Source organism: Carassius carassius, chromosome 19, assembly GCF_963082965.1.
Source record: "Carassius carassius chromosome 19, fCarCar2.1, whole genome shotgun sequence".
In the NCBI taxonomy this organism is placed as follows: domain Eukaryota; kingdom Metazoa; phylum Chordata; class Actinopteri; order Cypriniformes; family Cyprinidae; genus Carassius; species Carassius carassius.
Genome location: NC_081773.1, coordinates 31600124 through 31728696, shown reverse-complemented (window position 1 = coordinate 31728696; position 128573 = coordinate 31600124). Strand labels below are relative to the sequence as shown.

General features: G+C 34.7%; 5 protein-coding genes across 9 annotated transcripts in view; 2 read left to right on the top strand and 3 right to left on the bottom strand.

Moving 5' to 3' along the window:
* gpr143 (G protein-coupled receptor 143) overlaps positions 1-2889 on the bottom strand; it is a 12779-nt gene extending 9890 nt beyond the window's left edge. Inside the window, exons 1-4 of the mRNA XM_059499443.1 lie at positions 2415-2889; positions 2191-2300; positions 1316-1410; positions 1155-1247 (exon numbers count right to left, since the gene is read on the bottom strand). Of these exons, the coding sequence (XP_059355426.1) occupies positions 1155-1247; positions 1316-1410; positions 2191-2300; positions 2415-2661 (545 nt within the window). The 5' untranslated portion in view covers positions 2662-2889. The remainder of the gene's footprint in view (positions 1-1154; positions 1248-1315; positions 1411-2190; positions 2301-2414) is intronic.
* A 5104-nt stretch (positions 2890-7993) lies between these two features.
* Positions 7994-30350, bottom strand: mospd2 (motile sperm domain containing 2). 2 transcript variants are annotated; one of them, XM_059500708.1, is made up of 15 exons: positions 30167-30350; positions 30021-30078; positions 28742-28897; positions 27305-27391; positions 26170-26324; positions 23405-23465; positions 23077-23115; positions 22856-22980; positions 21923-22099; positions 15891-16006; positions 13585-13678; positions 12179-12275; positions 11068-11197; positions 9876-9978; positions 7994-8316 (listed from the first exon to the last, which is right to left on the bottom strand). In XM_059500708.1, exons 1-15 carry the CDS (start codon positions 30197-30199, stop codon positions 8185-8187), a joined length of 1563 nt encoding a protein of 520 aa, XP_059356691.1. In that variant the 5' UTR covers positions 30200-30350; the 3' UTR covers positions 7994-8184. The 2 variants fall into 2 exon arrangements, with proteins under 2 accessions (XP_059356691.1, XP_059356692.1); XM_059500709.1 differs by having other exon boundaries at positions 22025-22099.
* A 158-nt stretch (positions 30351-30508) lies between these two features.
* On the top strand, positions 30509-47333 carry fancb (FA complementation group B). 2 transcript variants are annotated; one of them, XM_059500706.1, is made up of 10 exons: positions 30509-30587; positions 32450-33382; positions 36149-36298; positions 36621-36713; positions 37019-37147; positions 37252-37427; positions 42352-42737; positions 44395-44623; positions 45595-45964; positions 46952-47333. In XM_059500706.1, the coding sequence occupies exons 2-9, from the start codon at positions 32483-32485 to the stop codon at positions 45962-45964; spliced, it is 2433 nt and encodes an 810-aa protein (XP_059356689.1). In that variant the 5' UTR covers positions 30509-30587; positions 32450-32482; the 3' UTR covers positions 46952-47333. The 2 variants fall into 2 exon arrangements, with proteins under 2 accessions (XP_059356689.1, XP_059356690.1); XM_059500707.1 differs by lacking the exon at positions 30509-30587 and adding an exon at positions 32322-32376.
* A 2116-nt stretch (positions 47334-49449) lies between these two features.
* glra2 (glycine receptor, alpha 2) lies at positions 49450-72182 on the bottom strand. Its single transcript, XM_059500701.1, has 9 exons — positions 71767-72182; positions 70678-70811; positions 64848-64915; positions 62896-63119; positions 61239-61321; positions 60194-60331; positions 58582-58796; positions 56186-56335; positions 49450-50063 (listed from the first exon to the last, which is right to left on the bottom strand). The coding sequence occupies exons 1-9, from the start codon at positions 71832-71834 to the stop codon at positions 49782-49784; spliced, it is 1362 nt and encodes a 453-aa protein (XP_059356684.1). The 5' UTR covers positions 71835-72182; the 3' UTR covers positions 49450-49781.
* Positions 72183-100833: 28651 nt separating this feature from the next.
* Positions 100834-128573, top strand: part of gpm6bb (glycoprotein M6Bb) — a 36938-nt gene continuing 9198 nt past the window's right edge. The window contains exons 1-6 of one of the 3 annotated variants that reach the window (XM_059500698.1): positions 100834-100971; positions 123937-124123; positions 125723-125879; positions 127913-128081; positions 128177-128250; positions 128336-128401. In XM_059500698.1, the coding sequence (XP_059356681.1) occupies positions 100968-100971; positions 123937-124123; positions 125723-125879; positions 127913-128081; positions 128177-128250; positions 128336-128401 (657 nt within the window). In that variant the 5' untranslated portion in view covers positions 100834-100967. Of the gene's footprint in view, positions 100972-114927; positions 115167-123936; positions 124124-125722; positions 125880-127912; positions 128082-128176; positions 128251-128335; positions 128402-128573 lie in introns of those variants that run through there. The other 2 variants (XM_059500697.1, XM_059500699.1) reach the window with 2 other exon arrangements.

Here is a 128573-nt window from a genome sequence, read left to right as displayed (position 1 = left end):
CTACTGTAATGATAATAATAATAAAATGCTAATTAGAAGACTTTTATTTGTAAGCTTAAATACATGCTTGCATAACTAATGTGCCTCTGTTTTATTTGCCTGTTTAGACATTACACTCTTAATTTTTGTTAGTATTTATTTTAAATTTTGAGTATTTTCTTGCAATATCTATTCCAATAATCTGCTGTATTTATAATAATTCTTAAATAAATAAAAAAATGCTTTATGCTCAAAAAAAAAAAAAGATTTAAAAAAAAAGTTGTATTAACCTTTTTAAGACCATGTTATGATTTTCTTTCCACTGTTGTGAATACTTATTTATTATTTGTAAGACTTTTTTGGGAAAGCCTAATGTGCCTGCTTTTATTTACCTATTTAGAAATTATTCTTTTATTTTTTTTTCTTAGTTTTCTTAATTTTTTTTACATTTGAAGTAGAAAGACATAAATATTTTCTTGTTACTCTACTCCAGTGCCTTATTACAATATCCTTATTTTATTTACAATAATTGTTACATTTTATATATATATATATATATATATATATATATATATATATATATATATATATATATATATATATATATAAAAGATAAAAATAATTTTTACAATGTACTAAAGGGGACATATCATACGTTTTTTTTATTTTATTATGTTATTATATAATTAATGAGGTCCACATGATTTTAGTAAAGTTTTTTTTTTGCATCAAAACCAGATTTACTTTTAAGAACTTGGAAAATGTGTTAATTAGAAGACTTTTATTCATTATCTTAAATGCATGCTTATGTAATTGATGTGCCACTGTTTTGAAATTTTATTGACCTATTTAAGCAAGATTTTTTACATTTTAGTTAGTGTTTTGAAGTAGAAAGCCTGAAATAGTATTTTCCTGTCAAATCCACCCTAAAAATCTTATATCCAATCATTTTAATTACCATAATTATTTTTTTAATATAAATTTGTATTTAAAATTATTTTTACAGTGTACTAAAGGAGTCGTATCATAAGTTTATTCATTTATTATTGAATTAACATTGTCCATATTGTTATTTTGTCCCCCACAATAGTTTTTTTGCATCCAAACCATATTTCGTATTATTATTTTCCTAAGAGTTTTTGGTGTCCTGATGTGGTCTGATGGTGTGTGTGTACCTGGAGATGGAGGGGTAGTACAGCATGGCGACTCCCTCCACACACAGCAGCAGCGTCAGACCCCACGTGATCATGTGATACAGGACGATCGTACTGAAACACACCACACACATCAGCATCTGCTGCAGCGCTCCGAGACACAGGTGCATGATGGGACGCACCTGATGCCCGCCGAGCGCTTCACCACCAGAAACACGTCCACCGCGTAACAGAAGGTCCACCAGAACGAGGCGCTGAAGAACAGCTGGATCCACATCTGCTGACACAAACCAGATTCAGACCACAAACCAGTCTAGATCTGGAGAAATATACTGCAGCTCTGCTTTGATAATACATGAACATGATCCAGATGTACGTAGTATTTGATAAAACTGTCATTATTTGCTCAAAGTGATTACATTTATTAAAACTTATTTTCTTGATTAGTAATATGCATTGCTAAGAATTCATTTGGACAGTTACAAAGATGATTTTCTCAATATTTAGGTTTTGTTGCATCCTCAGACATATTAACAGTTGACAAAACACTAAAATATTATATTAAAAAATAATAATATTTACATGAATATCTTCAGTGAAGACTAAAAACATACTGTTTTTTTATTTCCATATCAAATAAATACTAACAGACATCAATAGGATTAGAATTAGAATTATTTAATTTTGGAATTCAAATATTATTTGAATGCATATTTCAAATATTACTATTTAATTAAGAAAAAGTCTAAATATTGATAGACATTTTTGTGGGAAAGTCCATAATTTAGATGGGAAGAGAAGATATTATTTTAAAGTCTAAAAAGTTTTTTTTTTTTTCATATTCTAGACATATTGAGTTTTTTATTTTATTTTTTGTCAGTATTGCATGTTAAATAGCCCAAGAAAAAAATTTAATATTAAAAAAGAAGTTGTAGTTTAAAAAGGTGCTTGTAATCTGTGGTTCCTGCAGCTGTGTGTGTGTGTGTGTGTTTCTGTTCAGTGAATGACTCTCTTGAGTGTTTGATGTGTGTGAGATGCTGAGATGGTGTTTTCTCACCGCTCCTCCGACACAGAACACCTGCGGCCAAACATCAGAGCTGTTCCCAGCCGAGATCCTGCTGATCAGACCCGGAGAACCCAGCCAGACCCCGGAGCGGACCACCATCCCTGGACACACAGATCACCACAGACATGATGAAGAGCTGGAGAAACACCTTCTGTGTGCTCCGACTCTGATCTCACGAGTGTTTCTACAGACAGTGTGTGTGTGTGTGTGTTCACCTGCGCAGGCCAGCAGGTCGCAGACGCTGATGATGAAGAGGATCCGGAGCGAGGAGGCGGGTTTGTGCGGAGCTCCGTGTCTGAAGGGCCGGTGTTTGGGCAGCAGCTGGAGGCCGGTGAAGGCGAGGCTCAGAGCGGCGCTGCACGAGCTGATCCCGCTGAAGAGCTGCGGCTGGAAGCCGGTGATGAACTCCGTGGCCGGGTCACGGTTCGGACAGCAGAAGGTCTCCAGACGCGGAGAAGCCATGATGGAGCTCTGCAGGAGAACAGCAGGAGAAGGACAGAAGAGAGAGAGGCTTTCATGACTCTGAGCTGAGAGAGAATCACGAGCTCCAGCATCATGTGCTTCGGGTTAATCTGGAGAACAAGAAACAGAGCCCAGAATACTCCTGTGATCTGTGCGTGTGTTTGTGAGCGCGCGCGCGCGTGCGTGTGAAGAATGTGCGTGCATGCGTGTGTGTGGGAGAGAGAGAGAAAGAGTGTGTGTGTGTGTGTGTGTGTGCTTGCGTGTGTGTGGGGGAGAGAGAGAGAGAAAGTGTGTGTGTGTGTGTGTGCTTGCGTGTGTGTGGGGGAGAGAGAGAGAAAGTGTTTGTGTGTGTGTGGGGGGGGGGGGGGGGAGAAAGTGTGTGTGTGTGCTTGCGTGTGTGTGGGGGAGAGAGAGAGAAAGTGTTTGTGTGTGTGTGTGTGTGTGTGTGTGGGGGAGAGAGAGAGAAAGTGTTTGTGTGTGTGTGTGTGTGTGTGCGGGAGAGAGAAAGAGTGTGTGTGCGCGCGTGTGCGGCAGAGAGTGAGTGAGTGAATGTGTGCGCGCGCGCGTGTGTGAAAGAATGTGTGTGTACAGTCGTGGCCAAAAGTTTTGAGAATTACATAAATATTAGTTTTCAAAAATTTTGCTGCTAAACTGCTTTTAGATCTTTGTTTCAGTTGTTTCTGTGATGTACTGAAATATAATTACAAGCACTTCATACGTTTCAAAGGCTTTTATCAATAATTACATGACATTTATGCAAAGAGTCAGTATTTGCAGTGTTGGCCCTTCTTTTTCAGGACCTCTGCAATTCAACTGGGCATGCTCTCAATCAACTTCTGGGCCAAATCCTGACTGATAGCAACCCATTCTTTCATAATCACTTCTTGGAGTTTGTCAGAACTACTGGGTTTTTGTTTGTCCACCCGCCTCTTGAGGATTGACCACAAGTTCTCAATGGGATTAAGATCTGGGGAGTTTCCAGGCCATGGACCCAAAATTTCAACATTCTGGTCCCCGAGCCACTTAGTTATCACTTTTGCCTTATGGCACGGTGCTCCATCGTGCTGGAAAATGCATTGTTCTTCACCAAACTGTTGTTGGATTGTTGGAAGAAGTTGCTGTTGGAGGGTGTTTTGGTACCATTCTTTATTCATGGCTGTGTTTTTGGGCAGAATTGTGAGTGAGCCCACTCCCTTGGATGAGGAGCAACCCCACACATGAATGGTGTCAGGATGCTTTACTGTTGGCATGACACAGGACTGATGGTAGCACTCACCTTTTCTTCTCCGGACAAGCCTTTTTCCAGATGCCCCAAACAATCGGAAAGGGGCTTCATCGGAGAATATGACTTTGCCCCAGTCCTCAACAGTCCATTCACTATACGTTCTGCAGAAGATCAATCTGTCCCTGATGTTTTTTTTTGGAGAGAAGTGGCTTCTTTGCTGCCCTTCTTGACACCAGGCCATCTTCCAAAAGTCTTGTCCTCACTGTGCGTGCAGATGCGCTCACACCTGCCTGCTGCCATTCCTGAGCAAGCTCTGCACTGGTGGCACTCCGATCCCGCAGCTGAATCCTCTTTAGGAGACGATCCTGGCACTTGCTGGACTTTCTTGGACGCCCTGAAGCCTTCTTTACAAGAATTGAACCTCTTTCCTTGAAGTTCTTGATGATCCTATAAATTGTTGATTTAGGTGCAATCTTAGTAGCCACAATATCCTTGCCTGTGAAGCCATTTTTATGCAACGCAATGATGGCTGCACACGTTTCTTTGCAGGTCACCATGGTTAACAATGGAAGAACAATGATTTCAAGCATCACCCTCCTTTTAACATGTCAAGTCTGCCATTCTAACCCAATCAGCCTGACATAATGATCTCCAGCCTTGTTAACTCAGGTGAGAATGTTGACGAGCACAAGACGATTACTGAAATGATCTCAGCAGGTCCTTTAATGACAGCAATAAAATGCAGTGGAAAGGTTTTTTTGGGATTAAGTTAATTTTCATGGCAAAGAAGGACTATGCAATTCATCTGATCACTCTTCATAACATTCTGGAGTATATGCAAATTGCTATTATAAAAACTTAAGCAGCAACTTTTCCAATTTCCAATATTTATGTAATTATCAAAACTTTTTGCCACGACTGTATGCCAATAATTTTCTTAGTTACAATGACCCTGGTGCAAACCACAGTTTGTTTCTTTTATCACGATGAAGTTGAAAATATGAGTTCATTTCTTTAAATTGATTACACTGGCTTGAGTTGATGTTCATTAATTTTCACATATAAATAAGGTAAAAGGCATCTCGTGTGAATTCAGAACAACCATCATATAGGACTGATCTGGTATTTATCATTTTTATTACATAACCAAATATCATGTCCAAATCCAATAGAAATACACTAAAACAATAAATCTCTTTGTATAAAAGCGTCTGATAAATGCACAGGTCTTGAGTGGCTCATTACTGTAATAAACCAGCAGCAGAAACAATAAAACACACTGAAGTCCAGTAAATATAGAGAGTCGTGCAGAGGGAGCTGGAGTGATAGTGTCTCTCATGAACTTTCTGTTCATCTGTGAATCCTGAGAAATAAAATGCATCACAGTTTCCACAGAAATATCGTGCAGCACAACTGTGTTCAACATTGATAATAATCAGAAATGTTTCCTGAGCAGTAAATCATCATATTTTCATGATTTCTGAAGATCATGTGACACTGAAGACTGGAGGAATGATGCTGAAAATATAGACTTGATCACAGAAATAATTTATCTTAAACTATAATATTTCACAAGTTAAATTGCATTTTTGATCAGATAAAAGCAGAAGTGTGTGTGTGTGTTTCTGTCCATGTGTGACACAGATGCTACAGGAAGTAGTTCCTCAGCTCTTCCTCTTCTGCAGGTGTACAGGTGAGCGCTTTCTCTCTGTTCAGAGACACTGAGAGTGAGTGTGTGTTTATATATCTGAGTCTAATATAATGTAATATAATATAATATAATATGTTGTAATATTATATATATATATATAATTTTGTTTATTTTTTTAATTGGTAACATTTAATTGGTTTAAGTTAAATCTATTTTTTGTGCCATTGCTAGGATCCTTATTTCAGTGTAGATTTGTTGGATTGTTATTTTTTTATTTTAAAGTATAAATCCATGTTTTTTATTATTATTTTTTCTTTTTTTTATTATGTTAGTTATACTATATGTGTCCCTGGAGCACAAAATCAGTCATAAAGGTCGATTAAATATATATATATATATATATACATCATCTGATAGCTGAATAAATCACCTCTCCACTGATGTGTGGTTTGTTTGGAGGAAAATATTTGTTCAAGATACAACTTTTTGAAAATCTGGAATCTGAGGATGAAAAAAATAAATAAATATTGAGAAAATAATCTTTAAAATTGTTCAGATGAATTCTTAGCAATGCATATTGCTAATCAAAAATGAAGGTTTGATATATGTACAGTAAGAAATTTATTTATTTCTATAAAATGTATAATTTTGACCCATACAGTGTATTGTTATCTATTGCTCCAGATATACCTGTGATACTGATGACTGCTTTTGTGCTGCAGGGTCACGTTTTACAATGTTTTTTTTTTTTTTTTTTTAAGTATAAATGGTTTGTTTTAGCATAAGACAATACTTGTTTAAAAATGTCACCCATTTGAGCTACAGAACAGTGATGTGTGTGTGATCCACTGATCTATAGATCTATCTCTGTCATATATCAGTGGATTGATCCTGAGGCTGGTGTGATGCTCCTCTGCAGCAGCAGGTGTCAGTGTGAGACCACACACACACACACACACACACACACACGCACACGCAAACGCACACAGAGACAGACACACACGCACGCACACAGAGACAGACACACACACACACACACACGCGCGCGCGCGCACAGAGACAGACACACACGCACGCACACAGAGGCACACACACACACACACACACACACACACACACACACACACGCGCGCGCGCGCGCGCACAGAGACAGACACACACACACACGCGCACGCACGCACACAGAGACAGACACACACACACGCGCGCGCACAGAGACAGACACACACACACACACGCACGCACACAGAGACAGACACACACACACACACACACACGCGCGCGCGCACAGAGACAGACACACACACACACACGCTAGCACGCACGCACACAGAGACAGACACACACACACACGCACGCACGCACACAGAGACAGACACACACACACACGCGCGCGCACAGAGACAGATTTTCATTTAGTTTAACTTGATTTTACCAAAATAACTCAAACTGAAATAAAAAATGAATAATTCCCCCCCCCGGGAAATATGAATCTAAACTCTAACAGTAAAACATGTTTCTGTATCTAGTGTCAAAACTGAATTTATTCCTCTTTTATTATAATGAGCCAGTTCCCTCTTAAATAGCTCACTTTACCACATTGTTGCTAATGAGAATCCAGTCACGCTAATACAAAAGATCAGAGTTTGAATCGGAGTCATTAAATCAATGAAACACTAAATTCAGTCTCTCTGTGTGACTGTTGTTCACCCCTGATGTGACCTCACTTAAAGCAGACTCATGTCAGACGCTGTTATTGTTGCTCTGATCTCTCCTGCTTTATCTGTTGTGCTCCAGAGAGTCATCAGTGTGGGATCATGTGAACATTAGTGATCCGTCTTCACTCTAATCTTCATCTCACACACGTTATATCATGATCAGCTCGACACGATTCATCCGTCCATAATCAAACACAAAGTAAATAAAACACAATTAAAAGCAGTTTTTTTGCCTTAACATTTGTCCTCACTCTCAGATAATCAAAGATTAGGATGAGTTTGTTTCTTCATCAGATTTGGAGAAATGTATCACTGCATCAGTGTCTCATCAATGGATGCTCTGCAGTGAATGGGTGCCGTCAGAATGAGAGTCTGATAAAAACATCACAATAATCCACAGCACTCCAGTCCATCAGTTAACATCTGGAGAAGACAAAAGATGAAACAAATCCAGCATTAAGATGTTTTTATCAGACTCTCATTCTGACGGCACCCATTCACTGCAGAGCATCCATTGATGAGACACTGATGCAATGCTACACTTCTCCAAATCTGATGAAGAAACAAACTAATCTTGGATGATAGTGAATTGATTAATCACAACATATTTTTTTATTTTAAAATTTTTAATAACAGTGATTTTGACCTCAAGTAAGGCATTAAACATACTTCTGCAATTTATTCTAAACTGTAGTTTTTGTAATAACCGATCGATTCAGTCATGAAAGCACACAGCGATGCATAGCAAAAGTGTTGTTTTATTGGTCACACATTCATACTTTTATAAAATACTATATATATATAATATTAAAATCAGAGTGAGTTAATTACATGTGCATGATCTTATAAGAGCTCTGCACGGTGGTGATAAATTACTGCGTGGTGTATTGTGATAAAAGCCGGTGATTGGACGTCTGTGTGTGGGATCTTCACGAGGTCCAGAACGAGTAGGACGCGAGGGCCAGCAGAAACGACACCATGAGCACCAGCACCTTCTGTGTCCACACACACGCGTCCAGCTTCTGCTCCAGACAAGAGTTTGTGGCCAGCACACGCATCAGCTGAGGACAGAAGACTCACGCTTTAACAATCAGAGGAACACCGGACATCACTGACAGAGCTCAGACTGAACCGGGGTTACACCACAGCTCAGTTAGGACATTTGTATACACATGCCTTTGAAAGAAACACACATTACTGGAGTGTAGCTCGAGACAAAACAAAGACAATCATATGTTATATAAGAGCATTCAGTGCAAACTGAAACAGCTCAGACTTGCATTTTAGTCTGAGACTAGTCTTAAGTCTTGTCTGTGAGACCGGGGGTTAAAACAGTAACATTTTGCATTTAAGGAAATGTTATTTAAATATGCAAATTAGGCTCATCTAATTAAGTATGCACTCATTTGCATGCATTTCCAGAAGATTTCATACAGCCAGGTTCAGAATTCTTGCTTGATTTTTTTTTTTGAGAGAATTATGGAAACTTTGTTCTACCACGAAGTGTTGAGGTTGTTTTTTTTCTTTCGTTTTTTTAATCTCAACTCTGACTTGTTTTTCCTCACAATTATGAGTTTATATCTCACTGTTCTTAGAACTGCAAGAAAGCAAGAAAGATTTTTTTATTTTATTTTTTATATTCTGTGGCTTAAATAACATTTCCACTATGAAGTTAGGAATCAATTCTTCTACAGACAGGAATAAAACTGTAAAGTTTTAAAGTAAGTGCTGCTGAAGTGGAGAAAGAAACTTGTTTCGAGAAAATGTCCTTTAAGATGTGAATTGTAACACATCTACAGATGCAAATAGAGAAAGAGCATTACATTTACTTCAATTCTCATTTTTTTGTCTTTTTTCTACAATGAAATATAACAGTATTTCTTATTTTTGTTTTAATGGATTTTTTAAAAAATTTTTAAATTTAATAATAATAATAATAATCAATATTGTATTTTAATAGTGAAATATTTTAGAAATTTCTTTAAATGTTTTTATTTACATAAAACATGTAAATAAAAAAGTACAAAATATATATAAATATTTCAGTACATTTTTTTATTTACTTAATTATTATTATCATTATTAATGCTATTACTTTTTAACATTTGAAATCACTTTTTTTCCTAAAAAAAAAAGCCTTTATTTTAAAATAGATATATATATAAAAAAAATCAGAAATGTGAGATCCAATAAAAATTTTTATATTTTTAATTTCATCTTTAGTTATGTCAGAAATATGCTTCTATAATTTATGAAGTGATAAAGAGAAATCCAGAAATGCATTTACCATTTTTTTTTTTTAAGCTGGCTTTATTTAATGTTCAGAAAGTGCAATCAAATAAACACTTTAAAATGCATGTTGAATGTTATCTTGTAGTGTTCCTGTGGCTCAGTGGTAGAGCATTGCGTTAGCAGCGTAAAAGGTCATGGGTTCAGTTCCCAGGGGACACACATACTGGTAAAAGAATGTATATCCTGAAGGCTCTGTAAGTCACTTCTGATAAAAGCATCTGCTAAATGCATGAATGTAATTGTATCTTTCCTCTGGTCTGAGACACCAGTCAAACACTCCTGTTAAACCTCTATCTCATGTGTGTGTGTGTGTGTGTGTGTGTCTCACCGTGCTCTGCAGGTCCTGGTGCTCGCTGCTCGTCGTCACTGATGGACTCTCAGACCAGTTGCTCAGAATAGACTTGGGGCTCTCGAGCAGGTGACAGCGCAGCCTGAGGACACAACGGCTGATTAGAGTCAGATAACACCGCTCCAGCTCCTCTCAAACACTCTTCACATCTCAGAGTCATCCGTCTGAATACTGAAGCGCAGCACTGTGTTCATTCACACACCAGCGGCTCGTCTTCAGGGAACTTACATCTGCGTTTAACTTGTAATGAAGCGATCATCAACAATCCTCTTCTGGCTTTCTGTCCAAATAATATTCAATGGCTTCACATGAAAATTAAGAATCCAAGACATAAATATTTGTAGTGTAACTTTACAGTTATAATAGGAAAAAATAAATAAAAAACTATTTTCTTAAACTTTTTTTACATTGAAGTATTCTTATTAATACTTATTTACATAATACTTATTTTTGTTTTGTAATTATTTTTAATAAAGTTTTTACATTATATTTTTCCTAAATCTTATTTGATGGTAAAATGTAACTAATATTGTTCTAATTTTTATTTTTATTTAATAATAATAAATATAAATAATTCACTAATAATGCGGTTCTTTAATTTTTCTTTAAATATTTTATTTTACACTTAAATTATAACCAGAATATTTATTTATATTTACTTTTGTCATTTTTATATATTCAATAATAATAATAACAACAATAATAATGGGATTATTATATTTTCTCATACCTTTTTTCTTTATTTTTTAAATTTTTATTTTTAATGATTTAATAATATGATTTTATTTTTGATAATATTTTATAGCCATATTGATATATGATGTATGATATATGACTTTGGCCAAATTGTGCCGAAATGATGTTTAACTGCATTATATGAAAAATTGCAATTAAATTTTCCCCCCAAATTGTGCAGCTCTAATTATTTGTATTTATATATGTACATGCATTTGTTAACCTTATAATGTTAACTAATTTTGAGTATTTAATGAGCGCCACATCAAATAAATATCACTGCAATTTTTGTTTTGGAAATCCACATTAATAGTTTTGAATGAAAGACATTGATGAATCCGGATTTGTTTGTGAAAGCATACATATGCAGATGTTGTGCTGTATTTGTGAGCGAGAGCCGGTGTTCCCAGAATGCAGTGTGTGTGAGAGACGTCACCTGTGCTCCATGACTTTAGCTTTAGAAACCTCCTTCCAGAACCGAGCAAGCTCCGAGACACTGGCTCCAGCGCTGCTCTCCATCTCTGCTGCCATCACTAGAAACCTGTCCTGAGGAGACGCCTGGTAGCCTACACACACACACACACACACACACACACACACACACACACACATATATATATATATATATATATATAACACATGCCAAAATACAGGGATTCACAAACCTTTCTGTCAGCCGAAACCCTTAAACGCAAAAAAAAAAAAAAAAAAAAAAAATTGTATATATATATATATATATATATATATATATATAATCTGACCTGAATGGGTCAGAATGATAGATTTAGAATTAGATAGAATTGTAGATTATAACTACATTTCAATTGCATGAACGAAGAAAAAATGTGTTTTTCAAATGATCTTCTTTTATGTTCCATAGTTTATGTTGGGCCATTGTAGCCTAAACATTTGTGAAATAAATGTTTTGTGGAATCAAATAAAATCTTTCGTTCTGAAGCTATAATCTGTAATGTCTACTTGATACGGTCTCATTTAACAAAAATAGCTTCAAAATAATGTTTTGCGGGTATTTTGTCGAATTTAATTTGCAAATCAATTTATCGACATATGTAATTAATTCGATTAAAAATTGTAATCGAACGAAAGTGAGAACAATATATATACATGGGGAGGGTTGTTTGCATTTGCCCTCGTTTCCTTCAGTTTTAAAAAGCTTGAAAAAGCGCCATGCACATTTTACTTTCACTTTCAAATTAGCGCCAATTCAGCGTTGAATCAATTCAATCAACAACAAAATAAAAGTTCTGTGCGTTTGATGCTGTATTAACAACACAAATTAGAATATATGCCTAATAAAATAAATTACTTAGGTTACACGAAGATACACAAAACAAAACACTGTGAAACCAAACAAATAAGAAACATTGAATGTTTATTAACAAAATGAATAAGAAAGCCTGGAGACACGGCATACACCTGGAGGTCAAATAAAATAAAGTCTATCGCAGCAACCGTATGGTCACATGACATGTAAACACACTGTCTTTTCCGATATTTGCAGTAAGTGAGATGTGGCTGCTCTTTACCTCCATGAAGTGAGACCACAATGTCCACGCTGGCTCCGGGCTCACAGCTGCTGTTACTGGGCTTCACACGGTACTTCTCTGGAGCCGTCGTCCGCACCTGAACACACAACACATGATCAGACCACTCCAGCTCCAGCCAATACAACCATCTGTAGAGAGGTATGAGACCGAAAACATGCACACGCGACGTCTGATCAGAAAACATGCACACGCGCCGTCTGATCAGAAAACATGCACACGCGCCGTCAGATCAGAAAACATGCACACGCGCCGTCAGATCAGAAAACATGCACACGCGCCGTCTGATCAGAAAACATGCACACGCGCCGTCAGATCAGAAAACATGCACACGCGCCGTCTGATCAGAAAACATGCACACGCGCCGTCTGATCAGAAAACATGCACACGCGCCGTCAGATCAGAAAACATGCACACGCGCCGTCAGATCAGAAAACATGCACACGCGCCGTCTGATCAGAAAACATGCACACGCACCGTCTGATCAGAAAACATGCACACGCACCGTCTGATCAGAAAACATGCACACGCACCGTCTGATCAGAAAACATGCACACGCGCCGTCAGATCAGAAAACATGCACACGCGCCGTCAGATCAGAAAACATGCACACGCGCCGTCTGATCAGAAAACATGCACACGCGCCGTCTGATCAGAAAACATGCACACGCGCCGTCTGATCAGAAAACATGCACACGCGCCGTCTGATCAGAAAACATGCACACGCGCCGTCTGATCAGAAAACATGCACACGCACCGTCTGATCAGAAAACATGCACACGCACCGTCTGATCAGAAAACATGCACACGCACCGTCTGATCAGAAAACATGCACACGCACCGTCTGATCAGAAAACATGCACACGCACCGTCTGATCAGAAAACATACACACACAGTCGGATCAGAAAAATGGACTTTACAGAATAACATGGAATTTGGGTCAATACACTTTCACTTAAAAGTAGGACTGTAAGAAGCTCAAAGGACTCCACTACAACCAAAGAAGAGAAGAATCGGAGAAAAAATAAAACCTATTTCATATGGCCCTAAAAATATGTTTAGTTAAACTTTTAATAATGGTATGACCTTCATGATTTAAATTGGTCAGAAACTTTTCGATTACTAAAAATTTTACCAGAATTCTGGAGGAAAAAAGAAATCTAGAAAGAAAAAAAAATTCAGAAAATTTTTTTCAAGGCAAAATAATAATAATGATAATGTTTTCAGAAAAAAAAAAAGAAAAAATACAACGGAATTTGGGACAAAAAAACTTTTCATAGGGCTTCTACATTAGGTCTTGGCAAACAACAACAAAAAAAGATGAGGTTGAATATCCGTCACAGATTGCAGCTTTATTCATCATTCCAGTGATCTGCTGACATCTCACCTTAAAGGCCACCTGGTTTTTGGTGACGTTGTTGAGGATGATCAAACACTTCTTCTCTGATTCTTTAGCACCGAATCGGAGCTCTTCTGATGGACTGAAACAACACAACACACGTGTGATTCTCACACACACACACAACCAGATTACCACATCCTGAGACATCACTGAGACACGTTCACACACAGAGAACTGCTGAGCCCAGCACTGTACAGCAGATCATCAATGTGTGTGTGCATATGGGACATAGAGATAACAAAACATATAATCATCTTCAATTTATGCGTGGACTCAGAAATACAGGATTCATCATTTTAATCAGAACCCTTCGTAATAAAGTACATTCATAGTGTTTCACGTTAGAAATAAAGTACAGTAAAAATCTAGTTCACAATGCATGTTTTCACTTTATTTAATTATATTTTTTTGTAACACTCATTTGTTAGCATTAATAAATGCATCAATTAATGTGAACGAACAATGAACCAGTATTATTTGTTTTATTATAGTTTTAAGTAATATTTAGATTTTTTAATAGAATTTATATTTATTTAATATTTGATTTTTAGTGTTATTTTTGTGCAGGCTTACAAAAAACAAACTAAATTCACTCCAATTTAATCTTTATTTAAGTTTTAGTTTCTTATTTCTAGTTAATTAGATTTTTTTTTACTTTATTTATTATTTCCGTTAGCTTCCAAGGCAGTTAAAGTTTTTCATTTAATATTTACTTTATTTTTTTCAAGCCTTTAATTATTTTAATTAATACAATTATTTTAAATACTAACAATATATTAGCATTTATGCACTTTCATTAATGTTCTATTTGTTCATCGTTTTGGTTCACAGTGCATTGATTATGTTAACGAACACAGATTTGATTTTAATAATGTAATGTTGAAATTAAGAAGTTAGCATCTTAGTTCTTAACTAATGTAGTTAAATTAAATACTTTTTATTCATATGCACCAATTTAACACTCATAAACAGCAATATATATTCTGAAAGCATTGTGAGATGAAAACTGACAAATGGAGATTAAACGTTGGGAGATGATGCAAATGAATCATTGTTCCAGAGTTCTGAATCGATTCACTGAATTTCACAGTTTGAACTGAATCACCTAAATGAATCATCACATATTAGTGAACACTCAATATCTCAGCCAGCTCTAATAGGCACATGTATTGTTATTGTATATTTATTTGACATGAATCACGTGCTGCATGAACCGCAGTCGGCCTCAAATGACATCCATCTGTCACAATGTCAGTCATGGCTCCCAGTGGATTGTGGGAAAAGCATCCATTAGAAAGATCAAAGCTGAGGCCTTTCATTTTTAGCATGAACCATTCCTTACAATCATCATCAGGAATTACAACGCACCCAGTAGGAAGAGTTGAACCATCTTGTGCAAAAGGATGAAGGTCTTGGATTTGAACATTTGGCAAGAAAACTGAACAAAAGGAGCTTTGCATGAATGCATTTGTTTGATGCAGCAGCTGAACTATAATTAATGCATGCAGGGAAATAACTGTGCAGCCTTCATTCATGACAGCCAGTTAGAAGAGACATGCTCTACGTTTATTTCCAGACACTTTTTAATGTTCTTGAAAAGTTTATCATGCTATACAAAAAATAAAGACATTTATAATTTGACAAAAGATTTCAATTTCAAACAAATGCTGTTCTGTATGCTGAAAAATAAAATGCATGTTTCCACAGAAATATAATGCAGCACAACGGTTTTCAACATTGATAATAATCAGAAATGTTTCTTGAGCAGCAAATCATCATATCAGAATGATTTCTGAAGAATGTGCATCATAGAAATGAATTACACTATAAATGATATTCACAAAGAAAACAGCTGTTTTAAACTGTATTAATATTTCACAATTTTAACTGTATTTTTGATCAAATAAATGCAGCCTTGCTGAGCAGAAGAGACTTCTTTCAAAAGCACACCAATTAATTATTTTGACCAGTAACTGTATTTATACCATATAGTTGTATAATGTGTTTTTGCGATTACATGAACAAACACTATTTAATGTAAACTAGTTCAATTCATTTCTGTGAATCAGTTCAAACGGTCAGAGTCAACTCTGATTCAATGATACACCATTACTCAGAAATTTTCATAGAAAAATTGTTTATATTTAGTAAGTATCTGAAGGGAAATATTGCCGTTTATGACTGTGTATTAGTATATTGGTACATATAATTGAAAACTATTTAGTATGATACTTCCTTTAGTGAAAAAGTGTATGTCTTCTTGGCTGTACTTCAGGAGTGCAGTGGTTTACCTGATGTCCAGTAATGTGCCCTTGAATGTGGTGGTAGGTTTTCTAGCTCCTCTCAGTCGTCCAGGTTCTCCTCGGTCCAGATCTTCAGACTTCTGACCGTCTTCATGGAAATTCACCTGCAAAACACATTTCAGATCATCATGATGCTGTTAGGATTTTTATAATGGAAAAGCATGATATCAGGTGTGATTGTGTGCTCACAAACCCATTCAAACGCTCTAATATCAGCAAACTGATGCATGCAGGGCACACTGAATGTTGCTGCACAACAATTAACTTATTTTAAGATTAACAACATGCATGATAAAAAAATTAAATAAATGCAATAAATGGGAAAGCACTGCATCAGGTCCGATTTTGTGTTATAAATACTGTAAAGTATAGAACGAATGTCGCGTGAATGTTGCATAAACATCGCTGCTCAAAAAAGGAGATATTTTCAGATTGACAACCTGTATGACAAATGAATGGCAATGAACTGGAAAGAACAACATCAGGTCTGATTTGGTGCTCACAAACTTGTTTAAATGCTCCAAAATCAATGAACTGATAAATGCAGCGTAGAAGGAAAGTTGCGTGAACGTTGTATGAATGTTCCTGAACAAAAATGGAGATTTCTACGATTTTCAAGAACCTGTATGACAAATGATTGCAAAAAAAATGGGAAAGTACAACATTAGGCATCATTCTGGGGTTATTAACCAGTTAAAATGCTCCAATATAGACAAGCGGATACCACACAGCATAGAAAGAACGTGGCATGAACGTTGCAGCGGAAAAATATGAATAATAATGACATTTTTAAAGATTTATCAACCTGTAGGATAAAATATATTGCAACAAAGAACAGAATTAGAACTGTCAAAGGGTTTTTGAAGATGATAAAACCAAAAGGACTTTGTTTTTTTTTCAATGAGAATTGGCTATTTTATGGTGACTGAAATGCAACTAAGTCAAGCAGGCTTCAACTATATAGAAATTAGCAGCAGCCAATGGGAAAAAATGGCATCAAAAATGGGAAAGAAAGTCAGAACAAAGAGTCACTGTGAACTTGAGCCCTCAACACATGAATAAACACTGAAATCATCAGGTTGGGATTTCCCATTTTAACCAAAGCAGGAACTTTTATCCACTTCATTCAGTGGCAAGCCGCCAGACGCACTGGAGAACTGCTGAACACATGCTTGCTTTGTGCAGAAGTGGAAGCAAAGTTGAAGCGAAAGTCTGGCGCAAACGCACACGTGCTGAAAATGAAGGAGAGGATGTGGGTCAGGGGTCAAGGTCAAAGGTCACGGCGACATTGGCCGCTACAATCGAACAGAAGCTGCGTGTTAATTAATGTGCTCATTAAACTCAAGAGGCAGGTTTGAAATGTTCTGGACTTTATTCACAGTTTTGACTGGAAATGTCAATTGAACAGCTGAAAAAAATCACAGTTTTGAACCAGATTACATGAAATGTCCTTCACATTTGATTACATTTAACATTACGTCAGTCAATCATTAGTGTCTATTCATTAGTTAATTGAGCATTTGTGATTAAACAAATTACATTGTATTATATATCCATCATTAAAAGCATACAGTAATGAATCACAGTCCACGTTGTTAATAACATTGTTATTCAAAATCAAATGATTAGATTTTAAATGGGGAAATGTAAATGTGGAAAAATTTCATTTTGATGGAGCGTTAGAGTAAAACAAACCATTCAACAGTGGGTCTAAATAACTCAAGAGTGTTATAAATGGTGTAAAGGTCGTAATGCTGATATTGAAAACAATCATATGACAGTGGTCTACATTAGTTCCTCTATACGCTCTCGGGACTACTACACACTAGAAGAAGAAGGAGAAGAAGAAGCAGCTGAGGTTGTGCATTACACCAAATCGGATCAGCCTGAAACCAGTCGTGTTCTGAAAGAGTTAAAGTCATGCAAACCCCAGCCTTTCTTCTTTACTGCCTTGGAATCAATGGATTCACTAGAGATCTATAAATCTCAGGAAATTGACCAATTCTGGCTCTTTAAAGAAATAGTTCACCTAAAATTTTAAATTAGTCGTGCTCACTCTCATGTCATCAGAGATTAGGATGTGTTTGTTTCTTCATCAGATTTGTAGAAATGCAGCATTGCATCAGTGTCTCATCAATGGATGCTCTGCAGTGAATGGGTGCCGTCAGAATGAGAGTCTGATAAAAACATCACAATAATCCACAGCACTCCAGTCCATCAGTTAACATCTGGAGAAGACGAAAGATGAAACAAATCCAGCATTAAGATGTTTTTAACTCAAATACCTCTATAAGTCTATAATCCACAATAACAGATTTCTCTCCTGTTTCAGACCAGAACACTTTTTCACTGGAGGAAGTTTTATTATGGATTATAGACATCTTAATGCTGGATTAGTTTCATCTTTTGTCTTCTCCTGATGGACTGGAGTGCTGTGGATTATTGTGATGTTTTTATCAGCTGTTTGGACTCTCATTCTGACGGCACCCATCCATTGATGAGACACTGATGCAGTGCTACATTTCTCCAAATCAGATGAAGAAACAAACTCATCTACATCTTTATTCTTTTAGTACTTTTGAACTGAAGTACAACTCATGAAATTAGATCTTTGCTTAATGTATCTTTAACTATGTGATATTATGACATAATAATGGATTCAATCTTTTTAACAACTGGTTTTCTTTCAATCAACAGAAGTTTTGGATTTCTTTTTAGAACTGGCTGATAATAAACCATATTAATCTGATTTTATGCACCTCAGTTTTAGAGTGAAAAAAAAAAACGTATTTGTGGATTTTTTTGTTTTTTGGCTCAGAAATGGAGTTCAGATCAGTGAGGCCTACGATTAATAAGTTCCAGAAAGAAACACAACCTGTGCTAATTGAATTGAAGTTGACAAAAAGATTGAATACAATATTTGGGTAACCTGCTGAGGTGGAGCCAATCAAAATCAAGTGCGGAGAAAAGCAATTATTTGGTGATAACTTTGTATAATGATAGTTTTATAATCAATTATTTGTAGGCCAATCCTTTTTTGACCAGGAAATACCAAACGTGTGACAAGGAGGGAAAAATCTATTTGAGCAAAGTCAGAAAGTTTAATTCTGATTTTTAGATAAAAGAAAATCCCGTCCAGGTCAAAATGACCCAACATCAGACTCAAATCTCATATAAAACCACTTATTTAGATTCAGTAGCGATGCAGGAAACACTCAGCATTTTTGTACTGTTTATCTAAACACACTTGAGGAATGCAGAAGCTCAAGAACTGGTTCTAGATTCCCAACAACAGTAATCTCTAGTGTGTAAGAGTCCAGAGGAGTTTGACACAATGACAACACAAAGATAATAATCAAATAAAACTGCTAATATAACGTCTTCATTTACACCCCGTAACCAGACGGTGATTTGTTAAAAATATCAACCAAATATGCATTAAAATCATATGAAATGCCACTGAAACTGGGAATCTAGATGAAGCGTGTCGTTCGGTGCTGTTGAAATGGAATGGACACATGGGATGGATCTGGTTTGGCTCTGGAAACCGCAGGCACTTGAGGATGTAGAAACCTCTTACAATGTCTTACCAGTCCTTGTTTCAAGACAGACAGACAGAGAGGGACATGAGAAAAACATGCACGAGAAAAACCGAGCGCAACTTTGAGTTTCTTTCCCCGTTCATTTTCTCCACAGGACTTGAGAAGATTCGAGATGAATCAAATAAACCAAATGAATCACATTGAAAAACTCTGATTTGAATCAGTTGCTCTGTGGAGAACGAATGGGATTTTTACTCAACTCGCGCTCGATGGTGACCGAACATTGGAAAAGGATCTCAGGATCCCAAATGAAAGCTTACAAGCGCTTCATCTCATGCCAAATCAATCTAGAACCTGGAAGCTCATGCTGAGCGTTTGAGAGTCACGTGATGAATCAGAGCGAACAATGAGACGCTCGTGAGTTCATCAACAGAATTAGCATATCTAACATCGATCAACACAAACACTGCCAGATCACAAGACTGTGAAACGTCTGATTAGTTGATGAGATCAGAGAGACAATGACCCTCAACAGCACAATGAAGGTTAAAATCAATGACAGGGAGAAATGGTGCATTGGAAGTCTAGCGGAAATACAACATATAGAAATATATACATATATATTATCTTAGTTAACTATAATAATCCTGTTGGGAATATCGTGGTGATTTTAATCTGAGCATTAAATTTCCTAAAGATTGTTGATTGTTTTATGAGTACATTGTACAAAAGTTTTAAATAAAACAAAGATTACTGGACTATGTTTTACAAAGAAAATAAATTATTTTTGATGCTACTAATCTAAAATACTACTTACATTATTTTCACAAATAATTACAAAATAAATCTTTAATCAAATTTACAATGAAAGAGTGTTCAAACAGATGTTTATTATTTTATATTTCAGTTTTAGTTGCAGTTATTGTATTACATTGTTACATTAAACAAAATCGAGAAATGTTGCCTTGGTGAACTAGCTGAAATTTGTTTTTGTTTTTTAAATATTTTTTATATTTTATTTTTTATTTTTTTATTTTTTTTATAAATAAAACAAAGATTACTGGACTATGTCTAACAAATAATTATAAAATAAAACTTGCATCAAATTTGTGGTGTTCAAACAGACATTTATAATTTTTTATTTCAGTTTTAGTTGTAGTTATTTTATTACAAGGTTAAAAATTCTACTAAAAAAAATCACGTTTAAAATAAATGTGTTAATTGCCACAAGTATTTTCGCAAGTATTTACAAAATGAATATACACATTTTTCAGTGCGTGAAAGTGTTCAGACAGATTTAGTTTTAATAGCGTCTCTCATTTCAATTTCATTAGAAAAGTTGTGTTGGCAAGTTTGATTCATTTCTGTGAATCAGTTCAAACGGTCTGCTTCAGTGAATCAGTAAAATATATGAAATGATTCCTTTGCATCATCATGCAGAAATGTTCACTGAACTCTCTTGTTCTTTATGTTTTAGTAAATATACTAAATACCCTTGTTTACATTCATCAAATTTTTGTTTATGTTAGAATTCTTCTGGAAATATCGTCCAGCTCTAGTCTTTGCTAGAACTCTATTCACCTGATGTTACCCTGATCACATAATGATTATCATCTCACTAATAAAGAAGCCAAAAGAGAGCAAGAGAGATGACAGGGAAAGAGGAGCTTCAGTATAAAAGTCTCGGTCATATCACTACAGCAAAAGCTTTGAGGTGCAGCATCAGCATGCTTTGATTTCAAATCACAGTGGTCAAAGAACATTGATTCAGAAGCTCAGATGCATAGTCAAAAGTAAAATAATTATTGACAAACTGAAATGATTCCAAAGTAAGAAATGAATCATTGTTGGAAACCAAGATTGTGCAGTAACTCAAGTAACAGGTGTTGAGGAGTTAATCTCGCCACAACGATCAAGAACATGTCTGGGTCACATTTCAAAATCAAAAGAAAAAAAAATTATATTTTGCATTGGGAAAATTAAGTATTTTCAGGGTCACTCATATTTTTGCACTATTTTCATGAGAATTAACTCTCTAAAGTCTGACATATGAAATAACAGTCAGAAAAATTGTTTTTTCTTTTTTTTGGCAATGCAATCCAGTGCCGATTGGGAAATACGTTTATTACGCTTATAGTGTACAATTACACTAAAGGAGCTTTTCCTTGATATATATTTAACAAATAAATCAACTATCAATCAGATGACAGAAGGCTTGGAGTAGACTGTGTGCAACAGGTTTATCAGAAACGTTTGATCATGTTGATCATTTGGAGGCCTTAGAAACTTTTAGGCTTTATGGGTTTAAAGACATTTTCTTGTCTAATTCTAATAACTGGGATTCAAAAAAATGCACTGTAAAAGATTTAGCAAAATATAACTTTTTTTGATTTTTGGGGAAATGTGACCTGGATTTGTGAAAAAGGAAACACAGATTAGACAGAACGCAGCGTATGAACAAGAAGAAATGTGGTATACCTTCTTGGGGGTTTTGATTGATAGCTCTGAATTGAAACTGGATTCGAGAGTCTCTTTGGACTCAGATTCGATATCTTTGATGTCACTCTCATCTTCGCTGACGATTGGACCATTTTCACAGATTGGGGACTGGAAATCATCGTCCGGCAGAGGCGGATAACTGTATTTAAATTGGTCCTGTCAAGAAAAAACAAAAGAATATTAACAAATCTTTGCAATCATGCAATTTATTATATTTTTGTTCTGTATTACATTTATTACCTCAAAAATCAGAATTACATTGAAACATATAGCACAACTAAGCTCTTTAAACCACATCATCAACATAAAATGCTGTGAGATACTAAGTCATGCTTATGTTGCCAGGCAAGATTTATCTTTCTAAATTCAAAAGTTACGATTATACAAAGTCATTTGCCATTTGTGCTGATGGTGGCGCTAGAGGGTTTTAGGCAGATACTCTAAATTTGGTGTGCTTTATGTTTAGACCCTTAGCAATAAATGTGCCAAATTTCACACCATTTCTCCATGTGGCTCTTGGGGTTTCAACATTAGAAATAGCTTAATTCACAATCAATTTTGTAGTTAAAATCATACAAAAAGCTTAATTTGAACTGATGGTGATGCTACATCAATTTAGACAAAGACCCTAAAATTAGAGAGACTAAAGTTCAGACCCTTTGCAAGAAATGTGCCAAATTTCATGATGTTCTTCGAAACAGGGTTTCAACACAACACATATTGCTGATGATGCAACATAAAGCTCAAAGAAATCAAGCATTAAAATAGAAGCATCCCTTAACTGGTGTACAGAAATCAAATGATAATAACTTCCATTCCATTTTCATTTAAATATATTTGATTAAAGTACATCTATTATTTAAACTTCAAGCCACATTTAATTAAGATCAAGTAACTCTTAATTGTCTGTACCGTTCCTCCCATGTGTGGTGGAAGGTGCTCGGGGCCGACATATGTCTGGATGTCACTCTTGGTGACAAACTTGAGCTTACTGATAGCTTCGGGGCCCAGCCACGTCTTCACTATCTTCCAGGCAGCTGCCACACACAAGAAAAGATGATGACAAATAAACTGCTGGACCAGACATCATTACAAAGATCTGTTTAGATTCTCCTGAGCCAATCTCAACTTACCATTCATGATCCAAGGCATCTCGTACATGATCATTTTGGCTGAACAACAAAACAAAGATGTTTCAACAAAGATGTGAAATACATTTCTATAATACAATGATTCCCAAACGTTTTGTCAGCCAAACGCCTCGGAGCTTAAATATTTACTTGAAGTCTGAGATCTTAAATTAATATTTCTAGAATTCATGTGCATGTACACAGTTCTCTGATGTCATAAATAATACAATGTCACCTTTATTTTTTGTTTTGTTGATTTATTTTAATTGGCTTTTCAAAAAGTTTGAGAATCCTGCTATAATACAAGGTTTAAAAAACTGAATATACTCACAAAGAAACTTTGGATAGTACACTTTGAAGCAGTTAATAATATACTTCACAAAGTCCATGTCCTAGAAGAGACAAACATGGGAAAGAAATCTAAATTGCTAGAATTCATAAAACTGGATGATATGAGGAAGTATATACTGTGAGACAGTAAAAACATCAGCTGTTAGGAGGTTTCACTATACCATTTATACCACAGAAAATTTGCCTGGCTAGACGTTGGCAAGACTCCTTTGTTATTTTCATGTGAAATTAAAAAAAGACTGGAACAAAAAACATTTTGGGGTTCATTTAAGTTCTAAATAAAATAACTTAAAGGCTTTTCATTTGTACAGCATTTTATTTGCATGGATTACATAAAAATATACCTTACAACCAAAGTATTTCATATATAAAGATTATTATTTTTTTAATTTAGTTTAGTTGTTTAGAATGTTTGAATGTATGTCACTTTACTGACCCACTTCAAGACTAAACCGTTGCCTCAAGTTCATCTGTAAAGCTGCTGTAAATCCATTGGTTAACTAACTGTTAAAGCTCACCAATGGGTGTCAAATTTAACAGTACACAAGACAAGACTGCTGAACCAGCACTTCATGCCCACACATACTGATCAGCCTGAACACTACTAGACTGTACTACAACTGGTTAATCATTCAATTGTGCAATTCTTTACTGAACGCCCAAGTAACCTTTAGCTTAATTTACTGTTGACACTTACATTTGCTCTCCAGATTGACTCCTGGGAGCAACAACAGTACTTTTCAATGAAAGTTTGTTACAAGAAAACAATATTTATTTGAAAACCTAGAATTCCTGACATGGTCACTGTTGTAAATGGAGGAGAACAAACAAGGTTTTACTGTGTTTATCTGAAGATATTCCCCAATAATTATTCATAAAGTGAAATGTATACAGGAGCTGTAATCACAATTTGCACTTTAACCCATGAAATCAGCAGATTTAGGTAGCCAGATATGATTTTCTAGAGGTTTCTATAGTTATAAGTTTCTGAGTCATATATTGAGCTGATGGTGGCGCTAGAAGGTTTTAAGGCAGAGATCCTAAAATTGGTGCAATTAATGTTTAAACCCTTTGCAATAAATGTGCCAAATTTCATAAAATTCCTCCAAACCATTATTGGGATTTCAACATAACATTCACTGCTTGGCTCCTAATAAATCACTACAGATACAGATACAGATATATATATATATATATATATATATATATTTATATAAATAAAGGGACTCATGTTAACTTTTAAACAGAAATCAAATTATTAAACCTCAAAATCATTCTATTTAAATTCAAATATATCCGATCAAAGCACATCTCCACAGTAAAGACACCTTACTTGACTGTCCTTCATTTTATAAACCCGAACGACCAATTTACAGTCATATAAGATAAGCATTAAAGAGAGCAAATTAAAGCACACTCTAATTCCTCCACATAAAACTGGCATTAGGTTTGATTAGGCTGAGGCTTTGGCCTTCCGGCAGCATTAAACTCCTTGAATTTCTTCTGTAGAAACATGAGACGAGGAGATTGCAGTTTGAGGGGAAATTCTTTCGGATTAAGTGAGCGAGTTGGATTGACCAAAGGGATTTAAAGGCCACGTAAATCTGCAAAGTGTTAAACCAGTGAGCGGCGTCTGTCCCTCTGCACCTTCGACTCAAACAGCTAATGACCTTAAAATATCTGCCATAGGGACAATAATGGCCCAAGACTAATCAGAACAAACGCACTCTGGTGACCTTGAAAGAAAAATACTAAAACTAATGAAAAAATATATATATATTTACTGTATACATATACTGTTGTGCTCATAAGTTTACATACCCCTTGCAGAATGTGCAAAATGTTTCTAATTGAAACAAAATAAGAGGGATCATGAAAATTGCATGTTATTTTTTATTTAGTGCTGTCCCGAGTAAGCTATTTTACATAACAGATGTTTACATATACTCCACAAGACAAAATAATAACTGAATTTATAAAATGACCCGTCTCTAAATCCATTGTGTGGCCTTCTTGAACATCAGTAAGTTTTCACTGAGTCCCTCAGTTGTCCTCAGTGTTAAAAGATTTCGAAATCATATAGTCAATGTTGGAAAGGGTTCAAATATGCAGAAGGTGCTGGAAAACCAACCAAAAACTGTGCAGGAGCTGGGGATTTTTCTGAAGAACAGCAGGCAGTTGAACTGTTTAGGACCAATGCAGGACTCATGAACAACTATCACTAAATATAAAAACAGTCATGGATCATCCAGCAAATTACATAGTATTAAGATTCAAGGGTATGTAAACTTTTGAATGGAGTCATTTTTATAAATTCAGTTCTTATTTTGTCTCGTGGAGCTTTTTCAGGACAGCACTAAATAAAACATTTTGCACATTCTGCAAGGGGTATGAAAACTTATGAGCACAACTGGGTGCATATATATATATATATATATATATATATATATATATATATACACACTACACATATAAAATAATTTGTTTAATATATTAATATGCATAGAATGTTATATAAGATATTTATAATCAACCCAGTGAATAAAATGCATCCAAAAGAGATGAAGTGCCTTTAATTTAATTATTAAAGTAGTAAGTATAATTGGTACAGCAGAATCACAGTTTGACATTTATATTATCATACAATATCAGCCGTTGATTATATGGCATTGTCAACCAGTTGAAATGTTTTAGAACGATCTTGAGCAACATTTCTAAGCGTGCAGAGTAAAGCAAAGAGCTTACTATATTACTGAGTCCAGACTCAGACATGTCGAACACGACCGTCAGCGGCATCCCAGGCTCACGTTTGGCGTAGCGCTCCAACCAGAAGGCCACATACCGCTTCTTATCCAATATCATCTTGGCATCTTTAATGTGCAGCTTCACTCTGAACCAGACTGCATTTGAAACACACAGACAGAGAGAGTTTCAGATGGATATCATTTACTGATTCTTCAGGGGAAATTCAGTGCAAGCAAGAAAATCACTATAGCATAGTACTGTACTTCATTTAGACTAGAATTTAAGGATAATACAGCTAAAGAATTAGTTTTGAGCATCTCTGTTTACAGTAAATCACATTGTGCTGAGAGTTTAACATACATTTGGGAATGCAAGGTATGCCAGTTAAGCTTTATTTTCACATTTGCATAATATCCAACATTTCTCAAGACAGATAATAACAGAATTTCACTGGATTTAGCATGTGTTTGAAATCCTGCTGTGAAAGAAACTGCAGTTTTCCAGCAAAAAATTACTATATTAAAAGATTACTAAATAAATATAAGTAAACTTAAATAAATATACCATTACTATCCAAATTATAAACTATATCAAATAATTTAATTATTAAATAAATACATTATATAAATTACATGTTGCAGTGCATTTGTTTTAAAATAGTAATATTAATGTATTGAGGTAATAATAATATTGCTATTATTATATATGTATATAAATATTATTTATTAAATATATTGAGATCAAATAAATAAATTGATAAAGTAACGGATCAAAAAAAAAAAAATATATATATATATATAATTATTAATAATTATTATAATATATCATAAAATATTTATTAATATTGTTTTTATATTAAAAATGTACTTCTATTGATGTATTTGTTTTCTGATCTGGTTTAAAAAGTTTTTTTTTTTTTTTTTTTTTTTTTTTTTTAAAGTTTCTTTCCAATTAGAGGAACAGTTATTTCAAACAAAGTCACTGTAGTTGAGTAGAGTATACTAAAATTTTGGGTAAATGTTTCCATAATCAAGGCATGTTTCCACACATCTTTTACTAAATTAGCACTATTTAAAAGCATATATAATATTTCTATTGAAATACACATAGTTTTTAACATCTGAACTCCACCTACAGAGTTTGTTTCCTTCTTTGTCGTATCCATGAAGGAAAACTGCTCCGCTCTCAAACATCCATCTGGGAATACTGCTCTCGGTGAGGTCTACAGGAAGAAGAAAACAAAAATAAAATAGCACTCATTCATCACATTTTCTTCCTGAATCATCACAACAGTATCAGGTTGCAACTCTGTGAACGATCGTCACACTTTCCTTCAGAACCTGATGACACATTTGATAAGAGAAGCTCAGCACTGACTCGGTTTGCTTACTGTTTAAAAGCTCTTCTGTTGAACACATCAGCTGAAATGATTGAATTAACACACTGAAGCTTGTAAGGATGAAGCACAGACAAGAGGAGGATTATAACAACATGCAATAAAGCTCTTCGTTAGAAAGAAAAGCTCAGGAATCATTTCTCTGGAACACAAAGCTTCTTTCTTATAAACAGCTATGATCAGTCAATGAAAGCTTTAAATCTTTAGTACTGTAAAACGCCGACGGAGAACATAGAAATGATCCACTATTTACTCATGACCATGCTGTGATCCAAAAAATAAATAAATAAATAATAAATATAAACCAGTAATACAGGACCAAATAATTACAGCTTCAATACTTAACTTTGATCATTAACTGCATCGTCTAATCGTTTAAAAAGTGTAATTTTTCAAGAACATGCCCGGGTCATAATTCAAAAATACATTTTATGCTGATTTGAATACATTTAATACATACAATATTTTTACTGCAATGCGAAAAAAAACTGTACTAAATAAAAAAAAAAAATTTAAAATGGCTTTTTTTTACTGTAATACAGTAAAAATGTACCATAGTAATGACAATCACAGTTGAGAATAATGGTGATAAAAATTATTACTTTTTTGGTCAAAAGGTTATAATAATTTTTACTATAATATGGTAAAAATTGTACTACGGTAATGAAAATCACTCTTGAGAACAATGAAGATTTTTGCTTATTTTAAAAAAATACTACTTTTTTTCAAAAAGTTATAATTTTTACTGTAATATGGTAAAAATTGTATTACAGTAAGAAATGACAGTTGAGAATAACAGTGATTTTTTTCTTATTTAAAAAAATTTTTAAATGTTACCATTTTATTGTAATATGGTAAAAAAAAAAACATTTTTTTTAATTATTAAAAAAGTTATTATTATTTTTTTTTTTTTTTTTTTTTTTTTTTTTTTTACAAAAATAAAGTTTTAACATTTGTCCAGATAAATGAATGAGAACTCTTGGGTGAAAAGCAAAAAAAAAAAAATCCTATGATAGTCCTAAAACAAGTTTCATTTTCTTTTTGGCACATGTGACCTAGTCATGTTTTCCCCAGATCTATGGTACAGCGGTTTGATATGCATGTGAGTAACTTCCTCATTTCAGTCTCTTCTGGGAACAAGCTCAAGCATCAAGGCCACATACTGTACATACGCACCATTCAGGGTAAACTCTTTCCTCCACTGTAAGCTCTCGTCGATCATCTTTAAGGTGTCTTCCACAACAAACTGTCTCCATGTGAGGTAGCCTTCAACCAGAGCGTCATCTTTGAAGAGTCTCTCCACGTCTCTGCTGTCATATTTGTCTTGGGACTCTGCGAGATTGTTAATAAACGCAATGCAGGGTTTGAATTAGAGACAGACTAACAATAATAGTTCTCGTAATAACTGTCAGTTCCAACATCTTTTCATAACATACAGTATATGCATAAGTATATATTTTTTATTTGTGTGTGTGTGTGTATATATATATATATATATAAGTATGTGCTGTCAATCGATTAATCGAATCCAAAATAAGTTTTTGTATACATAATGTGTACACTAAATATATTCATATATATATATATTTAGACACACATGCATGTATATATTTCAGATTTTTTTAATATGAAATATGTATATATAATATAAATGATATGAATATAAATATATTTAAATACATGTACATTTTTTCTAAATATTTACTGTATGTGTGTATATTTATACAGACATAATACATATACAAAGTACACACATATATATTGCACAAGTATATATTTTATATTTGCGTGTGTGTGTGTGTATATATATATATGTATGCGCTGTCAATCGATTAATTAAGTTTTTCTGTACATAATGTTTACTGTTTATATATATATATATATATATATATATATATATATACACGCATACATATATTTCAGAAAAATATGTTGTTTATATATGAAATATATTTATATATAAATATATATTAATATAAATATGTGAACATATACATATATATATATAGATATATATAAATTACATATATTGTGTAAACATAAACTTTTATTTTGGATACGATTAATCGTTTGACAGCGCTAACATATAAGTATCAGGAAATAATTAAAAGCAGTATATGAGAGTGGGATTTCAAACTCAGTCCAGGAAAATATCATAAAACCATTTATACACAGACTGTAAGGCTAAACTATGCACTTACTGCTATTTACTTATTTTAAAACAGCAAAAAACAACCTGATTATTAAAACATGAATTGTGAAGGTTTTCTGACAGCTGTGATCTCAAATATTAAACATCAGCTGTCGTAATGTACCTTCACACGATCCATAAAAGTCTTAAGTCACTGTTGATGCTCTAATATTTAATATTATCGTTCAATTATGGGATGAGAATGAATGTTATCATGAAGATCACAACATTTGTGAACTTAGCGTAACGTTACTGCTAACTCACCTCCAACATACTCGCTTTTAAACCTCTGCCGCGTTTCTTCGATCTTGCTCTCGATTTCCTTGTGGAGAGCGAAAAATAGTAATTATGAATCCATTTCAAATGAGAATATAGCATGTAACGCTTCTTTTGTTCAGCGGTCTGATTACCTGCTCTGATTCCGCCTGTCCTGCCTCCGCCATGATAGAGCACACTGTGAGCCAGCAGTGGCGCGATCAACAATGGAGCCGACCGCACACTCCGTGAAACTGAGCACATGATGACGCCCATGTTGGCTCTGACATGTCAAACAAACCTTTGAACGCGCTCTCACTGCGAGATAAAGTTCCTCTGATACGCTCTGGCAATTGTAAGCAAATAACTGCATCATGTGCAGAGTCTAAAAGCAGTGATATCTTCTCACAAGATCGCGTATTTGTGAAACACTGATTGAACTGCAGGACTGTTCCTTTAAGAAACTCCCGGAAAAATGCGAACAGGATGTGCGTCAAATGCGCGCGCACTTTGAGGAAGAGAAGTAGCGTTTGAAACAGACAACAATGTAAACAACAAATATTAATTCACGCGGAGGTGAAGTATAAAATGTTTTTTTGCCATAAGATATTAATTCCTTATCACTCAAGTTAATGGTGTATTCATATTAAAGGCAGAACTTTACTGTAGTATCAAGTCTGTGTACCTGAGGTAAAGATGTTAACCGTTTTAACCGTTGCTGAATAGTGCGTATATTATCTGAAATGTTACTATTTTTCAATATTTAAAAACATTTTTAACTTATACATTAAATTCTACAGCAATTATATTCACAATAAGACCAAAAATGAATAGTATTCCCGTTATTGGGATTTAGTACAAGTAAATTGCTAGTGTTTAAAGCCTACTGTATTAATAGCTGTATTAAAAAGCCTCCAAATTATTAACATGTTACACAGATCTCATTGATTTACGTTACATCACAAACAGGAGGATGTCTTTAGAGAAATGGGTCAATGTCATTGGTGTCCTGTACATAACTCATTTGCAATGATATCTTAACATGAAATTGACTATGAAAGGGTTATATTAGTCTAAGTTTTTATATTCATAACAAAAGCACTCCTTGGTTCTTTAGATACCTTTTCTAGATTTTTTGTAAGAGGATGCGTGCTGTTTTGCTATTTCCAATGCATTGCTCTTTAAATTTTGAATGAGAGCAGAATAAAATAGTCAACATTTGAAGTTGATCAAAACCTTTCATAAGAAAAAAAAAACAATTTTAGTGTTTGCAAACAGTGGTGAAGTTTTTTTGTGAGCAGAGTCTATCTGGTGGCAGAAAATGACAGTTTTAAGATAGCAGTCTGTGCAAGCCATGGAATAAAAGAATAAAAAAGGTAATTTTGAGTTTATATTTCAATATTCTGACTTTTTTCTTGCAATTCCGAGCAAATTGTTTCTTGCAAAACATCAACTCGTTATCCTCTCTTTTCCTCTCGGCTCAGAATCATGAGTTTATATGCCACACTTCTGGCTTTTTTTCCTCAGAGTCGACAAACTCGCAATTGGGGAGTCAAGTTATAAACTCCAAACTAGGAGATAAAACTTGCATTTGCAAGAAAAAGGTCAGAATTGTAATATAAAATAGGTAAATGTTATGCAAAAAATTAAAGGTTAAATTATTATTATTATTTTTTATATTATAAATGTAGGTCTAATAGAATATGTCCCTAATGTGAATATTATATAGACGTTTGTTTAAATCAAATGAATGCTTTAAAAGTAGGGTAATCACCGCAGGTTTCATCCAGATTTAAACGTTTGCGTTCAGCTTCATATGGCGTCTTTGACAACCGTATTATATAAAAATTATTTATATTCAGATTCTGACACCCAAAAGAAAAACAATATAAATTTTCCCTTGTTTCATGGATTTGACCCTTTTCCTTCCACTTGTTCCCAGTGTTTTTCTGCCAACACAATGCATGCGCAGCTGCAAGAGACGTAACTGTGACGTCTACTCTGAATTGGTCTATTGTGAGGGTTGAAAGGCACTCTATGCTGATATTGACCCAGATATCTGCAAAAAAAAGATTGAGTCTGAATAAAACTGAGCTGTTTTTTCCCCCTATATAATCTTACTATATCAGACGCCATAGAAGAATGATGCATAAAATATGAATCTCATGCACAAAACACATGCACAAACGTTTTTAGACTTTCTTTTATGTTTGGTCTAAAGTTTCAGTAACTGTTTTAGATGGCTTATTACACATATCAGGCTTTACTTGCTTAATCCACCAACTTTTCATTGTTTTTAACAGTGAACCAATTTGGACACTAAACCATAAGACCCAAATCCTGACCCCAAACGGACTCGGCTTTTGTGAGTTCATCAGTAAATGTTATTATATGCAAAGTCTTTGGAAATATGTTGAGGTTTCTTTTAACTTCTCCAGGTTTTCACTTGAGTTGACTTCTAATCAAAGGCGATGGCAGAAGAGCGGTGCGTCAAAATGCTTGCATTTAAAGGAGAAGTGCTTGCTTTCCAGTGCAAGAGTTTCAGCTCAAAACCCAGAGATCGTGGAAAAGGCTCGGAGGTTTCATTCTACAATCTGTGCTTCACCCGAGACTCACACAGCTTCTCTGTTAGCAATCGTAACTCATCTCTGATCCACAAGGACAGCTCTGCAGAAACACGCATCGTTTACTGTTGCTCCGCTCTGGATGTTCAGCAGAGACAAAAAGTGCCTTGTGTTTTACTGAGAGTGTGCAAGAAGAGGACGTCTGCTTTTAAATACATGCTTTACTCTATATGCACATCCACAGATGTGAAGCTTCACGCTGAGTTCGTGTTGCCGTACGAGATGAGAGATAATATTTCAATATTGCTCGGCCCCACGTTGATTTGGAGTCAGGAAAACTCAGTTTTTTATGCATCCTCGCAAACCAGCGGAGTTAAAGAAGTGCCAGTCCAAATGAAGGTCAATTTTATTGGTGAACTTCCTCTTCGCCAGAGAAAACTAGTGATTCAAGGAGCACAGAATGTGACGAGTGATCAACCTAAAGTGGAAAACATACTGTATTTCATTGAAGATGGACGAAGCTTGAATTCTGCATGTCTTGTGCCTGATGCCTACAGCTGTGTGATCCAGTGCATGCTGGTTCTGTCGGCTGAAGAAGTCGACGGCGGATTGAGATCGGCTGTTCTGGCGGCCACCAGCATGAAACAGCTGGTTCGTTTTGAGAACGGACTTCCTCTGGATGTTTGTGTCCTTCCTTACGAGCAACCGCTGAGTATTCAGATGATCCACACGCTGAGAAACGACGCTCTCGTCGTCGTAACCTTCATCGAGGGAAACGTCTGCGCTGTGTGGAAAGACACATTCCAGGTGAGTGTTTATATCTGGTGTTGAAATGTAACATAGCATCAGTCTCTCATCAATGGATGCTCTGCAGTGAATGGGTGCCGTCAGAATGAGAGTCCAAACAGCTGATAAAAACATCACAATAATCCACAGCACTCCAGTCTATCAGTTAACACCTGGAGAAGACAAAAGATGAAACACATCCAGCATTAAGACGTTTTTAACTCAAATAATCCATAATAACACTTCCTCCAGTGAAAAAGTGTTGTGATCTGAATCAGGAGAGAAATCTGCACAGACCAAGCAGCGTTTAAACGGCTCTAAACAAATATGTGTCTCGATTTTGATGTGAGAGACAACAGGAGATGCAATTTCTCACTGGAGAAAGTGTTATTATGGACTCGTATTTTAGTTTAAAATGCCTTAATGCTGGATTTGTTTCAGCTTTTGTCTTCTCCAGATGTTAACTGATGAACTGGAGTCCTGTGGATTATTGTGATGTTTTTATCAGACTCTCATTCTGACGGCACCCATTCACTGCAGAGCATCCATTGATGAGACACTGATGCAGTGCTACATTTCTCCAAATCTGATGAAGAAACAAATACCTCTTCATCTTGGATGTCCTGAGAGTCAGAATTGTGGTGCAAATAATGCCACGGTGTGCTAAAAATAAGATATTTAGCTAAAATATGAGCCTGTTTTCTTTTTTTGATTTTGAACACAAATAATGATCTGGATGTGTTCCTGAAAGTCTTTGCCAAATTATGCATTTGGCAGATGCTTTTATCCAAATGATCTTTCATTGCATTTCATATTTCATTAGCTCATGCATTAGCCTCTAATTGTAGGTTAAGCTGTTATCATCATGAAACAGTGATTATAATTTTCTTTTTGATGTCTTTTTAATAGAGGTTAATTCTAGGACAGTATTTGTTGCGTCTTAAGCAGTGGTTCTCAACGTTTTTGACTCCCCATTCATTGTTTGAGACCATATTTGAAGGTATTTCTGCTGTAACGCTATACTGACAAAGCTGCTAATTTTTCTAATATTTTTATGTACAGAAACTAGGATTGGCTATATATTAAAATAAATAAGGCGAGACACTACATGCAATTTGGAGACACGTCAGCTTATTAGATCTTTTACCTTATTTTATTGTTCATGTCATTTTAAGTCACTTGTGGACCCATTGGTAATGTGCTGAGGCTCTATAATGGGACCCGGGCCCCTGGTAGAGAACCACTGCTCTCTAAAGCATCACAAAATACATTTGGTGTCCTCAAGAGCAACTTCAGATTGCTGATACGCTTCTTTAAGAGGTTTGACGTGTTTAATAAGTGAAAAACAGGAAGGAGACTGTCAATCACAGCACAGATGTTCACTGTACACTTACTGATGGACGATATTAAAAGCTGTTTGCAGGGCTTGCATTTAAAGGTTATCGTTCATATCGGAAACATTTCAAAGCTGCAGAAAATGTCAGATTATTTATTATCTGTTATGATGCATCTCTGCGTGTTTATCCAGGAGCTTGTCGAAGCGACGTCCGGTAAGACTGTTTTCACTGGAGTAAAATTTGGGTCTGTTTTACATCTAATACAGTTTCTGTTGCAGATGCATTAATTCTGTTGAAAATGCATAAATAATAAGCTTGTACCTACAGTATATAGCCTGTAGTCAGAAGATGACAGCGTGGACAGGAAGCCTGTTAAAGCCATTGGGATATTTATGGGGACTAAATTTACGTTTTTGTTAACAAGTGCGGATCCTCGTTTATTTGAATGGATTCTGACCATTTAAACTTCTCTAGAACCTTTTTTCTTCAGTTCATTCATATGAAAATATTTTTCATGAAGGCAATTTTTTTTCTAAGATAAACATTAAAAACCTTTTGTACTATAGTTTTTCTTTTTGCACTTTTTACCCTGGATTAAACCTCTGCATGAAAAGTAGTTAAATTACAAATAAAGCCTAATTCTATATAGGCCTATAGTGCTCACTGATGCTCCGGAAGAAAATACCATGCATTAAGAGCCAGGGGGGAGCCAGGGGGTGAAAACTTTTTGAATTTGAAGATCAGGGTAAATTTAACTTATTTTGTCTTCTGGGAAACGTGTAACCAATTTCTGTAGCCTCTGAAGGGCAGTGCTAAATGAAAAAAAGAGATATTTTGGCAAAATAAGAAAAATGCACACACCATAATTCTGTTCAAAAGTTTTCACGCCCCGGCTCTTAATGCATGGTTTTATGTTTTGGTGCATCAGTGAAAGTTTGAACCTTATGTAAAGGTTGCATATGAGTCCCTCAGTTGTCTTCAGTGTGAAAAGAAGCCTCTCAGAATCATACAGTCATTGTTGGAAAGGGTTCAAATACACGAAAATGCTGGAAAACCAAAGAATTTGTGGGACCTGAAGGATTTTTCTGAAGAAGAGCAGGAAGTTTAAGGACAAACGAGGGACTCATGAACAACTAACTATCACTAAACACAAAAACACACAGCTGTGGATCATTCAGCTAACAACACATTATTAAGAATCAAGGCTTTGAAAACTTTTGAACAGGGTCCTTTTTTCCTCTCGTGGACTATACTGTGTGTAAACATCTTTTATGTGAAATATCTTATTAAGGGAAGTACTAAATCAATAACATGCATTTTTTATGATTCCTTGTTATTTTGGTAAAATAAACATTTTGCAGATTCTAAAGGGGAGGGGGGGGGGTGAACTTTTGACCTCAGCTGTATATAGCTCCTGCACATCTATAACTAATGGCTTTCTGTGTTTCAGATGGCGGGGTGTTGGACAGGAGTGCGTCTGCTGCTCGTCGATGACTTTATGGGATGCGGGATGGATCAGATGCTCTTAGTGTTTGAGAGTTCATCAGCAGAACTGCTTAGCAGCTTTCTACTCACTGATCTGTGTTCCGTCACTTACTCTGTGCGTCAACAGCTTCAACTATCAGTGCTTTGCAACTGCTTTCGCTTCAGGACCAAGCATTATATAATGCACATTCAATGTTATCTAGTCTTTAGAGTTTGATTACATGCACATGATACATAAAATAGATCAAAATAATAACTGAAGTCTATCTATTTTGATTTATTAATTATGCATGATTAGTTGCATTTAACACAGTTTCTTCTTGCTGTCTGTAGTATGATCAGAAAGATGTGCAACACACCAGTTGAGAAGCACTGATCTCTGTTTCTAATGCGTCTGATTGAGTTTGCTGTGTGTTAAAACTATCAATGCTCTGTAGTGTGGCCAATCAGATGGTGAGGAGCTGAACACATCAGACACAGCGCAGGATAATCACCTTCTTATGGTTCAAGCTTTAGAGTCCAGACTGCAGGTAATTAACAGACTCATAATCAGTTTCCTTCCCTCAACATGGGGTCAGGAGAGCTTTAAATCAATAAATGGAGGTAAAAAAGTAACTGGCGTTAAGTAATCTGATTAAGTATCTCACATTCCTTGTAATTAGTTACCTCCAACACCGCATGTTAGTAGTTATTGACAAAATAGTGCATTTTGAAATGTTACTGCCCTAGTGATAGTTTTGTACCTTTTTTTTCTGAGAGTGTGGCATCGAAGCTTGATTATTCCTTTCAAATATAACATGCATGGTTGTCTGTAATTGATTTGCTGTGTCTTTAGAGTGGCCTGAGCTTCCTTGAAGACCTTCAGAGAGACGTGGAGGTCAAAGACAGACTTCTACAGCAGTCATTAGTGGCTTTAACTGATCTGGTGTCGGGCAGAGAACATGCAATCTCCTCCCCAGAGAAGGTTCTTCAAACTTTTATGATAAAAATGGAGTAAAAGTGCTTGAGATTAAAGTAGCAGTCAACATTTTAGCACTCTTTAGATCCAGTCTGTCTGTGAATATTCAGGAAGGGCTTGTTTCTCTGTGGGATGAAGATGACGATGATGATGGTGCTGGAGATGAAGATGATGATGGGATGCAGACTGATTGTGCTGAAGCTCCTCTAAAGATGCACAGAGTTTGGCAAAGAGTCATCGGACAGAGTTTAATCGTTGGTGTTGTTCTGACATCAACAAATAACACGTATGTGATTTACTATGTTTTCCTAATAAAATGCCTTAAGTCTCAAAGGTCCCGTTCTTCGTGATCCCATGTTTCAAACTTTAGTTAGTGTGTAATGTTGTTGTTAGAGTATAAATAATATCTGTAAAATTCTAAAGCTTAAAGTTCAATGCCAAGCGAGATATTTGATTTAACAGAATTCGCCTACAAAAAACAAACCCGTTTGGACTACATCCCTCTACTTTCTGCAGTAATGACGTCACTAAAACCGTTTTTTTTTTTATCTAACCTCCGCCCACAGGAATACACAACAAAGGGGGGCGTGGTCTTGTTGCGCTCGCACGGAGGAAGAGTTGCATTTGTGTTTGTCGCCATGTCGTCGAAACGCTGTTATTTTCATCTCGGAGTCCAGTCATCTTTGTTTGGGCTTCCCAGGGACGCTGTACTTCGAGATCAATGGTTACAATTTATGTTTAGCTCGGTTCCCGAAAATTATAATCCACATGTAAAACTATGTGCAGCACATGTTGCTGAGGACAGCTTCCTCAATCTCAATCAGTTTAATGTATTTTATTATTTAAGTTGGTGCGTTTAACAGTTTCTTTAACTTATTACACAAAGGGCAATGCTGTTTAGCTTTGTTAACTAGATGTTAGGGCTGTGCAAAATATCGAATGCGATTTTCATGCGCATCTCATCAGTAAAGGCGTTCTGTGGTTAGAAGTACATCTCCAGCACGTGCGTTCAGATCAGGATTGCCAGGTTAAAAAAAAATAAAAAATCCTGCCCACTTGCTTCTCCAAACTAGCCCAATCGTGTTTCCAGGAGGGCAGCGTGCGCTCAGCTGCTGTCGAATCACAACACAGGAACCGCTGGCACAATTAGAACTCGTTACGTATTTCTGAAGGAGGGACTTTATAGAACAAGGTTTGCCTAATAGAGTGCCTTAAAAAGTCTTAAAGCATCTTAACGTTTTCCTCATAAAATGCCTTAAGTTTTAAAACGTCTTAACGTTTTCCTAATAACATGCCTTAAAAAGTCTTAAAGCGTCTTAACGTTTTCCTAATAGAGTGCCTTAAAATCTTAAAGCTTCTTAACGTTTTCCTAATAACATGCCTTAAAAAGTTTTAAAATGTCTTTAACGTTTTCCTAATAGAGTGCCTTAAAATCTTAAAGCTTCTTAACGTTTTCCTAATAACATGCCTTAAAAAGTTTTAAAACGTCTTAACGTTATCCTACAACCCGAATTCCGGAGAAGTTGGGACGTTTTTTAAATTTTAATAAAATGAAAACTAAAAGACTTTCAAATCACATGAGCCAATATTTTATTCACAATAGAACATAGTTAACATAGCAAATGTTTAAACTGAGAAAGTTTGAGCTCAAAATGAGCTCATTTCAATTTTGATTTCTGCTACAGGTCTCAAAATAGTTGGGACGGGGCATGTTTACCATGGTGTAGCATCTCCTTTTCTTTTCAAAACAGTTTGAAGACGTCTGGGCATTGAGGCTATGAGTTGCTGGAGTTTTGCTGTTGGAATTTGGTCCCATTCTTGCCTTATATAGATTTCCAGCTGCTGAAGAGTTTGTGGTCGTCTTTGACGTATTTTTCGTTTAATGATGCGCCAAATGTTCTCTATAGGTGAAAGATCTGGACTGCAGGCAGGCCAGGTTAGCACCCGGACTCTTCTACGACGAAGCCATGCTGTTATAGCTGCAGTATGTGGTTTTGCATTGTCCTGCTGAAATGAACAAGGCCTTCCCTGAAATAGACGTTGTTTGGAGGGAAGCATATGTTGCTCTAAAACCTTTATATACCTTTCAGCATTCACAGAGCCTTCCAAAACATGCAAGCTGCCCATACCGTATGCACTTATGCACCCCCATACCATCAGAGATGCTGGCTTTTAAACTGAACGCTGATAACATGCTGGAAGGTCTCCCTCCTCTTTAGCCCGGAGGACACGGCGTCCGTGATTTCCAACAAGAATGTCAAATTTGGACTCGTCTGACCATAAAACACTATTCCACTTTGAAATAGTCCATTTTAAATGAGCCTTGGCCCACAGGACACGACGGCGCTTCTGGACCATGTTCACATATGGCTTCCTTTTTGCATGATAGAGCTTTAGTTGGCATCTGCTGATGGCACGGCGGATTGTGTTTACCGACAGTGGTTTCTGAAAGTATTCCTGGGCCCATTTAGTAATGTCATTGACACAATCATGCCGATGAGTGATGCAGTGTCGTCTGAGAGCCCGAAGACCACGGGCATCCAATAAAGGTCTCCGGCCTTGTCCCTTACGCACAGAGATTTCTCCAGTTTCTCTGAATCTTTTGATGATGTTATGCACTGTAGATGATGAGATTTGCAAAGCCTTTGCCATTTGACGTTGAGGAACATTGTTTTTAAAGTTTTCCACAATTTTTTTACGCAGTCTTTCACAGATTGGAGAGCATCTGCCCATCTTTACTTCTGAGAGACTCTGCTTCTCTAAGACAAAGCTTTTATAGCTAATCATGTTACAGACCTGATATCAATTAACTTAATTAATCACTAGATGTTCTCCCAGCTGAATTTTTCAAAACTGCTTGCTTTTTTAGCCATTTGTTGCCCCCGTGCCAACTTTTTTGAGACCTGTAGCAGGCATTAAATTTTAAATGAGCTAATTAAGTGGATAAAAGTGTAAAATTTCTCAGTTTAAACATTTGCTATGTTATCTATGTTCTATTGTGAATAAAATATTGGCTCATGTGATTTGAAATTCCTTTAGTTTTCATTTTATTAAAATTTAAAAAACGTCCCAACTTTTCCGGAATTCGGGTTGTAATAGAGTGCCTTAAAATCTTAAAGCTTCTTAACGTTTTCCTAATAACATGCCTTAAAAAGTTTTAAAACGTCTTAACGTTATCCTAATAGAGTGCCTTAAAATCTTAAAGCTTCTTAACGTTTTCCTAATAACATGCCTTAAAATGTCTTAAAGCGTCTTAACGTTTTCCTCATAAAATGCCTTAAAATGTTTTAAAGCGTCTTAACGTTTTCCTAATAAAATGTCTTAAAAAGTTTTAAAACGTCTTAACGTTATCCTAATAGAGTGCCTTAAAATCTTAAAGCTTCTTAACGTTTTCCTAATAACATGCCTTAAAAAGTTTTAAAACGTCTTAACGTTATCCTAATAGAGTGCCTTAAAATCTTAAAGCTTCTTAACGTTTTCCTAATAACATGCCTTAAAATGTCTTAAAGTGTCTTAACGTTTTCCTCATAAAATGCCTTAAAATGTTTTAAAGCGTCTTAACGTTTTCCTAATAGAGTGCCTTAAAATCTTAAAGCGTCTTAACGTTTTCCTAATAGAGTGCCTTAAAATCTTAAAGCGTCTTAACGTTTTCCTAATAGAGTGCCTTAAAATCTTAAAGCGTCTTAACGTTTTCCTCATAAAATGCCTAAAAATGTCTCAAAGCTTCTTAACGTTTTCCTAATAACATGCCTTAAAAGGAGGGGGGAAGATGAATTCACTGATTCATCTAAAGGGGATTTCTCAAAAGATCTGATTAACCTAAATTAATTTTCTTGCCAAGTTAACAATGAAATCTAATGAACTAAGTAAAATGTTTGTAGGTTGATTTCTATGAAAAGTGTGACCCTGTGCAGCTCTCAAAACATGATATGTTTTGATGGTTTCTGTTTGTTTGAGGCCTAGATTTCATGCTAACAGAGAATGGGAGCCAATATTGAAGCTGAATCTCATTACTGTACAGTTATCAGCTATATTCACACTCAGGCTGCTCAGGGTAATAAGAGACTGTAACCATAGAAACCAGACTGCCATGCAAAATGAGTCTGTTTTTAGAAATGCAGCTGTGTTTATTCCTCATCGGACCTGAAGGATACCAGCTAATCATGAACTCAAAAACTGCTCGAAATCTGTTAAGTTAGACTAAATCATCTCTCTCTGATTGCTTTCATACTCACAACATGATTTACTAATATCAACTGTTGTTTACAACTATCAACTTCAGTTCAAGAAACAGAAACATTTTTAGTATATCTATAGGTAAATTTAGCTGTGTACTGTTATATTGGTACATATTCTAAAAAATGAAAAAATATGATTCTTCTTTGTGTTTATTTAGTGAGAAAACTGTGAAAATAAATATATATTTTAATATATATTTTAACTTTTTTTTTTTTTTTGCATCAGTATAACAATACATTAAAACCAATATATTTACCTACAAATATTGTTTTTGCAAAGCATTTTAAAGAGTCTAAAATCCCATGTAGGGACATTTTTGAGTCGGTTACCAAGTTGAAGTTTGCATATTTATGTGTAATTTTTGTATGCTTCCTCTGGTTTCCTTTTATATCTTATTTTACTATCATTAATATTCTATTACAGTTTTGTTAATATTTGAATTCAATTTAGCATATGCATTTATTTTGGATCAAATGATGCTTTCCCTGACTGGGGGAAAAGGGTATTATGTGTCCCTGGAGCACAAAAGCAGTCATAAGTAGCACAGGTATATTTGTAGCAATAGCCAACAATACATTATATGGGTCAAAATTGTAGTTTTTTCTATTAGGCAAAAACTCATTAGGATATTACATAAAAATCATGTTCCATGAAGATATTTTGTAAATTTCCTACCTTAAATATATCTAAACGTAATTTTTGATGAGTAATATACATTGCTAAGAACTTATTTTTGGATGGCTTTAAAGGCCATTTTCTCAATATTTAGATATTTTTTTGTATCCTCAGATTCCAGATTTTCAAATAGTTGTATCTCGGCCAAACCACACATCAGTGGAAAGCTTTCAGATGATGTACAAATCTCAATTTCGAAAAATTTACCCTGTGACTGGTTTCATGGTCCAGGGTCACATTTCAGATCAAATGCATTAATATCAAGTTATCATAATTCTTTTCTTAATGTTTTGTAGGTCTGTAATGAATATTAGTGCATCGATTGTGTTGGATTCTCATCAAATTGGCTCGGCTCCTGTTCTGAACACTAAGACTGTGATCCTGCCCTATCCTGTTGCTCACGGCCCGTCGCCGGTGAAGATCAGACGCTTTGATTGTTCTGCTGACAGCAGCGGATCAAGACTCGCCCTGGTCGCTGTGACTGACGCGGCTCCTTTATTAACCTCGGGCTGCGTCAGATGTCCCATCATGCTTCATTACAGCTCCAAAGAATCATCCGGATCTGCTGGGGAAGAATCTGCTCGCGTTTCTCAACACTGCGGACAGATCTCGCTGGATCTTAAAGATATTTCCATGGGAAAGTTGGATCCACGACTGTTACAGGAGCCCAGACTCAACACAGGTGAGAAAACGGAATAATGAGTGGTAGTTTATAGTGCGGATGCACCGATATATCGGCCGATAATTACTGATTACTTAAAAACAGCCGGTGATCAGAGCTAATTACACCCTGTCAATCAAAAAGGGGGAAATAACAAATCAGACTGAAACTCACGTGTGAAGTAAATGTCTTATGTGTGGAATTTAGGGCTGTCAAATTTAACAAGATAACGCAAACTCCCATAACATATTGATGTTAGTTTTGACCTGCAAGAGATAAGTTTCTTTAAATGTTTTATAGTTTTTTAGTAAGTGAATGAAACTTTGCAAATGCTCTAAAACACCCAAAACACACTTTATTTATTTTTTAATTTGTATCCATTTCGTGTTCGTGTTCATTTTATGACCCGTGTATATATAGGCTGTCATTAGATGGTAAAAATAAAATCTATGAAATTATACTCTATGTGACCCTGGACCACAAAACCAGTCTTAAGTGTAATTTTTTTGCAATTGTCTGAATAAATAAGCATTCCATTGATGTATGGTTTATTAGGAACAGACAATATTTGGCAGAGATACAACTATTTAAAAATCTGTAAACTGAGTGTGGAAAATATCTAAATACTGAGAAAATTACCTTTTAAGTTGCCCAAACGAATTCTTAGCAATGCAAATTTACTAATCAAAAATTAAGTTTTGATATATTTATAGTAGGAAATGTACAAAATATCTTCATAGAAATTATTTTTGGCATAAAAGAAAAATCGATTCTCTATTTTTTTTGGCTGTGGCTAAAGATATACCCCAGCGACTTAAGACTGGTTTTGTGCTCTAAGGTCACATATTAGTATCAGAAAACTTTTATAAAATATTTAGCCTTTTACCAATATCTGGCAAGCTTTTGAGGCAGGATTCTGTTGCTAAACATGAATATATGCACCTATTGCAGCATGAAAGTAGTATAATTTATTTCTTTTATTTTTATCTGAAAGTAGAAGATTATACAAGTAAAATACATTTATTTAGATGCATTTTTTTCTGAATAATATTTGTTTTGTTAGAAATAAATATCTAGGTTTCATAAATGTGGAGCAGTCATAAGTTATGAATTAAAAGGAATTTAATTAAGCCACATTAATTCCAATGGAATTAATACTGGTAATTTTCTGATTATATTTTCTTATAAATGTAATAAAATAATACATTTCTCTCCAATATAAATATATTTTTTTTAATCAGGAAAGTTAAGTGTTCACAGTTGGTTAGTTAGCCATTAAAACACTAGCTTAAACCAGGAGCTTATTTACTCTTAATTATATATGTATGTTTGAATAAATCATGAAGACAAGATTTTATCAAAAATGTGCAATTGAGTTGTATGCAAACATTTAGTTTTTTATCTGAGTGTGATTATTATATGTAAAAATAAATAGCCATTAAATATATTAGTTTGGGATCTGTTGTTACTTTTAACCTCTAATATTAAAGTAATGTACCAAATTAGTGTTCATGTACAGTTTACAGCATTACATGGAAGAGATTTTTTTCCCTGTCATTCTGGAATCTAAATTATCGGTTTCAGTATCGGTATTGTTATCGGTTCCAGGTGAATAATTTATTACGGGTGCATCTGTAGTTTCCATTCACAGAGGTGTTCTCTGATGGTTTGTGTTCAGATGAGGCCAGAGAGGATCTCCTCAGCCTGATGGCGCTGCTGGACGTGTGGTTTTTCCAGCTGGAGTGTCAGGGTCACACTCTGGTGCATGTGCAGGGCTGGTTGCAGGAGTCGCTGTGCTTCAAGAGGCTGGAGATTGACCCACGCTTCACTGTAGACCCCTCGAGCCTCAGGCTCTTTCGCTGGGAGCAGAACTCACCGTTTCAGGGCGTCTTGAGCGTCTACTGCAGGTGAAACCATGGACAATCAGTTTGTTTCAGTCATGTGACTTTCTGCACATCTCATTAGAGTTCCACTAAATGGACAAAAGTTTTAGGACACCCCCTTATAATGAACAGGTTTGACCTCTTCAGTGTCAATAATAGATAGATAGATAGATAGATAGATAGATAGATAGATAGATAGATAGATGTGGACCTATGATGGACAGAATCTCAGAATCCTGTTATTAAAGTAAAATTTAGATACACTGATACACAAAAAAAAACTCTTTGTATTCACTACAACATGCCAAAATAAATGTTTGGTTTAAGAAATTATGACAGAAATATATTACTATTGTACAGCAGAGGATACTTCTTAAATTAGTAATAATAATAATATAAATGATTTAACTATTTTAAATAAATTGCATAGGCCTTATTATTTTATAAAGTTTAAGAAATCATTAAACTGCATAAAAAATATTTTTTATTAATTAGATTTGTTACTTTTGTAAAAAAATATATATATATTTTAAACAATTAAAAAAAATCGAGAAATATTAAATGACGGAAATTTGGAAATTACATTTTTGTTAAACTTTTAATAAATGTGGAAATTTTCATGGTTTTAATTCATACTGAATTTTAATGTAACTATTATAAATACAATCATAAAAAAAATTAATTTGTGAAAAAATAAAATGGAATTCGTATATGGAAAAAAAGGCAATTGCTGTTTAAAGAAATATGAACTATTATGTTACTTTTATGATGTGCCTTTTTTTCATGTGGTCACTGAACTATTAAGGCAAAAAAATAACCATTATTTCTTTTAAAATGACCTGAGATTAATAAATAATTACAAAAATTTAATTCATTTCAACTAAAAGTTTAATTCACTGGAAGATTTTTCATTGAACGACATGAACTTGAGAACCCATAAATCTCTTTGAAACGTTGCTGTTCGATGAACGTGAATTGTTGTTGTTCTGCTGCAGAGATGAGCTGAGTTTGCTGCACTTCCTGCACGCTCTGTGTGACTTCCTGCCCGTGTCACATGACGTGCAGCCGTTGGGGAGGCCGAGGCTCTGCGCTGGATCTCTGGCTCAGACTCTGCAGACGGAGATCCAGACCGTGACGCAGGAGGCGTCTTCAGCACTGCGCTCTGATGAGGGAGCGAGGAGAGGAGAGGCGGAGTCACAGACGCTCCACACACTCAGGGAGGAGTGGCTTAAAGAGCGGGGGCGGTGCACTGAGAGGCTCCGCCCCCTGGTGGCTGAGACACGATACAGCAGACTGATTGAGCGCATGATTCACGCACAGCTGGATGCTGATGAAGCCGCTCTGATGGAAGCTCCTTGTCTGTAGGTAAAGAAACCTCAAACTCACCGTCCCGCCGGTCCAAACCCATGGGCTGTTCTTCAAACTTATAAAAATACCAGTTGAAGTACGCAAAAACCTTTTCTTCATGTGTAGCTCTAAAATTGAATTTTAAACATGTTATGGTCAGTCATGTGACATGTGATGACCAATGACGTTTGTCTCCAGTGACATCAGAACTTTTGTAATTTGATTAATTTAAATTTCAGAGCTGTGGTCCACTTTTTAATTTTCAGTTTTATAATTTTTTTTTTGTTGTTGGTTGTAATATTTATTATAACTTGTTATAAATAAATGTATATTTATTTTTATTTCAGTTTGTATTTAGTTATTTTTTAGATTTTAGTAATTTTATTCTGCATTTTTATCAGCTTTATTCGTATTTTTTTAAATGTCTATAAATGTTTTATTTATATTTGTTTTGTTTTTCATTATTTTCAAATTGCTACTTCGAATTAAACTAAATGAAAACTAAAAAAGTGAGTCATATTTGATAAAAGCATAACTGAAAGGTTTTCATATTTCATCATAGTTAACATCTATTTTAATGCAGTTTAAAATAAATGTCTATAAATAAATAAATTTTCTATATTGTTTTAATTAATAATATTAACACTTGTTCTGTTCATCAGGCAAAATTTCACTACTTCTGAAATGCACAAACCTTTTTTTTTTTTTTTTTTACAAAAAGTTACAATTAGATTTTTGTTAAAAAAATTAATGAAATGGATATAAATAATATTAAAATTACACTATTTACAAATATGGTGCCTTCACTGAACTCTTAAAGTAAAAATAACAGCATATAGGTTTGAGATGTCATGAGATGAGTATATGATTTCAGAATTAGCATTTTGAGTTGAATTATTCCTTTAAAACAGTTTGGTAAAGAGGTAGAAGTAAAGAACATCACAGCCTGATCAAATAAATAAAGTAAGACATATTACTGTGAATAAACAGCTCTGTCTCTTCCAGCTGATCTTCAGCGGCTGTCGATCTGAATCTGTGCTGAATGATGAACGTCTCTCGTGAGCTTCTGCTGGAGACTGAGTCTGGTTTGGTCCTGAAGTTCTCCAGGGCATGTCCACAGGAAACACTTCATCTGCCCTCAGAGCAGAGAAACACAGATCCTCCATCACCACCTGCGTCTCACTTCAGCAATCATTGCTGCATTTACTGTTAAAAACAAACGCTTGGGTGCAAAAAGCCTCAAAGACTAGTATTCTTTTTTAATATAAATGAGGTTCTTTATGCTGTATTTCAGTCTTTCTTCTACATTATTTGCTGTTGTTACTTGTGGAATTTAATAGCAATTTAAGCAATTTTATATATAAATCCTATACTGTGTGTGTGTGTGTGTGTGTATATGTGTGTGTTTTTATCTCAAATGTATTTCTTTTTTTTTTTATTGTTTATTCTGTTTTTGTTTTTTGTTTACAGTATATAAATAAACAAACATACAGAAATACTAAATATACTGTTTTTTTTATTTAAACCTTTAAAGAATTTAACTGTATATGTATTGGTAGATGCTATAAAATAATGTATTGATGTAAAACAAATTTAAAAAAATGTTTTACACGAACATTATATATATATATAATATTTAAAATACACAAATTTTTTTTTTGAACCAAATGATAATTTTTATATATATAGTTTTTTCCTGTATGACATTTCTCAGATATTTTTGGTTTGTTTTGTTTTTTACTCAATTAAGGTACATATTATTTCTTCCCGTGTTCTCATTTCACTTTACATCCAAATTCTAAATAAAAGCCATTTGGTTAAAGCATCCAGGAAGTGACATCGTTCTGGAGGGAAATCAGCAGCACATCTGTGAGTATTATGATGTTTCTGATGCTCTTGTGTTTCAGTCAGCAGATCAATCAGTGTTTGACGTGAAGATCACTGTCTATCTGAACACTTTCCGGAGGAGCGACAGCAGCTTCTTTGAAGAATGAAGCCTTTGACTGAAATACTGCTGTTTTCATCCTCTGATTTTCTCTTGGAGTGGCAGAAACTGGCAGCGAATTACAAATATTGAAATGTATTTGGGTTTTCTAGTTTTGTACATATATAAATAAACGATGCAAAAGAAAAACACACATTACTTTTGACTTTTGATTTCGGTTTGTTCAGAGTTGATTGCATGATTTTCTGTATTTGATGTTGGTGTTTCTGTCAAATAATCACGATTCCTAACAGTCCTCGTGTGTTTCAGACGGAGCTGAGCAAACAGAAGCATCTCTGACGATCATCATCCAGCTCAAGTGTCCTCGCCGCTGCCACGGTTACCATGGAGACCAGCTTCAGCATCAGCACCATCCGTCTGGAGCTTCATCACCGCCTGTCTGAGATCAGCTCCAACAGTGAGTGTGATGACAAGCTTTTATTACCGTTTCCTTGAAATGTAGCATTGCATCAGTGTCTCATCAATGGATGCTCTGCAGTGAATGGGTGCCGTCAGAATGAGAGTCTGATAAAAACATCACAATAATCCACAGCACTCTTGGACTCTCATTCGGACGGCACCCATTCACTGCAGTGGAACTGATGTCCGCAAGACATCACCGTTTTAGCACAGGATTGGTTTTGCAACCTCTTTATTATCTAATCGCGATCGTTTGATCCTCAATGATTGGCTCAGTGGACCTAAAATATGAAAATGTTCATCATATGCAGCATTTAATAGTTTGATACTCAACACAGCTCCAAACAACTGATTATGCGTCACATTCGTGAGAAACAGACACATCTACATCATACTGTACTGTAATGAGACAAAACCAAAGACACCTTTCCATCAGTCATCTTCAGTGTTATGTGTTATTAATAATCCAAACCAATTGAGGCGACAGCTGAAAAAAAATGTGTTCAACAATTCCTATTATGGGTAGAGCTGAAAACCTCCATATCGGTAAATATAATATAATACAATGTTCATATATATATATATATATATATATATATATATATATATATATATATATATATATATATATATATATATATATATATATATATATATATATATATGTGTGTGTGTGTGTATGTATGTATGTATATATATATATATATATATATATATATATATATATATATATATATATACACATAGTTTTATGTTTGTCGTAACATTGCTATATGATGCTTTTACACTGATTCATAATTTGTCTATTATTTAGCAGCAGCTTTTATCCAAAGCAACTCAGAAAAGTAGAACAAAGCAATCAATTCATAATAAAAGTCCATTTTAAATTACTTCAATATAAAATGTTTTTACAATGTTTGTAAATTATATATAATAAATTATATTATATTTATATATTAAATTGGAAATTATATTCATATATATATATATATATATATATATATATATATATATATATATATATACACAATATTTGTATATATAAACATATTATATATAAAGGTTTATTAATATATATTTATATATATATATATAATATGGTTTTTTGAAAGTATTGTTAGAATTATATTTTAATTATTCAAATATATATTTTTATTTAATTATAGAACATTTTATTACATTATATTTACCGATTATTAATATAGCATTTTAATAATATGTAATATTTCCATTGATTTGTGGGTGAGATATAACCTGGACGTCCTCATAAATCCACAACATTGTGTTTGTGCAGTAAAACATGTTGAGCTGTGATTAGAAAGAGGAGAAGAGTGACGTCTCCATCCATAAAAACCATCCCAAAGACAGTGGTATAAAACAGCGTCTGGTAGGAAACCGTCTGTAGAAAGCTGATTAGATGCTGTGTCTGCGTCAGGTTTTGCCGGCGCTCTCGTGTCGGATGATCTTGTAGGTGATCCAGTAGAAGACGTTGAAGATGAGGAAGGCCAGAGGGAAGGCGGCGCGTGACACCGTGTCGATCCTCTTCGCTCGGTCCACAAACTTCTTGCGGTTCATGTCTGTGTCCTTCGGGACAGCTGGCGGCGGATTGGCGTTCGTCTGCGTGTTTTTGACCGTGGTCCCGTCCTTCACGTTCCCACAGGACACGGTGTTATATCCGGAGAAATGCAGACGGCCGTCCTGTAATTCCTCCTCCTGTGCATTCAAAAACACAGACAAACAGGAAAAGTACTGAAAATATAAAGCTTGGAGATATTTGCATTTCCAGACCCTTGCCCCTATTTAGTTTTTATTAGGGATGCATGATATTGGATTTTTGCCGATATCCGATATGCCGATAATTCAGCCGATAACCGATATTTAAAATTTTGGTTCGTTTTCTAAATTCTAACTTAATTGTTAGAATGAGATAAATCAGTAATAAAGTTATTTTATAATGAAAGTACATTGAAGATTTGAAAATAACTATAAATAAACTATATATCAGTTGCTGCATTAAAAAAACTATAATATTCAGAATTCTTTTTTGCTTTATGATTTAAAATTTGTAAATGGTCTGAAGTAAAATAGTTGCAAAAATTCAGAAAATATTTTCTTAGCTTATAATTTGTTTAAAAAACATAACATATTACACATTAATGAATAAATCAGTGTATTTATAAAATTATTTTTATTAGGTTTTTTTGTGTGTTTATACTCATGGTTTTATGGCCTCAATTACTGCTTTATTTAATCAGAAACACAGTCTAGATATTATTTGTGTATTTTGCTTCATTTTCTTTATTGCATAGCTTTAAGGACCTTTGCATAAATTAAAAAATACAGACTTTTTTTTATGTGCGCATTAGAAACCATTAAGTTTAGCATATAAGACAATGCAAACTGAGCTACCTATTGTGCCATCATCCTTTCTAGAGAAAAGGACAAGCTTTAGCTTAACTTGATGTACTAAAATAACCAAAACAGAAATAATATAAAAAAATAATAATAATGCATTACAATTTAACCAACCATTTAGATTTAGAGCTACTGTAGATTTAGTCTAAATTTGTATTATATTTAGTCGACTAAAACCAAAACTAAAATATGACTAGAACTAAATGGCATTTTTGTCAGAGTTCTAAACTAAATCACAATTTGCTATCTAGCATCGTTCTAGCATCGATATTAATGCGACTAAATAACAGCTCAGAACAGTCCCACACAACTAATGCAGCTCTGAGTGAGCTCAAGGTGTGATGAAGTCATGTCTTAATGTTTAATAGTTTCTCTGGAGGGCAGATGATCTTCACTCGATTAGCGCTGCGTTTCATCGGCCTGCAGCTCTCTTCTTCTCTGTCTCAGGTGTCCAGGCTTCTCAAGCTTCAGGGGCAAACGTGTTTGTCTAAAATTAATGGAGCGATAACCCTGCGGGACCTTTCTGTGTTATTATTGTCTTTCTTTAGTGGCGTAGTTTAAAGGATTGATATTTAAGTTCTAATGCTTTACAATACGGCTGCCTTTAATAAAATTTTAGTGTTTTTTAGTGTTTTTAAAATAAAATTTTAGAGAATTTTAATGTTCTCTGTTTAACAGAAACCTGGCTAAAACCTGATGATTACATTATTTTAAATGAGTCCACCCCCCAAGATTACTGTTATAAACATGAGCCGCGTCTAAAAGGCAAAGGTGGAGGTGTTGCTTCAATTTATAACAACGTTTTCAGGATTTCTCAGAGGGCAGGCTACAAGTATAACTCGTTTGAAGTAATGGTACTTCATATAACATTATCCAAAGAAACAAATGTTAATGATAAATCCCCTGTTATGTTTGTACTGGCTACTGTATACAGGCCACCAGGGCACCATACAGACTTTATTAAAGAGTTTGGTGATTTTACATCTGAGTTAGTTCTGGCTGCAGATAAAGTTTTAATAGTTGGTGATTTTAATATCCATGTTGATAATGAAAACGATGCATTGGGATCAGCATTTATAGACATTCTGAACTCTATTGGTGTTAGACAACACGTTTCAGGACCTACTCATTGACGAAATCATACTCTAGATTTAATACTGTCACATGGAATTGATGTTGATAGTGTTGAAATTATTCAGCAAAGTGATGATATCTCAGATCATTATTTAGTTCTGTGCAAACTTCATATAGCCAAAATTGTAAATCCTACTTCTTGTTACAAGTATGGAAGAACCATCACTTCTAACACAAAAGACTGCTTTTTAAGTTATCTTCCTGATGTATCCAAATTCCTTAGCATATCCAAAACCTCAGAACAACTTGATGATGTAACAGAAACTATGGACTCTCTCTTTTCTAGCACTTTAAATAAAGTTGCTCCTTTACGCTTAAGGAAGGTTAAGGAAAACAGTTTGACACCATGGTATAATGAGCATACTCGCACCCTAAAGAGAGCAGCCCGAAAAATGGAGCGCAGCTGGAGGAAAACAAAACTAGAGGTATTTCGTATTGCTTGGCGGGAAAGTAACATATCCTACAGAAAAGCATTAAAAACTGCTAGATCCGATTACTTTTCTTCTCTTTTAGAAGAAAACAAACATAACCCCAGGTATTTATTCAATACAGTGGCTAAATTAACGAAAAATAAAGCCTCAACAAGTGTTGACATTTCCCAACACCACAGCAGTAATGACTTTATGAACTACTTTACTTCTAAAATCGATACTATTAGAGATAAAATTGCAACCATTCAGCCGTCAGCTACAGTATCACATCAGGCAGTGCACTATAGACCCCCTGAGGAACAGTTCCACTCATTCTCTACCATAGGAGAGGAAGAATTGTATAAACTTGTTAAATCATCTAAACCAACAACATGTATGTTAGACCCTATACCATCTAAGCTCATAGATCCTCTTCTGACTATTATTAATTCCTCATTGTCATTAGGACATGTCCCCAAAACCTTCAAACTGGCTGTTATTAAGCCTCTCATCAAAAAACCACAACTTGACCCCAAAGAACTAGTTAATTATAGACCAATCTCGAATCTCCCTTTTCTGTCCAAGATACTAGAAAAGGTGGTATCCACACAATTATATTCCTTCTTAGAGAAAAATGGTATATGTGAGGATTTCCAGTCAGGATTTAGACCGTATCATAGTACTGAGACTGCTCTTCTTAGAGTTACAAATGATCTGCTCTTATCATCTGATCGTGGGTGTATCTCTCTATTAGTTTTATTGGATCTTAGTGCTGCATTTGACACAATTGACCACAACATTCTTTTGCATAGACTTGAATACTTTGTTGGCATCAGTGGAAGTGCATTAGCATGGTTTAAATCGTACTTATATGACCGCCATCAGTTCGTAGCAGTGAATGAAGATCATATCGATCACAAGTGCAGTATGGAGTACCTCAAGGCTCAGTACTAGGGCCGCTACTCTTCACGCTTTATATGTTACCCTTGGGAGATATCATCAGGAAACATGGTGTTAGCTTTCACTGTTATGCTGATGATACTCAGCTCTATATTTCTTCGCAGCCCGGTGAAACACACCAATTTGAAAAACTAATGGATTGCATAGTCGATATAAAAAACTGGATGACGAGTAATTTCTTACTGCTAAATTCTGAAAAAACAGAGGTGTTAATTATAGGACCTAAAAACTCTGCTTGTAATAACCTAGAACACTGTCTAAGACTTGATGGTTGCTCTGTCAATTCTTCGTCATCAGTTAGGAACCTAGGTGTGCTATTTGATCGCAATCTTTCCTTAGAAAGCCACGTTTCTAGCATTTGTAAAACTGCATTTTTCCATCTCAAAAATATATCTAAATTACGGCCTATGCTCTCAATGTCAAATGCAGAAATGTTAATCCATGCATTTATGACCTCAAGGTTAGATTATTGTAATGCTTTATTGGGTGGTTGTTGTGCACGCTTAGTAAACAAACTACAGCTAGTCCAAAATGCAGCAGCAAGAGTTCTTACTAGAACCAGGAAGTATGACCATATTAGCCCGGTCCTGTCAACACTGCACTGGCTCCCTATCAAACATCGTATAGATTTTAAAATATTGCTTATTACTTATAAAGCCCTGAATGGTTTAGCACCTCAGTATTTGAATGAGCTCCTTTTACATTATAATCCTCTACGTCCGCTACGTTCTCAAAACTCAGGCAATTTGATAATACCTAGAATATCAAAATCAACTGCAGGCGGCAGATCCTTTTCCTATTTGGCGCCTAAACTCTGGAATAACCTACCTAACATTGTTCGGGAGGCAGACACACTCTTGCAGTTTAAATCTAGATTAAAGACCCATCTCTTTAACCTGGCATACACATAACATACTAATATGCTTTTATTATCCAAATCCATTAAAGGATTTTTAGGCTGCATTAATTAGGTAAACCGGAACCGGAAACACTTCCCATAACAACCTATGTACTTGCTACATCATTAGAAGAATGGCATCTACGCTAATATTTGTCTGTTTCTCTCTTGTTCCGAGGTCACCGTGGCCACCAGATCCAGTCTGTGTCCAGATCAGAGGGTCACTGCAGTCACCCGGATCCAGTACGTATCCAGACCAGATGCTGGATCAGCACCTAGAAAGGACCTCTACATCCCTGAAAGACAGCGGAGACCAGGACAACTAGAGCCCCAGATACAGATCCCCTGTAAAGACCTTGTCTCAGAGGAGCACCAGGACAAGACCACAGGAAACAGATGATTCTTCTGCACAATCTGACTTTGCTGCAGCCTGGAATTGAACTATGGGTTTCGTCTGGTCAGAGGAGAACTGGCCCCCCAACTGAGCCTGGTTTCTCCCAAGGTTTTTTTCTCCATTCTGTCACCGATGGAGTTTCGGTTCCTTGCCGCTGTCGCCTCTGGCTTGCTTAGTTGGGGACACTTCATCTACAGCGATATCGTTGACTTGATTGCAAATAAATGCACAGACACTATTTAACTGAACAGAGATGACATAACTGAATCCAATGATGAACTGCCTTTAACTCTCATTTTTGCATTATTGACACTGTTTTCCTAATGAATGTTGTTCAGTTGCTTTGATGCAATGTATTTTGTTTAAAGCGCTATATAAATAAAGGTGACATTGACATTGACAATAACAATATTGCATTTGCATACATGAGCTAACTACACTGTAAAACTGATTTTGATAAAGATGATCACATTCACTCATTTTATTGTTTTTATAATGTTTTTAATGGTAATTTTATGGTACTTTTAATTTTTTTTTAGAGGTTGATGGTAAAAATCATCGTCCATTTTTATTGTCGGTTATGTGTATTTATTTTAAAATATATTTATATATATTTCCCTTTAATTGGGAATTTGTTTAAAAATATATTTATATATATTTCCCTTTAATTGGGAATTTGTTTTAAAATGTCCATTTGATATTTTTATTTTATTTATAAATACATTTATTATATACATTTATATATATATATATATATATATATATATATATATTATAAATAATTTAAATAACAATGAAAGTAGATGGTGATTTTTATACTATATTGATAAAATTAAACATAATTATTGGGGAAAAATTATATCCAATAATTAGAAATCTGTCATGATTAATTTATTCACTTTTTTCTCTGAAACAAAAATAAAGATGTTAAATAAAAGTCACAATTAAAAATTAAATTATAATTAACTTTTTATTTTATAAATTTATTTGTATATATAAATATAAATATATATAAAAAATGTTTTTTTATAGAATAGAAAAAACATATTTTAAAATAAATTTAAATAACACAAAATTTTTATATTTTTTATTTTTTGAAAACATTTATTACATTTTTAATTAAAAACTATAAAACCATTTTTTCTATGTATATATATGTATATATATATATATATATAAATAATTATTTCTAAATGTATTTCTAAAATGTAAATACACATAATAATTTATTTTATTATTATTATTATTTTTACATATTTTGATTAATATCTGTTTTTGTCCCAGAAAAGAAATAAAGTTTGCATCAACATGTGGCTGAGTAAATGATGACAGATTTTTAATAACTGGATGATTTATTCCCTTAATGTTATTTTTGTCCCACTGGAGACTCATTTCAGCCTTAAATCTGAGCAATTCTTTCATGTTTGTGATTAATTACGGAGTAAAGCGACCAAAGCTGAGCGTCTGAGATGCTGAAGTAAACCGAGTGGCTTATGAAGCCTCTGATTGAGTGATCAGTAATTGACTGTGGTGTTAATTTCTCCTCGAGCTGATGGGCTTCAAACTAAAGATGCTGAACCCTGTCGAGCCCCGATCATAGCTGCATCTGTCAGTGTTTCGTCACCTTCTGGTTTCGTCTCTGTCTTCGTTTGAGCCGCAGAAACTCCTTCTGCTGTCTGGAGACGAAGTTAACTCCGGCGTACTCCAGCAGAGCGGCGAAGACGAACAGCAAACACACCGCCATCCAGACGTCTATAGCCTTCACATAAGAGACCTGCACAGACAACTCCACTGTCAATAACTCTCCCGCAAATATTCATCTCTAAAATACAATAGACCACAACTCTATCTATATATCAATAAATAGGTGGTCAAACTATATGTATAAACAATGTTCAATTAAATATCTATTTAGAAAATGAAAACTAAATAAAAGGTATATAAAAATTAATTTTTAACTTAATAAAAATATACTTTTTAATTGTATAATATTATTTATATATTAAATATAAATGACATACATATTATTTTTATTTATTAAGATTATATGTGAAATATGTTTTAAATACTATTTAAAAAATCATTAAATGCTAATTGTAAAATAAAAATTATATGTATAAATAATTAAAAAATTTTCAATTTCAAAATACATATTATTTATATTTATTAAGATTATATGTTAAATACATGTTTTTAAATTTTATTATACTTTTAGTAAAAATTACATTAATATTTGTAAAACAAATTATATGTATAAATAATTAAATTTTCAATTTCAAAATACATATTCTTTTTATTCATTAAGATTATAGGTAAAATACGTTTTTAAATTATATTTTTAGTAAAAATCATATTAAATACTATTTGTAAAATAAAAATTGTATAAATAATACGAAAAAATTTTTTTCCATTTATTTGATTAATAGAACATTTAATATATTACAGTAGCAAGCTTTTAGTTTTTTATTTATATATTTTTGACTAAAACAGTTTAAAATATTAACATGGTATAATTGCGTTTATGACAATATAAAATTATATATAATTAAAATATATTTATCTTTATTTATTTATAGAACATTGCATATATTAAAGCAACATATTATTTATTTTATTTCACTGACTCAACTGATTGAACTTTATTTACTAATCAATATATCAAACAAACGTCCTAAAAGCTTGAATTATGGTTTGTGTTCCTTCACACATTAGACACCTGTGTGTTAGCGGCTGATAATGGTTATGTTTCTGACTCTAATATCTGCAGTGATTTCAGCTGAATGAGTCGATCAAGCAGAGCTCCTGCAGGATTATGGGATTATTCTCCGTCTGGTAATGAGCGCTTTGATTTCCAAATAATGCTGATGATTAATGAACAGAGTGACACATGCTAAAGCTGTATATCGTCATGTTATAAGGTACTGAAACCCTCTGCAGTCAGAAAAGCAGCGATTAGAGCCGAAGGTGATTTGCATTATGGGTTATGAAACACAAAACCCTGATAATTGTGTTCTCAGCTTCTGTTGTTTTCAGTCGGGACTCTTTCTATTTCATATTCATGTTCCCTTTCATGTGTAACGCTTCATCTGCGTCTCTCATTCACAACAATGAACTAATTATCCGTCTGAAACTCATTATGAAATATAAATCTCTATAAATAAGCAGATTTATGCTTTAGTGACTTCTTGATACTGTGGTCCTATTATAAGGAAACAGGTCACACAATCAAGAAATTAATGTTTTTTATCATTTACATTACTTTTTTTTTCTTTAACTGTTATTTTTTTCTAATTTAGTAAATATGTGAAATAAATCAATTTCATTGCACTGATTTTTGTTAATGTTAAAAAGGGTTATTTTTGAAAAAACAGTAAATTAATTAGAAATAATTGTAAAATTAATTAATATTTGTGAAAAATTATTAGAATTTTATAAATGTAAAAATCTGTATAAAAAATAAATAAATAGATAAAACAGATTTTTGCTTTAGTAACTTGTTGATTTTCAAATCACTATTTTTTGGCAAATAAACAAAATTACAAACTGCAATAAAAATTTAGATTTATTAGACATGTTTACTAAATTATAAATAATAAAAAATGTAACTTAAACATTTATTTTCAAAATAAAGAGATTTATGATTCACTCATTGATTCTGTTATAATGTAATTAACTGAATTAACATGACATTTTTTTGTTTTTGCAGAGAAAAAATATTTGTTTTGACATATTTACTAAATTAGAAATAATTGTGAAGTAAAAAAACCCAAATTTGAAACCTGTGAATTACACCCAGTGATACGACTGAATGAAAAATGACAAAATAATGACTAAACTGTTATACAAATGAATAAATGTGTCCATTCCGGTCTTTTATTCTTCAGGTTTTGCACACAATGCAGCATCGCCAGACTACATTAATGTCCCAATGATACTAAAATCACTAAATCCGTTCTGATGGTGTCCTGTTTTCTGCTCTTATACTGAGGTGATGTGGTGGCGTGAGCTGTGACCTCTGACCTTGGGCAGCGAGGCCCGTGAGCCGGAGCTCTGTGTGGTCATGGTGAGGACGGTGGTGATGCCCAGAGCGACCCGCGCTGGAGCTGCGTCCATGTGGATCCAGAAGGAGACCCAGGAGAGGATGACGATGAGGAGGCTGGGGATGTACATCTGGATCAGGTAATAACCCATCTGTCTCTCCAGCAGGAACTTCACCTCGATGCACGTGAACTTCCCTGAACACACACACACACACACACACACACACAGCTTCACGTGTGAGTTTGTTCTTGAGTGCCATCCCAGATGATTTCACTTACAATATGCACAGGAGAGGAAATATGTGTAAAAAATAAATAATTAAATAATATAAAAATTGCTTTTTGAAATTAAATAAATGATAACTGAAATAAAAAAAAGTAAAAAAAAAAAGGATTTTTTCCCTCCTCCAGTTAGTTTTTAAGGCATAATTTCTCATTTTAATTTAGTCTAACTTCATGTAATAAAAAAGCTCAAATTAAAATAAAAAAAAAATATTTAAGTATAAAAATTGTTGCTTGAAATAAAATAAATTTTAACTGAATTTAAAAAAAAACACAATTTCTTTATTTTGGCGGGTTTTTAAGGAAAATATTTCTAATTTTCATTTATTTTAACTTCATGTAATAAAAAACTAAAACTAAAATAGAAATATTTAAATAATACAAAAATTGTTGAAGTAAAAATGTTTAGCCGAAATTAAATATCAAAAACTTAAAAATATACTTATTTCAGAAAGATTTTAAGGCAAAGTTTCTCAGTTTTATGTAGTTTAACTTCATGTAATAAAAAAGCTCAAACTAAAATAAAAAAAATGCTGCTTGAAATAAAATTATTTTATTTCAGCATGTTTTGATTGCAAAATTTCTCATTTTCATCTATTTTAAGTTCATGTAATAAAAAAGTAAAAAAATAAAAAATATTTAAATATAAAAATTTGTTAATATTTTTAATATTTCAGCAGGTTTTTAAGGCAAAATTTCGAATTTTCATTCATTTTAACTTAAAAAAAAAAACAAAAAAATGTAACGTTAGTAAAAAATAATAAGACATTTTAAAAACAACAAAACAAATAATATATATATTTTTTTAAATACTAAAACTTTAACTAAAATGAACATGGCAATATAAAAATACAATTAAATTCATAACATTAACAAAATCTCTAATAGTATCTCAGTGAGACGAAAATAACTCTGGTTTAAATTAAAATGCTAAATACTTAACAAAAAAATCTAATCAATAAAAACTATTGAAAACTATGCATTGTAAAAAGAAGTAAATAAAATCCATTTTAGAAGTAAAATTTCATGTTTAATTCAAAGTTTCTTTGTAATCAATTGTGAAATGTACGAGCAGTTTCTGAGTGAAAACTGAAAGATTCAGGCTCGTGTTTGCATTGTATTCTGTCTCTGGCCATAAATCTGAACTTGATCTTAGGATTAGTCCTAAAATAACTGATTGACTTGTTAATGCAGCTCAGATTCAGACAGGAATCATGTGTTTGTGTGTGTTTCTGCTGATTATTAGAAGCCATAAAATGCAGCAGTGAATGGTTCGGCAGCGAGGCCTGATTGATGGAGGGACGAGAGACCTGTGTTGTAGTGTTTGGTGCAGTAGCCCAGCTCCTTCTCGTCTCGGATGATGAACTGAGGTAAGGTCAGACCCTCGGAGACCTGCACTGGACCTTTATCAAGCCACTCGAAGATCAGGTCGTTCATCGTGTAGCCGACTGCAGAAAACAGCACAGTAACAACACAACACACTTTCAGCCTCAGCTTCATTAAACAGTCTGTTAGTTTAAGGTCAAGTACTACGATTACTAACACTGAAAATAACTGGGAAAAAAACTATAAAACTAAATAGGCATATTAAAAAACAAACAAAAATCCACAACAAAATTAGTAAAACTTTAATTAAAATAAAAATGAAAACAATAAATGTAAAAATAGAAACCAATTAAAAATAATAATACATTTTATAAAACTAGAAAATAACTGAAAATAGCAAAACAGAATCAAAATAATAAAAAATAGATAAATATAACCGACAAAAAGTACAACGAAGTGACTAAAACTTTGAAATAAAAAATAAAAGTTGAAATATAAATATAATAAAAAATAAATAAAATAACTAAATTAGAATTAAAACAAAACAAATCAAAATATTACCAAATATCATAAAACTATACAATATATCAATATAATTTAAAATAGAAACTAAGTAAAACATTCATAAATATCATAGTTAAAAATAACCAAAAATACACAATATGACTACGATTTCAACTGAAATATAAATAAAAATGGCAAATATAAGCAACCAATTCAAAATATTAATAAAATTAAAAATAACAAAAACTGAAATAATAAACTACAGTATATAGACATGTTTAAAAAAACAACAACATTTCTGAAACTAACCAAACATTGTAATGAAAAGCGAAAAAATACAAGTAAAACTGATCCAAAATATTAACAAATATCGTTAAAATAGAAATTTCTACTAAAAACTGAAATAAGAAACTATGAAAACAATATAGGCACACATAAAACCAACAAAAACTTTCTCAAATTGAAGTTTAAACAGAAAATAATAAAACGATAAAACAGATAATAAATGTATGATGAAGTACGCACAGCTCTCCAGCTGCATGGTGCAGGTCTGAACGTCCATCGGGAAGTTCTTCAGATCCATCGGACACGACAAGATCAACGTCAGCCTACAGACGAGGTGACAAACACACACTGTGTTACACGCGTGTGTGTGTGTGTGTGTGTGTGTGTGCTCTCACTCTAACATCACACCGAGTCATGTGACCGCAGACTTCTCTATGACTTATGCATGAATTCAGAGCTGATGGAAACTAGGACAGCATCATATCAAAATAAAGGTGGGTTTAGACTTCAGTAAGAGCTACAGAGATCTGGTGTTCGCTCCAGTCAAATTTCACTGGGTAACAGAAGAGCTTCCACTTCTACATACACTTTAACTACTGCTTGAGCACCAGTCGAAGATTTCTGTTCGGCCTTCGGTTCTAGTTCAGTGCCTCCTGAGATCTAGACCTGAAGCTCTTCAGCATGATGCAGAGATGCAGAGCGTCTTTAAGAAAATAAACCTATGAACAGAGCACAGTCTGAGAGATCTCTGATTTATTTTGTGCTATAACTTTTCATAACTATTATAAAACTTAAGGAAGATTATAAATGAAATAATGCTATTTGTTTTCAATGTGTCGGTGTTGTTTTTGTATACTGTTATAGTATTTATTAATATTTGAATACATTTTGTTAATTGGTGGCTTTGTGCATTCTTGTTACTTTTTTCTTATATATATATTTTTTTTAATTTAGCTTTTTATTTTTTTTTTCAGTTTTCCTTTCCATTTTTGTTTTGTTTGTTTTTCATCCAATATTTATATTTTATTCCAGCTTCTATTTAGTTTTCATTTCGATTTTAGTTTCCATAATTATTTTTAATATCAAGCTGTTTTTAATCTCTTTTTTATATTTCTATTTAGATTTTATTTTAATAGCTTCTATCACTTTTAGTAGTTTTTCTTCACCTGAGCTGATCGTCAGGCTCTTTTCGTTCTTCAACTGACACTTTAAAAAAAGTTTACGTTTTCCATCTAATACTTATTTTATTTCAGATTTCATTTTAATTTAAGTCATTTTTTTTTACCTTTGTAAAGACAAAAATTATAATCTATAAGCTTTCATCAATTTTTATTTTTATTTTAGTTTGTCATTTTTTTTTCTTATTGTCAATTGGTTAAAAAGACATTTCTAATTTTGTTAAGGTTTTTAATCTTATATTTAGATTTTTTTATTTCAGTTTTCATTTAAATTTTAGTTTTTTTTATATATTTTTTAAATTAATTTCATCTTTTTTTTTTTTTACTTAAAACGTCTTTGTTTCGTTATAATTTTGTGCTTTTATAATTTTTATTCAATTTTAAATATTTCTATTTAGCTTTGATTTTTATTTCAGTTTTAGTAACGTTATTAAACTACATCTAATTGTGAGATGTGAGATGTTCTGGAGGCTTGTGAAGATCATTCCTCCGCTGAGGAACAGTGAAAGTAAAGCTTCTGGAAACAAACGCTCCTCAAAAGATTTGAGACTCTAAAACACGATTGATGGAGAATCACGTAAAGCTGAGCTGCTTCAGTCCAGGAAGAGTTCATCTGGAGATATTACTGACCTTATTCTGACCTTTACTTGATCAAAGCTCTGACTAAACTCTCAATCCGAGACCGCAGGAGTGTGTTAATCGTCCTCATCTTCATCTACCTGATGCTGTACAGAACCGTGCCGTCCTTGAAGATCCTCAGGAGCTTGTTCTCCGTCGTGACGTCGTGGAAGTTGGCTCCCTTCTCGTTGGCGAAGAACAGGTCAGGTTTCCAGATGGAGTCCAGCATGGACGGGTCCAGATCCAGAGACGAGTCGGGATACTCGCTGTAGGCCAGACGAGGGTCGTTCCACTTCTGACGGAGGAAGATGTTCACCCTGTAGTCCTGAGACACACAGTGAGCACATTTACACAATCTCCATTGAAAAACCTTCAAAATCATACACTGTATGTGACCCTGAAGCACAAAACCAGTCATAAATGGAGATTTATACATCATCTAAAAGCTGAATCAATAAGCTTTCATTGATGTCTGGTTTGTTAGGATCAGAAAATATATGTCTGCAATGCATCTGGAATCTGAGAATGCAAAGAAAATCTAAATATTGAGAAAATCGCCTTTGAAGTTGTTCAAATTAATTCTTACCAATGCATATTAATAATCAAAAAATGAACATTTTATATATTTACTGTAGGAAATTTATAAAATATCTTCATGGAACATGATCTTTACTTAATATCTGAATGCATTGTTGGCTATTGCTACAAATATACCTGTGCTTTCTATTAATAACAGCCATTTTTGATTTGATCTTTGTTATTAAAAATAAAAACAGATGCCAAAAATGCAATGACGGTAGAACAGACAGAATCAAACAGACCTAGTGCATTACTTTTTTCATTTTCCATCTAAACAAAAGCATGTATGAAAAACGAGTAATCAGTGTGTTTAATAAAAACCAATTGATTATTAAACCTACAAAAGGAGTTGAATCAAGATCAGAATTGCAATAGTTGGGTGAACTAACCCTTTCACTTCATCATAACACGGAAAGCAAAGCCATTGAGTGACTTTATAAGCATTTGTGTGTGCTTTTGTTCAGAGTTGAGCTCAACTATAGAAATCCAATGCCTTGCAAGGTTTTCATGAGATGAAGCTCTTTGAAAATGCTGTTGAAGGAAAATATTAGCCAGACTTTCTGTTCCATTCATTACAAGCAAATAACAGCATTGACAAAAAGCCTATAGAAATCAAGCTAATTAACTGACGAAGTTTAAAGATAAGAAACATCATTTTGTGCATGCTTTTTCTTAAAAAATGTATTAGCAGTATTTCATTACAGTTAGCAACATAATACATATTATAAATTGTATAAATGTTCTTTTAAAATAAAATATTTATGCATATATATATATTTATACATGCAAAATAAAAAACTATATATTGAATATATTTTTCTGTCTATATATAAATCTAAATATATTCTAGTTTTTAGGATTTTTTTTACACAAAAAAAGTAAATAATCTAAAGGTGCATTACATTTATTTTTGTATTTAAGAAATCATTAATTTAAAAACGAATGAAATATATAAAATCGTAAATGAGTGTTTTTTCCTTCACATCATGTTAATGCCGTTTCGTCCAGAATCATTAAAGCTCTTGTCATATTGAGTATTCTCTGTACAGTTCATTAGTGGCCTTGTGTGACTGGCTGCTCGGAAACATGTCAACAAAATGAGCGTTTGATCAAAGCAGCGGCTCTGGTGTTGCTCTTTAATATCCGCTGGAGATGAGTTAGGACTTCAGGAATATTCCTTGGGAAAGAAGAATGAGAGCTGACTCTGGATCTGGGAATTGTTTACGCCTGAAGCGTCTGGAAGTCTCCAAACATGACTCGAATCAATCAAACACTCTCCATCTGAGTTATTAAAACAGAAGCGCTTTGAGAAACACTGAGGGAATGTTTCAGCACAGCGTCAGTGCGCTGTTATGTGATTATGTGCAGTTAGAGATTATGTGCAACAGCAACACACCGTAAGAATAGTAAATGGAGAATAATTCCTGTCAATGTGTCCCTTTAGTAAAGTAAAGAGGTGATGACAAACACTGACCATAGTGGTTTCTGTCACTGAGCCGAAGCTGTTGATGAAGATATTGCACGTGACGTTCACAGGAGGACCTGCAGACAACAGAACAACATCATGATGGTAAACACCAGTGAATTCAGCCTAAATTCACCATTCAGATGACATGCAGTGTCAGATTTAGTCTCTTCTGCTCAGCAAGGCTGCGTTCATTTGATTAAAAATATAGTAAAAAATATTTTACAATTATTATTGGAATTTAAAATAACTGTTTTCTGTGTGAATCTCTGTTAAAGTGTAATTTATTTCTGTGATGTGCAGCTGAATTTTCAGCATCATTCCTCCAGTCTTGATATGTCAATATGATGATTTACTGCTCATGAAACATTTCTGATTATTATCAGTGTTGAACACAGTTGTGCTGCACGATATTTCTGTGGCAACTGTGATGCATTTAATTTTTCAGGATTCACAGATGAATAGAAAGTTCAAAAGAACCGCATTTATTTAAAATAGAAATATTAGAAATGTATTTTCTGCTGTGTATTTTTACTATTGTATATATATGTTTCTTTTTTTTTCTTTTTTTTTTTTTAATCATATTTTGAATTAGTTTTTATTTATATAACCTATTATGTTTTTTTAGGATTTATGTTATTTTTTAATTTTATTTATTTATAATTTTTTCTTCTATATTTCAGTTTTAGATCTAGTTTGATTTATTTCCAATTTATCATTTAAGTGCCTTAATTTCATTTAGTTGCCTAGGTAACATTTAATTTAATATTCTATTTCTACATTATTTCAATCAGCAAAAATGTTTTAATCATATTTTAAATGAAAAATAGTAACCCCTGCTTTACTGTAACTTTTGATCAATTTAATGCATCCTTGCATAATCATGTAACTGAAATAATGTACATTAACTGCCTTTTGACAATATTTGAGTAACTGTAATATTTATTATATTAATGAATAGGAACTAATTATATATTATTTAACATAATATTTTATTTCAGCTTTTTTTCAATTTGCAAAAAAATAATAATACATTTAGTTAACAATTAAAAACTGCTTTACGGACACTTTTGATCGATTGAATGCATCATCATACAGTATTGTAATTCAGTGTTTATTGATTGCCTTTTAACAATATTTGATTCCATATAATAACAATCCTTATCATCCTTGTATACACTTCAGTTTCTTGATTTCTGTTCTATCCTTCATAAGTAGCCTAATGCACTTCAGTTAAATCACTGTAAATATTTTAACATGTATGTGTTTGCTCTGAAATGCTTCATGCAGATTGAAAATATTTAACGCGAAAAGTAAAGCATTGTAAGGTATTGTGAATCTGTGCCCCGCAGCATGGTTTTTGGAGCAGATTGTAGCCTGTCATGCATGTTAAGAATCATGAAAGGAGTTTATTAAGGTTCTCTAGGTGCAGCTTTCTAAAAATAATCCATTAGATGCGCCTCGGAGGGATTCTGAACCTCGTGAATGTTTTCTAACAAGATTGTGTTTTAATCACTCCTGGGCACAAACACACATCCACGCCAAACTGAGCTGAATCAAAGCTGGCGCTCGTCTGCTGCTGAGCCAAGGAGAAACAGACAGACGCTTTCAGCTTTAAGAGCGGCCTTCAGAAACAAATCAAGAACGAGACTGTTCAATAATAGAGCAGATGAACGCAGACGAATCGCTCTGCTCTCTGTTCATTTCTCCATCCACCTTTCACTTCCAAGATACTCTACAGTTGCTCTTATAGAAACCTTCTTAATACTGAGTGAGAAACGAATATAGTGAGTATATAGTATACCAGTGTTATTTAGTATCAAGATACTGTTTTAGATATTTAAAAGTAATATATAATACAACTTTTAGTTTTTTACTTGCACTTCAAAATGAAATAAAAAATGTTGCCAGCTGAAAGTATTTATTTTTTTACTTTCAGTTAACAAGGGATGAAATTGTATTTTGTCAATTATTGTCTAAAATCAACAAATAGATAATAAATTCTGCATAAAGAAAATGAAGCCTATAAAAAGATTTCGTTTTTCGGTTAATTTTAATTATGCATATCCAACAATTACTCATACTAAATTCTTACTGCTTTAATTAAAACAAAAACTAACAATTAACTATATTTTTCTTTTTTGCATTGTAAATTTAATGTAATCAATTATACACATTACATCCTAAATTTTTATTGCTGTAATTGGGGGGAAAAAACAACAACAGAGAAATAATACATAATATTGTGCAATTAAGAAAATATAGCATATACTGAGATCTGCATTGTGACATTAATCAATTATGCAGATTTCAATTAAAAACACTGTAATACATTTATAGTACATTACACTATAAAGTTAAAAACACTGTCTGATGAGAATGAAAAGAAACAACATTATTAACATGAACGAACAATAAACAATACTTCTACAACCTTAACTAATCTAAGCTAATATTAGAACTATCATAAACAATGAACAACCGTATTTGACTATTAAAAACTAACTAATAATAACTAATGCATTAACTAATTTAAACAAATGAGTTACTGGATAATTTTTTTAAGACGATTTATATATTTTGATCATTTCTGCATGAATAATTTCTTTTTTTTTTTTTTTTATATTGGGGTGAGATGTGAGTGTGAAGCTGAAGGTTGGCTGAACATGTTTCACTGAGCCGTGTTCCCCAGAGCACCAGAAGATAACTGACTGAATATGTTTGTGTTCCAGGTCATTAAGCAGACGCTCGTCCAGAGGAACGGCCAGCACTCGCCCGAAAGACAAAGTCAGGTCAAGGGCAAACACTTACTGGACAACAGGTCTGAAAGCAACATTTTAATGTTGTTAACTTATTATGCTGTTGATTTATGCTGTTGCGTGTTAAAATGCATTAAATGCACCACCAGGACTGTGTTTCCCAAAAGCACCATAAGCCTGAGTTGGTTTCAGTTGGTTTCACGATGTACTTCTGCTTCCGATGCTTTAGCGGAACGCAGCCCAGACCTCTATGTCATCCTACATTGATGCAGCTGATGAAGCATATTAGAATGCAGTTATATGAACCTAAAATTCAACATATGAGTGCAAAAAAATCACACTATATGGGTTTTTGTCAGCAGAACTGTTGAGCACCTCTAATGAATCCACATTTTTTAATGAATCAAGTTAGTCAGTGATTCAGTGATTGATTCATAAGGACAGTCACTTGCTAAGTTTCTGAATGAATCAGCTGTTTGAATGAATCAAGCGTGACAATGGTTCAGTGTCTCCTTCATAAGGACAGTCACTTGCTTCATTTCTGAATGAAGCAGCTGTTTTAATGAATCAAGCGAGACAATGATTCAGTGTCTCCTTCATAAGGATAGTCACTTCATTTCTGAATGAATCAGCTGTTTTAATGAATCAAGCGAGACAATGATTCACTGTCTCCTTCATAAGGACAGTCGCTTGCTTCGTTTCTGAATAAATCCGCTGTTTGAATGAATCAAGCGCGACAATGATTCAGTGTCTGCTTCATAAGGACAGTCACTTGCTTCGTATTTCAATGAATCAGATGTTTGAATGAATCAAGCGAGACAATGATTCAGTGTCTCCCTCATAAGGACAGTCTCTTGCTTCGTTTCTGAATGAATCAGCTGTTTGAATGAAACAAGCGAGACGATTCAGTGTCTGCTTCATAAGGACAGTCACTTACTTCGTATTTGAATGAATCAGATGTTTGAATGAATCAAGCGAGACAATGATTCAGTGTCTCCTTCATAAGGACATTCGCTTGCTTTGTTTATGAATGAATCAGCTGTTTGAATGAATCAAGCGAGACAATGATTCAGTGTCTCCTTCATAAGGATAGTCACTTCATTTCTGAATGAATCAGCTGTTTTAATGAATCAAGCGAGACAATGATTCACTGTCTCCTTCATAAGGACAGTCGCTTGCTTCGTTTCTGAATAAATCCGCTGTTTGAATGAATCAAGCGCGACAATGATTCAGTGTCTGCTTCATAAGGACAGTCACTTGCTTCGTATTTCAATGAATCAGATGTTTGAATGAATCAAGCGAGACAATGATTCAGTGTCTCCCTCATAAGGACAGTCTCTTGCTTCGTTTCTGAATGAATCAGCTGTTTGAATGAAACAAGCGAGACGATTCAGTGTCTGCTTCATAAGGACAGTCACTTACTTCGTATTTGAATGAATCAGATGTTTGAATGAATCAAGCGAGACAATGATTCAGTGTCTCCTTCATAAGGACATTCGCTTGCTTTGTTTATGAATGAATCAGCTGTTTGAATGAATCAAGCGAGACAATGATTCAGTGACTCCTTCATAAGGATAGTCACTTCATTTCTGAATGAATCAGCTGTTTGAATGAATCAAGCATGACAATGATTCAGTGACTCCTTTATAAGGACAGTCACTTGCTTCGTTTCTGAATGAAGCAGCTGTTTTAATGAATCAAGCGAGACAATGATTCAGTGTCTCCTTCATAAGGATAGTCACTTCATTTCTGAATGAATCAGCTGTTTTAATGAATCAAGCGAGACAATGATTCACTGTCTCCTTCATAAGGACAGTCGCTTGCTTCGTTTCTGAATGAATCAGCTGTTTGAATGAATCAAGCGAGACAATGATTCAGTGTCTCCTTCATAAGGATAGTCACTTCATTTCTGAACGAATCAGCTGTTTTAATGAATCAAGCGAGACAATGATTCAGTGTCTCCTTCATAAGGACAGTCTCTTGCTTCGTTTCTGAATGAATCAGCTGTTTGAATGAATCAAGCGCGACAATGATTCAGTGTCTGCTTCATAAGGAAAGTCACTTGCTTCATATTTGAATGAATCAGATGTTTGAATAAATCAAGCGAGACAATGATTCAGTGTCTCCTTCATAAGGACAGTCTCTTGCTTCGTTTCTGAATGAATCAGCTGTTTGAATGAATCAAGCGAGACGATTCAGTGTCTGCTTCATAAGGACAGTCGCTTGCTTCGTTTCTGAATGAATCAGCTGTTTGAATGAATCAAGCGAGACAATGATTCAGTGTCTCCTTCATAAGGATAGTCACTTCATTTCTGAATGAATCAGCTGTTTTAATGAATCAAGCGAGACAATGATTCAGTGTCTCCTTCATAAGGACAGTCGCTTGCTTCGTTTCTGAATGAATCAGCTGTTTGAATGAATCAAGCGCGACAATGATTCAGTGTCTGCTTCATAAGGAAAGTCACTTGCTTCGTATTTGAATGAATCAGATGTTTGAATAAATCAAGCGAGACAATGATTCAATGTCTCCTTCATAAGGACAGTCTCTTGCTTCGTTTCTGAATGAATCAGCTGTTTGAATGAATCAAGCGAGACGATTCAGTGTCTGCTTCATAAGGACAGTCGCTTGCTTCGTTTCTGAATGAATCAGCTGTTTGAATGAATCAAGCGAGACAATAATTCAGTGTCTGATTTCATATTTTATTCCCATTAATGTCCATTTGAAGCCCATTAACCTCATAACATTATTTATGCAATTCTAATTGCAATGTAAATGCACCTAAATGCCACTTCAGATGCAGTTTCTGAAAACAATGACATGTCCACATTGGTTTATCTGTAATAACTGGTTTATGTGTACACAAATCGATGTGTGATTAATTTGTAATTGATTCAATGAATTAATAGGTGCATCATGTTATTATTATCATTAGTATATGTTATTACACTTGCAGCATTGTTTGTAAAAATAAATCTGAATCTGAATCATTATGATAAAGCTGCATCAGAATGTTTGATTGCTTGTAATCGCATGCATGAGAACAGCAGTGAAGTGAAGTTTATTTTCAGTGGTTTCATGCCTTTAAAGTTGGGTCTTATCCGTGCGTCGTAACCTGACGTTCTACCCATCAGTTTGTCCAGGAAATCAGAGGGAGACATCGCAGATGAAGATTCACGTCCTGTTATTCTCTCGTACTCTTTTCCTGCCGTTATCCTGAGACACAAAGACACATCATAAACCATTCACTTATTCTGGAAACTTACTCTTAACATTCTTTATGGTTATAATTTTTATAGGCATAAACTAATGTTCATGGAATGTTAACACAACTGTTTTTGGTAATGTTATAAAATAAGAAACCGCTTAGCAAATTAACATCATCAATAGAATTAAGTAGAATTACATGCATTTATTTTATATCAATGCACTTGAGGCTCTTTGTCCTAGAGAATAAATTGAGGTAATAGAGCGGGGCAAGTTGTCACACTTTTACTCCACTGAGTACCGTGCAGCTTGTTTTTTTAATTTTTGAATGTCAATTTCAATATAGACACAAAACAATATAAACTACAATCAAGTTATTTAACACGTTACCTTTGGTCAGAAAATGAGATCGTTTAACACTATTTGACCCTCATAGCGGGGCATGTTGTCACACTATTGACACAAATAAAATAAACAGCAAAAATGTCATATCATAATTAATGGAATATGTGACAGTTTCAGTTCATTACGTTTACGATCACCCGTTTTTATAGTGGTTTTTTTCTTCATGTAAGTCAGTGTGGTTTTATCTGTTACACAAATATGACTCTAGATGATACAGAATTCACACAAATATTCTAATTAAAATGTGTTTTGAAGTAGATATTTGAAATCAAAAGAGCAATGCTAATTGTGTACTAAAAACCTCAGTGACTGATATATTCAGCTTCCTCTACTCATAGAATTACACAAATAGAATGGAATCTTCATTGATCCGCACGAATTCGAATTCGAATTGACGTTCTGTTTTTAATCCGAGCATTCTTTTATTGTCATGGCAACGCGCGCTAGGATCGCTCTTCGCGCTTCTGCGCTTTATAAACGTCCTTGTGTTACTAATGTCGAGCTGTTTAGAAGCCCTAAACAGTTGATGCTTTAACAGCTGAAGAAGTGAAGCACGTACCTGAAGTTGTGCATTTCTATCAAGCACGCGAGTAAAGTTGTGAGGAGTTTTACAGAAGGGCGAGTCATTCCTCTGGCTTCGCTCGCGCTCCCTCATGGGCTCAGAACGAACGCCAGTCGCGTTTTCTTCCGAGCTAAAACACAGCCGGAGGATTCCGCAGGTGAAGTCACTTCAGCCCACAATCTCATGGTTCATCTGTGTGAAGGAAACGACACCGACACACCGCGGATCCGCTAGTGCGCGTCCCCAAAGCGTCTAAAACCATTGTGCGCTCGAATCAGACGCAGCGGGAACGGAACGAGCGATCAGAAATGAGGGATGCAGTCTGTCTGTCGCTGAATGATGTTTCTTCAGCGCTGAAGAAGCTCTTCTGATGACTGACGCTGATGGAGCGCCGGGTTCAGCACTTGGACAGCTCCAAGCCTCTCTGTGCGCATGCGCAGCACATCCGAAGCGACGGATCGCGAACGGATTCTTAACCTAAAATGTTGATTAGGGAGTTTTTAAGAATTAACCACCGAATTAAGTCTCGGTTCAGTTAAGGCTTGTACCCTCCAACCCTGAAGTAACTCAAAACAATATGTTTGTTTTAAAAGTTTAAGCATATTCTTCCATGTATGGTAGCGCTTTGAAATAACATTTCGACATAACCAAAAATATTACATTACATCAAAATGTGCGCAGAACAGATGCTCGCGAAATTATTTCGCGTTCATGATGCGGTAACCATGGCAACGGAGCGATTTCTGTTTTGAATTTTTTTTTTTTATACAAATATGTTCTTTAATTAGGGCCCGAGCACCGATGGTGTGAGGACCCTCTTGGAATTGCTCCGTTTATTATTATTATTATTATTATTATTATTAGGGCCCGAGCACCGATGGTGTGAGGACCCTCTTGGAATTGCTCCATTTATTATTAGGGCCCGAGCACCGATGGTGTGAGGACCCTCTTGGAATTGCTCCGTTTATTATTATTATTATTATTATTATTATTATTATTATTATTATTATTATTATTATTATTATTATTCTCTAAGATGAATCGCATTTTTGAGAGCCTAAACATGCTCGAAAAGTCATGAAACTTTGCACACACCTCAGAACTGGCGAAAATTTACGTCTGATATGGGTTTCAGAAGTGGGTGTGGCAAAATGGCTCGACAGCGCCACCTATACACATTCAACGGTGTGCGCCTCGAGCTACGTTTCACGTACATGTATGAAAATTGGTATACACATGTATCTCTCCAATACCTACAAAAAAGTCTCTTGGAGCAAAATCCGAAACCCAACAGGAAGTCGGTTATTTTTAATTTTATGAGCAAATTTTGTGTCATTTTTGTCATTTCCATGCGTCGTATTTTAACGAACTCCTCCTAGAGATTAATTCAGATCAACACCAAAGTTGGTATGCCTAATCTCAAGGCCTTTGCGATGTTAAATTGCGAAGATTTTGAGTTTTCGTTAAAGGGCATGTCCGTGGCGGCCTGGCGAATTTCGATGATTCGCCATGAAAAATGAAGTTGCTATAACTCAGACATACAATGTCCAATGTGTCCAAAACTTCACATGTTTAATAAGACTCCTGACCTGAACAGATTGACATGCCCATATTCAGTTATAGTCATAGCGCCACCTATAGGCAACAGGAAGTGACATATTTTACACTGCGACTAACTACTCCTAGAAATTTTATGACATCAATGTCTTTTTTGTGGTCAGTCTAATCTAAAGGCCTGTGCGATGTTAAATTGTGAAGATCTTGAGTTTTCGTTAAAAGGCGTGTCCATGGCGCCATGACGAAGTTCGATGTCTCGCCAAGGGAATAAAATATGTTATAACTCAGGCATAAAATGTCCGATCTTCCCCAAACTTCACATGTGTGATAAGAGTCCTGGCCTGAACACATCTGTAGGCCAATATTCCATCGTGTGTGGCAAAATGGCTCAATAGCGCCACCTATACACTTTCAACATAGCGCGCCTCGAGCTCCGTTTCAAGTACATGTACAAAAATCGGTACACACATGTAACACACCAGTACCTACAAAAAAGTCTCTTGGTATGAAATCCTAATCCCAACAGGAAGTCGGTTATTTTGAAATTTCCCTGCAAAATTGGCGTTGTTTTTGCCATTTTCAGGGGTTGTACTTTAACGAACTCCTCCTAGAGATTTATTCAGATGAACACCAAACTTGGTCAGTGTAATCTAAAGCCATTTGCGATGTTAAATTGCGAAGGACTTGAGGTTTCGTTAAAGGGCGTGTCCATGGTGGCCTGACAAATTTCGATGTTTCGCCATGAAAAAGGAAGTTGCTGTAACTCAGACATACAATTTCCAATCTGCCCCAAACTTCACATGTTGGACAAGATTTTTGACCTGAACAGATCTACATGCCAATATTCAGTTATAGTCATAGCGCCACCTATTGGCAACAGGAAGTGAAATATTTTACACTGCGACAAACTACTCCTAGAAATTTTATGACATCAATGTTATTTTTGTGGTCAGTCTAATCTAAAGACCTGTGTGATGTTTAGTTGTGAAGATCTTGAGTTTTCGTTAAAAGGCGTGTCCATGGCAAAAATGACAAAATTTGATGTCTCGCCACAGCAAGAGAAGTTGTTGTAACTCAGGCATAAAATGTTCAATCTTCCCCAGACTCAGTATGTTCGATAAGAGTCCTGGCCTGAACACATCTGAAGGCCAATATTCCATTATAATGATAGCGCCACCTGCTGGCAACAGAAAGATTGGCACATATATGGAATAAACATTGATATATTCCACTTATATTTATGAGTTTAAATGCATATTTCTCACCGTTCGCCTATTTACTAAAGCCACTCGCTGCCGGTGAGCCCGGGTGCGAGGGCCCGTTCATCGCTGCTTGCAGCTTTAATTATTATTATTATTATTATTATTATTATTATTATTATTATTATTATTATTATTATTATTATTATTATTATTATTATTCTTCTCTAAGATGAATCGCATTTTTGAGAGCCTAAACATGCTCGAAAAGTCATGAAACTTTGCACACACCTCAGAACCGGCGAAAATTTACGTCTGATATGGGTTTCAGAAGTGGGTGTGGCAAAATGGCTCGACAGCGCCACCTATACACGTTCAACGGTGTGCGCCTCGAGCTACGTTTCACGTACATGTATGAAAATTGGTATACACATGTATCTCTCCAATACCTACAAAAAAGTCTCTTGGAGCAAAATCCGAAACCCAACAGGAAGTCGGTTATTTTTAATTTTATGAGCAAATTTTGTGTCATTTTTGTCATTTCCATGCGTTGTATTTTAACGAACTCCTCCTAGAGATTAATTCAGATCAACACCAAAGTTGGTATGCCTAATCTAAAGGCCTTTGCGATGTTAAATTGCGAAGATTTTGAGTTTTCGTTAAAGGGCGTGTCCGTGGCGGCCTGGCGAATTTCGATGATTCGCCATGAAAAATGAAGTTGCTATAACTCAGACATACAATGTCCAATGTGTCCAAAACTTCACATGTTTAATAAGACTCCTGACCTGAACAGATTCACATGCCCATATTCAGTAATAGTCATAGCGCCACCTATAGGCAACAGGAAGTGACATATTTTACACTGCGACTAACTACTCCTAGAAATTTTATGACATCAATGTCTTTTTTGTGGTCAGTCTAATCTAAAGGCCTGTGCGATGTTAAATTGTGAAGATCTTGAGTTTTCGTTAAAAGGCGTGTCCATGGCGCCATGACGAAGTTCGATGTCTCGCCAAGGGAATAAAATATGTTATAACTCAGGCATAAAATGTCCGATCTTCCCCAAACTTCACATGTGTGATAAGGGTCCTGGCCTGAACACATCTGTAGGCCAATATTCCATTGGGTGTGGCAAAATGGCTCGATAGCGCCACCTATACACTTTCAACATAGCGCGCCTCGAGCTCCGTTTCAAGTACATGTACAAAAATCGGTACACACATGTAACACACCAGTACCTACAAAAAAGTATCTTGGTACGAAATCCTAATCCCAACAGGAAGTCGGTTATTTTGAAATTTCCCTGCAAAATTGGCGTTGTTTTTGCCATTTTCAGGGGTTGTACTTTAACGAACTCCTCCTAGAGATTTATTCGGATGAACACCAAACTTGGTCAGTGTAATCTAAAGCCATTTGCGATGTTAAATTGCGAATGACTTGAGGTTTCGTTAAAGGGCGTGTCCATGGCGGCCTGGCAAATTTCGATGTTTCGCCATGAAAAAGGAAGTTGCTATTACTCAGACATACAATGTCCAATCTGCCCCAAACTTCACATGTTGGATAAGACTCTTGACCTGAACAGATCTACATGCCAATATTCAGTTATAGTCATAGCGCCACCCATTGGCAACAGGAAGTGAAATATTTTACACTGCGACAAACTACTCCTAGAAATTTTATGAATTCAATGTTATTTTTGTGGTCAGTCTAATCTAAAGACCTGTGTGATGTTTAGTTGTGAAGATCTTGAGTTTTCGTTAAAAGGCGTGTCAATGGCGCCGTGACGAAGTTTGATGTGTCGCCATGGGAATAAAAGATGTTATAACTCAGGCATAAAATGTCCGATCTTGCCCAAACTTCACATGTGTGATAAGGGTCCTGGCCTGAACAGATCTGAAGGCCAATATTCCATTGGGTGTGGCAAAATGGCTCGATAGCGCCACCTATACATTTTCAACTGAGTGCATATACACTTTTAACAGAGTGCGCCTCAAGCTATGTTTCACGTACATGTACAAAAATCGGTACATACATGTAACACACCAATATCTACGAAAAAGTCTCTTGGTACAAAATCCGAATCCAAACAGGAAGTCAGTTATTTAGAATTTTCTCTGCAAAATTGGTGTTGTTTTTGGCATTTTCAGGGGTTGTACTTTAACGAACTCCTCCTAGAGATTTATTCAGATCAACATCAAACTTGGTCAGTTAAATCTAAAGGCCTTTGCGAAGGTAAATTGGGAAGATCTTGAGGTTTCGTTAAAGGGAGTGTCCATGGCGGCCTGACAAATTTCGATGTTTCGCCATGAAAAAGGAAGTTGCTGTAACTCAGACATGCAATGTCCAATCTGCCCCAAACTTTGAATGTTAGATAAGACTTCTGCCCTTAACAGATCTACATGCCCATATTCAATTATAGTCATAGCGCCACCTGCTGGCAACAGGAAGTGACATATTTTAAGCTGAGACAAACTACTCCTAGAGATTTTTTGACATTAATGTATTTTTGTGGTCAGTCTAATCTAAAGGCCTGTGTACTGTTAAATTGTGGCAATCTTGAGTTTTTGTTAAAGAGCGTGTCCATGGCAAAAATGACAAAATTTGATGTCTCGCCACAGCAAGAGAAGTTGTTGTAACTCAGGCATAAAATGTTTGATCTTCCCCAAACTTCACATGTTCGATAAGAGTGCAGCCCTGAACACATCTGAAGGCCAATTTTCCATTATAATGATAGCGCCACCTGCTGGCAACAGAAAGATTGGCACATATATGGAATAAACATTGATATATTCCACTTATATTTATGAGTTTAAATGCATATTTCTCACCGTTCACCTATTTACCAAAGCCACTCGCTGCCGGTGAGCCCGGGTGCGAGGGCCCGTTCATCGCTGCTTGCAGCTTTAATTATTATTATTATTCTTCTTCTCTAAGATGAATCGCATTTTTGAGAGCCTAAACATGCTCGAAAAGTCATGAAACTTTGCACACACCTCAGAACTGGCGAAATTTTACGTCTGATATGGGTTTCAGAAGTGGGTGTGGCAAAAAGGCTCGACAGCGCCACCTATACACGTTCAACGGTGTGCGCCTCGAGCTACGTTTCACGTACATGTATGAAAATTGGTATACACATGTATCTCTCCAATACCTACAAAAAAGTCTCTTGGAGCAAAATCCGAAACCCAACAGGAAGTCGGTTATTTTTAATTTTATGAGCAAATTTTGTGTCATTTTTGTCATTTCCATGCGTTGTATTTTAACGAACTCCTCCTAGAGATTAATTCAGATCAACACCAAAGTTGGTATGCCTAATCTAAAGGCCTTTGCGATGTTAAATTGCGAAGATTTTGAGTTTTCGTTAAAGGGCGTGTCCGTGGCGGCCTGGCGAATTTCGATGATTCGCCATGAAAAATGAAGTTGCTATAACTCACACATACAATGTCCAATGTGTCCAAAACTTCACATGTTTAATAAGACTCCTGACCTGAACAGATTGACATGCCCATATTCAGTTATAGTCATAGCGCCACCTATAGGCAACAGGAAGTGACATATTTTACACTTCGACAGACTACTCCTAGAAATTTTATGACATCAATGTCTTTTTTGTGGTCAGTCTAATCTAAAGGCCTGTGCGATGTTAAGTTGTGAAGATCTTGAGTTTTCGTTAAGGGGCGTGTCCATGGCGCCGTGACAAAATTCAAAGTCCCGCCATGGGAATAAAATATGTTATAACTCAGGCATAAAATGTCCGATCTTCCCCAAACTTCACATGTTTGATAAAAGTCCTGGCCTGAACACATCTGCAGGCCAATATTCCATCGGGTGTGGCAAAATGGCTCGATAGCGCCACCTATACACTTTCAACATAGCGCGCCTCGAGCTCCGTTTCACGTACATGTACAAAAATCGGTACACACGTAACACACCAATACCTACAAAAAAGTCTCTTGGTACGAAATCCGAAACCCAACAGAAAGTCGGTTATTTTTAATTTTATGAGCAAATTTTGTGTCATTTTTGTCATTTCCATGCGTTGTATTTTAACGAACTCCTCCTAGAGATTCATTCAGATCAACACCAAAGTTGGTATGCCTAATCTAAAGGCCTTTGCGATGTTAAATTGCGAAGATCTTGAGGTTTCGTTAAAGGGCGTGTCCATGGCGGCCTGACAAATTTCGATGTTTCGCCATTAAAAAGGAAGTTGCTGTAACTCAGACATACAATGTCCAATCTGCCCCAAACTTCACATGCTAGATAAGACTTCTGCCCTTAACAGATCTACATGCCCATATTCAGTTATAGTCATAGCGCCACCTATTGGCAACAGGAAGTGAAATATTTTACACTGCGACAAACTACTCCTAGAAATTTTATGACATCAATGTTATTTTTGTGGTCAGTCTAATCTAAAGACCTGTGTGATGTTTAGTTGTGAAGATCTTGAGTTTTTGTTAAAAGGCGTCTCCATGGCGCCGTGACGAAGTTCGATGTGTCGCCATGGGAATAAAAGATGTTATAACTCAGGCATAAAATGTCCGATCTTGCCCAAACTTCACATGTGTGATAAGGGTCCTGGCCTGAACAGATCTGAAAGCCAATATTCCATTGGGTGTGGCAAAATGGCTCGATAGGGCCACCTATACATTTTTAACTGAGTGCATATACACTTTCAACGGAGTGCGCCTCAAGCTATGTTTCACGTACATGTACAAAAATCGGTACACACATGTAACACACCAATACCTACAAAAAAGTCTCTTGGTACGAAATCCGAATCCCAACAGGAAGTCGGTTATTTAGAATTTTCTCTGCAAAATTGGAGTTGTTTTTGCCATTTTCAGGGGTTGTACTTTAACGAACTCCTCCTAGAGATTTATTCAGATCAACACCAAACTTGGTCAGTTAAATCTAAAGGCCTTTGCGATGTTAAATTGCGAAGATCTTGAGGTCTCGTTAAAGGGCGTGTCCATGGCGCCATGACAAAATTTGATGTCTCGCCACAGCAAGAGAAGTTGTTGTAACTCAGGCATAAAATGTTCGATCTTCCCCAGACTCCGCATGTTCGATAAGAGTCCTGGCCTGAACACATCTGAAGGCCAATATTCCATTATAATGATAGCGCCACCTGCTGGCAACAGAAAGATTGGCACATATATGGAATAAACATTGATATATTCCACTTATATTTATGAGTTTAAACGCATATTTCTCACCGTTCACCTATTTACTAGAGCCACACCCTGCCGGTGAGCCCGGGTGCGAGGGCCCGTTCATCGCTGCTTGCAGCTTTAATTTGTTATATTATTTAAACATCACAAATAGATCACAATAAAATTTGACAACCAAAAATGTAACATTACATTAAAATGTGCACAAGACAGACGCTCTGAACAGAATTCGGGTTTGCCAATGCGTTACCATAGCAACTGAGTGATCTCTGTTTTGGATCCAACGTGAAATCGAAGTACTGTAATTTTTTTATTATTATCATGAGCATCTTTTATTTAATAGTTTATATTAATTAAACGTCACAAATAGATCACAATAACATTTTGACAAAAGCAAAAATTTTACATTTCATCAAAATATGCACAAAACAGACGCTCGCGCAATGATTTCGCTTGCTGATGTGGTAACCATAGCAACTGAGCGATTTCTGTTTTGGATAGGAGGTAGCATTCCATTATTGTAATTTTTTATTATTATACACATATATTCTTTAATTTGTTATATTATTTAAACATCGCAAATAGATCACAATAACATTTTGACAACCAGAAATGTTAAAACAAAATGTGTGCAAAACAAACGCTTGCGAAAAGATTTCAGGTTTGCCAACGTGGTAACCATAGCAACTGAGCGATTTCTGTTTTGGATCCGACGTAAAATCGAAGTACTGTCTTTTTTTTAAATTATCATACGCATCTTTTATTTAATTGTTTATATTATTTAAACGTCACAACTAGATCACAATAACATTTCGACAAAACAAAAAATGTTACATTACATCAAAATGTGTGCAAAACAGATGCGGTAACCATAGCAACCGAGCGATTTCTGTTTTGGAACGGACGTAAAGTCAAAGTATTGTACGTTTTTTTTATTAACACACAAAGCACAAATAAATCGCAAAAAATTATATATACATATTGTTTTGTGTAAAAGTCTTGGTTGAAAAGTCTTAAAATTATTGAATCATTTGCACAAAAATTGGAACCACAAAAACATCCTCAAGCTTTTACAAATTAATAGAAAATATGATATACTCAAGGGTTATTTGGTATAGAGATACTATTGTATTTTTAATATTTTAATTAGTTTTTACATTTTAAACAAGTTAAAGTTTGAGTAATTGTGTTATGTTTTTGTCATTTCCATGTTTTTATTGTTTTTTTTATACTTATCAGAGTTTCTATATATATATATATATATATATATATATATATATATATATATATATATATATAAATGATATTATTTTTAGTTAATAACCCTGACTATATTCTCCTGCCACCCTATACAGAGGATAAGCTGTTGGAATGGAATGCTTGGATAAATTCTATATTTTCTGATGGTTAACCATTTTCAGGTTAAGTCATTAGCCATTGTTTATACATATATTTGTCTACAACCTCTGTTGTTAATTGTTTTTTATTTCCTAAAATATCTATCAAATTGAAAAGGAAATAAACAATAGGCTCACCAGCTCACACCTCTGGGGAATTTATCAGGAACCCAGGTTGCCTTGGAAACAGATTCACTTAGCACATGATTGCAAATGCTAAAAGGTTGAGCTTGTTGCTTTAGTGCAGGAGGAGAGTGACAGACAGGTCGCGTCTGTGTGACTGACAGCATCAATCACATTATCTAGAGCCCCAGACAGCGCTAGCAAAGGCTTTTCTTGTGTTTTGTCTCAATCCTTTTCTAGGAGCTGAGACCAAAGGTGTGTAGACATTCATTCCATCTGCTGGTTTTCCTATGATTCTGCCATGATAGTATATGAGAGAAAATATGAAATCTGGCTTAATACTAAGACCATTTCAATTTATACTCTTGCTGATTTGAAGCTTCTAGCGCCACGCACCAGCAATTGTGTTTTCTGCCTTCATTTGCTTATCCAACTTTGACTATTTTGAATGTTATTAAAATTGCCATTTAAATTTCAAATGACGCTTTATTTATTTAGCAGTGAACAATGCATTTAAAAAAGCAATTGTATCAAAACAAATAGGCCTACAATAATAATTCAACAAAAATATTATATAATTTTCACATTTCTATAACTGATTAAAATACTGTGTGGATGAATAATTAAAAGGATAGTAGGCTTTACAGTAATTTACAGTTTATTGGCTTTTTCATTTCTTATTTCTGTTAAGGTGTACAAGTAGTGAGCTATTTCCTATTAGTTTTTTTTTCATTGCCCATTTATAGTTGTTGTCTATAAAGAATTTTCCATTTGAGTACATTTATAATAAACCATATTATTATCATCATAAAACAATCTGGTGTGATTGGCCACAAAATTACTATTTATTTATATTTTTACAAATTATTTTTTTTTGTTCTTTTTTCTGACAATGAATTGTGACTGGATGAGCTGTGTTGCCTTGTCTTACTGTTAAAAGGAACTACATTCCTTGGTGAAAGAATTGATTAACTTATGTCTCATCGTTCATCATTTCGCAGTTTTATAAAAGCAATAAGCCACTCAAGGCTGTTTATTTGTGTTGTGCAGAAGAACAGCCCTCACCAATGCTGAAATCCCATAAAGCACTGCCTTATTGGCTTTTTGCTTCATTAAATTACATTAGATATGAATTATTTTGCCTCTGAGCGTATGAAAAATTAACAGCAACTGTTGCACAAACCATTTTGGAGATTAAAGCCAGATGCAAAGGCAATGACAGACAGAAGAAGCACAAAACACTGATTTATTATTAAACCACTGCTATTTATGACATTTTATTCAGTTTCTATATATATATATATACTAGTAATCAAACACACACACACACACAAAAAAAACAAGCTGTCTCAAACTGACACTAGATTTCTTAGTGGTTCATTTTTACCCATTAACATGACACAATGCAAAAGATAAAGAGGCTGAAGATTTATTTTGTATATATAGCCTCCTGTTCTGTGTGATTTCTGTGGCTCTTCAGGCGATGAATAATATCAGTTTGATCCACAATATGACAGGTCACTGTCACTGACGCTGTCGAAACTCATTTCCTTCAACACTTTCAAATCAAACACGGCCTGACCTACAAAACAGACTGACAATGAGCGACAAGAAAACCCACTGAATTACTTCTATGATCTCGTACCTCGTAATTTGTGTCTGTCAGTGTCAAAGCAGCGAACAGATCTCTGTTCGAAAGCATCCATTCATGCAAAAATGAAAATTGGCTGTCTTTTCTCCAAGGCAGCAGTCCATTTGTGGGTGAACTATAGTGCTTTTAGACATTATTGTGGTTGACTGAAACTCAAAAGCTTATGAAATATAAAACTAATGCAAGCGAGGTCTCTCTTTACGAGACGAGTGCGATTGGGCCGGCCAAAGGTGCGATCATCAGACTGGTCATTAAATCCTGTGAGCGATGACCTTTGGTCTGGTTGGAAGGCTAATTATATAAGAGACGCCTGGTTTAATAAAGCTGTGGTCAGAGAGTGGCCTTTTTATATATTCTTATATAATACAGTCATTAAATCTGAACTGGATGCTGTCATAATATCATAGTTTAAAGCTGTAATGAATGAAAAATCAATGAAGGTCTCTGTATATGTCAGCTTCGTGTTTCTTATGTGACACATTATCCTTCAATCAGACGGCTGCGGAGAGAAAGGAACCATTCCTGCTTTAAATAAAGCTCCAGACCAGTCATTTATCCATTAGAGAAAAGCATCGATGTTTCTCAGAAATCACTGGCACTTCTGTTCGGTAAATCTGACTGAATGTTATGCTTCAGTGTCTTTAGTAAATGGTTTACTGTTAGGATGAACTGTAAATGTGGTGTTCCCCTTTTAAATGATTTTTCAGGATGTTCAAGCAGAGCCGGCGTTGTGTGAAAGCTCGACACATGTGAAGGCGTGAAACAGGCCTCAAGCTACAGCTGGGTTATTTTACAGTATAGGTGTCAGAGAAAAGGTCTTAGATGCACGTGGAAAATGTTAAACATGGTAAATATACAGAGCTGACACTTGTGCATTACCAGTATTTTTTCATCGGGAAAGAAAATGTTCCTCTGTGTTGTTATCGTTACAATTAGCGCTATTTTTAAACGTTATTGTCGTTGGTGTGATCAGGCCTTAAAGGATCAGTTCTTTCAAGACTGAAAATACTCACTCTCAGATCATCCAAGATGTAGATGAGTTTGTTTCTTCATCAGATTTGGAGAAATGTAGCACTGCATCAGTGTCTCAGCAGTGAATGGGTGCCGTCAGAATGAGAGTCCAAACAGCTGATAAAATCGTCTTAATGCTGGATGTGTTTCATCTTTCGTCTTCTCCAGATGTTAACTGATGGACTGGAGTGCTGTGGATTATTGTGATGTTTTTATCAGACTCTCATTCTGACGGCACCCATTCACTGCAGAGCAGCCATTGATGAGACACTGATGCAATGCTACATTTCTCCAAATCTTCACAGCTAACATCAGAAGGTGAAACATCATCTCAGAGCTCCAGTGCAGGGTTTGTGTTATTGAATGTTTAGTAATGCAGTGATGTGTTTTGCTCAATAATTGAAGGCATGGTTTCAGTCCGAACGGTTGCACGTTCAAAAATATATTCTTCTTCAAGCTTCATCTGCTACAGGAAGCACTATAAGTGAAGTCTCATCCTTTATTTATAGAGGGATAAAACAGCACTCTATGCCATCTAAACTCCAGTGTCCATGATGACAGTGTTTCATCAAGACACCCAGCTCAGACTCACATATCTGGCCTTAAAGTTTCCTGAAGAGTCACTAGTTTCACTCGCTTCAGAGTAAACGGGAAAGGAGTGACTCTTTGGGAAATTTGATAAAGTTGGTCAATTTGATTCATTCCTGCAAGTCCTTTAAAAATCTGATTCAGCAGTTCATTCAGAGCATTGGAAGGTTTTCAACTGGTGCATATGCTGAAGAAAATGATTAAATATGATTCTTTGTGTTCATTTGGTGTAAAACGGTTTGGAAAGCTTGATTATTTGACCTAGACTTTAACCATATTTTGCTTCTTACATTAAACACATTGAATCTGCTCGATTATAATGACTGATGATTCAAATGATGCTTCTGATTCAAAACTAAATCACCCTTTTAAGACATTTCGGAGTAAATACCTGCATACTAATGAGTGTGTGTGTGTGTGTGTGTATTTAATGCATGAAATAAAAATCGACTAAAGTAAAAAATTTATTTATCAGCTTGTTGCCAAAGATGCATTTTTTATGTTATATTTTACTATATGTTCTAGTTTAATTTAACGTATTAGACTAACTCTCTCTCTCTCTCTCTTTCTCTCTCTCTCTCTCTCTCTCTCTCTTTCTCTCTCTCCCTCTCTCTCTCTCTCTCTCTCTCTCTTTCTCTCTCTCTCTCTCTCTCTATATATATATATATATATAGCTAAAAAAACTATAGCCTATACTAAAGTGAAAACAGAAACTCTAACAAAATCTATCTCAAAATTACTAACAAAAACTATATGGTGTATCAATGCCACTAAAATGACAACGTGTGAATAATAATCTTATTTCTGGTTATGGAAGCATCTGCTGAAAACATTTATGTGAAGCATGTGCAGATCACAGATGTTCATTTTATCAATGTTTTGAAGACTGAATCTGATGAATTAGCCCGAGTTCAATTAAAGTCAACATGAAATAACATTTCTGCATTTTATTGAGCTAATAACACTGATGTAGCCTACACTATCTCTGTTCTTTATCAGCACTGATGGCTCCATGAAGAACCTTTCCATTCCTCAAACAGTTCTCTACCGTGAAAAGTGTTGTTACGGTTATTAAAACACTCTTCACTTCGAATAGTTCTTTGGAAGGCATCGCTGTGAAAGCTCTTATTTGAAGGAGTGTGTGTCAGAATGAATCAGGAGAGTCGATGAGATAAATGTGCTGTAACAGTGAAGTATTTCTCAGTTTATCTGACAGATAGCTGTGTTCAATCCGTCACGCGGACGAGAAGCAGCTCTGTTGTTGTGCTTGTGAAGGTGTGTCTGTTCACCTCCGTCACATTCACATCCCACTCCAAACAATCACTGTCATGCGTTGGGCAGGTTTTCTTATTTCATCGGACACATCTTCATCTCGACTGGGTCATGGCAATAGAAACGGTGCAGCTATTAGACTGATGGCCGATCTAAAGATGCTGCTGTTACTCAGTCTGACAGCGACTCGACTCCTGTAACCGAACTGATGGAGACGCCACTGACAGCTCAGGGAAGACGGCCATTGGCCAAAGACTAACCCACTGCAAAATATCTCACAAAAACATTTAATAAAGCATCAGTGAAGATAATCCATGCAGACAAAGTACCAGCACAGAAACTGCAGCTGCGCACCACACGTCTTTGGCATGTCACTCGGGGTTAGAGACGCACTTCTGCACGCTTTATTTACTCTGTTTCTGTGTGATTTATACACTGATTCAAATGCACATCACAGCAAAATGATCAAATCATAGAACCAAATGAAATCTTGAACCATTAGGTGTATTGTGGTGCAAACTAAAATAAAATAAAATAAAATAATTATTATGGCTATCAAAAGAGTCAATTATTAAAAAAACGTTTTTTTAAGGCTTAATAAATTCAGTGCCTTTTTAGTAAGTTTTTAGTCTGTGTGATGAACACAACAGAATGAACAGTAAACAAATACTATAAAAATATGTGTTTGATTATAAATGTATTTTATATGTTTTACTTATACATTACAAAAGTGTAATTAAGATAAAATCTTCCACTATTAGGTGCAAATTAGCTGTTGTGTTGTGGCGCAAACCCATATAAAATAAAATAAAATAAAATAAAATAAAATAAAATAAAATAAAATAAAATAATGGACTTTAAAATAAAAATAATTACGGCTATCAAAAGATTAAATTAATTAAAAAAAAATTAGTTTAGTAAAAAGTTTTAGGTGCAGTCTGTTGTGTTGTGGCTCAATCCCATAAATTAAATTATTAAATTAAATTAAATTAAATTAAATTAAATTAAATTAAATTAAATTAAATTAAATTAAATTAAATTAAATTAAATTAAATTACATTAAATTACATTACATTACATTACATTAAATGATGATGGCTGTTAAAAGATTCAATTAATTACAAAATATTAAACTTTAACACTTAGGCTTCATGCATTCAATATAATGTGATTTTAATACATTTCATCAGTTTGTAGTGGTATTAACTTAACAAAGAAACTCCGCAGCAGAGCGGGATTTTAGTCCCTTCAAATGTTTCAGCCAAATCAAACTAATATCAAACTACGTGCAGTTATGAAACAACAGGTTCTGTTTTTCTCAAACGGGGACAAAACTGTTGTTCCAAACCATCATCTCGGAGACTGAAATCCTCAAAGCACCTCAGGTTTTCTTTAACCAGCAGCAGTAATGAAGCCGGACAGGCGCTGGACTGTGTGTCTGCTTCACAGAGAGTCATTACGAGGGCAGATCGATGTCACGGATACACGCCACGCTTCAGCGGCCCTCGGGGAATCACACCATTTCCAGGTGAGATCACAGACCTCACGATCACCTCGTGTGCTCAGACGCGTTTCTGATCAATACAGAGCCGACAAAAAGAGTTCATTTGATGCTCGATGAGTTAAAGCAACAGTTCACCTAACAATTATATTTGCTGAAAATGTGAAACCCTTATATCCATTCAAGATAAGGACGAGTTTGTTTCTTCATCAGATTTGGAGAAATGTAGCATTGCATCAGTGACTCATCAATGGATGCTCTGCAGTGAATGGGTGCCGTCAGAATGAGAGTCTGATAAAAACATCACAATAATCCACAGCACTCCAGTCCATCAGTTAACATCTGGAGAAGACAAAAGATGAAACACATCCAGCATTAATATTTTTTAAACTAAAATATGAATCTCATTCTGACGGCACCCATTCACTGCAGAGCATCCATTGATGAGACACTGATGCAATGCATAATTTCTCCAAATCTGATGAAGAAACAAACCCATCCTGCTCTTGGTGAACACATTTTCAGCAAATATTCGTTTTTAAAGCGAACCATTCCTCGTGTTGCTCAGAAAATCAATAAACAGCAAACAGGTTTAGTAGTTCATTTTAGAGTTGAACTGGATTTAACAAGCTTTAATGCGCTGATTGATGATATGATGTTCATTTGCATTTGTAGTTTTTGTCACAAATCCAATGCTTCTCAAATACAGTCTTTTAGTGTCACCAAGAACAATTTGTTTTCTGCTTATACAGCAGTGACGAGTCATAATAATACAGAATGATATTAATATCGCAATTAGGTGATTGAAGCCTGTAATTATAAGCATGATAAAGTAATATATGGGCATGCTGTGTTGTATTTTTCGCTCTGGATAAATGATCTATTATCTTCATTGCTGAGAGTGAGATGTTGGTGATGACTGGAAGACTCCCTGCAGTGAGAGTAATGAGAAAAATGACACAGAAAAAAACCCAAATGTAAGTGAGGCGTCCTCGTGGAGAACATCAGAGCCACTGAGTGGTGAAATCACATTTATTGGGCGCTTTATCAGGTGTGTTTATGTAATAACTGCTAGTAGTTACAGTATTATATCATGAAGCAATTCCAGCTTACATCACAACAATATGGTAATACATGTTTTTTTACTTTAAAATATGATTTAACATATTTGATTATTTGATCTTTTATTTTAGAATTTAATGAGCACAAACAAGATGAAGAGGAGCTCTGAGGAGAGAGAGAGATTCCTCAAAGATGAATGTCAGTATTGCTGAACTGTCCCTTTAAAGGTAAAGCATTTTTCATCATGAGTGCCTTCAAATGGACTTTAACATGTTAGAATTCTATGGTTATGGGTTATTAAAAAGTTTCTTTCTTGCAATTATGGTTTTAAACACTTTTTTGGGGGCAGGAAGAAGTATTCCATTTGAAAAAAAAGGAGAAAATGGACTTAATTTGAAGAAAGAAAGAAAGAAAGACAAGTTCAAAAAATGCATACTTCACCTTTACAATATGAGGTCCTTCAATTAAATAATTTAGGTCTGTTTTAATTTATGGGTTTTGTTGCCAAAAAGCATGTGAACCCATGCCCTATAGTTAAATAATTCACTGAATTTAATTTTTCAGTGCATATTATGCACTATATACGAACGGCCAAAAGTTTGGAATAATTGAGATTTTTAAATGTTTTCGAGTGTTTCCTGCTCAACAAAGCTGCATTTCTTTGATAAAAAAAAAAAAATTACAGTAAAGAAGTAATACTGTGATATATTATTACAATTTCAAAGAACTGTTCTCTATTGCAATATATTTTAACATTTTATGTATTTTTGTGATGCACAGCTGTATTTTCAGCATCATTCCTCCAGTCTTCAGTGTCACATGATCTTCAGAAATCATGAAAATATCCTGATTTATACTCGTCCTATATCTTGTGCATATATATGTATGTATTCCCCTGGTGGGACGCTCCTCATAATCCCTGGTTCTTGTTTAATTTCCTCTCCTGCTGGTTGCCTTGGCAACATAGCGAGCTTCTGAAAGCTTGAAGTATTGGAGATGGCATGAGACAAGCGGCTCTGTGTGCATCTCTCATACGCTGGCTCCCATCGCAGCAGAAGCACACACATCCCGCCGTATCTGTTCCTGCATCAGCCTCGTTCTGTCATCTGTTTCTGAGAGCAGCCATTAGATGGGAGCTGAATATTCACTGAGGTGAATTCTTCAGCAATTACAATAACAAAGACTCGGGTTCGAGAGCTCAGTGTTGGTGCTTTCAGCGGAGCACAAACAGGAGAAAACAAGGCCGTTTGAAGCTCTTGTCTTTACTACAGTTGCACGAACACAATGCTTTAACCCAGCTTTCAGAAGGTTTTGCTAACTCAAGTTCTAAAAACATGATTTCTGAATGCATTCTAAACATTCAGAAGGTTATTAAGCATTAAGAGCGTTTCTTCTTTGCCTTTCTTTGGAACATTCCAATTTATCATTTTGAGAACGTTACATTAGAGTGTTCTATCAACATTTAAAACAAACCATTTTTTTTTAAAGAAGGGTTGTTGTTTTTTTAGTATATGCAAACATTCTAACTGACATTATGAACCAATATGAACATGTTTCTGAATGTTTCTTAAACATTCAAAAAAAAACCTTTTTTATATATATTTTTATAATGCAAACATTAGTGGAACATTCCATTTGATAATTTTAAGAACATTATGTGCATGTGACCTTTAAATGTTCTCAGCATTTAAAACGCTCAAATTTAAAGAATGGTTTTCTTGGTAATTTGACCATTAGAGGAAAATTCCGCTTTACCATTTTGAAAGTATTCTGAGAAAGTTACATTGGAATATTCTCTCAACATATAAAAAAAATCTGTTTTATTGTTTTTTACATTTGTCTTGGTTTTGCAAATGTTCCATTGTTCCAAATGTTCCAAAATATTATATTTTATCATAAAAAACATTATGAAAATGTTACATTAGAATGCTCTCTCTCTCTCTCTCTAACTCTCTCTCTCTCTCTCTCTCTCTCTCTCTATATATATATATATATATATATATATATATATTTTGTGGTTCAATTTGTTCATTACGAAAAAATTTTTTTTTAAATGTTTCTTAAATGTTCAAAACATCCATTAAAAAAAAGCAATAAGGACATTTCTTTGTTACTGTTTGTGAATGTTAGTATATTCCATTTTTATAATTTTGAAAATGTTAAAAGAATTTTAGAATGTTCCCTCAACATTTAAAACATTTATTTATAAAATGTTCCATTTGATCATTGTGCAGCTGTTATGAAACGTTATTTTTTCAGTGTTTCTTAAACGCTTCATCTTAGTTATGTGTTCACATTAGTGGAACTTTCCATTATATAATTGTTTGTTTTACCATTATGAGAGCGTTACATTAGAACATCCTCTCAACATTTAAAACATGTATTTTTAAAAATATTTAAAGAATGCTTTGTCCTAACATTTGCATAACCTTTAAAAAATTGTTAGTGATTAGACAGTATTGCGTATTTTTGTTGTTAACCTGATTCCGAAGTAATCGGAGGAAAGTGTTGATTATGAGGAGGATGTGACATTTTATGGTTCATGTTACCCTACATAGGTCTGTCTCTGCCATCATCGCCGTGCCATTTTTAGAACCCCAGCAGGCTGTAAACAGTGTTACCATGGCAACGTCACCGAGACACACACTGATAAGCGAGCTGTACAGTGCTCCTGATGACAAATAGATCTTTAAAGCTGCTTGTGTCTTCAACACACCAGTAAACTCCTGCAGTCTTATTGCTCAGGCTCTCACACCCGAGTCTGTTTGTTCAGGAGAACTTTGCAGTTGGTGTGAACACAGTCTGGTCTGACCTCATTTGAACAAAATCCCTGATCATTTCAGGCGTATCTTAGTTTGAGCCGCAGTTTGCAGTGCAGATTGTTTTATGAATCTGTGATGCAGTTTTACAATGAGCTGATCAAAACCTAATTGTGTTCAGCAGTGTATGCTCGAGCAGATGAAGAGTATGAAAGCTTGTTTCCAAGATAATAATGATACTAAAAAAGATTAATGGTGCTCTTTGTTTCAAAGTTTGCACCAGTGTTATTTTGGTATCATTGAGAGACTGTACTTTTTTGTTAATATTGTGAATTGGATATCATTTGTATATTTTCTGCTTTCGTGTTAATTTAAGTTAAAGTTTTAGGGGTGTCGTAGATTTTATTATAGATTTCATTATGTTTTCTTGATTTTAAATATGTCTATATTGTTTCTATTAGTTTTTATTAAAGTTTTAGTTATTACATCCCAAAGCAAATGTTGCTTTGGAAAACTACAGCTGAAAAAAAAAAATAAAATAAAGTTATTTTCGTAATGTTATTTTCGTTAATGTTCATATTATTCCAAGTAACAAACAATGTGTGTGTTTTTATGGTTTTAGTTTTAGTTATAACTTTAATATCCCTGATTCTGACTTTTTCCTCACAGTTGCATGAAAGAAAATGCACAACGTGGCTTTTTAAAATCTGACAGATCATATCTGACATGTTTGACTAAATAGTCAGTGAGTTTTATGTGAATCCTGTAATTTAGGCTACTAAAGGCATGTCAGCGATGTTGGTCTTCACTCACTAATGGAGAGTCTGTCTCTCTGTGTTTCTCTGCTCTAAACAGATTCCCTCCGAGGCATTAATAATTCAGACCACAGAGGTAAGTCACGTCGAGTTTCAGAGGAAAGCAGAGGTGAGTCTTGCTAGATAAACGCTGCTTGACTTGAGTGAAGTTTGTTTTGACGTGAGGTTACAGAACGGTGAACGAGAGCACGAGAGACTTGAACTTCTGATGCTTTAAACTAAAGCTGCCGTCATATTAGCCAAATAAACAGGAAAACATGTCTGGCTGTTGTCAATAATGTAGAGTTATATCACAATACAGCTCACACAGAAATCACTTTCAAGCCAAGCTGTTTTAACACTGCGCATTGATGACAATTTGCATGCAGAATTTCCGATTGCATACACAAAAATTCACAGAAAAAATTCAAGGTGAAATCTGAAGTATTAACGAAGAACAAAACATTGTTTACTGCATTCACTGGAGAAATATCCTTTTAGAGAGGTGAGGTGTCCAAGTCACAACATCTAACTACTGGGGTGCCTCAGGGCTCAGTTCTTGGACCACTTCTCTTCTCTGTCTACATGGCATCATTAGGTTCTGTCATTCAGAAACATGGCTTTTCATACCACTGCTATGCTGATGACACTCAACTCTACCTCTCATTCCATCCTGAAGATCCGATGGTAGCTGCTCGCATCTCAGCTTGTCTAACAGACATTTCTTGCTGGATGAAGGACCATCACCTTCAACTCAACCTTGCCAAGACAGAACTGCTTGTGATTCCAGCAAACCCATCGTTTCATCACAATTTCACCATCAAGTTAGGCACACCAACCATAACTCCTTCAAAAACAGCCAGAAACCTTGGAGTTATGATTGAGGATCAGCTGACTTTCTCAGACCACATTGCTAAAACTGTCCAATCCTGCAGATTTGCTTTATTTAACATTAAGAAGATCAAGCCCTTTCTTTGGGAACATGCTGCACAACTCCTTGTTCAAGCTCTTGTTCTGTCCAGGCTGGACTATTGCAATGCCCTCTTGGCAGGTCTTCCAGCCAGTTCTATCAAAGCTGCTCGCATAAAATTAAAAATCACCACGGGCTCTGCACCCATTTACCTAAATTCATTACTTCAGACTTATGTGCCCCTAGAAGCTTGTGCTCTGCAAGTGAACGTCGCTTTATTGCTCATCACAAAGAAGCACAAAATCACTTTCACTGATTTTAACATTAAATGTTCCTCCTGGTGGAATGACCTCCCCAACTCAATCCGGACAGCTGAGTCCTTAGCCATCTTCAAGAATCGGCTTAAAACACATCTCTTCCATCTTTATTTGACCCTCTAACTTTAACGCTCTCTTTTCTTTTTTTAATTCTACTTTAACTGTTTATCTTCTTTTTTATATGAAAAAACTAACTCTAGCTTTCTATTTTTTTCTATTCTATCTACTTGTTTTGCTTTGTGTGTGTGTGTGTGTGTGTGTGTGTGTGTGTGTGTATATAACAATACAAATATGTGTAGTGTACTGCGTTGAGACTTGTAATTTGAACTTACATATTGTTGATCTTTTGTTAGTATTGATCTCTTCTATTTTCCTTATTTGTAAGTCGTTTTGGATAAAAGCGTCTGCTGAAATGACTTAATGTAAATATAAAATGTTTCTAAAACACTGAAATGTCGTTTCCTTGTCGTGATTAGAATGTTGTTTAAAGATTACTAAAACGTTTCTTAAACAATCTATTGATTTTAATTTTACCCAAAATATAACATTATTTGAACGTTTGAAGAGCGTTTAGATGTTCACTTTTCTTGTCATGATTAGAACGTTATTTAAAGATTATAAAAACATTTCTTAGAATGTTCACCAAGAACAAGTTACTTCATATGGACATTCCAAAAATGTTGTTCTAATAGCCTAAATAAAGTTATAAGAACATTCTATACACATTACTTTGTCATAACATTAAAAAAAACTTTTAACAAATGTTAGTGAACATTGTGAGAACATTCATGTTAGCACGCTACATTAAGTGCGTCGAGATGCTGATTATTTAAGGAAATCAAACTGCATCTAAACACATGAAAATATTTCTTTTTTAGCATGGAAGTTCACCAAGCTTTACATTTTCGAATTTGAACATTGTATTATTTGTATGTTTGGCAACACATTATTCAGGTTACTTCATGCAAGCTTACAAACACAAGAAAACAACACATGATTGTTCCTCTTTATTCTGTTTCAGTCAGAGATCTGCAGGGGGGAAGCAGTTATTTCAGGATTCAGGAGGGGTCTGTCTCTTGGGACGCGGCTCGTGTCTCTTTCTGTGGGCTGATGATCTCTGAATAATCACACACTGACAGCTGCTAATAAACAGGTATGAATGTGTGAGAATCACAGATTCTGAAACCCTCTGCAGATTTTCAAATAGTTTATTAAAAACTTACAAGTTGAAAGGTTATAGTTTGAAGGAATGTCTGACCAAATCAGAGACAGACCTCGGCTCATAACTGTGCTGACAGAGACATCTGCTGGTGTGTGGGGAAATTACTGGCACATTAAGCCCATTCCTGTAGCTGAATGTCAAGCTTAGTTGTGGTGAACATCACCCTGTTTCTAAGAAGGCATAAAAAATCACAGAATCACAATGATTTCGTTCATATACAGCATGCATGTTATAGTATACATTTAATAACATCAGAAAGACCATGACCATGTCCTTTAACCTGAAACCTTTAACCTTTTTCTCATTCCTTCAAATCCAGAGAACGTTTGTGTGATTGTTTTCGTGTCTATCAGTGGCTCTGAGGAGATTCACACAGATATTCATTGCATTTCCACTCCCAGACCCCTGCTGCGAGTCCGGACTGAACGCTTTCTCTCTCTCTCTGTGTGTGTGTGTGTGTGTGTGATGCATTGTAAGGTCTTCAGCATGTTACACACTCCCATGATGCCTCTCTGAGTTCGTGTCTGTTTCACTCGTTATTGTAAAGTTGCATGACAGTCCAGAAAAAGGCCTCACTCTTTTCCACTCGATCTGCTCTGTAGAATTCATTAAAAATGCCCCGTCTCAAAAATGTGTGGAATTTTGTTTTGTTCCTCTCACATCCTGAGCTGTGCTCTTTTAACACACGACATGTTCAGCTGCACACAGCACAGTGTGAATATACTGAAGGACTTGAGTGTTTCTCACTTCAGCAGAAGATACTTCAGAGCTGTGTTTCACAATGTATTTCATCCAAACACACAGTGAAGGACACACATCTGCTGAATGACTTACACTGTTTGTCACTGTCTGTCAACATGAGCATCAAGGACTGAAGCCACTACGCAGCTGCATCAACTTGCACACTGTATTTTAGGCAAACATCTGTTTAGTTAGCAAGATGAACAATTTTTAACATTTAACTAGTTTTCCAGCTGAGAACTGAAAAGTTTGTGCTAATGTCTGCTAAAGTGTTTCATGCAGTCTAATGCTTTTTAAATCTACATGTGAAATCAAGCTAACATGGAAGCATCCATCTGCATGTGTAGAATATGCATCAGGACTCTTATGTCTTTAGAAACTAAAAATTTACCATTAAATAACTTCTGAAATAAATCACTCATTTAAACGTGATAATCTGATCAAATATAATATTTTGTGGAATATATTTGTTTTATATATTTTCCAAATAATATTTTATATTTATTACTATTTGTATTATTTTTATTTTCTATTTAAATTTTAGTTTAAGTTTTTGTCATTTTATTTTAGCTTTAATTTATTCTTCGGTTTTAGTTTCAGTAATTTTAGTATGGCAACTTAAATTTATTTAAGTTAGTTATAAAGGCAACATTTGTCATTTTTAACCATTAATATTTCTAATTTTAAAATAAAAATAAAGTTCCAATCTTTCATCAAACATTTATATTTTAATTTCAACTTTATTTCAATGACCAAAAATCTTTTTATTTTTTTTATTTTAGCTTTATATATATATATATATATATATATATATATATTATATAATATAATAACTATGTATAATATATTCTTTGAACATTTCAGGCTAGATAGACAAATTAAACATCTTTTGAACCAAATAACTAAATGCGCCAATACTAAATCTCTCAGACGATATTAATAATCCATTATTCAGAATAATATCTGCTGATACCGATAATTTTGTTTTCTTAAGACAAAAAAAATAGCTCTCTCAACTAATGCTGTAGAGACTATACAAGGAACCTTCTCATTTGATACATTGATATTAAAGGGTAAAAAACCCCCAAAAAACTATTGAATAATATGCCATAATATGTGTTATTTTCAGATAATATAATTACACTAAACCTAATTGTACAATTTTATGATAAAAAGTACAGTACATGGTTTTGAAAGCTTATATTTTGATTCAACACAATAAACATTTTCTTCCAGTCCCTTTTTTATTTACAGGAAATAATCAGCCTTGACCATCGGCTGTTTTTTAACAATCAGATAATTGCTTTTATCGGCCGATACCGATTATTTGCCGATATATTGGTGCATCCCTACAAATAACTAATATTGTTAACTAAAACTAAAATGTTTTGCATAATTGAAATACAGCTAAAATAAAAAATATAAACATTAGATAAAAAACTTTTTAAATGTTAATAAATGTTAATAAGTTAAATAAAATCACTAAATAGTCATTTTATTAAATAAATTGCAGCTAAAAAGAAATATAAAAAAACAACAAAAATGGCAAAAGCACAATAAAATTATTAATGTTTAAAATTAAAAAGAGAACTGAAACTATCAAATTATTATTATGATTATTATGTTTTTATAAGAGTTGCTCAGGCTGTAATTGTAGGCTTCAGCTAAACAGAAGCACCGACTGGATGTGAATCTGTTCCTCATCTAAAGGTCAGATGTATATAAATCAACTGGATGAAGGTCAGGCTCAACACACAGATCTTGCTCAGTGTTTTCTGTTTCCATGAGGTTCTCGAGCCATAAAGAAGAAGTAGAAAACATCTTCAAGCTGAAGTTGTGTAGGATGCATTTCAGAGTAACTGAGAAGGTCTGGTTTAGCCCTGCTGGTAGATATTGTAACTACACCCTCAGAAACAGACATCTTTCTGCTCTGACAGTCAGTCAAAGTACAACTATACTGATGAGATACAGAATCCATTCAGATTCTCATGAACACTCTTTTTAAATATTATTATTTTTATTATAAACTAACAATGTACAGTTCTCTGTTTATTTGACTACTTGTTGCATTGTATTTGTTTTGTTTTATTATTATTATTATAAAAAATAACATTAATATATAGTTCTCTGTACGTGACTACTCAATGCATTATTGATATTAAATGTTTTATTAGTATGATTAATAATAATAATAATAATTACGATTATTTTTACTATTGTAAATTATTATTATTAGTTAATGTAAAAAAATAATGTAGAGTTCCTTGTTCATTTGACTACTTGTTTTTGCTGTTTTTAAAATGTTTATAACAATTATCATTGTATATTTTTATTAATTATAATAATAATAATTATTATTAAATAACAATAAAGTACAGTTCTATGTACATTTAACTACTTGTTGCATTATTGCTAATTTTGTTTAATATTACTATTTTATAATAATAATAATATTTTTTTTCTTCGTCTTGTTTATTATTGTTATTGTTGTTGTAAAAGCAATGTAGAGTTCTCTGTACATTTAACTGCTTGTTACATTATTGCTATTCTTTTTACAATTTGATTTAATTTTTTTATTTTTCTGAAGTCTGGAATTTCAGTGTAATGTAATAGCTTAGATTTATGTTCACCTCATGTTCATGTTGTGACATTTTTATGGCCTTATTTAGATTTTTTTTCTTTGATATTTAAGTGTATTGTTAATGATGATCATAACAATCTCATTCTGGCTGACTTCATAAGCTCTGTTTGTGCCTCTCACTTCTCTACTTTCTGACTGAATGCACTCAATGCAAGGCCTGTTTAACCTTCGAATGAAAACATTGTTAAAGTGTTGAAATCTCTCGTAGAAGGAAAGTCAAGTCAGCATTCAAAGTTTATCTTGACAAATTCCCTTCTGAAGTTATAAAAGACTACAGAGTCTATACAATTATAAAATGTTGATATCCAGTTTTTCAGATTCTACAGCGCTAAATGAGAAAACCCTGCTCTGCAGATCTCTGTAATCATTCCTGTCACGTCTCTGGACTCTCTCCTCACTGTTTCTGTTCATGTGAAGTCTGTGCCATCAATGCAGCGTCGTACCTAGTCACTGAGAGTTTCTTTCTAAAGCTTCTGTGTGACACTAAAGGAAGGAATTCAGCGAGTCCTTTGAAAACAGCCAGAGTTTCTCAATAGAGCTGCTTCACACGAGGACCAAGCCCCTCCAGGAAAATGATTCAACGGATACATTAAACAATATTTTACTGTCATTAATATACATTTATATTATTTATTAATGTTTAATTTGTATTATATTTTTATTTTAATTCTAGTTACATTTTAATATTTTTTTTGTATAATTTTTTATATCGTTTTTATTTTTTGTTTAGTTATTTTCACTTGTTTAGTTATTTTTGTGACATTTAATAATTTTTTTTATTAGTTTTTTCCTTTAAACCTCCTCTTTTTTATTTAAATCTGTTTTATTCATTGTTATGTGTTTTTTTTAGTTGTTTTTTGTTTTAGTTTAATTATACTAATTAGTTTTTATTTTATATTTTTAATTTTCATTTTAATTTGACCTATTTTGTTTCTCTTTTTTTTGGTTTGATTATTTTTATTATGCCTATAGGTTTTAGGTTTTAGTATTCTTATTCAGTTTTTATTGAGTTCTTTTTTTATGACTTATTAATTTTTAGAATTTTGAAGTTTTTATTTTAAATATTTTTCAGTCTCATTTTAATTTTATTTAAAGTTTTGGTCATTTTGTCGTGCACTCTTTTCAGTTTTATTCATTTTTGTTTTATAAAAATATAAAAGTAAAAGTATAGTTTTTTATTAGTTTTATTTAATCATTTTTTTTGTCATTTTCCATAATTTATGTTATTTTTAATTTCCTGATATGATTCATATTTAAAAAATTTTTTAGTTTTCATCTTTGTTTTTAAAATACACTTTTATCTTATTCTTTTTTATTTTATATATTTATGTTAGTTTTATTCGTTTTTTAAAAAGTTTTTATAAACAAATTTCCCAGTTTTTATTTTTTGTAATGTTATATTTCAACTTATTCTAATTAAAAACACACATATTTATTTATTTATTTATTTATTTTAGTTTAAATGAATGATTATAATATATCCAATTAAAAAAAAAAAAAAAAAAAAAAAAAAAAAAATATATATATATATATATATATATATATATATATATATATATATATATATTTTTTTTTTTTTTTTTTTTTTTTTTTTTTTTTTGAAGAAAGGTCAATGACATTTGTTGCTGGAGAGACTATCCTTATATCATATAAATCATATTTCAGAGATTGGATTTGAGCACACACACTAACACTAACATCTGAGTTTCAAAGGTCTTGATCATCAACACAACGGAGTCCAGGCAGTGATTACGTCTCTATCATCAGAACGACCTCTGGCACAAATAACAGCTCTCCATCACAGCCCAAAGAACTAGAGCTTTCACTGATATTCAGCCGTGATCCAAAACGAGTCTGTTTGTGCCAGTAGTATCAGCACATAACAGATCAGATACTGTAAGCACACAGGCTCTCGTCACTGATCGGGACGTTTGCTGAGGTCTTTGTAGAGATCAGCTCACAGCGCGGTGAACAATCTGAAAAACTCTCAGCTATAAAACAGAAGCCTGTTCCTGAGAATCTTCCACTCTTTCTCTGATTCTCCTTTCACTGAAGCTGTTTGGCATCTTCTGAAAGGACTCTTGGGTAACAAATGCTGCTTTGCAGGATCTTTCAGCCTTCAGGCTTCAGTCGAGCAGTAATGCAGCAGGAATAGTGATTTGATTAGAGGCTCTACATTCAGAGTCAAACCGGCTGACATTTCTACTCATCTACACTGAGCGCTTATGCTGTGGACTGCACTGCTTATATTACAGACAATATATACCTGATAGATATCTGATGGATAAAAAATTTATTTAATACATTTAGATAAAATAATTTAATCTGGTTCAATATAATAATATTTATAATTGACCAGTAATAATAATAATAATAATAATTATTATTATTATTATTAGTCAACTTATAAATTAGTTAGCTAATGGTTGACATTTTAAATTATATTAAATATATTATTTACTCTAAATTAATTGGTCATGTTGTGGACCATGTATTAGAGATGTAACATCATAACTGAATAAACTGAATAAAATACATGATGTAATAATAATTATAATAACAACATTATTATTTGTATTATTATTATAAGTAAGCAAATGGTTAACATATATATATATATATATATATATATATATATATATATATATATATATATATATATATATATATATATATATATATATATATATATATATATATATATATATATATATATTTTTTTTTTTTTTATTATTATTATTATTTTTATTTTTTATTTTATTTTATTTTTTTATTATGTGCACTAAATTAATTGGTCATTTGTGGACCATGTATTAGAAAATAATAATATAATAATATAACATATAATTAGTTATATAATTTGCCCTGAATTATTATTATTTTTTTTATAAATTTGATACCAAATGGTTAGCCTTTGATTTTTTTTATTAAACTAAATAAATTAATCATATCTGAACTGCATGTATAAGACACAGTCTCATAGCTGATAACATATATAAAATATCTGATGTAATAATAACAATCTTATTCATAATAATAATAAGTATTATTACTAATAGTCATTTTGCATTATGTATATTTCTTCATTTGAGCGACCCTTGTTATAGATTGGGCGGGGGGCGGGGCATGGGTAATCCCTGTTGCTGACGTCACGCGCTCGTGCACCTCCTGCTCTCAGAGTTGGCGCGTCAGTGTGTCAGTCTGCGGTCCGTTATCCGTTACTAGACGCTCAACAGTTGATGCGACTGCGACAGAAGAAGTGCTGGGACGCTTGAAAAAATGGGTAAGTAAACTTGAAAACCGACTTTATGAAATCCACTCCCGCTGTAACGTTAGTAAGAAAGTTTGAGCGTTTTTCCCCTCAGACAGTGACGGTTTACCTCAGAACGGACGCGCGAAATGTAACGCTCGTCTTTCTTTCTTTGTTTCTGTGCAGAGTTTGTGTATTTCTTCGTGTCTGACACGTTTGAAAGTGTCCAGCGTTAGTCCAGGTAACTAATCAGCCCTGAGAAGTGAGATTATGGATTAGACTAAAGAGGTTTATCACCGCGACCGCATTTTATGTCAACCGTGACCAACAGAAACGAGTCAAACTCCTCACGTTAGTAAACAACAGCAGCTCTAAAAGACTGTAGTTTCACAGCAGTTTGTGTTTTGTTGCCTGTAAACTCGATTCAGTTTGAAATTAGAATGGAATTGAATTTTCCATGTCCTCATCTGTGTTTAAAACGAGTTTCAATCTGGTCCACGTTAGCGATGCTCTTCATGAGGATTGTTTGTTTTCAAAGAGTTAATCACTTTCTGACAACGCTAACACAAAAATACTATATAAGCATGTGTGTTTCTCTGCTTATAACTCAAATCACTGGTTCTCAACTGAAGTTTCTTCAGCTTTAAACTGGGTATCCACAACCTGCATTGTTATCATACAAAACTATTTAAAAACGTGTATTTAATATGGTTGGTTGAGGTTTTCAGTGTTGACTTGTGTCTAATTTAATGAGATTCTACCAAGTGGCGAATTAATTTGCACCAAAATACTGAAGAGTTTTATTGGATGCACAGATTTGGACAAAATTTTGTCTTACCTTTTGAATGTTTGGTTTTGTTTTAGGACACATGTTTTACATTGGACATCCAGAAATGTCAACTGTACAAAAAGTATTAAAAATTATATAATTTCATTATATAATGGGGTTTCATTTATTTCCTTTGAGGCGTTTGTTAGCTTTCTTCTTATTTTTTGCTCTGTTGTTTGTAGGACAATAATTCAATTTGGCACACTTACAGAAGTTTTCCTGAATAATAATCTGCCAAATTTTGGGGTCTCTAAGACCGACTACGTTCAAACCCGTCCATTTCGAAATATGTCTCATTTGATAAGCTTCCTCCAAATTGCAGATGAATTTGCATTGGATGTACAATGTTTGACACCAACAACGACAAAATAAAAATATGGGAAGGTTTTTTTTTGTTTCAGGTTTTCTGCAAGTCATAAAAAGCTCTTCATTTGCCCTTCCACAAATGAAGGCCTTAGAAAGATCTTAAATAAGAGAAGATAGTCTTAAATTAATAAAGACATGGCATTAAATGTTGCATTGTACTGCAAAAAAAGTAATATCCATGTCATTATTTAGAGTTTACAATTCAAGTCTAAATCTTTAGATACATTTATTGGATATTCAGCTAATTTGACACGCTTTTACCAAGTGATAGATGAATTTGCACCAAGATACTGTAGAGTTTGATTGGATGTGCAAACTTTGACAAAAGTAGAAAGTCTTTGAGATTGCTTGTATTTATTTTACAATGCTCAATGATATGATTAGTTGCATTTGGTTTGCATTCAGATTTGCTTTTCTCTGCTTTCTCTGAACCTTCATTCATCAACACTTGTGCTTTATCTCAATGTAAAGTCTTGTGTAATGTGTCCTGCAGATGTTTGGATAGATGTGGAGGTTTTGAGCGAGTATAACAGTGTGTATTGTGTTGGCTCTCTTGGTTTCCATTCTGAAGCAGGCAGAAGAGGAGAGAGAGGCGCCACTTCCACGGATGTTTACCACTATTTAAAAGCCCCCGACTGATTTATGGGCTTTTGGGATACTAAGAAGGGCTGTAGGCCAGATGGGCGATCACTGAGTCAAGGATAAACGCTCTCTCTGTCTGTCTATCTGCCTCATCACTTAGTTGTCCGATTAACCTGTTTTTAGTTTCAGAACAGTAACTAGCATTTAAACTTGGAGCAACACAAACGTAGATGTTCTGAAGAATCTTAATGCAGCTCTTAATAACTCTTCAAATATTTTTCTAAAAATAGAAGTTCTGTTAATTTAACAGCAACGTACTATGAATGCTTACTTCTGCCACAGAATAAAGAACTAAACATTTTATCTCGCAATTCTGACGAAAAAAAAAATAATTGTGGAATGCAAACTCAGAAATTGAAGTGCAACCTCAGAATAGCACGATGTTAACTTGCCATTGTGAGATGTAAAGATTTAAACTAAAGATGTATGCTATAGAAAAGAGATATGAAGAGCTAAATAGCAGTTGTGAGTTAATAATTTGCAATTCTGATGAAAAAAGTCAGAATTAAGATAAATAAATCAGAATTGCGAGATGAAATCAAATGTGATAAATAAAGGTGTAAATGAAATAAATAAAAATGTTACTTAGAAAGATGTAAATGCACAAGTGCGACTTTAAAACACCCATTATGAGAAGAAAAGTGTAAAAAAAGGGTAAAATGTTAACTTACAGTACGTGATTAATAATAATATGATGTAAACTTAAAACGTAAAGATATAAAAATCTAAACTCAAATTTATGAGATGATAGCTTAAATGTTTAGATATAAACTTGCAAATGTGAGCTAAAAAGTTGCAGTGTAAATAATCTTTCATAATATAGAGATTTGGAATGAAATGAGGGCGAGTAAATTTGGCTGAACTACTGCTTTAAATACTCAGGGTGATATCTTGCAAGCCAACATCTTGTTTTTATTTATGCTTTGAAGTCCAAAAGCATTGCCTCGTTAAGTCGATGCTGTTTCATCCTTTGTTTTTTACGGCGTGATCTCCAGCGCGTGTTCCACAGAAGTGAGTTCTGCAGAAATGTTTGGAGGAAGCTGGCAGGAGTGAGAAAGCAGACGGAAACAGAACAGGTTTGATTCAGTCCGCTGCAGCTGATAGTGTGAGAACGTGTGAGAGCATTGGATTGTTCTCTCTCACAGCGCCGGCTTTGTTTGTCTAGTTCATCGGCTGTGTCTTTGTGTGACTCCAGAGACTGGTAATGTGAAGTGGGTCCAGTGAGTTGGGAGATCCTGAGGAGAATAAAGCAGTGAAAGAGGGGCCTCCTCAATCAAGTCCTGCAACGCAGCTGCATGTAAACCATAGTTAGACAAAAATGAACGTTTAATTCTTTGGATATTTTTCAGTTTTGTGAATAGCTGCATTTGTGATATACAGAATATGAGGCATTGATTCGAATGCCAAATTCTCTTTTATGTTCCATGGAGAAAATAACATACTATGCAAGCTTATTTCAGCCATGCAATAGAAAAACAATAAAAGGTAATTGTGACTTTTTACTTCACAGTTCAGACTTTCTTTCTCAGTGTTCTGAAACTAAAGATATGAAGATAAGAGATACAAACTCACAATTCTGAGAAAAACATGAGAGTTGTGGGACTCAAATGTGCAATTATTAGTTTATTACTTGCGATTGCAAGATATAGACTCTCAATTGTGAGGAAAAAAGTCAGAATTGGCGAATTATAGACAACTAAAGATTTAAAGATAAGATGTATAAAGATGTATAACTTTAAATTCTAAGGAAAAAAAATCTGAATTGCGAGAGGCAAACCTGCAATTATGAGTTTATAATCTACAATTGTGAGAAAAGGTCTCATTTGCTAAATGTAAACAGGTAAAATAAAGATTTAAAGAGATTTAAAGATGTATACTCAATTGCCATTTGGACGGGAAAATAAATCTGAATTGTGAGATGCAAACTCGTAATTAACATTTTATAACTTGTAATTGAAGGATATAAACTCACTATTGTGAGGAAAAAGTCATAAATGTGAAATATAAACAAAAGATTTAAATAGAACTTGTTCTTTTTGATTGACTCGTTAAAAGAAGCCGTTCATAAGAGTTGTTTGTCAGTGAATCAGAATAGACGGATCATGCTGTGTGTTTGTGGTTGTGAGCAGCCTTCAAAGACATCATATTAAAAATTTGTCTATATGGGTTTTGTAATGGTGTTGTCCACAAAAAGCGACCAGTGTTTAGTTTTTACATGCAGTTTATCAAAATTAATCAGGGAATTTCATATATTTAAATTAGGGGCCAAGCCCACTTGTATTTGTTAATTAGCCCACAGTTATGATTCATTTTTATGTAAAGCACTTTAAATTACCAGTGTGTATGAAATGTGCTATATAAATTGCTTACAGTGAGTAAGAATTGATCCTAACAAGTCTAGCCTCAGTTCTTATACTGTAGCTGTTCTCATTCTCTTGTGGACGGTAATTTTTTTCATTCTGGAAAGATTTAGTCACTTTTACATTCTGCCAGCACTGCCTCAGTGTTTACAACATCCAGAACAGCACAAGCGTCGTATTGGCTTGTAATGAAATGTTTTGATTTGATTCACACGAGAGTTTATATATTTAAAATCTGTGGGTGTGGTTGTGGTTGTTTGACTTGGTGGTTGTGTCATAGTTTGTCACATTTTGAAACATGTCATCTGTTTGTCTTGTGTCTGTTGTTGTCCTCTTCTGCAGTGTGCCAGTGTGTTTTTCCTAAAGTCAACATGAAATCCAGATTTACCCTATTTTTTGTTCCTTAAGGCATGTCTCTTGTCTTGTTGTGTGTAATGATTCATCAGTGCATGTTGTTCCAAAGGAAAATGTTGTAATCTTTTATCAAAACTTTCCACTTCTGAAATGACCCTTTCAATCCCTCCTGACCCTTTAAATATAAAAACGCCAGTTTTTTTTCTCAATACATTCCTAATGGATACTATCAGGTTCCTTCCACCAATCTTTTTCTTGTTATGTTTAACTCAGAAATGCATCAGATTATTGAAGTTAAACGAGTTGCTAATGGCATTTCATGTTGATTTTAAGGTTGATCCATCTGTGCACCTTCTTTCTGGACCATAACAAACATAATTCTTTAATTCCCATTATTAATTATGAAGTGTTATGACTTGCATTCTTCTATCAGCTTGACCTTTGACCCTTAACACTTAAAATGGACCTGTTTTTTGTTGGAAACTTGGAAATGTGTTACGTCTTCTGTCTGGAGTTGATGAAAAGCTGTATATATTTATTATAAATATATATTTATTTTATTTTTTACAAATATTTTTTACCAGCATGTCATGTTACCATTATTCAACATCAGCGAATGGTGCAATTGCAAATGTTTGGTTAAATTATTGAAATATTAACTCAAATTTAGCTCAAATGCGTTCAGCTGAGCAATATCACAAAGCGAGATTTCGTTTCCGAAGCTCAGTGATTTGTTCAAGGTGTCGTGATGGAAAGGTCAAACCAAAGGTCATCTTCAGATGTTTGACCGTGCAGTGTAACGCTAAAGAAACAAAGATGGCATGATGTGTCCTGTATAGCTGTTGCTCTTGTAATCTTCATCTCCTCGCTTCTCCCAGAAGTAGTTCACTGGTCCTGTCCATCATGTTTATTTGTTTCTCCTCATAATCACAGCACACAAAGAGCAGCATTATGAGTGGAGATATGAAATGATATGGAGGCGGTGGTGCTGAGTGGGAGTGCTTGCTCAAGCATGGCCAATTTCCCTCACATTTGGGCATCAAAGGGCCATTCACCAGACAAGAGGAGCAAGAGCGAGTCGAATTTGTGGCCTTGCCCTGAATCGTTTCAGAGCCATGTGATAGAGCTGGCAAGGAGCTCAAAAGTGTTCGTTAGAGATTTATAAATTAGTTTATTAGTGCTACTGAAATCTCCAGACTTCAGTGGTTGTCTTTGGCCTTTCCAATCCAAATGTCAGTGAGAAGACTAAAGGGCAAACCTGTTATTTATGAAGAATGGCTCAATAGAAAGATCTACCGCTTTGTTTGCAATCTTTTAAACAATTTGTCAGTTTTTAAGTGGCTGAGGACAGCTTGGGATGTTTTTTACCCAGATTTTTGCCATTATGTAATGTTATTAAATAGAGACACTACTAGTTGACGGCTGTCAAGACTAGACAGTACGATTAACATCAAAATCCCTACAAAAGGCTTAATCATTTTAAAACTCTTAGCCATGATGGTTGAGTTTAAATTGCTTTTGATGTAAAATAGTGATTTATGCATTAGTTTGCGCTGAACATGTGAAAAGCTTTGTTGAAATGATTCACTTTGCATTATAGCACATATTCATTGTACAGTTTTTCCATGACACCATTCAGCATTGCTGTGTAGAGCGTATCGATGGGAAACAGTGGAAATAAATCGATATGTTTTTCCCGGTTGACCTGTTTATATTGCTGAACGCCAAGAACAGTAATAAGGACAAACGAGTAACAAAAAATGTAAACAAGAATCAGTCATTTTTACATTTCTGGGTCAAAACGAGGGAATCAAGCCATTTTATACAGGTGATAGAAAAACCTGTCAATCATATGAATAAAGGGACGAGATTGGTTGCTGCATTGAGTATAGGGCTGTAGAGTTCATACTGTAATTTCTGATTGGATGAGCATCATTTAGAGTTGTAAAATATCTGATATAGGCTACATTAATAACCTCATCTTGACATGTTTGTCAAATTCCACATCAGTATTCAATGTTTATTTTTTGCTCTCATGTTTAAAAAACACAACTCCTCCTCACTGATGATAGCTGTGATAATGTTTATAACTGTATAAACTACACCCCTTTTTCGAAGTTGTAAGCGTGTTTAACAAGAAAACCAAAATCTCGCATTTTAAATTTCACCTTTAATTCAGGTTTGTACTTGACAATTCATTGCAATGTTAAAATTTACCAGCAATTTCTAAAATTAAAGTTGTTTTTACACCTTATTTGTTTTCAGAGTAGGTTATAGAAAAATGTTGACACATTTCAGATGCATGATGTATCATCTAAACACACCCTTGATTGAGAATTAATGGGGTTTGAAACATTATATAAGGGGAATGTAGTGTCATTTTTCGAGTATTTTCTGTTATCTGCCGCTCTTGGATGGAGCCTTTTTAGTTGCTATTATTTCTTCATTGTGTTTATTAGTTGTTCTTTCTGGCCAGATCTCAATCCCCTGCTGAAATGATATCTCCTGTCCTCCTTCACTCATATTTCTTGGCTTTGACTTTTTCAAAACATGCTGCGTCATTTGAAGTAAAATACGCTAAAATAGTCACGATCTTTAAGCTTGCGTGAAACCTTTGAACCCTGACTGTACTCACTTGCCACAGAAATTAAGGGGGTCGCTTTTTTTCCACATTTCCGTGGTCTCGGCTTGAACTGTCTGAGTGAAAGTTATTGGTAATGTGGCTTTAAAGAGAGTCGAAAAGGCTTGAAGTTTTTGGCAGCGGGCCTTTGGAGCACATTCAAGACTTTACAGAAAGCTCTTTGTGCTGGGCTCATTTATTGCTTGACAAAAGCCTCTGAATCTCTTCATTTGGCCACCGAGGAGCCCTCAACATGTGAATGGCCTGAAGGAATCGCCACTGACTCTCAATTCGTTGCTGCATTAAGAAACCAAATGTTTTTTTCTTTTAGGGGGGGCATGCTGTGCAAAACTTGGATGCTTACACTCATTGGTCAAAAGAGTCCATGTGAAATTTGGGTTTATATAGATATGACTCGTATTCCTCCTTTTTTATCAGTTTATTGACTCTGGAAAGTATTTCTTTGACAATACGTTATCATCTGGAGTTGTTTGAACACAGTTTTGGGAATGTCGCTGACAGCAATAATAACATTGAGCTCTCAGTTGTCTTCATGGTAGGATTAGACTGGCTCATTACTTTCCTCACCCCAAATTCCCCTGTGATTTGCTCAAGAGTCCCTCAAGCACAGCTAAAGCATGTTATGTAACACATCCATGATTGATCTCCTGGTGGATATTTGTGATTCAGTCACTTGTGATTTTGGGTTTGTGCGCATGAGGCAGCTCTGGTTCATATCAGCCGATTTCAACTGGTGTTGCATCTTAAAGGAATAGTTTACCCCCAAAAAATCTGGGTCAGGATGAGAGTCCAAACAGCTGATAGAAACCACACAATATACCACAAGTTATCAACACCCATCAGTCCATCGGTTAACACACAAGATGTTTGATTATTGATGTTTTTTTCAGACTCTCATTTTGACTGCACCCATTCATTGCAGAGGATGCATTCCTTTAATTCCTGCATTACTTTAAAGTAGGGATGGGACGGTATGAAAATTTTATATCACGATTATAGTGACTAAAATTATCACGATTATCAATATTATCACGGTTTTGTTGAAACGAGATGAAAGTGTTCAAAAATAGTTGATGCTCACACTGAAAACATTTCAGCAAGTTTTATATTTAATAATCAACAAACAACTAATAAAACAAGCAACTCTATGCACTTAATTTAAAGAAAGATTAAATTCTGTGGCATTTCCTTCCTTACAATGAAAAGTGTAGAAGCATAGAAAAGCATAGAAAAGTCACTGACTTTCGCCATTCCTTCTCGAAAAAAAAACAAAAAAAACATTGTGCGCTGCGCTTGCGTCAGACTGTTGCTGGCTGGACATGATTTAATAGTGAGTTATTAAAACCGCGATAATCAAACACGGTTTTAATGATAATTCATTTTTAAACGATATTACTAACCTTCAGCACATTTTATCACGGTTATCAATAAAACCGGTTATCGTCCCATCCCTACTTTAAAGCCTGAATGTTCAGGATCTTCCTCAACCGTGGCATTAAATTAGGCTGTTATGTGTAAAGAGCATGTGGGCCAAACAAATGACCGTATCCCAAGATTCCTGAGCTTCCCTTCACACGATAGGACAGCTGCATGTAATTCAATAGCGTGTGAGTTAACAGCATATAGGCAGATTTGGGAATTGGACATAGGGTAGTTAGGGTAGTATATCATTGTTCACATGAAAATGCTTTCTGGAAGTTAACATATCATGTGGTGCAACATGCTATAGTGCATCTCAGACTGCTATAAACATAGTTTTTCTTAAGTCTTTTATAATTATAGTCACCTCTCACGAGACAACACTGCAGGACCATTACAAATGAACTAGTAAATTGAAGTGGATCATTACAATGGATGATTATATTGAAATTGTTTATAAAAGCCTATACTTTTAACCTGAAACTTAATCCATATACAGATCATGCTGAATATATGCAATGCAGAATTGGTCCTTTAACCTAAGAGACTCATATTATGTGTCATATGTGGTTGATATATGTGCAACCACATATATGGTTGGAAAGTTGGAATTGGTGGGAAAGTTCTTCTGCTGATTTCTGCATAAAGTGTTTTTGACGTGCAGATGATTCATAAATTGTGTCCAGTCCTGGTTAAACCCAGCTGTCATATGCATTCTCTGTTGGCTTCAGCAACCACAGGCATTTGCAGTTTAATAGCAACCATTCATTTACTTAATTTACACACCAGATTTGTGTGAGCAGTTTGTAAACACATTGCTGAGGCGAAATCAGTATGTTTGTAATAGCATTAAGTTATAGACGTTGTACAATGATGAAAGAAAATGTTTACAAATAGATACTCTTAGCTTAAAAGTTGTTGCTTTTCAGGTTAATTAATGGTATTAAATGAATAGTTCTCCCCCCAAAAAATCAGATTACATTGGCGTTACATAAGTATTAATTGTTATCGGCCAGTGTGGTCCAATCTTTCAGTCTTTCTAATTATTTGTGAAATTTCCTAGCAATTTATGACTGACCAACTTTTTTTCCAGTGTAATATACATTATGTTCCAAATTACATTGATAAAGCTGAACACAGTGGACTTTAAGATTGGTAGATGATAATCATCTAGTCAACTCTGTTATGGTGTTTATAACAGATTGGATTTGAACTGTTCTCTGCAGTCATATTTAAAGAGACGAACCAGCGAAGTTCAACGGCAGCTTAAACACAAATCGGGTTCTCACGATGGTCATGCAAAGAGATGTGAAAACGCTCTCACAGAATAAAAGAGTCACCATTCAGCTCAGCGCTCTTTAAAACGCATTCAATAAGGCAGCTGTTTATGCTCATGAATATTCAATGAGTTGAGACATTGTCAGCCGCTTGGGATTGATTCAGTGTTCAACAAGTCGGCTATTCTCGATCGATTCAGATGTGAGAATTAATAGACAACATTTCAGGTTTGTACAGACATAAAGCTTGCCTTTTACAAATCAGAAAAGGAGATAGTCTTTAATTTTTGTTAGGTACAAAGAGCCTTCACACAAAACATCAGCATTCATGTGGTTTTTGAAATAAATTGGCCCTAAGGAATGAAGTCCAAGGTCATATGAAAGAAGTAGTTCATCAAAAAAATAAGATCATGTGATGATCATCCGTCACCCTGATCATATTTACATTGAAACAGTACATAACTGGAGATTTTACCATAGCTATGGGGTGTTTTTAACTATTGAGTGGTCTATTGCTTTTACAAAGCTTGGTGGATTTAAGGAACAGTTCACTCAAAAATGAAAATTCGCTGAAAATGTGCTCATCCTCAGGTCTTCAAGATGTAGATGAGTTTTTTTCTTCATCAGATTTGGAGAAATGTAGCATTGCATCAGTGTCTCATCAATGGATGCTCTGCAGTGAATGGGTGCCGTCAGAATGAGAGTCTGATAAAAACATCACAATAATCCACAGCACTCCAGTCCATCTGGAGAAGACAAAAGATAAACGATTTGTTTCTTTAGCATATAATGAGTTTATAACCAGGTGTGTTTATGAACAACTTCTCATTAAATCAGAATTTGCTGTCATAACTATCAGTTTTATATAGTTCTTCATTGATGTGCTTTCTGCAAGGATGAATACAGATAGTACTGTGATTTCTGGTCAGTTTCTACAAGGAACATCTGGGTTGATGTTTTTCTAAGCTTCATTTTTTCTCTATATTAGGTGCCAACCAGCGGGTGTAAAGTCACATGAGAGGACAAATTGTGGTTTTAAACAACCTCAGAAGAGCTCAGTTCCCCCCGAGCACTAAAAACCAACAACACAAACATGCAATTAGAGATTTGCTGATTCAGAGGTCCTGGGGAACATTTGGGTTGAAGGCTACCAATTAGGTTTTGGAGGGAATTCCACCCCGCCCCAACACAGTCATCTGAGTGCCAATGTAGGATATCAAAGGAATATTTTACCTAAAAATGCAGTTTTGTTGCCATTCACTCAACTTTATGTAACTCCAAAGTAATATGATTTTCTTTCTTCTTTGTAACACCAATTGAATTATAGAGCTTCTCTTTTTTTCTACAGTGTTTTATACTGTCAAGCATGAGAAAAGCATAATAATAGTATCATCCGTAGTTTTCAAATCTCACTTGCATCTCATTCTTAAAAAAATTGGCATGATTTGTGAGTCTGATAATACTGTAATAGTCTTATTTTAGACCTTGGTTGCCATTACAGATATAATCCACTTTTGTCGTGTGAAAAAAGCTGCTGGGACATTCTCCTTTTCTGTTTCTTGAGTATAAAGAAATGTATATTTACATTTGCATTTACCTTTATGCATTTAGCAGATGTTTCAATTCAAAGCAACTTACAAAATAGGAGCCATATTGACTAATGTGAAGCCGTAACAACAGTTAATGTAAAAGTAAAGTGTTATTAATAAATGTGACAAACATTTGCTGATCTTTTGAGGGTTTCTGATTCTGGACGTGATGTGTGATGGAGTAAATGTTGTGATTTATTTCTTTATATTCACTCTTGATGGTGGTTCTGTCATCGATTCGGCCCATGAAACAGGTCAACAGACTCACAGATTGATTGACATGAATGGATCTGGGCTGTGGCTCTGAATCAGTGACCTGATGTTGAATGAATGTTTGTTGTTAAAAAGAAAGTAGGTCAGCGTTGCAACATGCAAAAAATGATTTGTTTATAAAGACATGAAATCCATTAGCCATCCATTAGAAACTGCATTACAGTAAGTTTTTACTACAGGTAAGAGCTAAAGTCATGGCAGCTTATGTGTTTATATTACTTCAAATCCTCAAAATAAGTTGAACAATTTGAAGTTTATTTTTTTTAAGTTATATTTTAAACACAATATATGTTTTTGCTCATTTTTGTTATCCTTAAAGCCGCAGCAGACCTGTTGTGTGTCTCCTCAAAAACACAGCGGCGTTTAGTTTCTGAATTTTTTTAAGCTCACAATCAAACAAATGCTTTGAATGTTTATCATTTAAATGAGTAAATATTAGTAACACTGAAGGACCATTTCAAATGAACTAGTGAACTGAAAAAGTTTTTTTGAGTTTTGTTTTGCTTGTATTAGTCCATAAAGCTTGTGTAGTTTAAAAAGCCTCTCGATTTTCTTTCAGTAAATTAATTGTCGCTTATTAAACCTGGTATGAGACATTGAGACACATGATCTATGATAAAACATCCCCCGTCTTCCTTTCTCATCCACATTCCTGCAGTTATCCCTTTCCTTCAGACAGCTTGTGGGAATCTCGGCTCTCTATCGGCCCTTGGGAAGCTGAGCGAGGTGCCTGTGTGTGTGTGTGTGTGTGTGTGTGTGTGTGAGAGAGAGAGACCAGGCTCTGGTGCTCATGAGAAGCTTCTGGTGAATGTGTCAGACAGAGCTCTGAAGCTCACGGGTGAGTGAACACAACCTCATGTTGATGAACACAATGCCATCCTCCTGCATTCAGCGGCCCTTTGACCCCATCAGCTGAGCTGAGCCCCTCACAACCCACCACCAGCTTATACTCATATACTACAGCTATTCACGAGTTTGTTTCATTGCTCCTAATTTTGGCCTAATATGTTGTGATTCAGAAAGTGCTGGCTTTGAGTTGCATCAGTGACTGTCTGTGAGATGAGCGAGCGCACATGAATCATGTCCCAACTATTTGGAGCAGAGATTCCAAAACTTCTTTTGTCAGCCAAAACCCTTTGAGCTGAAATATTTTTGAAGTCCTAGATATTTTAAGCTGATATTTGAAAAGTTTAACAACACATTTGCTAGTTCACGGTTCTTCAGTGTTGGTTTGTTTGTAGTCACATGTCGTGCAGGTAAACAAATCAAGTATTTAGCGAGTAAGAGATTGTTTCTGACATGGGATCTTTATATTTTCTTAATATTTGGACATTTTTCTCACAATTCTGACCTTTTTCCTCACAATTTGCAATTTCTAACAAAGAAACTGAATTGTTTGATGTTAGAATTACAAAATTTTAAATAGTTTTTTTTTTCCACCCAGAATTATGGAAAATGTTTTTTTTTGTTTATATCTCACAGTCCTGTTTTTTTTTCTCTGTATCTCTCAAATCATTTTTTAGTGGAGTAAAATATCACGAGTATATCTCACAATTGCAACTCTTTTGAATAATTAGCAATGTTAAAAAAAAGAAGAAAAGAAAAAAAGTAAAAGTGAGAATTGTGAGATGAAAAGTCACTCACAGTTGCCTTTTTTATTTTATTCCATGATGGAAACAAGCTTTTCTTTTATTAAACATGGATTTATTTATTTGACTTTTTATAATTTAATTGATTTTCAACTCACAGACCTCCTGCAGTTCCCTCACAAGTCCCAGTTTGGGAGACACTGGTGTAGATGATAATGAGTAATTTTCAAACCATTTGCCAAGTTAATGAAGAATAGTGAAAAGGTTTCTTGGAAAACATTGCTCAGTAACAGTCTTGCACAACCAACAACATTCCCAAAACTTTACGGAAGTACGTAGCATCAGTCCAGCCACAAAATCTGTCAAGTTGCAATTCTCAGTTCTTCTTTTTTTTTTTGGTCTTTCTTTTTTTGTTCTTTATCTCATTCTCACTTCTACCTCTCTCTCCCTCCATCTGCCCCTGCTTTCAGTTTTCTCTGCATCTTTCATTGTCCAGAGGGAATCTCCCCTTTTCTTCGCATGTATTGGGTTCCCATGGGTCAGGCAGCAGATGGAAGGCTGGTTTGGGGCTCATCTGTTTTTTTAATATGTTAATATATACATGGGAGTGTGTGGGTCTCCTCCTCCATCTCCTCCACTAGCAGTGTGTTGGTCTGGGATTGTGTCCTTGTTTTTGGGCAGCAGTGACTGGGAACATCTCTAGTTTCTGTGTGGGTTCAGGGTAAGACAGTGATGTGAAGAAGACAGAGCAGAGCAAGAGAGAAACACAGTCAGAAAACGAAGGAATACAAGCAGAGGAGTTTGAAGGAGGAAGTATTTTCTTCTGGATATCCGTGAAACATGGAGACTCTTTATGACGACACTGACGATGAGCGTCAGGAGAAACGAGGTAGTGCATACAGTAGCTTCATTATTGGGAAAGTCAATACTGCACTTGTGTTTCACTGCATCACATGAGTTCCTTTAGAGCTGGTTATTAACTCGAGATTTAGATTTTTAAATTGTGCATTATGTGTTAAACTCTGGTTCTGTTTCATGTTAAAAAGTGTTTTTGTTCTTCTGTTATTTAATGCATTAAGCAGGGCCTAAATCTGACTTTGTTACACCTGCCAGTGACTTGAGAAAAAAGGCATTATATATATATATATATATATATATATTTATTTTTTTACTGGCCATTAAACTAAGCACATTTTCATAAAAATTTTTTTAAAAAAATTAAAAAAATAAAAATAAAAAAACCCTGCAGGAAAATTGTGAAAACAAATTTAATTGTAATTATACTTAATATTTAGTTTTATTTAATCTAATTTTAAAATGTATTTATAAGTGTAATTAATAATAATAATATAAATAATTATTGTTATTGAATCAAATGATTAAAAAGTAATCAAATAAAAATATAACAATAATACAATTGAACTGTAATTTTAATTTATATAATAATAATAATAAACAATAATAATCATTATTTTATGTAACAACAGTACAATTACAATAAATATATATATTTTTTAATAATCGCACTAAACCATATTGGGTTCACATGCATTGTTAGAATTACAAGTCCAAGTCTTCAGAGATGTTTGTAAACTAGCAACTCTTTATTCTGTGGAGTGACATTCTGTTCTGTCGTTGAGGAAGAAGTTTTTATTTTATTTTCTGCATCCCTACATTATACATACTCTGCAGTTTTAATAATGGTTTTCCTGAACGTCCCAGTTTCTTGTAGTGAGTGTCTGGCAGACGTTTGCATACTGTAGCTGTGACCTTCTCTGTTCGTTCTTCTCCTGTTCTCAGTCTTTCCTCTGTTTACCACAACTTTTTTCCATGGCATGAACACATTTCATGTCATTCAGTGAGAAAGCATCTGGTTTGTCTCATATTGGGTTCTCTGATCAGCTGGAGGTTGGCAGAGGGTGAAGTGATTTCTGGAGCTGTATGTGTCCGGAAGTGTGGGGTCCTGACCTTGTGCTCGTCACACTGGGCTCTTTGTGTGCTGCAGCTCCTCTGACTGCGGCTCTGGCTCTCTGCTCTCTTCTGGAGCAAGCTGAAGTTTGGGGCTTTGACTTGCAGTTCTGAGTCCCTGCAGCTGTTTATTAAACCACTTCTGCTCCTCCTCCATGTCCTTCACTCTTAAAAATAAAGGTGCTCACATGGTTCCTCACTGCCTTTTTGGTTCCACAAAGAACCTTTCAGTCAAAGGTTCTTTACAGAACCAACCTTCTTTCACCACAACGAAGCTTTTGTGAAACAGAAAGGTTCTTCACTACTATTATTATGTCTACTGTCTCCTCACTTTTCCCTGTTCTCCTCTCTGTCCTCCTCTTAACTCTCAGAGATCTTCAGTCCCAATCAGCACTCTTTGTTTTTCCACTGCCGTCAACACAAAGTGAGCACAACCTGTGCCATTTAAAGACAGGATCTGGTTCAGAACAGAGCACATTTCGGCGAGTACGTGAGGGAGTGAACGTCTGAAGGCAGCAGTGAAATACGACTGTGGTCAGGAATCAGGAGTGATCACAGCTGTAAGCTGGTATGGAGAGCTGGGAAGAGTGAAATGTGGCTCGTGATTCGGGAATGTGGTGTGTTTTTGGGAGATGTGTATCAGCAGAGATGTGTAATGACAGCATTTAAGTGTTTGTGGAGAGAAGCTCAGTTTACTGAATACAGTATCAGCTCTTCTAAAAACACACATTACTATAGACAATACAAGAACATTATGCCACTTAGGACGTTATGTAGTAGATATTTAATATTTACTACAAATATTTAATTATAAAGAATATTTGTGAATTTTAGATACATTTTTTTAACATAAATATTTAAAATATGTATGCTTTAACGTTACAGAAATTAGAATTTATTTATTAAAGTATTGATCCTGGAGGAAGAAACACGCTTAACTGACATGAAAAGTCACTTTGAATGAATAAATAAATAACAACGTTAAATTATCCTGAAAGTTACGCCATATATATTCTTTATAAATATTTACGTAAATATACACAAATAAATGTAAGTAATTTGAATGAGATTTTAATGCATTTAAGTAATTATCCTGGAGGAAGAAATGGGCTTTATTGTCACTGAAAAAAATAAAAATTAAATAAAAATTAGAATATTATAATAATAATAAAAAAAAATATATATATATATATAATTTAAAGTAATTGTATAGAAATTTTATGTAAATATAATAGTGGGAGAAATTAAATTAGATTTATTGTCACACACAAAAAAATTAAGAAAAAAAAGAAAGAATAAAAATATAAAATAAATACAAAATAATGGTAATAAAAATAGGTTTGATTTTCTCTCTCGTTTTAGGGTGTCTATATTTTATATATTAAAAAAAAATACATTATTTATAATTAAAGAATCATGAATAAATACAAATTATATAACAGATAGCATCATTTACAAAATAAACAATGTAAATAAATGTACATTTACTTTGAAAACAACTGTGATTATCAAGCTATACTTTTAAGAATTCAGACTCCAATTTCAGATTCTTATTTATTAAATAATTTTAATTTGACCGTTTTATTTGTAATGTGAAGATATTTTTACACTACTGCCAGATTGATTCATTCGTCTGATATGAATCATCTGATGACTTTGATAAAACTGACCTTTCTTAGTTGACCAAAACATCACGTATTCCCTGAGTGTTTAGTGGAAAGTCTGGGAATAGAGAGGAGCGTTTCTCTTTCAGATGGGAGCATTTAAGTGGCTTCATTAGAGTGTGTGTGTGTGTGTGTGTTGTGGGTCGTGAGAGACTGTTCTGTGGGCAATACTCACTGGGTTGTGGTTAACTCGCTGCTATGGAAACTCTATTCACTAGTTGGGACAGAAAGCTTTCACCCCGGTGAGCCTCATAAAAGCTGGGCACAAACTGTCGGACGCAGACGGGCTCTGAAAGGGCCTCTCTCTGCTGCTTAATATATCTGCTTTAATTTGCCTTTGTGTGCTGGGAAAAAGGCCTCCGAGTTGAGGAACGTTCAGGATTCAGACGCTGCACAATTGGGTCCTGAATCAGAGCACTGCTGCTTTTTATCCCCGGATGAAACTGATAAATGTACACATGTAGACTCACATCTCATTATTTCAGGCTTTTTAAAAATACTGTCTTTATATTGATGAATCTCACAAGACCTCTTCAGAACCAGGGTTACTATAGTTCACTTAACCTAAAAAAAAAAAAAAATTACTTGAAATAAAATAGAAGTTAAATTAAATAAAATATAAAACGTTTATTTCAGCTATTTGCTAAGGCAACACTTTAACTGTTTAACTTTATAGGCCTATACTAAAATAACTAAAATAGAAATAGAAATAAAAACGATATATACTAGGGCTATGTGATTAATCAAAATCATCATAAAATCACAATTTGAGCGTGCACGATTTCTAAATTGCTTTATAGCATGATTTTCCGCAAACCCTGACCTCCCGCACCAATCTGAATGCAGCACGTCTAGCGCGAGAACAGAACATGCTGGGCATTAGGGCTGCACAATTAATCATATTTTAATCTCGATAACGATGTCCACCTTTCTCGATTAATTAAAAAGAATTGTCACGATATATGCCAGCTCCTTAGGCCATCCTTAAAAATATTTTCGTTTGCAGTAACAGTAATTAAACAAAAAAAAAGGTCTATATTTTTTTTTCAAGTTTCAATGTAAAAAAAAAAGTACATTTTTGTGATGTGATGACGTACATATGAATTTCAACAAATTAGCATATCGTGACGTCACTGACTGGGTCTTCAACCCGTGCCTTCGGGCGCATCATTGCAAACCTCAGTTTGATGCAGGCTATATAGACCACAAACAAATTTAAATCTTTGTCAAAAACATGTTTATTGCATGAATTTCAGGTGAGAAGAAAAAAAAATGAGGTACTGTTTTACTTGCATCCACCGCTACGTATCAATGCAACCTACAAATGAGAGACCTTTTACTTCGCTTTCTTGGGTTGTCACTTTTGTGAAAAAATCCTGTTTGATTTGAGTGACAAGTGTTCATTGAATCGATTGTAAAATCGATTTTGCATGTCTAAATAAGTTTTATACGGCAAAAAACACCAAATATGGGGAAATCCACGGACAACAGGCAGGAGGAATGTAAAGATTCAATATATTGGTAAAGACTAGGGCTGGGATAAACGATTATTTTTTAAACGATTAATCTAGCGATTATTTTTCGATGCATCGATTAATCTAGCGATTAATTTTCAGACCGATTCGATTTCGATTATCTCCCCATTAATTGACTACTAACAATTTATACATGTTGATTTACATATCTGAATGAAAAAAACATGAATTCCTTAACATTGCAATATATGTTTATTGCTCTTAAAATTACAAAATAAAAGACTGACTAAGAATGCATTAGTTTGCACTTGTATAGAGATAGCATTCAATAAAACCTTGAAGCCTTGAAAACACATAGCTTACTGAAACAAGCTTACTGAACACATAGGGCCTAGCTTACTGAAAAAAAGTTCTTCTTTCAGATGAAAATAACAACAACTTGATGTCTAGCATTCAATAAAAAAGTTCACCCAAAATACTTGTTTAGAGCAATTGAAACAATACAATAACCAATGTAAACTTGAGGGCTTTAAGCTAATACAGAGAGTGCTTTTCCAAAAAAAAAAAAAAATTAACAGTGGGAGCCAGCAGCCTGTCATGGAGAAAAAAAAAATCTCTGAATGCTCCACGTGAAACTTTGGTGTTCCGCCCTTTTTCTATCGTGTCTAATGATTTTGGTTAATATGCACGAGGGAGAGAGAGAGAGAGCGAGAGAGAGAGAGAGAGAGAGACAGCGAGACAGAGAGAGACAGCGAGAGAGAGAGAGAGAGAGAGAGAGCAAGACAGCGCTCGTGTAGTTTGAAGACTGCGAGTGCGCGAGCGCGCGTGAAACTTGGGTGTTTCGCCCTTTTTCTATCGTGTTTAATGATTTTGATTTATATGCACAAGGGAGAGTGAGAGCAAGAAGCGCTCGTGTTGTTTGAAGACTGCGCGCGTGCAGCCGGGGCTCTCTCTCGTACGCGCCCTGTCAGGCGCCGCAGTCATTCTATTCTACATCACTCACCGATCAAATAAGGCTTTGACAGCCGCCGAAAAAAAAGATCAATGCAGAAAACCCCTGGATTGGTTATATAATGTTGGACAGAATGTTGATCCGGCCATCGCGTATATTCAGCGCACATAAGGTAAACGTTTTGCAAACGTTTTTTAGAGAAATAAAAACAGGTCGACGAATCGATGCACATATTTTGCGTCGACGTATTTTTTGCGTTGACGTCATCGATGACCTCGACGCGTTGTCCCAGCCCTAGTAAAGACCAATATTTCTGATGATATATTGGCGTGAAGTTACGTGCACAATGACAAACAGGAGTGCAATATTTAAAAAAACTAAAATAAGCAGAGTGGACTGCCATAATGCAAAACATTTACTGCAGGCTTCAACATGGCTGTGTTTACGATTAAATTTCAACAACAACAACAAATCGCATAGGCAATTTTCTAGGGCTGTCAAAAAAATCGTTTTTCGAATATTGGTCGAATTTAAAATAAAAATCCACAATTTTAGGTGTGCATTAAGGAAGCTGCCTTATGAGCCCAGTCCGTGTTCCATTCCATCTCGCCGCGCGCACAGCTGTGTCTACACAACTCTCAAAGGCGGACGAGCTCGACACGCAGTATCTGCTTTCTCATCTTTCACCTCGTGTACGCGCACCGTCCGCGGTCTCAAAAAATGACCGCACGTGGATGATGAAAAAGACATAATGCAGACTGTGTGCGGACGGCCGAAGTATACTTGATCTTTATCAGTGGCGCACGAGATGCGATGACGATGTATGTGGCATTGCATTATAAGGTTATGTTAGCCTATCCAGTTTGAAGCCACTACAAAAAAAAAAAAGAGAGAGAACATCAATGTGGAGAAGATCTTGTTTACATCAAAACTGAAACCAAGTCGTTCACACAGAACGCATATTTCGCACATTTTCTAGAGGGACACCGTTGGACTCGCGTCTCGCACAAGAGAGCCGCATGTTTAGAAAGACATGTAAAATTAATGTATTAATTTAATTCTCTAAAAATATCTCGAGACTTTATGTTGGGTTTTTGTTCCCCATGCCACTGCATCTCATGTTTTTAAATGAAAAAAATGTATTCTGTGTGACTGGGTTTCAGCCCTTTTTATTTATTTAACAATGCATGCATACATGAGCCTTTTTTGTTTATAGTTCTTTAAGCAACTTGATTAATAATAATTGGTTCATAAACATTATTTTAAATATTATGTTCTTTTTTCACAGTCATGTATTCTAATGCTTTGAATAAACATGCAGTAATATTTTGCTCGATGCGCTATCTTGAGCCTCAGGAGAGAAGCAAAAAGCTTTTCTTCACCCTAACTGAAATTATGCATTTAAAATTGTATTCGAATTTTGATCATATTTAAGTAAAAAATGTGAATTTAGCTTTTCAGATATTTTGACAGCCCAAGGCGATTCAAGCCCGAAACTGTATGAGACTGAATACCGTCTGAATTCACATTTCTGTTGTAAAAAGAGAAACATTGCAGAAGTATTATTTGCTGTTATGCGTGTTTGTCCGAAGCTGCAGTTGCTGTGTGACGCCTGTTCAAAAAAATAAAAAAAAAACCTCAGAGAAAAGGTCGTTAAAATCATTTTCTTATTTTAGTTTTCGAAACGTGTGTTGGTTGATTCGTGCAATAGATTTTCGAACATAAAGTGACAGTCGACACGGTCACGATTTTAGACTAGAGAGGAGAAGGGATGGGAAAAGATCTGGGCACAGTTTTCCAGAACTTCGTGCCAAGTTAAAGCGGTGTCGAGCTGTTTTAATGAATGTTTTAGATGTATTATGGTGCCCGAACCCGTATGACTTTGAACAGTGACCACGAACATGTAGTTTACTGCAGCCGCAGCCATCATTACCAAGTGCAAGCCGTTGACTCTGACAGTGAGTGAGAGTCTGAGACGAAGCGAACGCACAGGACACAGTGTGACATCCGTGTGAATACAGATGACGTCACGGGTTTTTTTTTAATTAAAGAAGATAGCCTTCATTTGTATGTAGGCCAAGGCAATTCATATATTTACAATACTTACTTAAATATAATTAATAATATTTTATTGCGTTTGTATTAGTTGTTTGAAGAGTAAAAAAATAATTGGTCGGTCTTAACGCAAATATACAATCGGCAAGTCGGTCGGACTAAAAGCAAAATAAAAATAATTATTGAGTCGGTGCTAAATTGACGGGGTCGGTCGGGTTACGGCAAACAAGAATATTTTTAAGGATGGCCTAACCCTCACAGAAAACTTTGTGCATTTTTACTTTCTCAAAAAAAGTGAGTCACTTCATCAGTCATTATCAGTTATTATCAGTTATCCTTTTGGATGATCCAGAACTGATCACACTGTTATAAATAAGGCTATGAGCGAATAACAGAAGGCAGACATACACTCACAGCTCACTTTTATTCTTGTCTTTTTTTTATGGTCTTCATTCTTGAATGCATGCATTTTTAATAAACAAACCAAAGCCAAAGCATTTGCATGTTTTTTATTGGTTTGTTGATTTGGAGATCTGGAGCAGAACTTTTTAAGTGCTAATTTAACATCTTCAAACACACACACACACACACACACACACACACACACACACACACACACACACACGCAGTTCATTATTTTAGTCTTTGTTTTCACACTCTTGGCTTTACACTGTTTTTAATTAGGAGCTTCACAGTATGATGGCACATTTATTAAAGGAAAAATTCACCAAAAAGTTTTTTCTTTCAGTTTTACGGACTCTTGTTTTGTGATTGTTCCCTATTCTGTTGTGGAAAACAAGTGTAATATATATATATATTTTTTTTTTTTTTTTTTTTTTTTTTTTCAAACGCTTCCTGCAGCTCTTTACCATGCATTTACAACATTTCATAGTAACCACAAGAACAAAAAGCATCATCAAAGTATCATATTAAGCATGCATTTTATTGCAAGTCTTTTGCACTCCTAAGAGTCTTTATGTGACGAAAACATGCCATTTTTCAAGATTATCACTTATGACTTTAATTTTAAGCTTCATCATGTAAAACATGAAAAACAAAAGCATACAGGTTTGGAATAATATGAGCTTCAGTAAATGACAATTTTCAGTCTTGGGTGAATTATTCCTGTAATTGTAAGGTTGCACAAAAATGGGAAAAACTGACACAGATGGTATTTAGTTTTTCTGTTATTATATATTGTGAAATGACAAAAAAACATGAATTTTCACCAGATTGCTAGAATAGCTATATTTAGAAACAATAAATCATTCTAAAATTATTAGGGTGATTTATATAATTCTTTATGGAAGCCCAGAATTCTCACAATTGTGACTTTTTTCTCAGAATTGCAAGTTTATATCTCAGGATATAAAAACAAAAAATGTTTATATCTCACACTACTCTGTCCAATAACCAGTGTGTCTGCTACTGACAATATTGTAATGCATTACTTTTAAAAGTAACTTATCACACCGCTGTAGTGTAGAGTGTTAAAAGCATGGGAATGTGAATCTGTGTTGGTAACGAGTGTTTGTGTGTGTGCAGGTTGCTTCGAGTGCTGTATTAAATGTCTGGGCGGTGTGCCGTACGCGTCTCTGGTGGCCACCATCCTTTGCTTCTGCGGCGTGGCGCTCTTCTGCGGCTGTGGACACGTCGCTCTGACAGGAACCCTCACCATCCTGGAGAACCACTTCTCTAAGATCACCGCAGACCACGCCATGCTGACCGACATGTGAGTGAGGAGGGATCCGGGAAAACACTGTCAAAATTGTGATATAATATTACAATTTAAAACAGCTGTTTTCTGTGTGAATCTGTGTTAAACTGTAATTTATTTCTGTGATGCTCCGCTGTATTTTCAGCATCATTCCTCCAGTCTTCAGAGTCACATGATCTTCAGAAATCATGAAAATATGATGATTTACTGCTCGAGAAACATTTCTGATTATTATCAATGCTGAAAACAGTCGTGCTGCACGATATTTTTGTGGAAACCGTGATGTGTTTTATTTCTCAGGATTCACAGATGAACAGAAAGTTCAGGAGAACAGCATTTATTTGAAATATAAATATTTAGCAAAATTATAAATGTCTTTCTTTATTGTCACTTTTGATCAATTTAATATGCCCTTGGTTATTGAAAGTATTCATTTATTTAATTTACCAAGAATGTTTATCACATTTTTCAACATTGATAATAATCAGAAATGTTTCTTGAGCAGTAAATCATCATATTTTCATGATTTCTGAAGATCATGTGACTCTGAAGACTGGAGGAATGATGCTGAAAATACAGCGGAGCATCACAGAAATAAATTACACTTTAACACAGATTCACACAGAAAACAGCTGTTTTAGATTATAATAATATTTCACAATTTACTGTTTTATCTTTAGTGAACAGAAGAGACTTTTAAAACCTTTACAGAATTTTATTTATTCCAAACTTTTGACTGGTTGTGTATATATTTTAAATGTTCCTTTCATAAATATACAACACACATTAAGTTCACATTAAGTCTTACATTAAGTCTTACATTAAGTTTCCACTGAGTTATGACAATAGATGATTTTTTATACAGTAATGAGAGTTTGGAGGGAAATGTGAATAATTATCATGAAAGTTAAAAATTTTAGAACCATAAAAAAAAGAGAGTTAAGAGTTTATTCTGTTTTTATTTATTATATTTTATTTATTTATATAAATATATATATTTCTGGGGGGATGTCAAGGACATTTTTTTTTCAGTTTTCATCTGTGCGATCATTGTAAATGCATGCTTTGAGTCAGCAGAAGACGCTCTTACAGATGCTGAAAAGACATGACTTTAATTAAATCCTCGTGTGAAGACATTAGATGCTGTTTATGTAGATTCCCAGTAAATCATTTGATATTTTCGTCTCCAGTGTCTCAGTAGATTCTCCAGGACGTCATGCACTGAATTGAATGCGTTTTCTTGAAGTTTACCTGATCATTCAGCATCCACTGATTCACAGTTTATTTAATCTGCCTGAGCTCCAGATTCATCTCTTTAAATGAAAAGACTCACCTGTTTCGAGTAATTCTGGGCAGTTGTTTTGTCTTGCTCACATCTGTCGATGATTTCTCAGTGCTTCACATTTGTTCTGTTCTCCATCTCGAGACTCTGATTAAAGTCACATGCAGTGATGAGATGTTCTCAAACGATGCTGAGTCTGCAGGACAGAGGTCGATGGTAGAATCACCTTGCACACACACACACACACACACACTAACACTCGTGATGGTCTGAACAGAAACTGAAAACACACAAGCTGTAACATCTGTGAACTCTTCTCGTCTCCTCCTCAGAGTCCAGCTCATGCAGTACGTCATATATGGCATCGCCTCCTTCTTCTTCCTGTACGGCATCATTCTGCTGGCCGAGGGGTTTTACACCACCAGCGCCGTCAAAGAGCTGCACAGCGAGTTCAAGACCACCGTCTGCGGACGCTGCATCAGCGGCATGGTACCAGACCTCCTGATCAGTAATATAAACACAGAAAACAACTACAGAACAAATAATTATAGAAACTAAAAATTACAAATATAAAAATAAATTACTTTTTTACATATAACAGTAAAATACATTTCAAAATGAAAGCAAATAAGTAATTAATATAATATATATATATATTAGGGCTGAAACGATTCCTAAAGTTACTCGATTAACTCGATTACAAAAAATGATCGAGGCAAATTCCTCTGCCTCGAAGCCTCTTTTCATTTATCTCACGTTTGGTACTATCGCAATGATTTTTTTTTTATGTGACACAACTCGTTTACGTCACCCACAAAGTGGAAGGAGACACAAGCGCTGCGTCCGAGATCACATACTGCAAGGAGTCAGCAGTGTTTTGATGTGAGGACGTGGGCAAACGTAAAGAGAACGTCGTGACGTGTGTCCATTACAAGATAGAGCTGGTATACCACAACTAGGGCCCTGTGATTCCCACGATGCAGAAAACGCGCAGGGAATTGCGGAATCCAGTCATAAAAACGGAATTTACAGTTAAACGCGGAATGGCACGGAATTTGCCAAATTTTGAATGAATTAATCAAAAATAGGTCATTGCACTTACATCAAATCACGATATGGACTAATATCTGTAAATATTAAGCCGGAACAGTCTATTTAAATATGAATCCTGCATGTTCTGCGTGTCTGTGTTAATCAATGGAGCAGAAGCACGTCTTCCTTTATTAACACACACTAAAGCGCACGTGACGCTCCGGTGATTTCAGCGTCTGCTCTCTCACTAAATAAAGACATGAACACATGAACAACATCTCCAGAACTGCTCTGACAGTCACTTCATGAGCATCTGACCGTTTGATTCGACACATCACATACACAGAACTGTAAAGGTACGTCAACCCGTCAAAATAAAAGTCCGGTTAAAGACTATTGTTCAGCAGAATGTACATAGCCTACTACTAAAAAAAATCAAACATTATGGTTTTTAAGGTTTATTCACACAACATTTCTTCCATGTTTTATTTTTAATAGTAAATCCCCTTTGTTTACCAGAAAGTTAGGTTTGCTTAATTGTCGATAAATTAAATGAATGTTTTATGTGTTTAATGTGCATCTCAGAAAATGCTTTATTTAAAATCCCAACTGAATGGCACTTAAACGCACGTAATTCATCTGTCAACTTTCTTGTCATTGTTCACAGTACAAGCACAGACAGAGAAACAATGGGTAATAATTAAATGTTTATTTTTGATGTATGCATTGCATTCTATGCATTTAAAAAGTAAAAATATTTTTTTCTAAAAAAGGAAACTTAGTTGTTCATTTTAAGAGACCCAGGAGTCTTATTTTCTCTTGCATAATTAATATTGCACTTTAATTAAGCAAAAACACATTTTATCCGATTACTCGATTAATCAATGGAATGTTTGGTAGAATACTCGATTACTAAAATATTCGATAGCTACAGCCCTAATATATATATATATATATATATATATATATATATATATATATATAAAATAATTAAATGATAGAAACAACTTGGACCAAATAATTATATCAATGTCTGAGTCGTAATGTTTTAACATGAAAATGTTTGCATGATTAATCATTGACTGTTTAAAAACTTGCCTTTTAATAGTGGATTCTCTTAAACTTAATATGGTTAAACTTAAACGACAAAGTAATTAAAATAAAATAAATTACATAAAAAGGTAAATGACATTAATTTTAAATATATATATATATATATATATATACACACACATATAATTTAAATTTTATTAAAATAATTATTATATTGTACCAAAATAAATTAGAAAATAATTTAAAGTAGTCAAATTACAAAATAAATGCAATAAAAAATATAAATAATATAAAATAAATACTCTAAATATAAAATAAATTAGAAAAAAAAATATATATATATATATATAATGTTTAAATAATAATAATACAAAATAAAAAAAATGTTGTATCTGGAGGTGCATTACTGAAACTCTGTGTTCAACTCTGTTTCTCAGTTCGTGTTCCTGACGTACATCCTGGGAATCGCCTGGCTCGGGGTTTTCGGCTTCTCAGCGGTTCCTGTGTTTCTGTTCTACAACATGTGGTCGACCTGCGCTGCCATGCGCTCACCGACGGCCAACCTGTCCTCCATCGACAGCATCTGTGTGGATGTGCGGCAGTACGGTACGAATCCACCCCTTGACTTCACTGTAAACTCTGCTGATGTTTGGATGAGGATTTGAGTGTGTGATTGTTCATGTGGTTTGATGATGATGCAGGTATTATTCCCTGGAGCGCAACGCCAGGCAGAGCTTGCGGCTCAACACTGAGTGATATTTGCAACACCAGCGAGGTATGAAAACACATGATCCAGACTCTTACTGATTTATTTGTCATCCAGCAGTGAATATGAATGATCTGTTGTTGGTCTGTTGCAGTTCTATCTGTCTTATCATCTGTATATCGTGGCTTGTGCTGGAGCCGGAGCGACTGTCATTGCTCTGGTAAGCAGATGTTTGTTTTATGCTCAGATATATGGGGTGTTTGCTCCTCTTCCTCCTCTTTTTATCCCTTCATCCCCAGCACCATCTACTGCAAACCATGTGCTTTAAGCCCCTGATCTAATGGTTAGTTTTGCGATGAGGTCCCAGTAGTCCACCTGAGATGACTTGATTT

Excerpts from the sequence above, each read along its gene's own strand:
- glra2 (XM_059500701.1), bottom strand. The coding sequence starts at position 71,834 with ATGACTCGCCCTTCTGTAAAACTCCTCACAACTTTACTCGCGTGCTTG. Across the intron at positions 60,332-61,238 it reads CACCATGCAGCTGGAGAGCT|TCGGCTACACGATGAACGAC; the intron begins GTGCGTACTTCA and ends TGTTTTCTGCAG. Across the intron at positions 58,797-60,193 it reads CACCAAACACTACAACACAG|GGAAGTTCACGTGCATCGAG; the intron begins GTCTCTCGTCCC and ends GTGTGTGTTCAG.
- mospd2 (XM_059500708.1), bottom strand. The coding sequence starts at position 30,199 with ATGGCGGAGGCAGGACAGGCGGAATCAGAGCAG. Across the intron at positions 26,325-27,304 it reads CAAAGAAGGAAACAAACTCT|TCTGGTTCAGAGTGAAGCTG; the intron begins GTAGGTGGAGTT and ends TTTCAAATGCAG. Across the intron at positions 22,100-22,855 it reads CACCACACATGGGAGGAACG|GACCAATTTAAATACAGTTA; the intron begins GTACAGACAATT and ends TTTTCTTGACAG.
- fancb (XM_059500706.1), top strand. The coding sequence starts at position 32,483 with ATGGCAGAAGAGCGGTGCGTCAAAATGCTTGCATTTAAAGGAGAAGTG. Across the intron at positions 36,299-36,620 it reads TGTGTTCCGTCACTTACTCT|TGTGGCCAATCAGATGGTGA; the intron begins GTGCGTCAACAG and ends AATGCTCTGTAG. Across the intron at positions 37,428-42,351 it reads CTGACATCAACAAATAACAC|GTCTGTAATGAATATTAGTG; the intron begins GTATGTGATTTA and ends AATGTTTTGTAG.